The 127,086-nt window shown below is 37.5% G+C and overlaps 1 protein-coding gene across 3 annotated transcripts; it reads left to right on the top strand.

The window, feature by feature from the left end:
* Window positions 1-5,853: 5,853 nt before the first annotated feature.
* Window positions 5,854-111,315, top strand: TMEM74 (transmembrane protein 74). 3 transcript variants are annotated; one of them, XM_063642930.1, is made up of 3 exons: window positions 5,854-5,912; window positions 13,098-13,165; window positions 105,332-111,315. In XM_063642930.1, the coding sequence occupies exon 3, from the start codon at window positions 105,371-105,373 to the stop codon at window positions 106,286-106,288; it is 918 nt and encodes a 305-aa protein (XP_063499000.1). In that variant the 5' UTR covers window positions 5,854-5,912; window positions 13,098-13,165; window positions 105,332-105,370; the 3' UTR covers window positions 106,289-111,315. The 3 variants fall into 3 exon arrangements, with proteins under 3 accessions (XP_063499000.1, XP_055143041.1, XP_063498999.1); XM_055287066.2 differs by lacking the exons at window positions 5,854-5,912; window positions 13,098-13,165 and adding an exon at window positions 102,911-102,993; XM_063642929.1 differs by lacking the exons at window positions 5,854-5,912; window positions 13,098-13,165 and adding an exon at window positions 103,091-103,217 and having other exon boundaries at window positions 104,982-111,315.
* Window positions 111,316-127,086: the final 15,771 nt, after the last annotated feature.

Genomic DNA, 127,086 nt, shown 5'->3' with positions numbered 1-127,086 from the left:
CAAGCAATCATACAGACTACCAACTTTTCAGCAAGTCGAAGATATTCCAATCTAAATTTTGTCTCATTCTTTGACTACAGTGTTCAATTTGACATCTGATGTTGTGGGTGGAGTTAAAAGGTGAAAAACCAACCACAGATTCATGCAGGCCTTGAAATCAACATGAGAGGGTCAAAATGGAAGAAAGACTCCTGGCATCTATATCTGGAAGAAATCTTGCTAGTTTTACCATTTGTTAATTACCAAATCACAAATTGTTGCAATTCTACATGAAATAGACTCTTATGCTTCAACCCATCCTAAAGAAGAAAGAAGAGCCTTAATGCCACAGGTTTTCATCCACGTAGATTTTCTAGGCCTTTCCTGTAAATCATTTCAGATTTTTATGTGGGCCTGGAGGCTTTGCACAAAGCTTGATAGTGCATGTTTTTAAAGTCCAGATACGGGTTTTGGTGTTTGCATTCCACTCATTTCAATGATCTCATTTTGTTTATATCCACCAGGGGTTCCTGTAAGAGCTCTTTGAGGTGGCTGTGCACTGTCCAGCTTAGAGGTCAGAGCGATCAGTCAATTGCTAGGAGGTTGGACTCTTGCCATAAGTGTTAGGTCGGGAATTGCTGTAATTTCTCACCAGGTGGAATTTCCCGAAGGTGAACTTGATATCAGAAAATGCAAGAGATACAAAGATGTGAAGAAAAGGCAGCATCCCTCAAAAAGATTTATCTTGATGAGAGGACAGAACTAAAAGGGAATTTTGTTGCAGATTAGCACTTCTTAACTCCTTCGGCTTGGGCTTTCAAATTCAATAACCATTTCAGAAAGATTGAAAAGAACATCTAGCCTGTAATCTCAGCACTTTGGGAGGCCAAGGCAGCAGGGCCACTTGAACCCAGAAGTTCAAGACCAGCCTGGGCAACATAGTGAGACCCTGTCTCTATGAAAGATTTTTTTTTAAGTAGTCTGGCATGGTTGCAGACACCTGTAGTTCCAGCTTCTCAGGATACTGAAGTGGGAGAATTGCTTGAGCCTAGGAGTTTGAGGCTGTGGTGAGCTATGATTGTGCCACTACATTTCAGCCTGGGTGATTAAGACCCTGTCTCCAAAAGAAAGAAATGAAAAGAAAAAGGAAAAGGAAACACAGAAAGAAAAAGAAAAGAGCACGCACCTACAAAAGTGTTTCCTTGGGCATTGAGAAAGAGTGAGCTATGAAAAGGAAGTATTTTAGGAGAGGTCTAATATGGTGAAACAAACTCACTTAGAAAACAATTCAGGCAGCAATGTTAAGTCAAAAGGAAAGAAAGAATGGCCTTTGACAGCAAAACTGGCCTCAAGAAGCTTACTGCAGTTCCTCCCTGAAGCCAATCACCATTCTACAACTCCTGCCTGTGGCCCAGAATCTGCCACTCTCTAGATCACACTTTCTCTCAGTCCCCGTAGTCATGCTTCTGTTGTTTTTTCCGTATAGAATGACAAATATCTATTTGTATGATTGGTTCTTACATTAAACTATGAATGCCTTTTATCCTGGCAATTACATTCCTGGAGAATTTACAACTCCTCACAATTACCATAGGAGGTGGCTAAAACTATTTCTTTCACTTATTTGTTTGCATATTTTCTCCCCCTTACCTCACTAAACTGTAGGCAACACAGTGCCGAGATCACATCTATTTGGTTTGCTACTGTATCCCCAGGGACTAAAATAGTGTCTAGCAGGGAGTAATTAAACGTCACTTAAAAGAATAAATGGTCAGGAGAATCATTAACCCAATTCCTTGCAAGATCATATGGCACATATGCAGCAAAGAAAGATTTGAACCCAGTTTTGTCTGACACCAAAGGTCAGTTGTGCTCAACCTCTGTATCAGTTAATGACTAAAACCCTCTCAAAATCCCAGAGCCATTAACTGATCAATCAAACAATCAACATTAATCAAGCTTACTTGATACGTAGGCAGAGAAAAAGTTGTAACTGTCACAGCACACATTGCTGTGACTACCATATTTTCAGCATGGTCTTCAGATCTCCAGACCTGAAATGCCCAGAGTATTTAGGGCATACTCTTAATAGTCAATATTTATTGAGTGCTTAATAAGTACCAGAATTATTTTAAGAGTTTGAGATATTTTCTGATGCAATGCTTACACTATGCTTTTTGAGTGAGGTAAATACTATTATTATTGTCATAGATGATGCAATGAAACACAGAGAGTTTAAGTAATTGCACTACTTCTCATACTGAGAGGAGTACAGCTAAGATCTGAACCCAGACAATCTGTCTTCTAATTATGCTCTTAACTATGATATACTGCTTTTCTATGAATTTGAAGTATTGAGGGGGTCAGGGAGAGTAGTTATTTTCGTCTTTGCAAAGGCTACTTTTTATTTTCAGTGCCTAAAACAATCCTGGTAATAGTAGTTGCTCATTAAATATAGAATGAATGGATGAATGAATCTGATTAGCTATTGTCTTATACGAAGATCACAAACTTAAGAAGATGGAACTCAGTGGAAACGTGGGAAGTCCTGAGCTTTGAACCATACCGCAGGATAGTGAGAACTTAAGGGGAGCACGTAAGAAGAGGGAAGACTCTGCAGACATGGAAGGGGCGAGAGAGGCTCCTGAAAAGGCAAAACAAGTAAATAAATGAGGTCAAAAGGACTACCACAATCTCCAGATTTACTAATAATGTCCCTTTCAGTGAACTTATATAATTTCTTCTGAGACCAGCTTGGTGGCAAAAACATCGCTAGGGAATCCACCTGGCTCTGGTTCTTCAGCTTTTGACAAATGCCACAGCTGACACATGAGGACCATGGATCTCTTCATGTACACCTTTCTGACAACTTCCCATTCTTTCCAAAAGTATGGGGACCACATAATTTACTGTACAAATATGGACGTCTGGTCACCCCACTAATAATCATCTTTTGAGTGTCTATAAGTCATCATGTTAGGCAACTATAGCAATAGGCCAGGCTTGAGAACATGCATAACTACAATTTGGCTTTTCATTTCAGAGAAGAAAGAAAGGGATGGTTTTAGAAAATATTAGGACAAAAAATCATCAACAGATCTTGATAACTGACAAGATATAAGATAAGAGAAAACGGAATCAATGAGTTGGACTAACTCAAAACAATGATGGTTAAATATTATAAAAATTCAATAAAGGGATTTGGCAGGGGAGAAGGATAATGGTGAGAAAAGATGATGAATTCAGTTTTCAAGATATTGGATTTTTGGAGATAAAATGACATCCAGATAGAAATACCTAAATACGACTTTAAAATATTGTAGATGTGGTTTTTAAGTACTCTTATTGGAGGTGATTTGTGAAAACTTGAGAGAATTTATTTAACCTTTATTTACAGATTCTGATGTTCTTTGCATTAGGTGAGAAATTGAGAGTAGAAAGAAGAATGATGAGGTTTATGCTCTCCTGAGGAAGGACCCTCAAGAGAGGACCTTATAAACACAATTAGCTACCGAAAAAGACTTGGAAAAAATTATGGCACAATGAAGAAAATAATGTTCAAGTCTCAGTGGGAGAAAAAAGAAAAGAGGAGGTCTCAGAGAGGTAATTCATTAAGTGAGCATCAAAGCATGGAAATAACTAATTGTGTTAAAGACAAATGTGCCAGCATGAAGCTAAATTTGGAGAAAAAAAAGTAATGTCAAAAAGAATGTGGCGGATGGGCATGGTGACTCACACCTGCAATCCCAGCACTTTGGGAGGCCGAGGCAGGAGGATTGCCTGATATCAAGAGTTTGAGACCAGCCTGACCAACATGGAGAAACCCACTCATGGTGGTGCATGCCTGTAGTCCCAGCTACTCAGGAGGCTGAGGCAGGAGAATAGCTTCAACCCAGGAGGTGGAGGTTGCAGTGAGCCAAGATGGGGCCACTGCAATCCAGCCTGCGTGACAGAGCAAGACTGTCTCACAAAAAAAAAAAAAAAAAGAAAGAATGTGGCAATCAATTTTACCTGTGAGGAGGGAGGAGTAAGGGAGGCTCTGGTAATGCATCTCAAAGAAGAGGGTAATTACATTTGTATTCAGAATTGTAGTCAGAGGACTTTCCTATTTTATTAATTGCCATATCCCTAGTTGTGAATATCACATAATTACATAAATTGAATCATTTTCTTTATGTGTTGACCTGGAAATATTACCATGATTTTAAATGACAAAAGCAACAGACAGAGTATGCCAGGAACTATTGGCAGATCTTTTAAAAATAAATTAGGGGCTTTGTTAGCCATTTGCTATGTTACAATTTTTTGTTCATTTGTGAAGATATGAGCTTGCTAGACAGTCACTGAAAGTGTTTGATATATAGCAAGACATGGGACACTCTATTTCCACATGGTAATTCATATGTAATGTAACAAGAGTAATGAAACCAAACATGGGAACTTCTCTGGCCTTTACCTCTGTTGTGAATGAAGTCATGAGTCATTCTTATATGCAATGCTGCTTTATACTAACCTCTACCAGAGACTGGAGGGAAATCTGCTTAGTGTCTCCCATGAGAAAGTTTGTGACTGGCTAACATCACCATCAATTATCTGGGAATAAAGGGGGATACAATCACTTCAAGAGAGAGAAACAAGTCGGACCCATATGTTTGATTATCAAAAACTTTTTTCTTCTTTATCTCCTGGAGTTGAGGGTTGGGGATAAGGGATGGTCTTCAAATCACTGATTATTATTATGAGACTCTGATTCTAAAACATTTATGAAGGACACAACGTCCAAGAACAGTCAAGGACTTCTTGCAGAAAAGGGCTATAGTGGGGGAATTTTCTCTGTTAGACATCATGTTTATATAAAGCAGTAATAACTAGGACAGTGCAACACTGACACAAAGACAAGAAAATTGACAAAAAATGAAATAGAGTTTAGAAACAGACCGACATCTATAGAATTTTGATATATGCAGAGGTAACATGGCAGACTCTGAGAAAATGAAGGTCCTAATAAATAATACTGGAAAAACGTATTCATGTAGAAAAAGATTACTTTTAAAAAATATTTTCTCATTTTAAACATAATATACAAATTAATTATTCTATAAAAAAGATGTGACATATAAAACTAAAATTTTATTTGGCTACTGCCTTCAGTGCTAACACAGATGCCCTTTTTCCTTGGACAATAATAACAACTAATACTTATTTAGTTTGAAATAAAAATTTTGCTGAGATGCCATGAGACTAAAGGTACCACATTTCAAAGGAGGTGCTGGATCATATGCAAAATGTGTAAGTAAGACACCAAGAAACCTAACACCAAGTTAAGTGACTCTTATCCCTTCACTCACATCAATGGTATAAAAATATTAAGAGTTAGAAATTAGAATGAGAAGGTTTCTTTAGAGAAATCTACATATTGAATTTGAAGAAAGAGTGCTGAAGGATCTTGTTCTCTGAAACTGAAAAAAGGGGGTTTTGTGAAGCTCAGTATGTGTCTCAGGTAATGCAGTGGACAGGGGTCTGAGTCACATTAAGAAAATCTAATGGCCAGGGCTGCCTGGCTGCTTCGACAATGTGTAAAAGAGAGGTGATGGCTTTGGGGCCACACAACACTTACAGACTGTTCTGGGGCAAGAAATGGGCATTTCTCAAAGAACAAATATGGGACACACATAAGACAGAGCTGATCAGAGCAATTATCTTACTTTCTGTCAGGATGAACAGACCTCAACATTTTATTTTTATCTTACATTCTATATTTTATGTAGTATTTTATATCTTATTGAGTTATCTAAATGAATTATCTTATTCGTGCTAATGGTCTGTCATTACTCTCTTTGGTTATCTACAGATACAGTCATTGGTGAAAGGAAAGAGAGAAATGTGAACATGTTTTTATTATGATGAAGATGTAGAAAGCTTTCTTTTTCCAGGTTGGCAAGTTCTAAATATCAAATCTGTATTTTAATATTACATTAATATTTTCCTATTTTATTTTGTATTATTTACTGGGGTATGGGGAGGATAGGAAATAATTATTTGCAAAGTTTCTGGCATCAGCCAGAATATGTATACATGCATTCAAAATCCTCATTTTTACTCCATAAATTATCATTAACAATTTAGTTGATATAACCTGTTGGTTTGCTGTACCTGAACCAATATTTTTTACTTTTACTAAAACAAAGAAAAAAATGGAAAAAAATTTAAAGGAAATTCAGCGTATCAATTGTATTTTTCAAAAGATTATCTCATGAGATTTATCTAATTTTTGAGTTTTCCTAGTACATTTTAAATATGACTTAATTAACCAAAAAGAATGTATTTAGACACAGAGACCGCGTTTAATGAGTAAAATAGATGTTACTATGGTTCAGAAAAACAAATTAATTGGCGTGGACCAAGGTTTCCTAGAAACTTGTCTTGTAGAGTTCAAGATTGGAATCAAATTTGTTCAAAAGACTAATTCACCTGGCATGTAAACACATGCCCTCCTTGATTCTAGAGAACAGACAAATACACATTGTTGCAGATACTTCCAGGTGCCTGACCAATAGTCATTGTTTTCTTCTTTATATAACCCCAGGGAGAATGCCTTGATGATAAACTAAATTTCCCAGGCTTCTTGCATACCTGAAAGTTAAATGAATTCAGACCTCATTGAGTGGGGCTTCCAGGAAGGTCACATTGTCCTCTTCCACTACCCTACTTCTAAGCTGGAGCTCAAGCAGAAATCTAGGTCAATGAGGGAAGGTGACAGTGGAAACACATACCACATGGATTAGTCAGCTTGGGCTGCCAAAACAAAATACTGTAGACTGAGTGGCATAAACAACAGGAATTTATTTCTCACAGTACTGGAGACCAGGAAGTTCAAGATCAAGGTACCAGCCAATTCAGTTTCCTGGTGAAGGCCCCCTTCCTAGCTTGTGGATGGCTGCCCTCTCTTTTTTTTTTTTTTTTTTTTTTTTTTGAGACGGAGTCTCGCTCTGTCGCCCAGGCTGGAGTGCAGTGGCGCAATCTCGGCTCACTGCAAGCTCCGCCTCCCGGGTTCACGCCATTCTCCTGCCTCAGCCTCTCCGAGTAGCTGGGACTACAGGCGCCCGCCACCACGCCCGGCTAATTTTTTGTATTTTTAGTAGAGACGGGGTTTCACCGTGGTCTCGATCTCCTGACCTCGTGATCCACCCGCCTCGGCCTCCCAAAGTGCTGGGATTACAAGCGTGAGCCACCGCACCCGGCCTGCCCTCTCTACAGCCTTTGCTGGGTTCCTGCATGTGGAGAAAGAATGCAAGCTCTCTATTGTCTTTTCTTATGGGGCACTAAGTCCCTCATGAGGGCCTTACCTTCTAACCTCATCTAACTCTAATTACCTCCCAAAGGTGCCATCTCCAAATACTATCACTTTGGGGGTTGGGGGGTCAATATACAAGTTTGTGGGGGACACAGATATTTAGTCCATAACACTAAGATTGCCAGCACAGAAAGATAGAAGGAATATGGGGCCCTGGTGACTTGGGAGCTGCCATGTCAGCCTCAAAACACCTGACTCTTGATTTCTACTACTAGAGAGAAAAATAAACTTTTGTTATGTATATGCCACTGTTATTTCCAGTCTCTGACATAGCAACTGAATGCAAATCCTAACTGACAGAGACAAACATGCTATGTAATAAAGAAAAAGATACTTTGAGGCAAATGTCACAAATTATATATAAATATATGCACATACACATTACATTCAATAATGTAATGTACACACATAATATGTATACGTAATATGTAATAATGTACACACAGATACATAGATACACACATACACATGCCATATAATATATATGGTATACCTCACACACATACACCCACATATATTTATATACATACATACAAATTATTTTGTATGTCCCCTGAAATTGTTAGGATGGACAAACTTGACCTAGTTACCCAATTGTAATTGCTGTGGAATATTTGCTGTGCTGAAGTGACAAGTGCTATTCCAATTTGTTGGTCATGCCACTAGTAATGCTCATTTTAAAAACATAAATAAAATGATTTTATTTTTCATGTGTTCAGCCTTAGGAAGGAAATCATTTAAATTTGTTCAGTGGAAAAATGCAGATTGCCATTTTTACTTTTTAAAATAAGTGAACTAGGGATTTCAAATTATAATTTCCACAGGAGTAGAAACCAAGGGAAAAATCAGCGTTTAAAACAAGGGATAATAATTTGCCGCATCTTTGGATGGTCACACTTTATTTTGAAAGGGTGATATTAGAATTACTTTCCATTCTTTCTCCATCTGTCAGGCTATACTTTACTTGGATTATATCAGTAGAATTATATTTTTAGTTAGAAACTCTTTCAAAGCAAATTGCATTTAATTAGAAAATAAGTGAAGGAAGCATGTCACACTTAGTGATTTGAGGCCACTTCAGTCATCCGAGTGTGAAAATCATTTCTCCAGATGGCAGCTTCCTGCTTAGCTGAGACCATGATAACCACAGTAGGTTTTTTTAAAAATCATATTTACTTATATGTGTGTGTAATTAATTTTTAATTGTATGAATTCTTGACAAAAATAAAGTCAAACACCAAGGAATTATATTTATAAAGAAAAAGGCATCAGTGATCTCCTTTGGGAAGCATTTTTCAAGGCAAAATATCATGGTGTTGACCTTCACCTTTTTTAGGTTGACAAGTGGTGATTAACTACATAAAAGCATAGTTCCATGTAATGCAATTTGAAAATGTAGCAGGGCTTAAAGGCCAGTGGAAATAATATATCAAGACTTCTAAGTTTTAGCAAACAATTTTCTTACGTTAATAGGCAATAGATATTTTCTATGTATGTAAGAGAAATAAAGAAGAATGTACTGGCAGTTTTAAAAAGTATTGCTTTAGATTTAGCGTTTTAAAATAACAATAACCACTAACTGCCAAGAATTATGCTGGGTGCTCAGATTACAAGGCTGGGTGAAACAGGAAGTGATTTCTGCCCTCAAAGAAACAAGACAGACAATCACCTAGTCATATATTTATATAGTTCTATCACTTTTTGAAACTAAATGCAGGCAGTTGTGATAGCATATCTTAGATCCAATATATTATTATTATTATTTTATTTATTTTTTTATTTTTTTGAGACGGAATCTCGCTCTTGTTGCACAGGCTGGAGTGCAGTGGTGCGATCTTGGCTCACTGCAACCTCTGCCTCCCATGTTCAAGCGGTTCTCCTGCCTCAGCCTCCTGAGTAGCTGGGATTTCAGGCAACCGCCACCACGCCCAGCTAATTTTTGTATTTTTAGTAGAGACAGGGTTTTGCCATGTTGGCCAGGCTGGTCTTGAACTCCTGATCTCACGTGATCCACCCACCTCTGCCTCCCAGAGTGCGGGGATTACAGGCCTGAGCCACCACGCCTGGCCGAGAGATCCAATGTATTCTAAGGGATCAGAGGAGACTTCATTTTAGGTGTAACATTGAAATAAAATCTCAAGTGTGACTAGGGATTAACTGGGAAAAGTGGGAAAGAACTAAGAGGAGGCCTATGTGGCTGTATGTCAAAAAGCAAAGGGGAAAAAAGGCCCAAGATGATTCTGGAGAGATCATATAGGGCATTTAGCTTGGGTTAGGGTCTTTATCTTTATTCTAGGAATACAAGAAAATCTCCAGCATTTTAAGCAGAAATGTGAAATAATCGGATTTACGTTTTAAATGATTACCCTAGCTGTGGTATAGACCCTACCCACTACAAAGCATTGAATGGAAGAGGCCAAATGCAGACCTAGTGAAATCATAAAGAAAAACATTGATGAATTTCCTTGTGAATAAAAGAAAATTGGCCAGGCGCAGTGGCTCACGCCTGTAATCCCAGCACTTTGAGAGGCTGAGGCGGGTGGATCGCCTGAGGTCAGGAGTTCAAGACCAGCCTGGCCAACATAGTGAAACCCCGTCTCTACTAAAAATATAAAAAATTAACTAGGCGCGGTGGCGGGTGCCTGTAATCCCAGCTACTAGGGAGTCTGAGGCAGGAGAATCGCTTGAACCTAGGAGGCGGAGGTTGCAGTGAGCCGAGATCATGCCATTGCACTCCAGCCTGGGCAATAAGAGTGAAACGCTGCCTCAAAAAAAAAAAAAAAAAAAAAAGAAAAGAAAAGAAAAAAATAAAATTAATCCCAAACATTATATTTTATTCAGACATTCCTCCTGTCTCCCTAGGTATAGAAATAAAGCTGCATATAGTGTACACAAAAACAGTATAATCAAAGGAACTAGAGGAAAACAGTCTTTAAAGAATGATAATAAGACCTCACAACAGATTTCTCGTCAGCAAAGTAGATGTGTGAAGAAAATAGAATATTTTTAAACTACTGAATCAAAATACTGATCAATGTTGAATTCTATGGGAACTACGATTCAAAAGTGAATGTAAACTAAAGGTCATTTCTAACATACTATGAGAGTTTTTCTACTTGCATACACTTACTGAAAGAACTAAAGAATACATATTTCAGCAAGAAGGAATTAATTAGAAGAAAGGGGCTGAATGTAAGAAGCAATGATAAGTAAAGAAACTGAGAAAGATATTAACAGATCTGAACAACGTAAAAATAGTATTATGGATGATAAAAGAAAAACTTCAGCTGAATTAAATTTAAAGGAGTTTACTTGAGCAATGAACAGGCAGCCACTAGAATCACAGCAGATTCACGGAGACCCCAAGGGTGCCTCACGGTCAGAACAAATATATAGACAAAAAAGGTAAAGTGACATATAGGCATTGGAAGTGAGGTACAGAAACAGTGAGATTGGTTACAGCTCGGTATTTGCCTTATTTGAACGCAGTTTGAACATTCAGCAGCCTATAAGTGGTAGAAGTATAGCCGCTGAGACTGGCCAACACTCAGCTATTTGTTACAGGCGCTACTTACTACTAAGTTAGGTTTTCAATTTTGTTTGACTGTTAAGCTAGGTTACAGTTCATCCATAAGGACTCAAATATAGAAGTACAGAGTCCTTCTCAGGCCATATTTAGTTTGCTTTAACAGGGATTTAAAAACAAAGTAAAGTACAACTAAAGAAAATAGTAATATTTTTAAGACAGAGAAGGGTGGTCATATTTGTAGAATTTAAGATCATTTTTATAAAGGATGAATGCAGAACTATAGACAAAATTAAGATATATTGATAGTGGTTATGATTTGAATTACTCCCCTTCAAAATTCAGGTGTTGTCAATGTGATAGTATTAAGAGGTGAGGCCTTTAAGAGATGATTAGGCCATGAGAGCTCCTCCTCCATTAACGGGATTAAGGCCATTTTAAAAGAGGCTTCAGGCAGCAGCCTTTGGCTAGGTTGTCCTTCTTCCTTCTGCCGTACGAGAAAACTGTAGCAAAAGGCCCTCACCAGACAAAACCTGCTGGCACCTTAATCTCGGACGTCCCAGCCTCCAGAACTGTAAGAAATAAATTTCTGTTCTTTATAAATTACTCATTCTCAGAAATTTTATTATAGCAACACAAAATGGACTAAGACAATATTTAAGTGAAGTCTGTATGTTATAAATCTAAGGATTATCACAAAATAGTAGAAATAACATGGATAATATCCCAAATGAATTTAAAGCAAAGAGAAGAAAAAATCAAAACTTGGCAAATCCAAAAGAAAGTAGAAAACAAGACCAAAAAAAGCAAAAAAAGTGTAAATAGGAAACTTAATACGAGACAAAAAAGTAATCAAGAATCACAACGAATATAAATAGAAGATTATATACAGATTATTTAAAAAGCTCTCACGATTTCTCCAACACATCAACCTCAACCCACATAATGGATTTATCGTTAGAATGGCTGGTTTGAGCAGGAGGCCTGGCTCAACTTTGTGGAGCTGGCATTTCATTTTTCAGAGAGTGAATTTAGAAAGCCTTGGATATGCTTCTGGTTAAAAGGCTTCCATACTTCAGTGGCAAAAAGTGAAATGTATATTTTTTGCTTATAGTTTAGATTTCAATGGGATTATGTCAATTTTTTATAATTTTCTGTAGACTAAATCACACCCTAAAACATATGGGCATAATTTTACAATTTCTTCTCCTTAGTGAAATCTCTTTGCAGAACAGATATAATTGACCTAATATTTCAGAGAGTCTCTAAATATATAAGAATGGAGTCAGCATGCAAGATTTTCAAATCCCCTGAGGAGGGGAGAAGTGGCTCTTAGATGGATGAACATGCAGAGATCATTAGTGGTTTCATGGTACCTTTTTGTTTACTAACTGTACTTCCTATTTATCTGCAATCTTATCACTGAGAAAGTTCATAAAGCTTCAAAGTACCTGCTCATTTATATTGTCTTATTCTCTACAAGAGGTCCTAAATTCTGTTCTGATTCACATGATATGATAGTGTCTTCTGGGTCAAATGAAATCAATCTTGCTACTCGGGCCCTAGCTATTTTCACCAGGTTTTTGTACATGATCTGAAAGAATGTTTATAATGTCTGAAGGTAAGATAGGTCAGGTGTCCCTGAGACTCCAGTTAAATGGTAACAACCTGGCCAATCACATCGTTTCTTCTCATTAGGGTAAAGTTAATAGATAAAGTAGGACGAGGAGAAGAAAGAGCAGCTGTCTTTCCAAACAATGCTTAGCCATTGTTCCAGTACTCATGATGGCTGTTGTACATCTCAGTCTTGCATGGTCTGAGTGCAATGTAACACTCCTGTACATGCTACCCTATAGGGAGAATTCCTACCATAAACCTACTAAAAGTAATTTGTGTGTAATTTTTCCTTGTGACCCTAAGGATCCCGGAAATTCCAATCAGGAAAACATATCTAGGGAAGGGATACGAGTGAGGGAAATTCCAGCCTTGAATATTGTAAACCAAGACTGGAGCATATTTTAGAATGCCAGATTGATATGGTTTGGCTCTGTGTTCCCACCCAAATCTCACCTTGAATTGCAATAATCCCCACCTGTCAAGGGCAGACCCAGATGGAGATAATTGAATCATGGGGGCAGTTTCCCCCATGCTGTTCTCATGATAGTCAGTGAGTTCTCGTGAGATCTAATGGTTTTATAAGGTGCTTTCCCCTTCACTCAGTTCTCATTCTCTCTTCAGCTGCCCTGTGAACAAGTGCCTTCTTCCATGATCATAAGTTTCTGAGTCCTATCCAGCCACGTGAAACTGTGAGTCAATTAAATCTCTTTTCTTTTACCCAGTCTTGGGCAGTTCTTTAAAGCAGCGTGAGAACAGACTACTACACAGGTGTTGGAGCAGGTGTCTCTAGGTCTCTAAGATCAGAACAAGGCTTGCAGCAAGATGGTCTTAACTTGGAACAAAAGCTTGATTTCTTTCCTCTGCCTGCAACCAGAGGGAGATACCTCATAATGGGATTGTTTCAGGGACAAGTAGCTTTTGGGAGTAAAGAGCCAGTGCAGAATATGCCCAAAATATTCCTTTAGAGGTGGTTTTCTCTAAGTTTTAGAGAAACATTATTTTGCCTCTTTTCATAGCACTGACGCAGAGTTACTAAATGTATTTTTTCCCAAGTTGTTAGAAATGAGTCATAAAATAAATGACTTGTGTTTGACTTTCAAGTGTTTCTAGCACCAAGCATTAGCAGTAAATGAAATCCTTCTAATATTTTCTATGGGTGGAAATGTGTCAGATTCCCATGGCTTTTAGGTTAAACTAGAGTCAATTTAAATTTAGTATGTTTCATCACATATAAAGCAAGTTAACTCAGAAACTATCAAGCATGTGTCAAGGTGTTATCTGAAAGTCAGAAAATTCACTTTGTGCTTCATAAATAAGCACAGATGAATTACTTCCCTCCTCTATCTCTTTAAAACAAATGTATTTTGTCGAATGCCTTGGGCATTCGTCCCAGAATGAGAGAACACAGAATGTTTTAATTAAAAGAAAAAAAAAACCTAAGAGATCAGCTAGCGTAATCCATTAATTTTACAAAGGAGGAAAGCAAGGCACAGAGGTAGGTTTCTCTCTTGGGGATCACACAAAAAGCTAGTAGCCTAAATACTGGTCTCATGACACCCATTCCCGTAGTCTTTGAACCATAAAATTATTTTGCTGTCAGTAGCATTAAATGTTTCCTCTCCACCCATGCTGAGGATGTAAATTCCCCATAAAAACGGAATTGATGTGATCTTTTTCCTGCTTCAGAAATGTTTTCCAGGTTTGTTCTCCCACTTACCCCTTCATGTCACATTCCTTTCTATGGATATCTGAAAATTTGTCCAGTTGCCTGACTATGGGGTACAGTCTATTTCCCAGTCCCTGTGGAAGGAGGACCTATTAGATGAGCTGCCCTGGCTTTGCATTAGGTCTCTCCCTACAGGCTTCCTCTCCCTTGGGCTCTTCTATTTCAGCCTTACTTATTTCAGCTCTGAAACAGGTGATGTCGCACCACTGTACCAGATCCTGCTCACTGTCAGGACCTTGGATTTTGAGCTTGTTCCTAGACTCAGCTCAGCCTAATATCCTGGGATAATCAGGGAAGTCTTACCTATGTCCATATCGGTACTTGATAAGCCATCTGAAGCCTGTGTTCTTTCCTCAGTAGAATAGTACTACTTAAATAATCTGTAAAATATTTAGAATATGAATAATTTCTAAAAGAAACAAAGCCATCCATACGTTTCTGTTTTGAGACAGAGTGTTACTTGGTTACCCAGGCTGGAGTGCAGTGGTGTAATCACGGCTCACTGCAGCCTCAACCTCCCGGGCACAAGTGATTCTCCCATCGTGGCCTCCAGAGTAGTTAGAACTACAGGTGCATGCCACCACACCCAAATGATTTTTTTTGTATTGTTTTAGAGACAGGGTCTTGCAATTTTGCCCAGGCTGATCTTGAAATCCAGGACTTAAGCGATCGACCCAGCTTTGCCAGAGTGCAAAGGTAATCCCTTTGCACTTACTGTATTTCAAGACCTTGGCTAGGTTTTCAAGATAAAGCAGGAAAAAGTAAAGAAAAGGCCCTAAATTGTGAAATTTACAGTCTGAAGAACCAGACTGTAAATGGGCGATTACAATACAGGATAATGGAAGAGAAGGGAAGAGAGTGTGCTGTAAGACCAGGGCATCAAACTTGGGTACTCAAGGAAGCCTATCTCAATGAAATAATATCTTAGCTGAGGCCTGAAGGATGTAAAAGACTTAACAGATAGAAGAGTGAAGTGGGGAAGTGCTTCAGGTAGAGGGTACAGCTTTGGCAAGGGTCTAAGGTGTAAGAGAATAGTCTGTGTGAAGAAATAAAAGAAGTTCTTCTCCTTCATAAAAGAATCAAAACATAACTATTTTATTTATTTGCAATGATATAATTAGTGTCTGTTTTCCCCACTAGACAGTAAGCTTCATGAATTCAGGTACCATGTTTATTTTTTTCCATATGGAATACCCAGGGTCTGACTAGTTTCTGGCATACAGCAGGTGCTGAATAAATTTGCTGAACATGAATGTGGGTGGTAGATTGAAGATTCAAGGACACCCAGATGTCTGGCTTGAATACCATTAACTGAGATAAAGAATGCTACAAAAGGAACAGGTTTGGAGGGATATAAGATATGCTCAGTTTTGGACATGTTGATTTTGAGGTGCTGTGGTGCCGTGAGATTTCGCAGTAGAAATGTCTATCAGGAAACTGAAAACATAGATCTGGGGTTTAGGAAAGAGCTCTAAACTGGAGATATATATCTCCAGAAATAGATATATTTCAGAGCTTTGCTCAATATTTATATGTTGTTTTTTGCAATAGAGAATCACACATAACTTGATTTTTCCAACTTAAATGTGTATCTTGATGCTTTCCGTGTTCTTAATATTCTTTTACATTATTTTCGTGATTGAATAATGTTCCATTGGGCAATTGTCTCATAGTTATTTAACTAATTGTCTTTCGTTGGATATTTAGATTGCTAACAGTTTTCGTTATTGAGTGTAATCTGTAATGGACAATCTTCAGCTAAGACATGGTTCTCACTAGTGAGTAATTCTTGAAAAGTGTTTTCTAGAAGTGGAATGGCTAAATAAATGAACATACAAAATTTTATGGTTTCATACTGTAGCAGGATAATATTTTCGATGTATAGATTTATCCTTATACTTAGAATGCACTTATTTGCCCTCCTTCCTTGCCTGCTTCACACTTCATTCAAGCAACTTGGCTATGGCACCCAAAGAAATAATGTGTTTGTGTCTGAAAACAAAGAAAAAAATGGAATGCTAGCTTTTTTTCTTAAAAGCCTGAAGCTTTAGAGAGACAAATAATTGTTGGCAAAGGGGAAGGAGAAGAGATGGAGGGGAATTTCACCACTTCATTACAATTAGAACTTGGTATAGAAATAAGTTGAATCTACACACACACACACACACACACACACACACACACACACACACACATATCTTGAACCCTACTCTTGCAGACTGATATTGATACTCTTATTAATGCCTATTGCCAAATTATGAGAATATTTTTAGTCCATAAATTTAGAAGACTTTGTACCCAAAGACCTAGGTTATATTTTAGAATTAGTATGTATTTTTAAAAATTAAAATCTGAATAAAAATTTAAAAATCTAATAACATTAATTATTCATTTTAAAATAAATCACAAGTCTAATAACAATCAAATTTTCTTTGATATTTCACAGATTCTCTAATGTGATATCTTCTCAAACATTTCAAATACCTTAAGTAACAAAAAAATCACAATAATTATTTCAATTTTTCTCAGAAGCTGAAAAGTATTAATAACATGGATTTGGTATGCTTGTTCTTTATCTCTATGTTTATTTTACACCTCCTCAGGATTATATAAATATTTATCACCCATATATTGTCCACCAGTAGTTCCATGCAACTTGGAACAAACTGAATTGAGACATAGAATTTGAGGAAATCCTCCCTCATCACCTAATAAGATGAAGTCTTTCTTAGACTTACAGTAATCAAACCTTTGAAATCCATGCATTTTCTTACAAATAACTACTTCCTACTTTTTACAATCAGATTTATTGAGGTATAATTTACAAAAAAACAAAATGTATCCATTTCAAGTGTCAAATTTGATTGTTTTGACAAATATATACAGTATATATATAAATATATATAGTAAGTATATATTATATGTATATATAGTAAATATATATTATATGTAGTAATATATACTGTATATATAGTAGATACATACTGTGTATATACTAAATATATACACTATATTTCACAAATATATATATACAAAAATATATATATACACACCACTTACGGTCATGACTGTAGAACATTTTCATCATCTTGAAAGATTTTCTTGTGCCTCTTTAAAGTCAATCTCTTTCCTTTGTCCTGCCTGCTAGAAGTCAGTGATCTGCTTCTGTCACTACAAACCTGTGCCTTTTCTAGAATTTCATAGAAATGAAATCATACAGAATACAGTCATCTGTGTTTAGCTTTATTCCCTTGCTTAATGCTCTTTAGATTTATCTAACTTGCACATATCAGCAGTATGTCTTTATATTGGTGGCTAGTATTTCATTGAATGGATATACCATAATTTTTAAATTGATCCTTCAGTTAATGGGCATTTGAATTGCTTCCAGTTTTCTTTTTTACTATTATGAATAATGTCGCTATGGTCACTGGACTACAAGCCTTTGTATCAACATACAGCATGTTTTTATTTATCCTGAGTAAATACATGGGATTATAGTTTCTTCTTGTATGGTAAGTGTATATTTCACTGTAAAAAAATACCAAACTATTTCCTATGTGGCTGTACCATTTTGTATTCCTACTGTCAATGTTGGAGAGTTCCAATAGCATTCTTACCAACAGTTGGTCTTTGTCCAGAATTTGTACTGATTGTATGATGCTGCTATCTGGTGTCTTCATTTTTGAAAATTACATATCAATATTTCAAACATACTGGCAGTAACAGTACTGCTTAAGAAATACAAGTATCAGGGTGTTGGATCAAAGTCCCTTACTCCCTTACATTCAATAAGAACATTCCTCAAGACACACCACTACAGTATCAGTACAGGATAGAGTTATATGAAGCAATTTGCAGGAGTTCTGACATAGCTGCAGAAGTAATTCCCACTGAATAAAGTGATTTAATTAGAATTAGGGAGCTCTGTTCGTTCCTTCACTTAGGTTTGAGGTGTCTAAGTTCAAATATGTGTCAGTGAATTTTTCTCCATTGTACTCCATCCTATAATTTCTTAATTAATAAGACCGGCTAGTGATAATCTCTTGTCTTATAGCATTTTTCTTCTCCCTTTATCAAGTTAATGTGTAGATTTGTGTAATCTGTATATTTGTGTGGTCTACTTCTGCTAGAAATAAAAGAAGACAGAAGCTCAGCTGTAGAGTGCCATCTGTCTGAAAATGTTCATGTTTCTAGACAGATGCTATACACCATAAGATACCCAGACCTCTCCAAAAGCTAAAGTAAGACCTCCAAAGTCAAATTCTGGACGGAGGTTGCATTTTTATGCCCTTTAAGCTCATCTTCTTGGGCCATGGTTTGCTGTGGCTATGAAAACGGATACTTATATGCAAGAATATTATTCAATATTTTAATGAGGAAAGTGTTTTATGTATGTATGTGTATGTGCACTTGTGAATGCTTAAATAGGCACTAGTTAAAAGAAAAAAAGTGTTCTTTGTATTTGAATTGAGAGATCCAAGGCTTAATTCTCACTATCAGGGCAGGCATGAGTTCAATAAAAATTTTCAAAGTTCTCTCCACCCCTAGGACTCTCAGAACTCCAAAGGCTATAGTTATAAAACAAAGGAGAGTCCTGGTACCAGTAACAATTTCCTTCAAACTTAGTGTGTTCCTGCCAAGTTTGAAGCCCAGGGAGTTTAAAAATCATTCACAGTTTTTCATTAACTTTGACTTTAAAAAACACTAGAGATGTAGTTTTAAAAATATTGTACCTATTAAGGTTAACGTAAGTGCAAATGAATCATTGAGATCATTAGAACCTGGAATCGGGGTGGAAGTGAGATGGGGCTCAGGAACATCCTGCCTTGTGCCCCAGAACATCACAGCCACCATCACAAACAGTTGGAATGAAGCTGTGACACCAGCTGCCTAGTTTTGAAAGTGATAAAGAAAGATTTTGAATTCACTGTGGTAAAACTTAGGCTTTCATGCTAAATCCTCCTCTCCTCCTGCTTGTTTCCCTTTTTAGGAGGCTTGTGGCTGACCACCTGGTGTTCTGAATCATTAATTCACGGGATACATTCTGTCAGGAATAACGTGTAACAGGCAGCCTGGCAACTGCCATCCAAACCCTTCCAGCTCCCCATTCACTTTAATTCATTTCAGTAATTATTTATTGTACACATACTATCACGCCCAGCCTGGTGCTAGGCAATGGGGCTTTCAAATGAACTAGAGCATATAATTCTTACCCCGGAGATTTAAAAAATTTATTGGATGCTGCATTTATTTAGAAACAGTAGATGAATTATAGCATGAAACAGAAAAATTACAAAATTTTTTTGTGCATCAAAGCATTTTGAGAATAACAAAATGGGGAAGAATTAGCTTCAGTTCTTGAGGACCTGCCAATCGACAGGTGCTGTATAGATATAGACACTGGGTGCCTTTCATGTGTCATTTCATTTAATTCTCAAAGCTAAGTTAGGAGAAAGGTATGAAAACTCCTACATTACACGTGAGAAAAATTGAGATCTGGGGAAAGACTGGTTTCCTAATCTTTCTCACTGCAAAGAAAGGTGATTGAGTGGGTTAGAGAAACCACCAGGACCTCCAGGGAAGAACAAAGTGTCAGGTGTCTGGGGCATGTATAGGAGCGTCAAGAAAAATCAAAGATATTAAAAGCCAGATGAGATGGGTCCCAGAAAACCAGAAGATAAAAAGGCCACAGATCTACCATCTGAAATCCATGTTAAATTATTAAAAAGACCTATCCTATAGGAATTGAGGGAACATGGTGTCAATGAGCACACAGAAAATCACCAATAAGAAGACTTTACTGGGAAGGCAGTTCTGGGACAAAGTTCTGGTTGTTCATGATTTCAAGGTGGTAGAAACCCATCTTGCAGTCAGAAATCAAGCAACTGAGAATGGCAGAGTCAGGGGTGGAATTTCTGGGAAGAAGAAAGCTAACAGTGTCTGATAGACCACATTTTTCCAATTTGACATGTCTCTAATAACTCCCTTTAATTTACATTTTTTGAAGAAGCCTTGAAAAAAGTCATGTCCATTATGCTTCTCAATTATAATAATTATCTCAAATTAACTGATATGCTCTTTAGGCTATCAAATCTAAATATTTTGTGCTTTCAGTTTGTGAAGGCATTCTGGGCCTAAGAACTGTTGTTGTTTTAATATATTGGCTATCAGACGAGAAAATCAGAGGCACAAACATTTAGCTCTACAGAGAACAGAATAATGAGAAATTTATTACCTGCTTAAATCCTCTAGGTGACGCACTTGAAATTTCATGGGTTTTCTCTTAAATATAATTTTCCTTGTGTTGCTGAATTCATTTCAAACAGAAGCTTCAATCTAGCAAAGATCTCAGTCAAAAAGAGATGTCTCTCTAATTAAGGTTATTATATTCTACTTGGAAACTAGGACCAGTGGCACAGGTGGTATTAAGAGTTTCTGAGTAATGACTGCAAGTACTTCAAAGTACTGTTGTGTCTGCCAGGGTCACCGGAGTGCTGAGTGTACTAGGTCATTGTGTAGGAAGCCAAAATAGATTCAAGTGCATCGTTAATTGACTTTAACAATGCAGCTGCTTTCAAAAGGGTAACAATTAGCTGGAGACAAAGAGAACCACAGACAACTTTAATATACATTTGAAAATATTATAGCCTTTTATGACTACTGCTTTTTCCTAGAAAAAGGGAAACATTAATACTTTTTCATTTGAAATTCCTGTTTATTTGGAAATAATCACAACATGTTATTTAATTTGAGGAGGCAATCATGTAAAGCAATGATACTGACAAAGAAGGCAAAAATTTGAACTACCTCTAATTCTGTATTTTGCAGAAACTTTATATAATTCTGTATTTTAGTATATCCTTATATATTGGTTGCAGTAAAATTGGCTCCTTCCCCTAGCCAAAATTCTGCGTTCACCCTGATGATTGAGAAAATGTCTAAATCAGCAACTCTTAAACTGAAAGCTAAACATTAATCACCCAAAGAGCCAGTTTAAAATGCTGATTCTCAGCCAGCGCAGTGGCTCACGCCTGTAATTACAGCACTTTGGAAGGCCGAGGCGGCAGATGACGAGGTAAAGAGATCGAGACCATCTTGGCCAACATGGTGAAACCCTGTCTCTACTAAAAATATAAAAATTAGCTGGATGTGGTGGTGTGTCCTGTAGTCCCAGCTACAGGAGGCTGAGGCAGGAGAATCGCTTGAACCTGGGAGGCGGAGGTTGCATTGAGCCAAGATGGCACCACTGCACTCCAGCCTGGCAACAGAGCGAGACCCCATCTCAAAAAAAAAAAAAAAAAAAAAAAAAGGCTGATTCTCCCAGTCATCTGATGCAGGTAGGCCACAAAATACACATTAAAAGTTAAATAAATGCCAATGTAGACTTGAATTAATAACGAAAATACTTGTGTCTTACTAAAAGCAGTATCAATCTTTCTAGCCCCTTGATGGGATGTGATATGAAGTGGTAGCAGTAGCTCTGTGTTTAAACCCAAACTTAGTTTCCATTGACTTTATCACCTACTGGTTTAATGATTCAGGAGATCTTTATTTCACCTTTAAAATAAAGTTGTATTGTCCATAAAGTGAAAGAATCTATGTTGTGAAAGTAAATGAAATAATATCCATAAATCACTTAATGCCTGCCACACAAATGTTACTCCATACATTCTTGATTTCTCTTTTGTCTTGATTTTGTTATTTGACCAAGTTATTTTGCTTCTACTTTTATCTATTGAGTTCTCACAGGAAGAATCCTAAAAGAAATACTATGGGACATCCATCTTTCCAAACATTCTGTGATACTCTCACTGCTCTCCAGAGAGAGTCAGCATATCTGAGCATACACTGTAACCAGGTGAGCTGGGTTGTTTCTTACCAACTCAGCACCAGCAGCACTATGCCCTTCCAAGGCTGAGAACTACATTTCCCAAAATCCCATTCCCTCTATGGTTCTGGCTTAGAGGCTGCTAAAGAGAGGAACTGTGACTAGAGGGCCAAAGTGAAGAGGCAACCCTATTCCCAGAAGGTGTGGTGGAAAAGCTTTCCATGGACAACTCTGTGGGTTCCTGGTTTTGGATCATGGTGACGGGGAGCAGCAGCTGCTCAGACTCCTGGGTGAGCTCCAGCTTCTCTGCCCACTCCAGTGCTTCAGGATAAAGTCATCAGGGACTGTTTCCCAATCCTCCAGCTGCAGCCTGCCAAACATTCACTTCCCTAGTGACTTCTACATTTGTATAAGCCTTCATCCCTCTGTTAATTTTCTTATTCCATTGATACTTATGGTGATTCTGGCTGTCCAATCAAACATTGACTGATGTGCTGGAGCAGCAGTCCCCAGCCTTTTTGGCACCAGGAACCAGTTTTGTGGAAGACAATTTTTCCATGGAGCTGGGGTGGGGGGATGATTTTGGGATGAAACTATTCCACCTCAGATCATCAGGCATTAGTTAGATTCTCATAAGGAGCGCACAGCCTAGATCCCTCACATGCACAGTTTACACTAGGGTTTGTGCTCCTGTGAGAATCTAATGCTGCTGCTCATCTGACAGGAGGTGGAGCTCAGGCAGTAATGCTTGTTGCCTGCCACTCACCTCCTGCTGTGTGGCCTGATTCCTAGCAGGCTATTGACTGGTCCAGCCTTGAGAGTTGGGTACCCCTGCAATGGAATACCCTGGCACTTACTCTTACATTATGTCTCCTGGCTAATGTGTTTTCTAGCAAATACTTATTTGATATAAGGTACCCCAACCCACATTCCAATTCTCTTGAAATATCCCCAGGAGAATACATCTGCTTTCAAGCAGTCTGGTTTTATTTCACCTTTAATATGCTGGTATTCATTATTATGCTTCATAAAAATTGACCATCAAGTGTGTCAGGATAATGACAGGGCCACACTAAAAGTGTGGTCTAGGTCAAAACAAGCTTTAAGGCTTCTTCAATCCTAAAATTGTAAGTGGAAATGTTTAAAGAACTGGCATTGACATTTAAACTAGCTACTGGGCATTTGATTCTAACATTTCAATCATTATTTTCAATTTTATCTCATCAATTTATTATATTTGGCAAATAGTATAGAACTTTTTTTTTTTTTTTCAAATACTGGCTCTAAAGTAAAACCTAAAATAAACCAAACTTTGCTTCCCAGATGATGAATCTATTGTCTTTCAAAAACCTCCTCAAGTTAGGCAGACTAAGACATCTTCCTATCCACCAATGGAATGATTAGTTTTATCCCTTATCAATGCTAGATCTGACTGCCAGATGTATCACTCATTTCACACCATAAAATGCTGTATTTTGTCAAAGATGATTATATGACCTATGATCAAATTAGGTAAAATTTTTCTGTGGAGTAACAACATAGACACAAGACTGATCATTCTTGTTCATGCTATTCTGCTTTTAGTATTTTCTTATTTGCTTTGTTCTCACTTTAGCCTAGTAGAGACCTAATGTATAGAATACCTATTATGATCCAGAAACATTTCAAGAAGATAGGCACATGTTAATCATTCACATTAGGCATCATTATCTTCATGTATGGGGTGGGCTAAGTGAGGCTAAGAAAAGTTAATGAATTTGCCCAAGGTATGTAGCTAGAATGTAGAAGAGATAATTATTCAATCCTTGATTTGTTTGATTCTGAAATGAGTGTAATACCTACTCTTCCAGCCTGCTTTATATTATGTCTTATTATTTTCTAAGAAAAAATACTGCAGAAAGAAGAATTGCTTGTGATACAGCAAGCTGAACCAAGAATAAAATTGAACGTTCAGTTGTTGCTCCTTTATCTCTTTAGGAGACTTTATTGAAAATGAAGTCCTATGTACCAGGACCCCTTCCTTCCCACGCATCTTGCACAGTGGAGTCACAATAATTATTTTTTCTGCCAATCTGTAGAAAGTTTGAGCATTGCATGCCAGCAGGCACTCTTTGTAAGTGAAGCATTAGCTGATTCCTGATGCCTTATGGGATATTCTTCAATATTTCAGCTAGAACATACTCATTTCAGAGTTCCTCTCCTGGTCATTTTTTAAAAGAAAATATTAAATAAAATATCATTAAAAGCTCTCTCTATATTGCAAAGTTTATCTTTCGCTGTGGTCAGAATAATAGCGAACAGACAGTTGCAATTCAGTATCCATGAATGAGTACCTTCGTAGTGACAGTCTTATGACCAACAGGGAGTGCTAAACATTCCCTATGTCATCAGACCTATTCCCCCTAGGTAGAAGTGCCTGAGGAGGAGGGCTGGTATGGGGTAAGCCAACCACCACGGTGCTTCTGGGTAGAGATTCAGTATGAGAAGCAATACTTAAGAACCCTTGTCTCTATTGAAATGCCCTTTTATGTCTGGATTTCCTCATTTGGGGATTATGATCTCAGCTCCATTTATGGAGGGTTTCCCAGCACACATCATTCAGTAAAATAGGTTTGGGACTACCTCATACTGGTAGACATGGAAGTCCTCAGGGTGGACAACTTCATTTGGTTGTGCTATGCTTCTTTCCTCCTGACCGGCACAACTTCAAGTGCTAAGACAGTGGATGAGACTTGGGTAAAGGGCCCTAATAGCCCAGAGTTTACTCTAGGTCAAAACGTTCCACTGAATATTTTACTTGGGTATTAATGGGAATTACAGAGCTAAAAGAATTCAGATACACAGAGAATATAATATCTCAGCTGTGAATATTCACAACATACAATAGCAACTTAATGCATTTGAAAAGTTTTAAGGAAGACTCCTTACCTTTGTTTAATACTGTTTTCCAAATTTGAGCACTGAATATTATGATTTATACTTTCTTGGATAAATTGTGCTGCTTGGGACATAAAGTTTGGAAAAACCTTACTTGGGTATTAGACTAGAGGGGCAACAGGAGGTCGCAAGACCCATGCCAGGACCAGGAGTGCCACATAGGAATCTAGGTCCAAAGTCCTGACACACACACACACACACACACACACACACACGCACACGCAGTTTGTACTCTGCCTTTTTCCCAGGAACCTAACGTACAGACTGCCTAGATGCCAGAAGGCCATAGCACACCACACGTAGCATATAGTACATCTATATAGATATAGAAAAGACACATCTTTTAGCCTCTGGTTTTGTTTTGAAGATAAATCAATTCTAACTGAATTGCATGTATTTTATGCTTTCAATCCTGTTCATTTGCTATCTTTTGTTACATTCAGTAACATCTTGACAAAACATTGATTTGTTTTGTCTAGCTTTCTTGCCTCCTGCAATATTAGTCTGGAAAAAAATTTGAGGGGGCAGGAGCTAGAGTAATTTCTCCTGGAATAGTCACCCATCTCAGGCATGCAGCAGTCAGCCAATTGCCCTTCATTGCACGAATTGTTCATTCTGAGTGTACCTGATTGATCCTTTCTGATAATTGGTGAGATAGCTTCCTTAGACTGAGAATGTTCTATTACAGGTAAGGACAAATAAATGATTAAAAATCACACACAGATATTAGATGCTGGGTTAGGCCTTTAACAAAAAGTGTTTATTTTTTTAATGGAGGTGGCTATTAATTAAGCAATATGTATTTAAGTACGTCTTACTTGTAAATATGTAACTATAGTTATTTAAATGTACAAATTAGTTTTATTTGTTTTATGGAAAGTAAATAAGTGTCAACATTTTCATGTGAGTGCAGGTCAAGTTATATTCTTTATATATTGGAATATATAGTGAAGTTTATTTTCTTATCTAAAGAGAAAAAAAGGTAAAAGAATATCGATGACCCTGAGGTGAAATACCTTCAAAGCAGAGAAAAATGTGTTCTCTAAAAGTTTAGCTAATAAAACACATATATAAAAGTCTGACATCTTAATGGCTGAGGAAATGAACAGTACTCATGTCTCTCAGTACTGGACCCATGTTGGATGTCATAACCAAAGCAAACTGCAGTCTAATCAGACTCAGGAAACAGTTGGTACTAGATTTCTCACAATCAGTTGTTATTTCCAGACTGAAGCAACATCAATTTGGTTGTGTGCTGTTTTGTATATGAATATACACTATATATTGCCATGCAGGGAAGATGAAGTCTTAAAGGGAAGATGCAAAAGTCATTCTCTCTGCAGGGAGAGTCTTGGTTGATGAAGCCAAGCACTGTGCTCTTGACAGGCTGTCCCTGGAGTGGGGAACCTAAAGTGAGTACTTTAGGTTGCCTCAGCTCTGACAGACTTAAGATGACCTAAATCCCTGTGTTCTGTTTCGGTACTGACCAGGCAAAACTTTGATTTTACACTGGCTGCCCATACAGCTTACTTATTGTGAGAGTGCACATACCTGGGGGTAGGAACATTCCTGTCAGTTTTTCTAGTGTCAAATCATCTTTGGATATTAAAAAAAAATCCAGTCTCTATATTTGCAAAGTTGAGAATCCTTGTTTTTTCAGATGTAGTGAATCCAATCTAGGTATTCTTCTTAAAACTACCTAAATGAATAGAAGCTTTCCAAAGCTGCCATCTGTTTTGCCAAATAATCTTTTCCAACCTACTAAACATTGTACATTTCATCTCCCAGACAAGTTGACCGCAATAATACTCATTGTAAAATAATTTTCTTTTAATGATTAATGTATTAATCATTGTTGTTAGTTCTGAACATCTCCTTTTTCATGGGTAATGTTATCCTATATTAGTAAAATCCTTTACTCTCACAATATTCCCCTTTACAGAAAATTAATTATAAGTCAAATTCCCCAAATTACTTTATTTATTCCCAAGATTTCTCCTTTCTTGCTTGGTAATTTCCTCAAGTAATTATTATATATTGTCATGCCAAATAATTATACATATATGTATATAGAAAGATAGACATTTTGCTAATTCTTTCACTATTAAAGTAAAATAGACATTTTTGGTTGCTTGGAACCGAGTAATGAGAGGAAGGAAATAAAATGAACCCAGTACATGATCAAAAGTACGAAATTGGGCTAGATGATGTCCATAGCTTCCCTATTCAGCTTAAAATGTATCAATCTAACAAAGAAAATCATACAAATGTAGAAAAACAGTGAGAGATATTAAGAAGGGGTATAGAGATGGGAGTAGACCCCTGCCAATATCATTGTCATTATCTAAAACTCTTCAAATAAAACAGCATAAATGAATAAATAAATAGCTTTACTGGATTGCAAATAAACATATCCCTCCATTAATCCTGCCTCCACACACACCATCAATTTCAATACCATTCTCTTCATACTCAACTTTTAGCACAGGAAGGCATATCAAGGGAAATCTTATTTATAAGACCATAAATTAAGGGGATGCTAGAGGGACGGAGAGAATGGGGTAGGTCAGGGGGATTTTTAGGAAGCAGACTAGATAGGATGAAGAATTGGATGCTGGGGAAAAGGTAAAGAGAGCAGTTTAGAATAACTTCCAGGGTACTTAGTGCCTTGCATGGTTAACAGAATGTCATGAGGAAGACAGGACAATACACAGATCGGGGGGAAATGATTGTTTAATTCTCAAATAGCTTTATTGAGATGTAATTCACATACTGTGCAATTCATCCATCGAAGGTTTATAAATAAATGATTTTTAGTGTATGCAAAGATACATGCAACTATCACCATAGTCAATTTTAGAATATTTTTGTCAAGAAGAGAAAAGAAACTCCATATCCTTAAGTTCTCACTCCTTCCCCCCCCCGCATATCCCTCTTTCTTTCTCTACCAGCCACAAACACTCAAGCAACCACTAATATACTCTGTCTCTATAGATTCTGAGCTTTTATATGAATGGAATCATGTGGTATGTGGCCTTTTTGTAATGGGCTTCTTTCATTTAGCATGACGTTTTCAAGGTTCATTCACATTTTATCATGTAGCAGTACTCTATTCCTTTTTATGACCAACTGGTATCTCATTGTATGAATATGCTGCATTTAATTTATTTATCTATTTAATTTAATTTATCCATTTAATTTATCATTTATCCATTAATGAATTTTGGGCTATTTCCACCTTTTAGCTATTATAAATAATATGAATTGCCATAAGCATTCATGGACAACTTTCTGTGTGGATATATGCTTTCATTTCATATATATATATATATATATATATCTAGGAGTGAAAATGCTGGATCCTATGGTAACTCTTATGTTCAATCATCTGAGGAGATGCCAGTCTGTTTTTAAAAGAGGCTGAATCATTTTACATTCTCACCAGCAGTGTGTATGAGTTTCCATTTCTCCATATCCTCATCAATACTTGCTATCTGACTTTTCGTTCTAGCCAGCTAGTGGGTATGAAATGGTATATTGATCTTGTATCCTGCAACCTTGATAAACTTGCTTATCAGTTCTAATAATTTTTAGTGGATTCATTATTTTCTATGTACAAGATTACATCTGGCAATATTGATATTTTTTTCTTGTCTTATTTTCCTGGTGGAGAATCTCCAGTGCAACATTGAGTAGAGGTGGTGAGAGTGGACATTTTTCCCTTGACCTTAGGAAGAAACCAGCCAGTCTTTCACCATTGAGTGTGATGTTAGCTATAAGATTTTTGTAGCTCCCCTTTATTAGAATAAGGAAGCTCCCTTCTATTCCTATGTTTTATGACTATTTTATCATGATAGGTATGGATTTTATCAAATGTTTTCTCTGCTTCTATTGAGATGATCATGTAATTTTTGTTTTTTATTTTATTGTTACATGTATATATGTATATCACATATATAATATAATTGATATGGTTTGGCTGTGTCACCATCCAAATCTCATCTTGTATTCCCCCATATTGTAGGAGGGACCCAGTGGAAGGTAATTGAATCATGGTGGCAGGTCTTTCCCATGCTGTTCTCATGATAGTGAATAAGTATCATTAGATCTGATGATTTTATAAAAAGGAATTCCCCTGCACAAGCTCTCTCTTTGCCTGCTGCCGTCCATGTAAGACATGACTTGTTCCTCCTTGCCTTCTGCCATGATTGTGAGGCCTCCCCAGCCATGTAGAACTGTAGGTCCATTAAATCTCTTTCTTTTGTAAATTGCCCAGTCTCAGGTATGTCTTTATCAGCAGCATGAAAAAAGACAAATACAGTATTGTAATATAGTAAATAATTAAATAAACATAATAATTTAGTTAATACTAATTAAATGACAATATAATAAATTTTCTCTTATTTTCCTATTTTCTTAATTTGAACTCAATTTTATTAATTTGAACTCTAATCTTTATTCATTCCTTACTTTTGCTTGCTTTTAGCTTTACTTTGCTTTTTTCCAGTGTCTTAAGTTGGAAGTTAGGCTGATTTGAGATCTTTATTTTTAATGTTGGTGTTTACAGCTATAACTTTCCCTCTAAACACTGCTTTATCTGCATCCCTTAATATATATAATACATGTTAATATATGGTTATATATATTTATTGTTGTATGTATTTATATGTAATTATATATTATATAAATAAACATATATTATAGCAATATATTATTACTATAACAATATATTATTATAACAACATATTAATAATATATTCTTATAACAATAAGTATATAGTAAATATAATAATATGTTGTAACCTATATTGTATATAACATATATAGTATATTATATATAACAATATTAAATACTGTTATATATAACAATATACTTCTTTTATATATAACAATCAATATAGAATATATAACAATAAATATACATATAACACATATATAGTTATTATACATATACATAACACATATATAGTTATATATGTGTTATATATAACTGTATACATAACTATATATAGTTACATATGTGTTATATATAACTGTATACATAACTATATATAGTTATATATGTGTTATATGTATGCTTATTGTTTTATATATTTGTTTTATATATATATATATATATATATATATATATATTTCATTGAGTTTCAGATGTTAAACTAGCCTTGTATCTCCAAGATAAATTCCACTTGGTCATGATGTATAATTAGTTTTATATGTTGCTAGATTTTGTTTACTAGTATTCTGTTGAGAATTTTGTGTCCATATTAATAAGGTATATTGGTCTGTAGTTCGTTTTTTCTCTAATGATATCTTTGTATGATTTGGTACCAGGATAATACCGAAATAAAATCAGTATTATACTCAGTATACCAGGCCTCATAAAATGAGTTGGGAAGTGCTTTTCTTTGAATTTGTAGTAAAATTAAATTATGAAGACATCGCAGTCTGGGATTTTCTTTGTGGGTTGTCGGTTTGTTTTGTTTTGATTTGTTATGCTAATTCAACGTTTTCACTTGTTATGGGCTAATCAAATTGTCTATTTCTACTTGAATCAGTTTTGGTGGTTTGAATCTTTCTAGGAATTTGACCATTTCATCTAGGTTACTTAACTTGTTGGAATACAAATTATTTATGGTATTCCTTTATACTCCTTTTTACTTTTGTGAGGTTGGTAATAATGTCCCCTCTTTCATTTCTGATTCTGGTAATTTGAGTCTTCTCTTTTTTTTTTTTTATTAAACTAGCTAAAAGTTTCTCTGTTTTATTGCTCTTTTCAAAAACCAAGTTTTGGCATAATTAATTTTCTCTTATTGTCCTGTTTTCTTAAGTTGAACTTAATTTTATTAAATTGAACTCTAATCTTTATTCGTTCCTTAATTTTGATTGCTTTAGCTTTACTTTGCTCTTCTTTTTCCAGTGTCTTAAGGTAGAAGTCAGGTTATTGATTTGAGATCTTTCTTTATTTTTAATGTAGGTGTTTACAGCTATAACTTTCCTTCTAAACACGGTTTCATCTGCATCCCTTAAGTTTTGATATGCTATGTCTTTATTTTTATTCATGTCAACATATTTTCGATTTCCATCTGGATTTTGTCTTGACTTGTTGATGATTTAGGCGTGTCTTGTTTAATTTTTACATATTTGTGTCTTTCCTAATTTTTTCCGTATAATTGATTTCTTATTTCATCCCATTATAGCTGAAGGAAATATTTTGTATTTTTTATTCTTTTTAAAATTTATTGAGGTTTGTTTTATGGCCTCACATATGGTCTATTCTGGAAAATGGCCCATGTGTACTTGAGAAGAATAATACATTCTATTTCTGTTGGGTAGAGTGTTCTATAGATGCCTATTAGGTCTAGTTGGACTACAGTGTTGCACAAGTCTTCTGTTTTCTTGTTGCTCATTTGTCTGGTTCTTCTATTTATTACTGAAAATAGGATATTGACATTTCCATCTTCTATTGTTAAATTGTGTCTTCACTTAAGTCAATGATTGTTTCATGTATTTTAGTGCTCCTTTATTGGGCTCATATATTTTTATAATTGTTATCTCTTCCTGATGAATTGACCCTTTTATTACCTCTCTTTATCTCAAGTGACATGTTTGTTATAATCTGAAATTAGTATAGCTGCTTCAGGCTTCCTGTGGTTGCTTTTTGCATGATATATCTTTTTCCATCCTTTTACTTCAATCAATTTGTATCTTTGAATATTAAGTGTTTCTCTTATAGATAATATATAGTTGGATCATGCTTTTTTATCTCATTTGATAATCTCTGGTTTTTATTGGATTGTTTTATCATCATTTACTGTTATGATTGATATAATTGGTTTTATAGCTGCCATTTTATTTCTTGCTTTCTTTGTCACATGTCTTTTTTGCTCCTCTAGTCCTCCTTTACTGCTTTCCTTTGCAATGAGTGAATATTTTCGAATGTAGCATTATAATTTCATCAATTTTTTTCACTATTTTGAGTTTGTTTTTCCTGGTCGTCTCTCTAGGATTTACCATAGATAGCTTCAGATTTATATTTGCTAAGTTTCAATAATACATAAAGTGCTGCTTCTGTATAGCTCTACTCCATTTCCCCCCTTTTGTGGTACTATTATTATACATATTACATCTACTAATGTTAGAAATACAACAATACATTGATATATTTACTGCTTAACCATCTGTCATTGTTTCTTTAATCCATTACAGCTTTGCTCCCGCCCACTTCCTTTATGCTCTTGTTGGCAAATACATTACATATTTATTATATTTCTATTTATTACAGTCCCAACAATATATTTTGCACATAACATTTTATAAAATTGCTTTTTAGAAATCAATTAAGAAAGGGAAAAATGAATTTACAGAGTCTGTTTTAATTGTATAATTACCTTTACTGGTACTCATGTTTGTTCCTGTGAATTCTAATTACTGTTTAGGGTCATTTGCTTTCAGCCTGTAAGATTTCCTGTAGTATTTCTTGTAAAATGGCTCTGGTAGCAACCGTTTTCTTGTTTTTATTTATCTGGGAAACTCTTTATTTTTATTTTATTTTTGATTGATAGTTTTGCTAGTACAGGAATCTTGGTTGACTTTTTGTTTTCTTTGAGCATTTTGTATATGTCATCCCACTACATTCTGACCTTCCTTGTTTTTGCTGAAAGGCCAGCTGTTAATCTTATTAGGTTTCCCTTGTACATGATGTACTTTTTTTCTTACTGCTTTCAAGATGTCCTCATTGTCTTTGATTTTCAGTATTTTTACTGATGTGTCTGTTTGCTGGTTTCTTTGCACTTGTTCTACTTGGAGTTTGTTGAGTTTGCTCTATGTATAGGATACGGTTTTTCAACAAATTTGGGAATTTTTCAGCAATTTTTTCTTTGAATTATTTTGTCTTTTTCTCTTCTTCTTTTGGAACTCCCATTGCACATATATGGTGTGCTTAATTGTGTCCCACCTTTCTCTGAGGCTGGTTTTTATTTTCCTGTCTGTTCTTAGCGCTTAATATAATCTGTATCAACTTATCTTCGAGTTTACTAATTCTTCTGACAGCTCACATCTATTGGGTCTCCACTACATTTTTTATTTTAGCTATTGTACTTTTCAATTCCAGAGTTTCCATTTGGCTCGTGTGTGTGCATGTGTGTGTGTGTGTACACAGACACAAATGTTAATATTTGTGTGTAGATAAATAGATACAGTTTCTATCTTTTATTGGTATTTTTTATTCAAAGCAACATTGTCATCATACCTTCATTTATTTCTTTAATCATGCTTTCCTTTAGGTCTATGAATATATTTATAATGGCTACTTTGAAATCTTTTTCTGATGCATCTGACAGCTCATCACTCTCATGGGCAGTTTCTGTTACCTTATTTTTTATTTTTATTTTTTATTCTGTTGCTTTATTTTTTATGGCAGAGTATAGATCATATTTTCAAAATTCTTCATAGCTTCATATTTTTTGCTAGATATTGGACATATTGTAGGAGTTCTAGGTACTGGTTCTTCTCTTCCATGGTTTGTTATTGTTAATTGCTTAGTTATTTGTTTAGTGACTGGTTGGATTATTTTAACAAAGTACACTCCCACCCCCCACACACAGTGTTAAGGCGTTAACTGATGTTGCTCCTCAACTAGACACAGCTTTGAGCCAACCTGGGGTAACAGTGTATTTGTTGGGCCTCTCTTTTCATTCTTCTCCTTGCTCCACTGCTGGCAATTGCTTTATTGTTTGCAATACCCTGGGCATGCATTTCTTTACAAACTAACCTAATTAAATTGTAACTCCTTTGAAGAAATGGCTTCCAATGTCAGTGTTTGATGTTTATTCTGACCCCAGGAGAGCTCCTCTCAGCTGTCCTATTCCCTTATTATTTCCTGCAAACTAGCTGGCCTACAGCCTAGGCTGTATCTTCATTAGATTCACAGATCTCATCCTAATTGCCTTTCAGCACAATCTACACTAATCTTGAGAGTGTCCTTAGGTTTAAATTTCTCCACTGCTCTGTTGCAGATGAAGTCACTATTTTACTGCCTGCTTCTCCTCCTAGGAAAAAGTTTCTTAACCAGAGCTCTGAAGCAGTGAGTAGGGACAACAGCAATTTTCTTTCTGAGTAAAACCCTCATTTGAGGAGAGCACTCAGTGAAAGAGAGAACAAATAGGCTAATGTCTTCTTGGCTTGACCCTCCGGCATGGAGGGACTACAACACCAGCCAGGGGAAAGAGTACTAATGCCCTAGGATTCTCAGCATGCCACACCCAAGGTAGACCCTCCAATCTTGAGTAGGGGTTGGGCAGAAGAAGAAAGCCTCACCTTTCAACCACACTCACCAGGACTAGCCTCAGCACCAGGCAGCCAGGGGCAGGACAAGAAATGCCAAAGCCTTGTTCTTCCCAGGAGGAAAACAAAAAGGCAAAACAAAATAAAAAAGCAGGGAGATGGGGAAGAGTAGAGCTGTTTTGGTGCAAATATTACAGACTCTCGCTTTTCTTGCTGAAATTTTATAGATTTTCTTGAATATTTGTTTTCATTTGCTGTTTTGCTCTTATGTTATTTCTAGAGGCTTTTGGTGTTTTCTTTTTTAACATGATTTTCACCAGTTTTCATCAGGGAGCAGGTCAGCAGAGCTCCTCATGCTGTCATGTGAGAGGAAGTAATTTAATTTGAATATGCAAGTTGGGATTTATCTGGGTGAAGAGTTCCCACAGGCAGAAAGATATACAGAACTGAGAGTCAAGGAACAGACCTAAACTGGTTATGTAGATTTGGAAGTCAACCTAGGGACAGAAGTAATGAGAGAAGACTAACAGAAATAGAAGAGGGTAAAGATCAGAACTTAAAAGAACATTAACATTTAAGCAAAGGAATCTGGGAAGAACTGGTTAGAGAAGTAAGTTAGAGTACACTTCAGAAAGAGTGTTTTATATGGAAGAAAAGACTTGGTGTAGAATTTTCAAGAGAAAATGATTGGAGTGTCAGAACCATGTAGAATAAAATAAGAGCTAAAGAACCTTTAAATATTTCCAGATGGAAAAAAGTTACATTTTAGTTTTTAAAAATTAAATATTTCGAAGATGTAAAAAAATTACAATATTGACACATGTCATTGGATTTGACAATTAGAAAGACACTGATGAATTTTGCCAGAGTGGTTGGGGTGTCCTGTGGGTGGTGAAGACAGATTGCAGTGGGTAGTTATGTAAGGAAATGGAGTTGGAGAATTGAAATTGTTGGGTTGGGAGTAGGGTTTATATCGTAATCCTACCACTTAACTCTGGCTCTGCAAGATTCTGGGAAGTGCTGGACGTACACAAAGAACAGGAAGCCTGATGGAGATCATGGTTTATGCTTCACTCAGGGCTCCCTGGAAATAGCTAGATTGGAAAACACAGTGCATCTCTGACCCCTCCATAAAACCAGATCCACGAGAACTTGTCTGACCCAATACATAAATACATCTCTGACCCCACATAAAACCAGATGCACAAGAACTTGTCTGACCCAATTTATCCCATCTCTGGTGAGCTGAGGAGCTGGAACAGAGAGGGCACACACCTGGCGGGGGTTTACCAGAGGGAGACCTTGCCTGAGAACCATAGTGAGAAAGGTAATGGAGTTAACATCTTCTTTCAGGGCCATAGTAATTACATGAACAGTCAATATGGACCAAAACAAACCAAATTTAGTACTTTACTGTGGAGCAAAGTAAAGGCTAAAACACAGATGTCAGCCAAGAGTTGGAAAATTCAAACAAGTGGACATAATAGAAAGTCCAAGCCTGGTGAGGATGAGTAGAGATTTAGGTAACTGGTACCTATGGAATCACAAGATGTTTGGCCTCAGTTTTCTCAAGAGAGAAGTGAGGTTGTATACTCCTTACTCCTTGTATATTCCTTGTATATTATTCTTATCAGGAATAAGCAAGAGAGTTCAGAGGTGGGCTGACTCCTTGAGGAGAGTGGAGAAAATTAATGCCTGTGAACTTGAACACATGCAGTCTGGAGACTGGCTTGATGAGCTCAGCCTTATTGTGTGTTCCCTGGTGCCAATGACGGGATAGAATTTTAGGTTGTACAGGACATTGCCCTTATCTAGAATAATGATTCTTATATTTCATCGTCACCTTTATTTTCCTACTATCCTTTTTTAAAAGAGGTTGTCACTTATGTGTTTGCAGAAGATGGTCTGTTCGTGGGGAAATTTTCAAGTCTAATAAATTGAATAAAGGCAATGTGATTGATATTTTACAGGGCTCTTCAAATTCAAGGCTGCCCTTTATTCTAAAAGTATGCTTCCTTCTTTGGGGAAAACAAAATGCCTGTTCTTTAATAAAACTAGGATACTGGATAATTATTTTTATTTTTTGCCTTTACTTAGCAATAATAAAAGTGGACAAGCATAGACTTGTTCCTCTGTTTAATGAGTTCTTCTGGTCTGTAAAATCCCGAAGTCGGATCATCAGCAGTCGAGTATATTTTCATACACAGTATGCTATCCACTATGAGCATAATTGAAGCAAATGAAGGAGGATAAAATAATTATTTAGCCACTGAAATACTAGGCCCAAATAATAAAGAGAATTAACATAAGGTAAGCCTCCTTCTCACAGGCACACACACATCAATGTTCAGACCAGGGGGTGGTTAGAGATCCATAATAACAATATCTCGTTGAGGAACTCTGCAGGGGAACTCTCAAATAACTGCATGGCAGAGACCATAGCTTATAATGTCATAGTCTATGTTGCCAAGGCAACAACACAGCCAGCAACAGAGGCTGACATTTTGAAATGTATATGTGATTTTATTATTTACAAGTTATAGAGAAGAGAGCAGAGCCACTGTGGTGGCTTAGAAACATCTGTCCTAATACTGCCCACTTATTTCTGAAAATAGTGCAATATCGTAAGTAACCACACACGTAAAGAGCCATGTGCAGACTCAGCCATTCTTTCATCTATTTATTCATTCATTTATTCAACAAGCATTTACCTACTAAGCACCTAGTATGTGCCTTATCCTGGGAACCCAAGAGTGAACAATATAGACATAGCCTTTGCTGTTTTTGCTACATGTCTGTTATAATATAAAGAAAACTTAATGGAAATCAATGTACTGGGTCTTAATCTGAGGAGGAAAAGTAATACTCAAATAGAGAACGGGTTGCGCTGCTCTCATCCCTATATCCCGTCATGAATATTTGGATGGTAACAATTATGCTGCTCTTTGTTTTCACATTCTTTCCTCAAATGGCGATTCTAATGGGTTTTTATCCCTCAAGATATTTTGAGAAAAGTAAGTTTCTTACTAAATAATTTTGAAAAATGCAAAAGATAGAGTTTATCTTACTCCTACCAATTCACAGGAACGGTTCTTGATATGATGTTTCCGTAGAACCCTATTACTCAGTATTAGTGTTCCAAGGAATGTATTTTGGGGAAAGTTATCTTAGTATCCTTTATAAATTGAAATAGTGGTGACGACACTGGCAATGCATACATTAGCTGTGGCATTTGAAAGGCTGTAAGCAACATACATACCATGGCATCCATGGCAGGCAGAAGACTGCATTCATAATTTATGAACCCCAAAGATATTATTCAACCTTTTATAACAGCTTCTTGTCAGGAGCAGGATTCCTAAAATTAGAAAACATTTCTCACAATATGCCTCAGTGATATATCACTTATGCACCTTCCTGATGAGCTTGAATTTAGTAATCGAAAAGCCATCCCTACTGTCTATGCTTAGGAATATTTAAATAAGTGAAGCCAACACCCTGTTTTAATGCAGCTATTTATTGAAGCATAAGTGCAATCCAAAAATGCAGGAGGATAGCAACTGTACAGGTTTGCAAAAGGACAAGGGTGATGAGGCTCGATTGCTGATAGAGCCACCTCAGTTAAGTTGGCTGATAGCAGGTGATGTCTGTTCCACGCCATCCCTAGCTGCAGATTTGGTGAGCAACACCAGAGTGCTTGCACAGCACTGGGGCTCATGACTCATTGACTTATTGCTTTTGAAATAAAATTTCTCTCCCTTGAAGTCAGCTGAGGACATTGCAATTCTGTCTGCTTTTGCTATCAATTTTATTCAGCTGGCACTGCCCCAATGCTACCTGGTAATACAATTTAAATTGCGAGGGGAAGAGAAATCATAGTTCTTACTTCCTACAGAGGGTGAGAAGATTAAAAGATCCGTGCAGAGCCCCTGCTGTGGAGAGACTGCAAAGGTGTTATTAGGTGGAGACAGTGCATAATTCTCATGCCCCTTGCAGCATCAGTGAGCAAATTGTATTTGCAGGCAGGTGCTTCTGAATAGCAAAATTGCCATGATTATGTGTGGAGGACAAAGTCTGCGTGATGGTTTGGCTTGAAGCCTGTCTCTGAGACAGCTTGGTGCAGGCACAGATGTCCCAAGTAGTAATGCGACAGAGCAGCCCTCATGCTGAGAAACACTGTATTGTCTGCCTCTTCTCAGCACCCTCTGCATATGTTCTTGTATTTTTATATCCATTTCACTCTCACACTTCACCGATCTTTTAAATTTGTAAATTAACAAAAGAGATGACTCTGTTTCAAATGAAACTAAACTGAGCTACCTACTAAAAAAAGCCAGAGGGCTGCTATCTAAAGGGTGCATATGTGCGAAGAAGACCACCAGTTTATCCTGGCTTTGGTTGAAATGCCAACTGGAGATTTTTTTAAATGCACATGATTTTTTTTTCTCTGATGTTAGAAAATCACTGAAGTCAAACGGGAGAAAGCAAAAAAACAAAAAATTTTGGACTTGTAACTCTGTTTTGAAGTGAGGCATTTCCAAACACTTTCAGACATTTTAAGACCTTCCTTCTTTGCTGATCCAGACCAGACTCTGATATATGCTTAGGTGATATGTAAAAATGTGCAAGACTGGATACACTTGGGTTTGAAACAAAGCCTTTCAATGTAAAAGCAATATATGACTACTAACCTCTCTAAACTTTGATTTCCTCAACTATATAATGGGAATAATAGTGGATCATATTTCATAAGAATGTTGTAAAGATCAAGCAATATATGTCAATGCTTATATAGAATGTGGCACGTAGTATGTGCTCACTACGTAATATACATTATTATTTTCTCTTAAAGTAAATAGTCTGTTGGGAACTTAAAAAGAGGAAGTACTGGACTTACTCTCATGTATGTGTCTATGTACTTGTGTGCTTATATCTGTGTATTTTGTTTTATAACTGAAAGTAAAGGTGCTTAAGTACATTACCCATCTATACTTGATTGGGCTAGAATTCTACTCCTCTGTGCTATTATAAATGATTTAGAAAAATGTGAATTTGGTTTCCACTAGTGTCTTCAAGTCACTAAAGTAGTGTAGAGAATAGTGAGGAAATCTGGACATGTAATTCTATTTTTGTTACCAAGTCACTTTGAAGTGAGAATAGTCTAAACAAAACAGACTTTTAAAGAGATACCAGAAAGTACAAGTAACCCAGAACCTCACTGTGCAGAGTCACTCATGTTTATTCATTCATGCATTCATTCACTAAATAAATATTAATAACACATCTACAGCATGCTTATGAGAGTTATGAGGTACAGAAAACAAATTACTAAGGGGCAAGATATACTTACCTTAAGGAAATTACAGTCTTTGAGGAGAGACAAATAAGTAAAGAAACACTATAACATCAATGCAATATAAAAGGAATTATAATATGAACAAATTAGGCTATTTGATTTGCAGAGCAGTTTTTTAGCATCTCTCAACTTTTCATAAAAACTGGAAGTCTTAATTCACATATAAAACAACAGTCCTTGAAATTCTTAGATAATATTATTTTAAGTTACGTTTTTAATTTTGCTTCAGATATATTCTCTCTGTTGAGAATGCCCAATGTGGAGCTTTTTAAAAGTTATATTAGTTATATTAACTTTTCATATTTTTTCTTTTAGAACAGTTTGCCATTTAATTTATAAAATACCATCACACACATAGAACAGGACACATAAAATTTAAAAGTAGAAGAATCACAACCCAAATAAAAGTAGTTACCATCAAATGTTCATTTTCTGTATGGTATTAGGTAAAAGGAAATTTAATATTTTAATTAGCTAAGATAAAAAATAGATTTGGAGCTATTAGCCTCAAATGTAGCTATGTTGAAAAAAATAAGTTATCTTTTTAAATCTTTTCTTTCTTCTTAGTTTCTCTCTCTCGTGCTTGCTTGCTTCCTTTTTTAATTCCTTCCTCCCTCCCTGTTTCTTTTTTCCTTTCTTTCCTCATGCATTTTTTTTTCAAACTTGCTGGACTAATCAGATTTATCAAAATAGCCTAGTATTTCTGACTTCTGAAACAACTAATATTCATACATAAAAACTTGATCTAAATTTAGAATTTTCACCCATTTCTTTTTCTTTAACTGAGCTTTAAAACTTAAAAATCTATACACATACTTTTGAGCAGAAGCTGTTTTCCTAGATCCTGTGCAGATAAAAATGCCCCACTTCAGTGGAAGGATCATCGGCACTTGGCTCTACTACCAAAATAGCATCTTCATGGTGAAGTCTTTTTATTTCTTGAGAATCCTACAATTATTATTGGTAAAATGACGGGAGATATAGGGGCTATTTGCCTATTTTTTAGTAGCAGAATTATTTTTTCAAATTCAACCTTACAAGTCATACCATTACATAAAACAGTTAAAAATATAACTGGTCTAGCATGTTCTAACTCATAAGTGGGAGTTGAGCAATTAGAACACATGGACACATGGAGGGGAACATCACACACTGGGGCCTGTCGGGGGGTGGGGGGTCAAGGGGAGGGAGAGTACTAGGACAAATACCTAATGCATGTGGGGCTTAAAACCTAGATGACAGGTTGATGGGTGCAGCAAACCACCATGGCACATGTATACCTATGTAACAAACCTGCACGTTCTGCACATGCATCCCAGAACTTAAAGTAAAATTAAATATATATATATGGTCTAACCAAGTCAAGAGATGAGCGGGCAAGCCCCTGGCCCAACTGAGGAGCTCCAGGAATCCAAAGATTGTCCTTTGAAAATCTTTGACCTAGGAAATCCCTAAGGTTCCTTCTACTGCTAACAGCTTATGACTGTAAGTGCTAAATAATTCACACTGAATTACACTTCTCTAAATAAATGGATGCCTTTCATTTTCACGGATGAAGTAACTGAGATTCTCTTTATGCTTGTGACATTTACTTCCTTTTTAAAAAATCAACAAAACAGTAACCTAGAATTAATCTCCCTGAAAATTATCCATGACCAGAAAGAAATGTAGGCATAAAATATATTATTACTAGACTAACAGATGAGGGCTATTGAAACAATAATAATATTTTCACATACTATTCATGAAAAAAGATGTCGGTCTACAGTGATCTAACTTAGTAACACTTAAACTACTTGATTATGTTGTTAGGTAGGCGCTAAAGCAATTGCGTTTTTGCCACTGAAAGTAATGTCAAAAACTGCAATTACTTTTGCACCAACTTAATATTTCTCTTTATATAACCTCTATTGACCTAAAATGCAGTTGATTTTACTCCTGTTAATTTTTTCTATCTATGTATGATTACTTAATATCTATAAACCATATGTTATACATAAAGGATATGTATAACATTAGACATTTAATAAATCAATATTTGGTTTTGGCATTACTTATTCCAAAGAAGCTCCATGCATTTATTTTAAACTAATATTCTCTACTATTACTATTAGTCACTTTGTAAACATTTTATTCATCTACTCACATTAAAGATGAGGAGGATTCCATTCAAAGTCTATAATAGAATGTATATTTTCCTTTGTACATCTCACCCATGACAACAATCAGAGCTGCTTCTTTGAGCAGTAGCAGCTCATGACATTTCAGGAATTAAGAATGGGAAATGAATAACATATGTGGTTTGTATTTCATGGGGAGGGTCCTGCCTCAATATTATCAGAAGAAAAATGTGAGATGATCTAGGAAGAGTTTCATCTTCCGGTTATTTTTGTTACAATTGCAGATGGAGTTTTCTCTTTGCCAATCATATTTTCAAGAATTCTAAGTGCCTGTCCCACACTAACCTGTAGCTGAGATGGTGGAGAGAGTTGAGGGTTGGTGGGGTGGGGAATCTTTGGAAATGTTCTGAATGGGAGGCATGTTATGTCATGCTGCTGCCTTCTTTTTATTAAAGAAATGATAGCTATTACAATACTTGATGGACATTTATATCTATTGTGGGCCTTATCTTTCTGGCAAAGTGATTCATTTAGGTAAAGAATCTTCCTCCACCTCAGATTTGTCTCATATTTCCATATATCAACACTTTTTAAAGCCAGATGAAAAAACTTACCTCTTCATGATTCTTAGATTTAGGTTGGAAATCTCATTCTATTTTCACACTTATTTGTTCTCTGTATTGAATACAGTGAACAAATTTTATCCTGTATCCCAGGAGCAGCCTGAAGACACTGTGAGATCTTTGGCCTGTTTCACATAAATGAGAAGAAATTATTTTTGGCAGCCATGTTTTCTCATCTGGAGAGTTAAGACATACAAATAATAACCAATAATATTCAACTCACCTGCAGTATCTTATTCTTTTCAGTATCTGGAGTACTGTGTTAAGAAGTTCAGAGGCTGCTTCCAAGATCAACAGGGAGGAATGCCAATAGGAATGTGTGCCATAAGTACAGAAGAGAATGGAGGCATTTGCAATAAAGTTATCATACTTGCATAATTAAGAAATGTTGTTTAACATGTTAATTTATTTCATTATCTGGGAGTGCAATATGGAACTATCTTATCTGACTCAAAGTTCATCAGGATTGCAGTTTTGCTCAAAATTTACCATTATTAGGATTATATTCTAATTCTACTATAGTTTGCTTAAGTGTTGATCTCTGACTTGTTTTTTAAATAATGGTTATTTTTTCATGGTTCAATCAGTTGGCATTTAAGCACATTTTTATGCATTTTAAACAGCCCAGAGCCATTTTTTTTTAGAAAAGTTCTAGCATTTTAGATGCCATATCTTTGGCACTGATGAAGAGCTAACAGATGAAGTAGCCCCCAGAGAATGCCTCTGTAATTTGTGTAACTCTACTATTAAATACGTTGTTCATTACATTATCCAATGTGCCATCTATAAAAAAAAACATGGTGATACAGTTTCCAATTTTTGATACAAAACTCCATCTATAATTGTAACAAAAATAACCAGAAGATGAAACTTACCATTTTTCATCTGATAATATTGGGGCAGGACCTCCTTCATGAAATGGAAATCTCACATTATTCATTCCATCCTTAATACCTGAAATGTAATGAGTTGCCACTGCTCAAAAATCCAGAAAGCATTTACTTCTGATTAGTCAGTTTGTTCTCAACAACTGAATACTGAGATGTGTATGTTTTCGTTGTTGCTCCAACTGCTAAGAAACTTAGAGATAAAGGTTTCATTCAGTTGCTCTTCTAAGGCAGCAGGACGTGGGGATTTGATATAAATATATTTTCATTTACAAAGTGGTTTCGCTTTTTTATTGTGTTTAATACTTTTTGGTTTATTACACCAATTCCATTATCATTAAATGTCTGCAATACTTTTCTGAATGTATTTTAAGATAATAGAAATATGTATATATGTACACACCATTAAACAAAATTTATGGGAAGGTATTATTTTAGACCAGCCTCTTGTCCTAGGCCCCAGCAGACCAGACCAAACCAAAATGAAACCACTCATGCTAAACGTCACATAATCAAACTGAAATTTTAAGGAAGCAGGCAAATCCCAAACAAGCCAGTTTTTCCTTAAAACAGATTTCACCAATCAGTAAGAACCCAGTCTACCTGAGATAACGAGGAAGTCTCTTCTGCTCTAACCTTTACAAAAAAAGAGCCCTGTAGTAGCCTGATGTTAACCAATCCATTCTTTTTGTTGTTCTTTTTTCTTGTTTCTACCTTACAAAAACCAACCGTTTTGTCATACCCAGTGGAACACTCATTCTATCTTATAGAATGAGGTGTTGTCTCCAATTCTAGACTCACACACAAAAGGCAATTAGATGTTTAAACTAAACTTACTGTAATTTTGTCTGTTGACAACCTTTTTTGTCTTATTCACACTTTCTTCTTTCCAATTCTCCATTCTACTTAGGCTTTGTGTTTGCCTGAGACTCACTACAACCTCCCGACCTTCACCATCCACCCCCTGCCGGAAAGCAGAATCTGAGACAAGTGCTTTTGTGCAGGTAGTCTATTGAGCTAGCAAGACAAGAGAACAGGAAAGAAGGACCAGAGAGAGTGAAACAGAGAAGGAGAAAAGCCAATTCACTGTTAATATGCTATGCTGATCTCTGTAGTGGACAACTGAAACTCAATACGGCCAAGGTCTTCTGAGATGTGTTAGAGAATGTGCCTCAAAATGTCTACTTCAGGGAGATAAGGGACCAGATTTCTTCTACCATTAGTCAAAATGGGCAAAATGGGCCACATGCAGTGTTAATAAGCACTCAAATCCACCCCACGCTACTGCATCCAAGAATCCCCAGGCCGAAAACGAGAGATATATAGTGCTGTCAGGTTACATCTGTGAGAATTCATTGCTGCAGCAGTGCCCAGAAATAAAGATTGAGCCAAGAGGATTAGATGCAAGGCACAAGAGATATCCTATACAAGTTTGAACTCGGTGGGAAACCCTCGGCAGCATTGCCTGGTTTTTCCTTTTCACCAAGACCTGACACCACTGTATGTTACAAATTTGCCATACTCCTTCCTCAGTGGAAAGAGACCAGTGACAAACCATTTTATTTACTCAGCAGGTCTCCTTTTCTTGGAGGAATTTATTTAATGGAAGGTAGTAGCAATATAATCAAGGAGTCCAGAACAATGTCTCAGAAGCAGAGACTTAGAATTGCCTCAGTGGTTTTATTGAGACTTCCTGGGTAGTGAAATGACCCCTTTTCTGACCCTACATCTGTCAGACAAACATTTGGTCTGTGTGGTGGGAATTACAGCTTGTAATAGACTTTGAAATCATAGGAGCTGCCAATTAAGTAGGAAGGAGACTACAAAATCTAGGTTTCTTCTGCTTGTCCTCAACTCCTTCCTAACTCCCTATCTCCAATAAGTGCTTCTTTCCTCTACCTGGAATGTTCCTACCAGATATTAGGAAATAGCAGGAGGGCATCCTTTACTCTCTTTCTCACGGTTCCCAAAGAAAGGCCCAATATCCCCATTGGTAAACAGATTTTAGATCTATTGTCACTCATGGGATTATTTTACTGGCTCCTTCATAGAATGTGCAATCATATATAACAGCTGTTTCTTCTCCTGGTGGGGCAAACTGATAGGTGCTACAAGATGGGAGGGTGAAGGTCACTCCCTAGGCAGTAGACTTCAGTGTTAGAGGCAGAGTCCTCATGTTGCTGATCTGGCACCAACAGACTGGCTCTCTGATTTCTAGAAAATTTACTTAACCTCTCTAGGCCTCAGTTCCCCTGATCAGTGAAGCGTAGACAGTGATGTAAGTCATATAGGGATGTTGTGAGTATTAAATGAGGTAGTGAATAAAAATTGCTTAATGTAGTCCCTGGCATAGAGAAAGTGAATAATAGTGCTGGCCAGCAGTATACTACTATAGTGGGAGAATTAAGAAGATAGAGCCAGATATCCAAGGATCAGGGAATAATATAAATTAAAATGCAAGGGATGCTGTGACCGAGAGGCAAATAAAGAAATAAGGGAAATCACAGAATCTTATATAATTTTACCCACAGCCATGCCCATTCACAAGGCCTATTTCCGCCTCTTAATGGTAATACCAACTCTCTAACTTGGTGCCCGTAACTAAAACATCTCAGCAACCTTAGAAGAATTTCTTTCATGAATTGGCTCCTTTTTCTGACCTGCTTTAGTTCTTCCAGCTGCCATTTTAACACAGATGGACCAACTGGTGGTGTCCTAGCAAGGGCAGTGCCAAACAGATATTGCCATACACACTCGTTAAAGCAAATCAGAGCTCTGATCTCTGCAAGAGCACAGGAGAAATAGTTTACCAAATAGGATTGAGAAATCAAGAGGAAAAATATTACATTGATCTCAATAATTAAAAGCCATTAGGTAAATACCCACTGACCAGAGACTTTTCACTTCATCTGCTTAAAATTAATACGCAATTATGTGTTGGATAACCTTAGTCTCTGGGTCCATAAAATGTAGCATTTTTACCTTGAAAAGCTATTTTAAAATATTTTTATATTATTATTGAAGCCAAACCCAAAGTAGATGAGGTCATCCCCTGTGCAACTGTCAGTGTTTGAGAATATTTGCTAAAGCAATGGAAAGGCATGCAATTGCAGAAGATGAGATCCTAAACTATTGTGAATCTCTACCTATTTTAATATTGCATTTGTTTGTTAGCTTTCTTTTCATAGTTAATTCTCTAATCTGTGGGTGAGGAACCATATTGTTATAAATGTTAAGGAGCAAATATTATTGTCTTAATCATATTATTTGATATAATATTGATACTAATATTTTCTATTTTTGATTTAAAATTACACTGTATTATAATTTACCAAGCATACAAACAAAAGAACTGAAAGTCTTCTCTGAAAATTTTGGACAATTTCCTGTATTTTCCGTATTATTGATCATTCTCTTTCCATATGAGATTGACAAGCATGGCCACCTCTGCCTCCCTTCCTGGAATTGAGCTTTACATCTCCTCAAGAACTCAGGTACCATTGAGTTGAAGATTCCAGAAGTCAATATTATTTGGCAACTTTTTTATTTGTTTGTTATTGGAGACAGTGTCTTGCTCTGTCACCCAGGTTAGAGTGCAGTGGTGTGATCATCGCTTGCTGCAATCTCATCTCCTAGGCTCAAGTTATCTTCCTGCCTCAACCTCTTGCATAGCTGGTAGAAAAGGTGCATGCCACTATGCCTATTTTTTTCTTAATTTTTAGTAGAGATGAAAATAAATTTTGCTATGTTGCCCAAGCTGGTCTCAAACTGCTAAGCTCAAGAGATCCTCCCCGCTTGGCCTCCCAAAGTGCTAGGATTCCAGGTGTTAGCCACCACACCAAGTCTATTTGGAAAATTTTAAGATCAAGTGGATATAAATTAGTCTTAGGAGAAAAATAAACTTAATTAGAAGGGGTGCCTCATTGTGATAAGCCTGTGTTAGGGTGAGTTAGACAAAGTCTCTCCAAAGTAGCTACATTATTTGATAAACTGAAGTGTTTTCTACATGGAATGATGTGTGCCACAGGTAGTCTAGCACTGAAAGGCATTGAACCATTGAAGAAGAAAGCTATACCTTTTAAATTATTTTTCAGTTCTTCTGATTATGTCAGTGAGATAGCCTTACGTTAGTGAAAATTGTCTTTTCTTTCTAATGCTTGCTAATTTTCTCTTTTAATACAAAAGGAACAGGACTCAGGCTTATTGGTTTTTGTAGATAATACATCAAGAACATCAATCACAGCAATAATAATTGCTAATAGAGTTTAGAGCTTATCACATGCCAGGTGCAGTTCTAAGAACATCACATATTCAATCCCATTTTAAAAACTTTTTAGAGAGGTTTAATATATAAAAAATGTTTTGTGTATACACACAAAAAAGTGTACTATTCATATCTTTACAGTAATAAATTTTTAAAACCTTACCCACCCTTTTAATCAGCACTCATATCAAGAAACAGAAGGTTGCAAGCACCCCTCTGTGATCCTTCCAATTCCTACCTACCCAAGGATAATAATATCCTGACTTCTAATAACACAGATTAATTTTGCCAATTTACTCTATAAATGGACATATTGGGTATGCTGTTCTTTTGATCAACATTATATTTGTGAGAAACCCATATTATTTTGTATAATTATGGTCTTTTTTATCGCTGAATAGTATTTTATTACATAAAGATAGCACCATATATTTATCCATTCCATTATTGATGAGGATTTGGGTAGTTTCCAATTTGGGGCTATTACAAGTAGTGCTGCTGTGACTGTTCATGTACATCTCTTTTGATGAACACCTTTCTATGGTGTATATGCTGATGAGTGTAATTGTTGGGCATAACAATTAATTTATGTGTCAACTTGACTGGGCTAAGTGATGCCCAGGTAGATGGAAAAAAACACTCTTTTCTACCTGTGTCTGTAAAGCTCTTCCAGGAGAGATTGGCATTAGAATCAGTAGACTAAGTGAAGAAGATTATCCTCACCAATGCAGGTGGGCATCCTCTAATCTGTTAATGGCCTAAATAGAACAAAAAGATGAAGGAAGGGCAAATTTGTTCTATGCTTGAGCTGAACATCATTTTCTCCTGCCCTCAGACATGGACACTCTTGGTTCTTGAGCCTTTGGATTCAGAGCTAGACTTATACGATTGGACCCAGTTCTCAGGCCTTCAAACTCAGACTGGGACCTACACCATCAGTTCCCCTGGATCAGGCCTTTGGATTTGGACTGGAACAACCCCATTGGCTTTCCTGGGTCTCCAGCTTGCAGATGGCAGACTGTGAGACTTCTCAGCCTCCATAATCACATGAGCCAATCCTTCATAATAAATATATTTCAATATACCCATCTATATCTATATCTACACCTATCCATTGGTTCTGTTTCTCTGGAGAACCCTGACTAAGATATTGGGTGATAGGTTCATACATGATCAACTTTAGTAGAAGAGTTTTCTAAAGTGGTTATACCAATTTACATTTCCACTCATAGTTTATAAGCATTCCAATTGCTCCCTATCCTCCTTGATACTTGGTATTTTCCAGGTTTTTTCATTTAACAATTCCTGAAGAGCTGAAGAAACATGCAACATACTCTAGGCTGAGATTCCAAGAATGACTTCTGTAGTCACACTGGAAAACTGGATTGCCTAGGGAACTGTGTCTGTCTTGTGATCCACGTCAGAAAAATTGATTCCCTTTTCCTATTTCTTTTTTCAGCTTTTTAAAAATTGTGAACTACAATATAGCATACACACACACGCATGTGTGTGTGTGTGTGTATGGTATATAGTTATATGGTATATAGTTTAATAAATAATTTCAAAGTAAATGCCATGCAGCAGCATCTAGGGTAAAAAAGAGCAATTACCTTCAGCCACAGAAAATACTGTCTATCCTTCTGATTTCAAATTTCTACCTCCAAGGGATAATCACCATTCTGACTTTTGTGATGACAGTTCTGTAACAATTTCCTTATTTTTCTTAAAAGTTTTACCACGTATCTATAAACATGTTAGTTTATTTTCTTTTTTGTTTTTGAGGAAAATCATGTTGCTGTTTATTTCAGGCTTCTTTGTGAAGTTCTTACATGCTGCATGTAGTGTAGTCCATTTGTGTTCATTGCTATATGGTATTCCATTATATAAATATACTAAAAATTATTCACTCCACTATTGAAGTACATTTTGGTGGTTGCCCATTGTAAGCCATCATAAACAAGCTGCTATGAAAACTCATAAGTGTTCTGTGCATGTATGGATTGGTTTATAGTATATGCCTGGGGTACTGAGTAGTCATAGCATTACATATGAGCCAATCCTTCACCTTTAGCAGATAATACCTAAATGTTTTTGGAAGCGCTTACACTAATTTACACTGTCCCTGACAATTTACAAGAATAAACAGTTTACATGTTGTTCCAAATTCTTACCCACATTTGCTATTATCAGACTTTGATTATACAATCTGGACATTATGTAATAGTATCTGACTGTGTATTTCCATGATGATTAAAGAAGCTGAACACCTTCTTATGTTTATTAGCTCTTTGAATTTCTTCCTTTGTAAAAGACCTGTTCATATCTTCTGCCTATTTTTCTATGGGGTAGTTTGTCTTACTGATCTGATTTTCAGAAATACTCTATATAGCCTGGATATTAATTCTTTGTAATGCATTCATATTACAAACATATCATCTTCCTTGATAGGTGTTTTAATTTTCTTTTCCCTGATGGCTCCTGAAGTTAAGCACCTCTTCATAAGTTTACTGACCTTTTGGATATTCTCTTTTGAGAAGGTCTCAAGTCTTTTTGGCCAGTTTTCCATTGGATTGTTAAACTTGCAAGTGATTATTTGTGGGAGTTTTAAAATATGTTATGAGTACTAGTCCTTTGTCAGATAAATGTATCATGAATATTTTTCTCTGTGTGTGGCTTTTAGACTTTATTAGTAGTGTCTTTTAATAACCAGAAATTCTTAATTTTAATATAATTACATGTAAATTTTAAAAATAGTACTTTTTGTTTTCTGACTAAGAAACCTTTCCTATGACAAGGTCATGAAGAAAGATGGTCTTCTGTCAGCTTTGCTTCCCTTTCACATTTACATCATTAATTCACCTGGAATTGAATTTTTATGTATAGTGTACAGTAGGGGTCAAGATACATGTTATTTTCCAAATAGGTATCCAATTGATGAAGCACTATTGAATGAGATCATTTCTTTACCGCTACACTGTACTGCCGTTTTCATTGTATCTCAGGTAACTGAATATATGTCAGTTTGTTTCTGGAACTGCATTTTGTTGCATTTATCAGTTTGTCTATCATTGCTCTAATATACCAATGTCTTATTGATACAGCATTACAGTAGTCAGTGAAAAGTTCCCAAATCTGCTCAGCTTCTTCAAAATTGCCTTGGCTAGTTTCCAAAAATTAAATTGCCTTGCCTTCTCATATAAACTTTAAAATTTGATTGTCAATTTTATCAAAAGAAAAAACCAGGCTGGGAAAGGTGGCTCACACCTGTAATTCCAGCACTTTGGGAGGCCAAGGCGTGGATCACCTGAGGTCGGGAGTTCGAGACCAGCCTGACCAACATGGAGAAACCCCATCTCTACTAAAAATACAAAATTAGCTGGGCTGCCTGTAATCCCAGCTACTTGGGAGGCTGAGGCAGGAGAATAGCGTGAACCCGGGAGGCAGAGGTTATGGTGAGCCGAGATCACACCATTGTACTCCTGGGCAGCAAGAGTGAAACTCTCTCTCAAAAAATAAATAAATAAATACAAGAAAAGAAAAAAACTGTGAGGATTTCGGCTTAAAAAAAAATAGAATCTGTAGATCAATTTGAGAAGAATTGACATCTTTATCTCATTTAATTTTCACTAAAATTCTCTGAATTATGAATTTGTTATCTATACTTTATTGATGAGCTAACTGAAGAAAAGAGCAGTAAAGAAACATATCTTATATCATCTCAATAATTAGCACTCACTTCTGGATCCTTATCCAGAGTGTACAGGGCAGGATGCAGCTAAAGTACAATTGACAATGTTTTGCTTTCACATCTAATTTTACGATTACTTTGTATTTATAGCCTACTTATTGCAAATATATAGTAATGGTAACTTTATATTTGAAATTAAAAATGAGACTATCTAATGAACATTGTAACAATTAGTTTAAATCCTAGGCAGGTTGTAGAAATAGTGTGTATGAAAGGTTGACTGTGTTTGAGGAAACTCTAACCAATTAAAAGTGCTTGCTTAGTGATCACTAAATTAATATTAATCTTGTTTGGAACAATGACTAGTTAAAAGTGTCTAGTTAACATCATTGACATTGATGTAGGTAGTTTCTTTGGTTTTACTCCTGCTAACTGGATGACATGTAACTTTAAAACCTATATTGCAGGCTGGGCGTGGTGGCTCACGCTTGTAATCCCAGCACTTTGGGAGGCCGAGGCTGGCGGATCACAAGGTCAGGAGATCGAGACCATCCTGGCTAACACGGTGAAATCCCGTCTCTCCTAAAAAATACAAAATTTAGCCGGGCATGGTGGTGGGCGCCTGTAGTCCCAGCTACTTGGGAGGCTGAGGCAGGAGAATGGCATGAACCTGGGAGGAAGAGCTTGCAGTGAGCCGAGATCACGCCACTGCACTCCAGCCCGAGGGAGAGTGCGAGACTCCGTCTCAAAAAAAAAAAAAAAACCTATATTCCAAACTATTTAGGAAATAAGAAGTGAAACTAGGACATAGCTCCTTTCCAAACTGTTTAGAATGGATGTGTCATCAATCAAAAACCTATTTTCAATTACTCTCATTCTGGTAATAATACTGACTTTTGAAAGGCAAGAGTAACCCGGGACCCACAATAACATTATTTTGCCTGGGAAACGAGACATTTAGTTACAAGGGAACTGAGCATATAATCCTAAAGTTTTCTCCAAGGTATAAAATTCTATTATTCTATGAAATCAGAGAGCTGCAAAAGGTTATTGAACACTGCGAAAAAAAAAGTTATCCTATACTCCTTAATTGGCAAGAATGAAACGGGCCATTCCGTGGTAGCTGTGAGTTTCACATGAATAGTCTACAAATAGCTACTGAGCTGCTTGCTATTGTGTGTATACCATTGAGCCAAACACACACAGCTTCTGTCTATACAAAGCTTGCAGTTTAAGGAACTAGTCTCCATGGAATATTGCAATGAGAAGCAATTCCTAAAATTTGTTAAAACGCTTAGAAAATGATTTAACCCTCTCATGCCTCATGTTCTAGTTTTTAAAAATGGGGCAACATAGAACACTAATTTTTTTCCCTAGAATCAAACATAGCTTGTATTGGAAGTTGGTATCAAATTTTACAGATTAGTAGCTTTACAATTAGAACACACAAAGCAGGTTTTTCTTTTTCTTTTTTTTTGAACAGGGAGGAGAGTTCATACCTGTATGGATAGAACTATGCTCAATGTATTAAGATATAGAGTAACAATTTGCATGTATCATTAAGGATAAATTTCAAAGTAATCCTAATGTAGTAACTCTACTAGTGGATCTTTTAAACTTGTATGTAACTGATATTATCTTGGAAAATAAATATAGTTACCTGGTGCCTAATATATGCAGTGTTATCATTTATGAAATAAAGAAGAAATTGGGGTAAACATCCTATGTGGTCATCAAAAGAGGTTTGTGCTTTTACAATTGTTTTTCACAGAAGTTATGCATAGGTAACAATTTTATATTGCCTAATCTTAATTTTTTTTATTTTTTTATTTTTTTTTATTATACTCTAGGTTTTAGGGTACATGTGCACAATGTGCAGGTTTGTTACATATGTATCCATGTGCCATGTTGATTTACTGCACCCATTAACTCGTCATTTAGCATTAGGTATATCTCCTAATGCTGTCCCTCCCCCCTCCCCCAACCCTAAAACAGTCCCTGGAGTGTGACGTTCCCCTTCCTGTGTCCATGAGTTCTCATTGTTCAATTCCCACCTATGAGTGAGAACATGCGGTGTTTGGTTTTTTGTCCTTGCGATAGTTTACCGAGAATGATGGTTTCCAGTTTCATCCATGTCCCTACAAAGGACATGAACTCATCATTTTTTATGGCTGCATAGTATTCCATGGTGTATATGTGCCACATTTTCTTAATCCAGTCTATTGTTGTTGGACATTTGGGTTGGTTCCAACTCTTTGCTATTGTGAATAGTGCCGCAATAAACATGCGTGTGCATGTGTCTTTATAGCAGCATGATTTATAGTCCTTTGGGTATATACCCAGTAATGGGATGGCTGGGTCAAATGGTATTTCTAGTTCTAGATCCCTGAGGAATCGCCACACTGACTTCCACAATGGCTGAACTAGTTGACAGTCCCACCAATGGTGTAAAAGTGTTCCTATTTCTCCACATCCTCTCCAGCACCAGTTGTTTCCTGCTTTTTTAATGATGGCCATTCTAACTGGTGTGAGATGGTATCTCACTGTGGTTTTGATTTGCATTTCTCTGATGGCCAGTGATGATGAGCATTTCTACGTGTGTTTTTTGGCTGCATAAATGTCTTCTTTTGACAAGTGTCTGTTCATATCCTTCGCCCATTTTTGATGGGGTTGTTTGTTTTTTTCTTGTAAATTTGTTTGAGTTCATTGTAGATTCTGGATATTAGCCCTTTGTCAGATGAGTAGGTTGCAAAATTTTTTTTTTTTTTTTTTTTTTTTTTTTGAGACGGAGTCTCGCTCTGTCGCCCAGGCTGTAGTGCAGTGGCGCAATCTCGGCTCACTACAAGTTCCGCCTCCCGGGTTCACGCCATTCTCCTGCCTCAGCCTCTCCGAGTAGCTGGGACTACAGGCGCCCGCCACCACGCCCGACTAATTTTTTGTATTTTTTAGTAGAGACGGGGTTTCACCGTGGTCTCGATCTCCTGACCTCGTGATCCGCCCGCCTCAGCCTCCCAAAGCGCTGGGATTACAAGCGTGAGCCACCGCGCCCGGCTCAAAAATTTTCTCCCATTCTGTAGGTTGCCTGTTCGCTCTGATGGTAGTTTCATTTGCTGTGCAGAAGCTCTTTAGTTTAATGAGATCCCATTTGTCAATTTTGGCTTTTGTTGCCATTGCTTTTGGTGTTTTAGACATGAACTCCTTGCCCACGCCTATGTCCTGAATGGTATTGCCTAGGTTTTCTTGTAGGATTTTAATGGTTTTAGGTCTAACATTTAAGTCTTTAATCCATCTTGAATTAATTTTTGTATAAGGTGTAAGGAAGGGTTCCAGTTTCAGCTTTCTACATATGGCTAGCCAGTTTTCCCAGCACCATTTATTAAATAGGGAATCCTTTCCCCATTTCTTGTTTTTGTCAGGTTTGTCAAAGATCAGATAGTTGTAGATATGCGGCATCATTTCTGAGGGCTCTGTTCTGTTCCATTGATCTATGTCTCTGTTGTGGTACCAGTACCATGCTGTTTTGGTTACTGTAGCCTTGTAGTATAGTTTAAAGTCAGGTAGCATGATGCCTCCAGCTTTGTTCTTTTGGCTTAGGATTGACTTGGCGATGCGGGCTCTTTTTTGGTTCCATATGAACTTTAAAGTAGTTTTTTCCAATTCTTTGAAGAAAGTCATTGGTGGCTTGATGGGGATGGCATTGAATCTATAAATTACCTTGGGCAGTATGGCCATTTTCACGATATTGATTCTTCCAACCCATGAGCATGGAATGTTCTTCCATTTGTTTGTATCCTCTTTTATTTCATTGAGCAGTGGTTTGTAGTTCTCCTTGAAGAGGTCCTTCACATCCCTTGTAAGTTGGATTCCTAGGTATTTTATTCTCTTTGAAGCAATTGTGAATGGGAGTTCACTCATGATTTGGCTCTCTGTTTGTCTGTGATTGTTGTACAAGAATGCTTGTGATTTTTGTACATTGATTTTGTATCCTGAGACTTTGCTGAAGTTGCTAATCAGCTTAAGGAGATTTTGGGCTGAGACAATGGGGTTTTCTAGATATACAGTCATGTCATCTGCAAACAGGGACAATTTGACTTCCTCTTTTCCTAATTGAATACCCTTTATTTCCTTCTCCTGCCTGATTGCTCTGGCCAGAACTTCCAGCACTATGTTGAATAGGAGTGGTGAGAGAGGGCATCCCTGTCTTGTGCCAGTTTTCAGAGGGAATGCTTCCAGTTTTTGCCCATTCAGTATGATATTGGCTGTGGGTTTGTCATAGATAGCTCTTATTATTTTGAGATATGTGCCATCAATACCTAATTTATTGAGAGTTTTTAGCATGAAGGGTTGAATTTTGTCAAAGGCCTTTTCTGCATCTATTGAGATAATCATGTGGTTTTTGTCTTTGGTTCTGTTTATATGCTGGATTACATTTATTGATTTGCGTATGTTGAACCAGCTTTGCATCCCAGGGATGAAGCCCACTTGATCATGGTGGATAAGCTTTTTGATGTGCTGCTGGATTTGGTTTGCCAGTATTTTATTGAGGATTTTTGCATCAATGTTCATCAAGGATATTGGTCTGAAATTCTCTTTTTTGGTTATGTCTCTGCCAGGCTTTGGTATCAGGACGATGCTGGCTTCGTAAAATGTGTTAGGGAGGATTCCCTCTTTTTCTATCGATTGGAATAGTTTCAGAAGGAATGGTACCAGTTCCTCCTTGTACCTCTGGTAGAATTCGGCTGTGAATCCATCAGGTCCTGGACTCTTTTTGGTTGGTAAGCTATTGATTATTGCCACAATTTCAGAGCCTGTTATTGGTCTATTCAGAGATTCAACTTCTTCCTGGTTTAGTCTTGGGAGGGTGTATTTGTCGAGGAATTTATCCATTTCTTCTAGTTTTTCTAGTTTATTTGCATAGAGGTGTTTGTATTATTCTCTGATGGTAGATTGTATTTCTATGGGATCAGTGGTGATATCCCCTTTTTCATTTTTTATTGCATCTATTTGATTCTTCTCTCTTTTCTTCTTTATTAGTCTTGCTAGCGGTCTATCAATTTTGTTGATCTTTTCAAAAAACCAGCTCCTGGATTCATTAATTTTTTGAAGGGTTTTTGTGTCTCCATTTCCTTCAGTTCTGCTCTGATTTTAGTTATTTCTAGCCTTCTGCTAACTTTTGAATGTGTTTGCTCTTGCTTTTCTAGTTCTTTTAATTGTGATGTTAGGGTGTCAATTTTGGATCTTTCCTGCTTTCTCTTGTGGGCATTTAGTGCTATAAATTTCCCTCTACACACTGCTTTGACCGTGTCCCAGAGATTCTGGTACGTTGTGTCTTTGTTCTCGTTGGTTTCAAAGAACATCTTTATTTCTGCCTTCATTTCATTATGTACCCAATAGTCATTCAGGAGCAGGTTGTTCAGTTTCCATGTAGTTGAGCGGTTTTGAGTGAGTTTCTTAATCCTGAGTTCTAGTTCGATTGCACTGTGGTCTGAGAGACAGTTTGTTATAATTTCTGTTCTTTTACATTTGCTGAGGAGAGCTTTACTTCCAACTGTGTGGTCAATTTTGGAACAGGTGTGGTGTGGTGCTGAAAAAAATGTATATTCTGTTGATTTGGGGTGGAGAGTTCTGTAGATGTCTATTAGGTCCACTTTATGTAGAGCTGAGTTCAATTCCTGGATATCCTTGTTAACTTTCTGTCTCGTTGATCTGTCTAATGTTGACAGTGGGGTGTTAAAATCTCCCATTATTATTGTGTGGGAGTTCAAGTCCGTTTGTAGGTCACTCAGGACTTGCTTTATGAATCTGGGTGCTCCTGTGTTGGGTGCATGTATATTTAGGATAGTTAGCTCTTCTTGTTGAATTGATCCCTTTGCCATTATGTAATGGCCTTCTTTGTCTCTTTTGATCTTTGTTGGTTTAAAGTCTGTTTTATCAGAGACTGAGATTGCAACCCCTGCCTTTTTTTGTTTTCCAGTTGCTTGATAGATCTTCCTCCATCCCTTTATTTTGAGTCTATGTGTATCTCTGCACGTGAGATGGGTTTCCTGAGTGCAGCACACTGATGGGTCCTGACTCCTTATCCAGTTTGCCAGTCTGTGTCTTTTAATTGGAGCATTTAGCCAATTTACATATAACGTTAATATTGTTATGTGTGAATCTGATCCTGTCATTATGATGTTAGTTGTTTATTTTGCTCGTTAGTTGCTGCAGTTTCTTCCTAGCCTCGATGGTCTTTACAATTTGACGTGTTTTTGCAGGGGCTGGTACCGGTTGTTCCTTTCCATGTTTAGTGCTTCCTTCAGGAGCTCTTTTAGGGCAGGCCTGGTGGTGACAAAATCACTCAGCGTTTGCTTGTCTGTAAAGTATTTTATTTCTCCTTGACTTATGAAGCTTAGTTTGGCTGGATATAAAATTCTGGGTTGAAAATTCTTTTCTTTAAGAATGTTGAATATCAGCCCCCACTCTCTTCTGGCTTGTAGAGTTTCTGCCGAGAGATCAGCTGTTAGTCTGATGGGCTTCCCTTTGTGGGTAACCCGACCTTTCTCTCTGGCTGCCCTTAACATTTTTTCCTTCATTTCAACTTTGGTGAATCTGACAATTATGTGTCTTGGAATTGCTCTTCTCGAGGAGTATCTTTGTGGCATTCTCTGTATTTCCTGAATCTGAATGTTGGCCTGCCTTGCTAGATTGGGGAAGTTCTCCTGCATAATATCTTGCAGAGTGTTTTCCAACTTGGTTCCATTCTCCCCGTCATTTTCAGGTACACCAATCAGACGTAGGTTTGGTCTTTTCACGTAGTCCCAAATTTCTTGGAGGCTTTGTTCATTTCTTTTTATTCTTTTTTCTCTAAACTTCCCTTCTCTCTTCATTTCATTCATTTCATCTTCCATCAGCGATACCCTTTCTTCCAGTTGATCGCATCTGCTACTGAGGCTTCTGCAATCTTTGCGTAGTTCTCGAAACTTGGCTTTCAGCTCCATCAGCTCTTTTAAGCCCTTCTCTCCATTGGTTATTCTAGTTATCCATTCTTCTAATTTTTTTTCAAAGTTGCTATTGTTTTGAATTTCCTCCCGTAGCTCAGAGTAGTTTGATCGTCTGAAGCCTTCTTCTCTCAACTCGTCAAAGTCATCCTCCATCCAGCTTTGTTCCGTTGCTGGTGAGGAACTGCGTTCCTTTGGAGGAGGAGAGGTGCTCTGCTTTTTAGAGTTTCCAGTTTTTCTGCTCTGTTTTTTCCCCATCTCTATGGTTTTATCTACTTTTTGTCTTTGATGATGGTGATGTACAGATAGGTTTTTGGTGTGGATGTCCTTTCTGTTTGTTAGTTTTCCTTCTACCAGACAGGACCCTCAGCTGCAGGTCTGTTGGAGTTTACTAGAGGTCCACTCCAGACCCTGTTTGGCTGGGTGTCAGCAGCGGTGGCTGCAGAACAGCGGATTTTCGTGAGACCACAAATTCAGCTGTCTGATAGTTCCTCTGGAAGTTTTGTCTCAGAGGAGTACCCGGCCGAATGAGTTGTCAGTCTGTCCCTACTGGGGGGGTGCCTCCCAGTTAGTCTGCTCAGGGGTGAGGGACCCACTTTAGGAGGCAGTCTGTCCGTTCTCAGATCTCCAGCTGCGTGCTGGGAGAACCACTACTCTCTTCAAAGCTGTCAGTCAGACAGGGACATTTAAGTCTGTGGAGGTTCCTGCTGACTTTTTGTTTGTCTGTGCCCTGCCCCCAGACGTGGAGCCTACAGAGGCAGGCAGGCCTCCTTGAGCTGTGGTGGGCTCCACCCAGTTCGAGCTTCCTGGCTGCTTTGTGTACCTAAGCAAGCCTGGGCAATGGCGGGCGCCCCTCCCCCAGCCTCGCTGCTGCCTTGCAGCTTGATCTCAGACTGCTGTGCTAGCAATCAGCGAGACTCCGTGGGCATAGGACCCTCTGAGCCAGGTGTGGGACACAATCTCCTAGTGTACCGATTTCCAGGCCAGTTGGAAAAGCGCAGTATTAGGGTGGGACTGACCCGATATTCCAGGTGCCGTCTGTTACCCCTTTCTTTGACTAGGAAAGGGAACTCCCTGATCCCTTGCACTTCCCGAGTGAGGCAATGCCTCGCCCTGCTTCGGCTCGCGTACAGTGCGCTTCACCGACTGTCCTGCACCCACTGTTTGGCACTCCCTAGTGAGATGAAACCGGTACCTCAAGCAGAAATGCCGAAATCACTCGTCTTCTGTGTCACTCGGGCTGGGAGCTGGAGACCAGAGCTGTTCCTATTCAGCCATCTTGGCTCCACCCCGCCGCCTAATCTTAATTTTATATTAACCTTTATATCAGAGAGAAAGTTTCCTTTGGTTTCTAATGAAGTCATTTATTAAATAATAATATATTAATTCTAATTTTATCTGAAATTATTTCTTATGTCATTTTACAAATTTATTTCTGTTTTATTGTCTTTTTGGTGTTTATTTGAGTCTTTTATTGTCTACCTAATGCTCTATTCTGTTGTTATATTGATATGTATTTAGAGGGGAAAAAGCTCTCTTTGAAGAGTTCTCAGCAGTGTTAGGCCTGTTTTTCAACTTCCTGAGGTAACATATACAATTGTAAAGAGCCTCATCTTACTTTCACCGTTCCAGTTATGTGCATTATCAGATCAGATAAAATATTGAAGTCAAAGTAAATTTAAGGTAGCAATGATGACTCTTACCTGAACCCAAAATATCTTCTTAAAGGAAGGAAAAAAACAAAGTGTTGATTATTAAATAATCAAGTTTATTTCTCCCTTAATGTGAAATGTCAGTAAAATTCCCCGTAAGCTTTACTGGAAGCCTAGTTAGCACTCGAAGATTGTAATTATACAAAAGTGTAACCAAGACGTTTTAAGAAATTATTAATGTAGTATTAATGTAGTTATAGTATTCCTATTATAGTAGCCAGTAGGAGACAATTTTTCCAAATGAGATTTTCAATGTAAAAATCCCTTTCAGAATCACTCCCTGTTCTATCATGTTGATCTCCTAATACTATGATGTCAACTAAGACTATGTTTGGTTCAGAAAATCTGTGCACATATTAGCATCAGGGCTTGTATGTATTAAAATATCCGAGGCCAGCCTTGTCAGAAAGCTTGATATCAAGGTGGAACACATTTTTGTTACAAGAATTAACTATCTCAAAAGGTGATACTTAGAAGCTTTGAAGACAAATGCCTCGAAATGATACAGACAATCTTGTCTCTATCCAAATTACTTTGTTGGAATGTGGATTAAAAAAAGAGGCTAAAATCTTCTTTTCTAAAAGTCAGGTATTTTGTATTCATAAGAGGTAATTGAACACCAAAGAAGTAGCCAGAAGGAAAGACAAAAAAAATCACCAGGATAAAGGGAACGTTCAACATGTCACCTCCCCTTTTTTTTTTTTTTTTGTCTTGTTTATGCTTTCAATGCCCAGAAGAAAGGGACACAGATCACAAAAAGCTGGAGGTAATGCTGGTGGAAAAAGAACTGAATCTCAAGATAAGTGAGTTGCTTATAATAGCACATAATTTTGAAATGTTTGTCTCGTGACATAGTCAAATTATAACCCAGGTTACCAAGAAACTATAGATTATTTATACTCTGTTAGTTTTTGAATAACAACAAGTAATGAATGTGAAATCAGAAGACTGGAGGTAAAGTTAGTATCCTGATTTTTTTTTTAAGAAAGAATATTATCGGAACCAAGTGTAGGTTTTATATGTCAGATTTCAGAAAAGGAATGGGCTACACATTATTAGATTAGCAAATGATGATCATCTTCTTTGTTTAGACTGCCATAACAAAAATGTCATCGACTAGGTAGCTTATAAGCAACTGAAATTTATTTCTCAGTTCTGAAGGCTGAGAAGTCCAAGATGAAGGCACCAGCAGATTCCTGGGCTGCTAAAGGTCACTTCTTGGTTCACAGAAGGCAGTGTCACTGAGTTCACACTGGGGAAGGGAGCCCACTGAGAGTGTCTTTTATAAGTGCAGTGATCCCATTCATGAAAGCAGAGCCCTCATGACTAATCACTTCCCAAAGGCCCCACTTCCAAATGCGCTAACATTAGGGATTAGGTTTTATTTTATTTTATTTTTTTTTGAGACGGGGTCTCGCTCTGTCACCCAGGCTGGGGTACAGTGGTGCGATCTCGGCTCACTGCAAGCTCTGCCTCCCAGGTTCACACCATTGTCCTGCCTCAGCCTCCCGAGTAGCTGGGACTACAGGCACCCGCCACCACACCTGGCTAATTTTTTGTATTTTTAGTAGAGACGGGGTTTCACCGTGTTAGTCAGGATGATCTCAATCTCCTGACCCTGTGATCCGCCCACCTCGGCCTCCCAAAGTGCTGGGATTACAGGCGTGAGCCACCGCACCCAGCCAGGAATTAGGTTTTAACATATGAATTTTGAGAAGACACAAACATTCAGTCTGTAGCCATGATCCTAAGAGCAAACATGGTCATTTTTCTTTTGCATGTGTTTACTAATCTGGCAGAGGGGGAAAATACTGTGATACTCTTCATCTTATTTTCAATATGGCCATTTATTTCTTATCCAGGCAGAAATAAGTTATTCCACTCTTCAGTCCATGGCAATATAGTTGTATAGTAGATTCTATAGAGTTCTTGATCAATATGTTATTTAACAAATCTAATTCTAACATATACTTCCATAACTTGCTCTTAATATAATCAAAGAATATTTCAGAACAACGTTTTAACTTTGGTTTTCAGAGTAAGAGATGTATGAAAAATCAAATTACTTAACTCTCAATTAGTATTTTTCTTAGCATTTCCTCTAAATAATTTCATTGATGTTCCCTCTGGGACATATGAGGGTCTTATTGGCCAGATTTGGCAGGTAAGACATTCCGAGTTTCTCTCTCTTTCTACCTCTAAAGGATTGGGCAAGCATCTCAGTTTGCCCTAAAATTAAACTCCTCAACAATCACAGCTTGAGCTTTTCATTTAGCTAATTAGTACTTATTCTTTCCATTGTATTGTCACCCATATGGGAGGACAGCAGATTGCCTGTCTCCTTCTGTTTCTTTTGATTTTCCTATTAAACTATTGATAAAAGAAAAGCTTCAGACAAATTAAATTTAAAGGAGTTTCATTGAGCAATGAATAGGCAGCCACCAGAATCACAGCAGATTCACAGAGACTCCAGGGGTGCCTTGTGGTCAGAACAAATTTATAGACAAAAAAGGTAAAGTGATGGCTGGGCGTGGTGGCTCACTCCTGTAATCCCAGCACTTTGGGAGGTGGAGGCGGGCAGATCACGAGGTCAGGAGATCGAGACCATTCTGGCTAACACGGTGAAACCCCCTCTGTACTAAAAATACAAAGAATTAGCCAGGCGTGGTGACGGACGCTTGTAGTCCCAGCTGCTTAGGAGGCTGAGGCAGGACAATGGCGTGAACCCCGGAGGCGGAGCTTGCAGTGAGCTGAGATCAAGCCACTGCACTGCAGTCGGGGCAACAGAGCAAGACTCCATCTCAGAAAAAAAATAAAAATTGACGTACAGGAATTGGAAGTGAAATACAGAAACAGTGAGATTGGTTACAGCTTGGCATTTGCCTTATTTGAAAGCAGTTTGAACATTCAGCAGTCTGTGAGTGGCTGAAGTGTGGCCACTGGGATTGGCCAACACTCAGCTCTTGTTATAGGTGCATGCTACTAAGTTAGGTTTTCAATTTTGTTAGACTATTAAGCTAGGTTCCAGTTCATCCACAAGGACTCAAATATAGAAGTAGGGAGTCCTTCTCAGGCCATATTTAATTTGCTTTAACATTATAAAACATAATGGTTTTTTCTTTTTTTTTTTTTCTGGTTTCTTGTCACTATTCTGTATAATCAAGAGAAATTGTGAGGCAAGAAGTAGGAGGAGTAAAGCAATCTCTTACGGAAAAGGCCTCGATGTTCCTTTGTAGATATGTCCGAGCGTGTAGGGCTCACGTATACAAAACAACATGTAAGTTTAAAAAATTTCAGGGCAATAAAAGCTAGCAAGCAAATCCATTGCCTGGGAGTCACTGATGACCAAAGCCCTATCTATAGATCCCTAGAAATGTGTATATAAATATGAATTAAAACAATAGCTAAGTAGATTCTCCTCAAGATGCTCAGTAGGCAAAGTGTATCTTTTGAAATATTACAACTGTTTTAGGTAGTTTTTGTTGTTGTTTTTGTTATATTGTTAACAAATAAATTCTTAGCTCTACAGGCATGGTTATTTGACTATATAGCTACATGTATCTATCAGTTGATGTCCTGGCAGGAGAAAGAAGGTTCACACTGATAGTATTTTGAAGAAAATATAATAAGGAATTCTCTACAAAGGAGAGAGGAGAAGTAAGGAAACCAGTGAAAGGTGTAGAGTAGACAGACAGTCATGGACTATGAACAGGGGAAAGGGGTTACCACCACTAAGCCTAAAGGAGCAAGGAGAGAAAGTGCACCTGAGCCAAGCGAGTGTAAGAAAGGGCATGATGGTCTTCCATGTAGGATGGGAGCAGAAATACCCTGGCCTCTTTGTTCCTGTCCTCCAATTTCCTACCATCACCTGGGACAGAGAAAAGCAGAGGTTGCATGGGGCCAGGAGGTGGGGTTGTGGCACAAAACAAGTTCCAGAAATAAACTTATTAAATTAAAAAAAAATCACAAATGGAGTATTATTATTCCACACTATAAAATTCCATTTTACTTCATTAGTCTTTTATTTTTCAGTCCAAGTCTATGACCCATTGTTGGAGATGAAGATGATGTAAATTTTAAGCACCTAGAACATAGAAAGCACTAAATAAATGTCTATTGAATGAATACATGAACAAGTGAATGAGAAATTTGGTTGATTATCTATATGGAATTTCTCAAGCTCAGATTAATAAATGTCTTAGTTCTATTTTTGTGATATAATAATTTTTATATTTCCAAAGCTATTCTTCATTCACTTTTTATTCCACTGACCCATTCTAATCCTAAAGCTTATCAATCTATTTTTCTAAATTCAGTGGGATACATGAGCCTTATATTTTCTGCTCTCAAACCAGAGTCCAAAATTTACATCAGCCAGGTGTGCCTCAGTAGAGGCAAAAGGAATCCAGTCCCCAGTCCTTGAACCCCAAAATAGGAGGATGAAATGGTATTAATAGTTCTGCCTGATTCCTAAATCAAGCATTATGCAGTATGTCTTCTCTCTCTTCTATTCCAACAAGGGACCAAATACTTTAAATTAGAAAACAACCTTATGTCAAGGTAAAGACAGTTATTTTCTTTGCTTGAAATATAGTTAAATGTAAGGGCGAGAGAGAATTTTAATGCAGTGAGGATGAAAGTGGCCTTATTTAATAGATTCGAAGCTGCTTCTTAGGCTGTTCTGCAAATAGTAGCATTTCAGAACAATAATAATATATTGATTAAGTGCTTTAAGTAAGTTCTTTCTGGCCTACTGTTTGAACCTTGCAGTTATTGACCATTTTTAGTGCTAATAATAATATCAATAAAAATAACAGCCACCATCTGTTAGGTGCCTGTTATGCACGATCCTCATTTGCATTCTCCAACTCAATTCTGCAAACAATTTTTCAAAGTTGAAATGAGAGTTTAACATTTAACTGATCGCATAACCTTGCCCAAAACCTCACAGAGAGGGCAGTGGAAACATCATGAGCAAGTGGCAGAGGTAGTTGGAGCCCACTCTTTCTGAGCAAAACCTTTGCTTTTAAACAATACAGTGACAACCCTCTTTTGACTCCCATTTGAATTAATGTATTTTTGGCTGACATTGGAAAAGCTCATGTCTCCTACTTGGATCTGCAAGGTGCTATTAAACTGCCTCTGAGAAAAGAAAGACAGAAATTTTATTTCTACCATGTGTGGTATAGGGGAGGAAAGTTTAGGTGACTTTAATGAGAGTGACTATGATAAGATAAGAAAGATAAAAAACATGTACAGTGAGAAGAGTGAGTTTTTGAAGGAAAAACGGTGCCAGTTGACTAAAGGAGAGTGCATTGTCATTCTGCTCCATGTTCTCTTTCCACTCATACATATTTTCCAAATGGAGCCACAGACATTCAAATTGACCTATGGCTGCCCTTTAAATAGGCAGCTCTCCCAGACGACTCTCAGAGGCAGCCTTCACCAGAAAGTAGGGGCAGCAGCACTGACTGGTTCACTAATTCCTCTCGACCTTGGCTGCTGCTTCCTGCTAACCACCATGACACTGGACCCTCACTTTCCATGTTAGTTTTTGATCTCCAGTCTGGTGGTCTACTAGGCTTTCCTTCTCTGCCTTAGTGGAGTGAGCCTCCCTCTTATTCTTTGGCCCCTGCCTCATCTTCAAATGCCATCACTGGCCATGACTTTGAGGGCAAAGACTCTCTAAATCAAGTCTTGATCCATTTCCAACCCACCCCCCAGTATACCTGGCCAGAGAAGAAAAGTTAAGCCTAAATTTTTTAAAAAACAAAAAATAACCTTTACAGAATTGGACGATTAAGTATGGCAATTTCCACCTACTCTTATCAAGTAGTTTAATCTTTATTTTGTGCATTTACTTCTATAATAAGTAATTCATTCCCTAAGTTTCTATCTAGGGTTCTGTCTTACATATATAAGACAGAAAGACATTTATAGAGGGCTCTGTGCTAAAAACGCTCTTTTGAAATCAATTTTCAATGCTGCTTAAAAATGGTTTTTAAGGCCGGGCGCGGTGGCTCACGCTTGTAATCCCAGCACTTTGGGAGGCCGAGGCGGGCGGATCACGAGGTCAGGAGATCGAGACCACGGTGAAACCCCGTCTCTACTAAAAATACAAAAAAAAAAATTAGCCGGGCGTGGTGGCGGGCGCCTGTAGTCCCAGCTACTCGGAGAGGCTGAGGCAGGAGAATGGCATGAACCCGGGAGGCGGAGCTTGCAGTGAGCCGAGATTGCGCCACTGCACTCCAGCCTGGGTGGCAGAGCGAGACTCCGTCTCAAAAAAAAAAAAAAAAAAAAAAAAAAATGGTTTTTAAATGTTTTTAATATAAGCAAAGTGAAGTGGATCTTGAAAGAAAATCTAATCTGCATACTTATTATTCAGAAAATAAACAGATGTGGGATTTGCAGTAGAGGCAGGATAGTACAATGGTTAAACATACGGGCTCTACAGTCAAATCTCTTAGGCTCAAATCTCAACTAATACCTATTAGCAGTACAAACTTGGACAAATTTCTTAACCTTTCTCTGCCACAGTTTTCTTATCTATAAAATTGGAATTATTATGATAGCAACTGATGCACAGGGTTTTATGATAATTGAATGATAAAGTAGTAAAACACGAGAAGTACTTAGAATAGTGCCTGGCATAGAAAATGCTTGATAAATGGCAGCTATTACTACAGCTAGCAACTAGCTCCATGATCAATGCAATTCACAGACTTTATCAGCAACTATCTTCCTCCTTAAACAGTCTTGGCCTGGAATGTAGAAGTTCCTTCTGTCTCTGACAATATATTCTCTCACTAGAAATAAGCTCCCCTGACCAAATGGCAATCAGTTAAATTCTGACTATTGGTATGTCACACATATTAATATTTCTAAACTCTAGTATAAATCCCTTCCCACACAACTCCCCCACCTCCCGCACAATACATCACACAAAAGAAGAGGACAGTAAGAACAGAAATCTCATCACTGTTATTATTCCCCGTGCATGATTTAAAATGTACTACCATTTGTCTGGTAACTGCAATAACTCCCAAGAAACCTCATTCGGTCACTAGAGTTACAGCCTTCAAGGATTTGCCTGTGCCATTAGAACAGTTTATAATAAAGAACACTTTATTCTTTCAGTGTTCTAAAGAAAGGTCATCCCAAAGACCGTACTGGTAACTTATTTTCCTCTTTTCTGCACTCTCCTTTATGGCTCCCTTTCTGTTTAGGATAAGAGGCAAGAATCAGAGACGGGATTCATTTAAAACCCACTTCATGCCCTGCCCCCTCTCAGTATCAGGAGAATTTAATATTTGAGTTTATCTTTGGGGACAGACAGATTCAATATCCTGACTCTATCACTTATTAGTTGTGTGATGCAAGACAAATTTCTTGGTATCTCTGATATCAAGTAAATAAGTGTTATTGTGAGATTAGATTAAATGAGATGATCCATTTAATTGCATATAGTAACCTTTCAATAGTGGTGTCAATTATTACTGTACTTCCCAAACTCTAACATCTGATGTATTTTTCCATGTTTCCTCTCTGAAACCATGTCCAGATCTTGATGCTTTATAATCAGTCTATCCTCCTTTCCCCTCCCTCTCCAAAATCATATTCTCTAAATAATCTCCTCTGAATCCTTATTCACCACCAGATCAAAACAGTTCTGGTTCAGTGATCTTCCATATTCCTTTCAAAACAGTTATTTTCATTCCTCTGTTTAATTATCTGCAGCATCCCACAATAGAAGCCATTACCATTCTACTTTTCCTAATGTATGAGGGTAAAGCTTAGATAGTTCCCCTCACTTTCTATTACGGGCACTTTTCTGAAACCCTAGAGCACTCTGGAGGAGAGCACATAGGGCCACTGGTGATACTGATATTGGGACCAATTGGAAACTGGCTTCAGTTGCCTCAAGGATGCGCCTGGCACACCCGCTGTCTCCTAAGTCACTGCAAAGCCTGAGGGTTCAGAAGCTGAAAGTAATCATTGGTGCCAGTGCAGAGGGGTAGAATCTAGACTCATCCTCTGGATTAGGTGGCAAACACAGAATAGAATAATGCTCAAAGTAAGGACTTCAGAATTAAGCCAAATATAAGGTCAGGTTCCAGTAACACTACTTTCTACCTGTGTGATCTTTAGCAAGTTATTTTAACTTTTCTGATTTTTGTTTTACGGATTTAAAAACATAAGGGTAAATAAAGCTGTATCTACCATGTGTGTGTGTGTGTGTGTGTGTGTGTGTGTGTGTATAAATATTCATTCATCTCCTTCTTTACTGCCATGAGGCTTCCTTAAGCTACTGTTAAATCTTCCCTGGAATAATAAAATGCTTTTAACTGGTCATCCTGTTCTGCTTTGCATCTCTCTACTCCATCATCCACAAAGCTGTCAGACTGTTTTTTAAATCATGTAGATTCAACTGTGTAACTCTTCTATTAAAAACAACTTCTCATTGCATTTAGGAAAAAAAAAAAAACTCCAACTTTTAACAAGTAGTTGAATCAGGCCCCTGTCTACTTCTCTCTCTTCATATCATATCACTTCTCCCCGCTCTCCATTGAAATTTCAGCCATACTAGTCTTCTGGCAGTGCCTCAAGTGCACATATTTCTTCCCTACTCAAAGGCCTTTGCACATGCAAAGCCTGGAGGGCTCCTCATCTATTTATTTGCCTATTATCTCATTCTATTTCTTCAGGTCTCAGCAGTAGATCCTCAGAGAGGCTATTCTACACATTTCAGCTAAATTTCATTTCCCTTTTATATTCTCCATTAGAGAATATAACTGTGAATTTTCCATTAGAGAGTTTATCCCTATTTGCATTTCCATATTTATGTTTATGTCTCAATTTAATATTCAACTGGTCCCTAAGCACAATGAACACAGGAGTCATGCCACTTTTGTTTATTCCTTAACACCAGATGTCTAACTCTCTGTTGGACACATGGTAGACACTTCATGAATATTGGCAGAATCATTGCTGAGTGGATACGACAAATATAGGAAGGAGGCTCTTTCTACTCTTGCCATAGCATACTTTGCACCGTCAGCAGCAGCAGCAAGAATCTTCACAACAGCAGTAGCTATGATTTATCTAATGGCTGCTGTGTGCTGGGCCCTGAGCTAAACTTTTTCTATTCTCATTTAATTCTATCATCCTAACGTACTTAGCAGAAAAGGGAAAAAGAAGCATACCCAAGGTCATACAGCTTTGGTGGAGCTCAAAATTTAATACAAATCTAACTGATTTAAAATCTATGACCATGGCTTGGAACAGTGGCTCATGCCTATGATCCCAGCACTTTGGGAGACGTGAGGCAGAAGTATTGCCTGAGCCCAGGAGTTTGAGACCAGCTGAGGCAACATGGCAAAACCTCATCTCTACAAAAATGCAAAATTAGTTGGGTGTGGTGGTGCATGCCTATAGTCCTAGTTACTTGGGAGGCTGAGCTGGGAGGATTGTTTGAGCCCAGTAGGCCAAGGCTGCAGTGAGCTGCACTCCATTGTGCCACTGCACTCTATCCAGCCTGGGCAACAGAAGAAGACCCTGTCCAAAAAAAGAAAACAACAACAACAAAAAAACTATGACCTTGCCATAAAAAGAGAGAATTGAGCAGATTGCAATTTATCCAGAAAAATGGATTGGTGCTTTTCTTTTTTTTTTTTTTTTCCAGTGGTGATTTTATGTTGCCAGGCCTGTCCGTTAACAGCACTCTAGAAGGAGAATGACAGCAAAGAAAAGCTAAAAATTAATTTTCAAAATCTCCTTCAAAAGGTACATTCCAGTGCTTAAACTTTTCAAATGACCAGGAAATCAGGCTTGACTCTAAATTGCCTTCTCTCAGTGTTAACTGGAGATGAATAATACATTGCCTGTGTTGTAATAGAAGCATAATGTTTCTATTCTTTTAGTCTGTTTCAAAGGTAAGAGGTAGAGAACTAGAAAGTAACATTTCTTGGAAAATCAGTGACTTCTACATTGATTCTGAAAAGGTCATTTTTCCTGTCACTCCAAGTGGCTACCTCATCACCAAGTGCCCTTTTAAACTAGTAAATAAAGACAATGAGTCTATCTTAATTTATATATAAAAAAGAAGCATTGAAGTATAATAGGATTCTATGTATGACTTCCCACAGCAGAAGTATTATATCACCTTAAATGGTCATAGGTAATGTGTCCTAGTTATTTAATCTTTCTAGACTTGAATCAGAGACCATTGATTTCAATAGACTTGTTTAAAACAACTACAACAACAATAATAAAAGACATTAACAAAACTTGTCATGCATGAATGTCATCACAGGGAGATATGGATTCTTAAAAATAATTCCAGGACTTTGTATGGACAATATATCTAGATCACAGAGAAGAAAATCTACCTTTTTCTGGCTAGCCTTTTAGATGTCATCTTAGTTACCCCAGGGTAATAGATAGCCAACTGTATCAATATTAAACTGACTTTGAATAACAAGGTCCTCAGTACCCAGAAATTTTCTTTACAATTCTTATTCAGCTTCTATGTGACTGTCTGCAAACATTATGAATAAATTTCTAGTTTTATGCTTGTGGTATTGTATACATCTGTTCCTATTCAACCCTATACCTATATCTCTAACAAAGAAAAAAGTTCATTATTTTGATGTAACCATTATGACCTATTTCCTTAGCTTGGAGTACAAAAATGGTCACTATACTAGTCTGCTTATGCTGCTATAAGAAAATATCATAGACTGAATGGCTTAAATAACAGAAATGTATTTGTTCAGAATTATCCAGGCCAGAAGTCCAAGATAAGGTTCTGGCCAATTCAGTTTCTGGTAAGGGCCCTTTTCCTGGCTTGCAGATTGCCACTTTGTTGTTGTATCCTCACTTGGTAGAGAAAGGGAGGGAGACATTAAGAAAATGAGAGAGAGAGAGAGAGCAGAGAGAATGCCCTAATGTCTAGCCTCTTCTTTCAAGGACATTAATCATATCAGATCAGGGTCCCACCCTTATGATCTCATTTAACCATAATTTAGCCATAATTACTTCCTGAGAGTAATACTCCCATGAAGTCAGGGGAGATACCAACTTTCATTCCATAACAGTCACATGTATTTTATTTTTAAATTAATTAATCCAGTACCCCTATAATCAAATAGGGCTTGTTGCAAAAAGGTCAGTTCTGCTTTCCAATACTAGGCATAGAAAAATTAAAAATCAGATGGTTTCTTAGTAGAGCCCAGCTTTCTGACAACCTTGCTTCAATCTCTGCCACAATGATGGAGTTGAACACTGGTTCTGCAGAGTCCTATGCTTCAGTGATTCCCTAATTGGTCTCAGTTCTGAACAGATTGCAGTGGCAACCATGTTCTGGATCACAAGATGACAGTTCAACCAGCGGAACATTGAACTGAATGCAGCTCTTGCCATCAACACTTGAGTCCAGGCATTGAGCCTAGGTTACTAGGCTCTTAAATTTCCCCCTCTTGAGTGTTGACTTTTCTTTCTTTTCTTTTGGGACCTTGATTTCCTTTCCAGCTATTAAAGGTGAGTGAGACCATCTCCATCTATCAGAGCAGTGCTTAAACTTTGAAAGAAAAGGGTCCTTTGTCCTTATGCACATTTGTTTATTTCTGCCCTAGCAATCAGAGCGACATTTCCAGAGCTATTATTCACAAACACATACTTTCCCAAGCCCACAAATATGCTGCGATATCATTTCCATGGGACAATGGGTGCCTAGTACCTTTACACCTGCAAAACTGGAAAGGGTCGTTAGAATAATTCCTCTGAAGAAAGAATTAGACAAAGAAGTGACCATTAAATGTACCTTCATTCTTCACTCACCATCTTTATTTGTATTTTCATCTGTAAATCCTCAGAACAATCAAAATAATCTTACTTAGGACCCAAACAACTGAGAAAGTTAGGGATTTAGGAATTATAAATATTCACAGTTTATTTTCTTCAGCCAATTAATGTTTCCTCTAATTTTGAAAGAAATAGAAATCATAGGAGAATGTAGGCAATGACACATATAAAAGTGGGCAAATAGAAGTAATAGACAGATTTAGTGTAACCTACTTGGACAAGAGGATGAAGACATCAGGATGATGTCCACTACAAATGTCCTCAGATGATATGAAGGAGTTTTGTGCACAGTCAGGCTCCATGGGAGCACAGATAAATATGCTACACATAAACTATTATGCATGGCTGTGTATATTCAGGAATATGGATGAGGTGAAGGCGCTCTGAATAGCCAACATATCAAGAAGGAATTTGCCAAGGTTAGGAACATGGGCCTTTTATTCTGAATATACTAAAATTAGAATTACACTTGTCTCCTGGCTCCCAAAGAGGAAGCTCTGATTTTCAGAGCAGGAAATAGTTTCTAAGTAGTACTATTGGAAACATAGATTCTTAGATATACTTAAAAATAGAGATTAGGATCTTTTATTATGTTTTCTACAATAATCAGTGACCTTAGGGATACTCTGTGATTGGCCTCAATAGTATTACTTTGTATTCACACAATGGTCTTGTTTTAAATTTGCACCCAAGCACTCTTGTCCATGTTTCTTTAGCTAAGGAGACTGGTTAGATAAAATATTATGAAGAAACAAGCCTCATGTGATTAGTAATAAGAATGAGGCTAAGCCCTCCAGATTCCCCTTTGTATTAGTCCATTCTTGTACTGCTATAAAAAAATTGAGACTGGGTAATTTATAAAGAAAAGAGGTCTAATTGTCTCACAGTGCCACAGGCTTTATAGAAAGCATGGCAGCATTTCCTTGGTTTCTGAGGGGCCTCAGGAAACTTACAATTATGGTAGAAGGTGAAAGGGGATCTGGCACTTCACATGGCCAAAAACAGGAATAAAAGAGAGAGAGAGGAGAGGTGCTACACAACTAAAGAAACATCTCGTGAGAACTCACCATGACAGCACCAAAAGGGATGTTAAACCATGAGAAACCACCCCCATGATCCAATCACCTCCCACCAGGTTCCACCTACAGCATTGGGGATTACATTTCAACATGAGATTTGGGTGGAGCCACAGATCTAAACCATATCATTATGCACCTGGACCCTCTCAAATCTCATGTCCTTTTTACATTTCAAAATACAATCATGCCTTCCCAAAAGTCTCCCAAAGACTTAACTCATTCCAGCATTAAAAGTCCACAGTCCAAAGTCTCATCTGAGACAAAGCAAGTCCCTTTCACCTATGAGCCTATAAAATCAAAAACAAGTTAGTTACTCCCAAGTTGCAATGGGGGTACAGGAATTGGGTAAATACTCTCATTAGAAAAGGGATAATTCAGCCAAACGAAAGGGACTATAGGCACCATGGAAGTCTGAAACCAAGCAATGCAGTCATTAAACCTTAAAGTTCCAAATTAATCTCTTTTGACACTATGTCCTACATCCATGGCATGCTGGTACAAGAGGTGGGTTCCCAAAGCTTGGGCAGCTCTGCCCCTGTGACTTTGCAGGATTCAGCCTCCACAACTGCTCTCATGGGCTGATGTTGAGGGCCTAAAGCTCTTCCAGGTTCAAGGTGCAAGCTGCCAGTGGATCTACTATTCTGGGGTCTGGAGGATGGTGATCCACTTCTCACAGCTCCACTAGGCACTGCCCCAGTGGGGCCTCCATATAGTGGCTTCAACCCCACATTTCCCCTCTTCACTGCCCTAGTAGAGGTCTCCATGAGGGTTCCACCCCTGCAGCAGACTTCTGCCTGGACATTCAGGCATTTCCATACATCCTCTGAAATCTAGGCAGAGGCTTCCAAGCCTCAAGTCTTGCCCTCTGCACACCCACAGTCTTAACACTATGTGGAAGCCACCAAGGCTTATGGCTTGCACACTCTGAAGACGTGGCCTGAGCCATACATGGGCCTGTTTGAGCTACAGCTGGAGCTGGAGCAGCTGGGATGCAGAGAGAAGTGCCTCAAGGCTGTGCAAGGCAGTAGGGCCCTGGGCCTCGCCCACAAAACCATTCTTCCCTACAAGGCCTCTGGGCCTGTGATGGGAGGGGCTGCCACAAAGGTCTCCGAAATGCCTTGGAGGCCTTTTCCCCATTGTCTTGGCTATCAGCATTTTCCCTACTTTCAGTTTTGTGGATTTTTGCAGCTGGCTAGAGGTGCTCCCTGAAAATGGGGTTTTCTTTTCTACCACGTGGCCAGGCTGCAAATCTTCCAAACTTTTACACTGTGCTTTCCTTTTAAATATAAGTTCCAGTTTTAGATCATTTATTTGCTCATGCATATGAGCATAGGTTGTTAGAAGCAGGCAGGCTGCATCTTCAACACTTTGCTACTTAGAAATTTCTTCTGCCAGATACCCTAAATCACCACCCTCAAGTTCAGAGTTCCACAGGGGCACAATGCAGCCATTCTCTTTGCTTATGCATAACAAAAGTTACTTTTGCCCCAGTTCTCAATAAGTTCCTCATCTCCATCTGAGACCTTCTCATCCTGGACTTCATTGTCCATATCACTATCAGCATTTTTGACACAACCATTTAACATGTCTCTAGGAAGTTCCAAACTTTCCCTCATCTTCCTGTCTTCTTCTGAGCCCTCCATACTCTTCCAACCTCTGCCTGTTACCCAGTTCCAAAGCTGCTTTCATGTTTTCAGGTATCTTTATAGCAATGGCACACTCCTCAGTACCAATTTTCTGAATTAGTTCATTCTCGCAGTATTATAAAGAAATAACTGAGACTTGGTAATTTATTAAGAAAACAGGTTTAATTTGCTCATGGTTCTGCAGGCTGTTCATAGCATGGCAGCATCTCCTCAGTTTCTGAGGAGGCCTCAGGAAACTTACAATCATGGAAGAAGGCAAAACGGTAGCTGGAACTTCACATGGCCCAGAGCAGGAGGAAGAGAGAGAGAGGGAGGTGCTACACACTTTAAAAAAACATATCTTGTGAGAACTCACTGTTGGCATGACAGCACCAAGGGGGATGGTGCTAAGCCATGAGAAATTGCCCCCATGATCCAATCAGCTCCCACCAATCCCCACTAGCATTGGTGGTTACATTTCAACATGAGATTTGGATGGGATTTGGATACAGATGCAAAATTTATCACCCCTCATTTTGGCTGCCCTTTATAAAGGGCTGTCAGAGACTACTGTCAGCCTTTTCAGAGATTGCCTTAGTTAAAGAGAATTGCTTCACCCAAGATCATATGTTTCCTAGAGGGATCCACACTTAGTGATTGATAGACACAGGAATATAAAGGCCCATCTACTTAGGCCCCAAGTGGAACATCCCTGATGAGCTATTTTAGCTCCAACCTTCCCATGGAACTGGTTTAGGCTGTCATCCAGCCTATATCACAGTGTGACTTTTCCCTCTGCCCATTCTTGATACCTTCCTATTTCTCCCAATGAAGCTGATTATGGCAGATGTGGTAGCTGACTCTCAATACCCATTATAGGCATTATACTTAGTAATATAATTTCAAATTTTAGATGGAAATATTTCAGTTCAGGTAAAATAACTTATTTATCAAACTTCCTCACAAGTTGAGACAGCCAAGAACTATTTTGGCTAAAGAAATCAAAGTATTTTTAAAAGATGAGATTTACTTTTTTTCACCCTTTCTTCTCAATATTGGTTGGAATGAAGACATGATGGATGGATATTGAGCAACTCTTGGCGCATGAGGCAACATGATAGGTATGGCAGAGAAGCAAAATAAAAGCCTAGGTGCCTGATACTTGTGAAACTACAGTACTAGCCAAAGCTATCTACTTTTTATATGGTTATTTTTATATAAAAAGAAGTAACTTTCATTATTTAGTGTCTGTTTGGGGAGTTTTGCTTTTATTTACAGTTGAATCGTAATTAAAATAATATACAAGAGATTCAGGGAAAAATAATCAACAAAAGATATAAGTAAAGACAATTCCTGAAATAAAACTAAACAATTCCCAGAAAAAACAGAACATGTTTATCTGACATAGAGAGCAACCTGTTCAGATAAGAGCATAAAAACTGTTTCCAGGAAAAACACTTGGAATTAATAACTCATCTCTTATGTTCGACTGTCAGAAAAATTATACTGAGAGGCATTTAAAGAACTATTAGAAAACATTAAAAAATAATTAGATGTTCAAAGAAAACTAAGTGAAAAGCAAACAAATAACACGAGGGCTTCTGTAAACTACAGAGAAAATAACAACAATTTTTAAAAATCATAGTATTCTTCCTGGTTCAGCATGAACAATATTTATGTAGTCAAAATAGTGAAAATACTGAGTAATCTTTTAACTAAAATTGAGATATACTGAGAAGATGTGAAGGATCAGGAAGGAGAAGAGGAACTGTGAGTTAAATCCTTGCATACCATGTGAAAAGAAAAATATTAGACAAATTAAATTTGACTGACTTTATTTGAGCCAAGAGCAATTCCTAGATAGGTCAGCACTCAGGAACAGAAGAGGTTCAGAGAGCACCACTCAGCAGCATGAGCAGAAAAACGTGAAACAAAGTAGAGGAATCAGCTGATTGGCTACAGCTAGGTGTCTGCCTTATTTGGGCATGCTGTGATGAGGTATTTGTCTTACGTGGTATGGTCTGATGGGAGGTCCCTGGTTGCACAACCGGTTGGCTTGTTGGATGTTTGAGATTTGCTGAATCTCATTTTGTTGTTGTTTTATTTTTTAAGTCAGTTACAAGAAATATTTCCAAGTTAATTCTGGTATACTTACATACAAATTCTGGGTTCAGAAACTCCAGGTTAATGCCCACCTGCTTATTTTGCCTTGACAACCATAATAGAAAATATTCATTAATAAGGATAGAAAATGCAATATATGCATATTGTTTAAAATCATGCAGAAAAATACTTAGAAAATAGCTGAATGAGTTAAAAACACTTGTCTCTAAGGATCAGGACAAAGGGATCAAGTAAATATCATTTTTATATATTTTAATACTATTTACATTTAATTTCTTTCAAATATTTTTGTATGTAATACATTTATTAAAACAACAATTTATTTTTAAAAATCAAGGAACAAAATTGAAAAGCATTCAGAGAGAAGGCCCAAATAAATGTAAGAACTGGATAGTAAGAAAAACTGAAGCAAAAGCCTGAGCAACTGAGAGTGCTTTAAATATCTTTGCAATGTCATTGCTTATAACACAATATGTATAAAACCTAAGCTATGACAACTACAATTATTGCCCATATTCTAAAATTTCCCCAGGGAACATTAGTTTTCTGCCAATTTACATAAGCTGAATATCCTAAACTTTCATTTTCAGAATTAATGTTCTACCCAGAAGGAAAGATCTATGCAACATTCATTCCTAGACTTTGCCATATTGTGAGCTGCTTGAAACTTCAAAAGACATTTAAAAATCCAGATTGCCAAGGGAAGGATTTTTCAATATCTGTTGATTACCACAAACTTCATATTAAACTGTTATACAATAAAAAAAACCTTCAGCCATTTTTAAGACAACTTAAAGACTTTATAGGGCTTAAAAATATTCCATTAGAATCTTTTGTTGATTAATTTTTTTTCTTTATTTCTGACCATATGTTACCTAGGTTAAAATATCTATCTCAGAATTATACCTCAGTAGTGATCTTGAGGAGTCCCTGTATGATGTTACTCATATAATCTCTGCCTGATGGATAAGGTGGCATTTTTACTAAGTTTTGTCTAACATGTTACCTGCTTTATTATGTAAGATTTTTCTATTTTTCGCCTTGTTTATCCATCACACATATCTCAACTGTAACCGATATTACAAGCCATACAAATGTTTAAAGATAAGATGTCTTTGCTAGTTGAGCTAGTCAAAGATTATTCAAATTTGTTTTCTAAATCAAGAAATTCTGTGTCAAAAACTGAACTATTTTAAATATTTTAAATGATGTAGTTATGACCACTGTTCTCCTTGTGACCACTATTCTCCTTTATATAGCTATTCTTCCTCACTAGTAAAAAAAAAAAGGATTCATCTTTTTCAAAAAAAAATGGATTCATTTTTTTCAAAAAAAAAAAATGGAGAGGGCTGACGTGCAGCTCCCACTTGGACAGACATAACGTGAAGACACACACTGTGGACTTTTTCTCCAGGAACCACTGCAGGAGCATATGAGGAAAGCTGAAAGAAATCACAGATCCTTTGAAAGAAGTGGCAGGCCACTGCAAATTCCACAAGACAGGTGAAAAACTCTGGTGCTCTCTCGAAAGTGCCACCTCCTAGCTGGAGGCCTACCAACTAGGAAATTATAGCAACTCATGACAGAACAACCCTGCTCTAAGGAAGGAGAAAACAAAAGCTAATTCCATTGTCTGCAGCATCCTGGCTAACCAGTGGTCCTGAGTCTGTCCATGTGACAACTTCACTGCTCCCATAAACAGCATTCAAGAAAGCCAGCACCCTAAACTTATCTATAACCAATGACTCTCACTGAGTCTACTTCACTTTCCTGAAATCTTCCCCAGAGCAGGTGCTGGTATCCATGACTGGGAGACCTGAAGATGGATCACACCATAGGACTCTTTGCAGACATTCCCCAGCACCATCCCAGAGCCTGGGAGCCCCTGTGGGTGGCGAGACCCAGAAGAGCAATAACAATCACTGCAGTCTGGCTTGCAGGAAGCCCCATCCCTAGGGAAAGGGGGAGGGCGTCACATCAAGGGATCACCTCATAGGACAAAAGAATAAACAGCAGCCCTTGAGATTCAGATTTTTTCACTGAAACAGCCTACCAAAATGAGAAGAAATCAGAAAAGAAATTCTGGCAATATGAGAAAAAAAAAGGTTATATAACATCTGCAAAGGACCACAGTAGCTCCACAGTAATGGATCTAAGCCAAAAAGAAATTTCTGAATTGCCAAATAAAGAATTCAGAAGGTTGATTATTAAGCTATTCAAGGAGATACCAGTGAGAACCAACTTAAATTAAAAAACAAAACAATGTAGGATATAGATGAAAAATGCTACCGAGAAAGAGATATCATAAAGTAAAATCAACCACAAATTCTGGAAATGAAAGAACATCTTAAATACAAAATGTGCTGGAAAGTTTCAACAATGGAATAGAAGAAAGAACTGCAGAGCTTGAAAACAAGGCTTCTGAATTAACCCAGTCAAATAAAGACAAAAGAAAAAGAATCAGAAAAAATGAACAAAGCCTCCAAGAAATCTGGGATTATATTAAACAGCCAAACCTAAGAATAACTAGTGTTCCTAAGGAAGAGAAACCTCAAAGTTAGGAAAACATATTTGAAGAAATAATCAAGGAAAACTTCCCTGGCCTCACTAGAGATCTAGACATCCAAATACAAGAAGCTCATGGAACACCTCGGAAATTCATCATAAAAATATCATCACCCAGGAACATAGTCATCAGGTTATCTAAAGTCAAGACAAAGGAAAGAATCTTAAGAGCTGTGAGGCAAAAGCATCAGTTAACCTATAAAGGAAAATCTATCAGATTAACAGCAGATTTCTCACCAGAAATTCTACAAGCCAGAAAGGATTGGTGTCCAATCTTATCCTCCTAAAAATAATTGCCAGTCAAGAATTTTTTATCCAGCAAAACTGAGCTTCATAAATGAAGGAAAGATAAATTTTGTTCAGATAAACAAACGCTGAGAGAATTCACTACTACCAAGCCAGCACTACAAGAAGTGCTAAAAAGTGTTCTAAATCTTAAAAAAAAAAATAAACCTTGAAATATGTCAAAATAGAATTCCTTAAAGCGTAAATCTCACAGGGATTATAAGATGATAACACAATGAAAAAACCCAACGTATTCAGGCAATGACTAGCATGATGAATAAAACAGCACCTTGCATCTCAATACTAACATTGAATGTAAATGGCCTAAATGCTCCACTTAAACGATACAGAATGGCAGAATGGTTTAAAAAAAAAAAAAAAAATCCACCAAGTGTCTGCTGTCTTCAAGAGACTCACCTAATGCATAATGACTCACATAAACTAAAGGTGAAAGGGTGGAAAAAGACATTCCATGCAAATGGAAACCAAAAGAAAGCAGGAGTAGCTATTCTTATATCAGACAAAACAGATTTGAAAGCAACAACAGTTAAAAAAAAAAAAAGACAAAGAGGGACATTATATATGCACCATTCCTGGGAGCTCCAAAATTTATAAAACAACTATTACTAGAACTAAGAAATGAGATAGATGGCAACACAATAATAGTGGGGGACTTCAATACTACACTGACAGAACTAGACATGTCATCAAGACAGAAAGTCAACAAAGAAAAAAATAAATTGTCTTACACTTCTTTTTTCCTTCACTCATTGTGAAACAAACTTTAAATAACCTCCAAAATAGACAGATTACTCTTTTCCTCAACAATGACCAAAAAAAGTTCTCATGCCTTTCAGTAACTTTTCTTACCAAACATACATCTTTCTTTGTACACTCTGCATACAGAGTTGCCTCCCTCATTATTTCTAATAGCTTTAACTACATATATTAATTAGAATTATTTTAATTCTTAGAAATCTTAATTTCTGATGAAAACTAATAGGCATTGTGTTTTATATCAGCATTTTATAGATGAACACTATGTCATAATATGATTTTTGTTTTAATTTTGAGACAGGGTCTCACTCTGTCACCCAGGCTGGAGTGTGGTGGCATGATCACAGCTCACTGCAGCCTCAACCTCCCAGGCTCAGCTGTCTTCCCAGCTTAGCCTCCAGAGTAGTTGGGACTACAGGCACATGCCACCACAAGGAGCTGATTTTCTTTTTTGTGTATATATATATATATATATAGTAGAATTGGGATTTTGCCATGCTGCTCAAGCTGATCGTGAACTTCTGGGCTCAAGCAATCTGCCTACCTCAGCCTCCCATGCCACATGGTAGCATTAGCCACCACTCCTGGCCAATTTTTTATGTTCATTAACAAAGCCAGATATACTTGGGTATAGAGATTCTCTATATTACATAAAAATAAGATGCCAAAATATATATTTAAATTTATGTTTAGCAATTAATTTTTCAGTATTTTACTTAGAAATGACTCATTTTATGAATATTTATTTAATTTAACATAATTTTAAGATTTCAAAAAGATTTTTGAAAATATAAAAAGTTTATTTATAAACATTTATTCCATTTACATTTACCAAATTTTCTCATTCTTAACAAGTATGCATGAATAGCTCATTAAACAAAGCTAGCCATTGAAGAAGTTCAGGAAATGCCACCCCAAATATGTCAGTTTGGTATATTGATTACTTTGAGCTGGAGGCACTCGAAAAACAGCAGAATGCAAGGGGAGGCTTTCTGTGACTCCCCCTCATCTGCCTGAAGACAGATCCTCTAAAAAGAACTTGATTGTCATCAATCCTCTCCCTGGGGAGTTTCATCAGCCAGGGAAGATTAACTCTTATCACAGAAGTCAGACACCACACCCAGACAGATTGTCAAAAACCATCACCTCTTCTTCAAAGACCATTCATCTTTCCCCAGAATCATTAACAATAAGGATCTTTCTCTTTATCCCCTGATCATTTTACCCGTTTCAGCAGAGGGGCTGAGTTATGGAACACTTGTTTTTTCCTTGATTGACCTACCTGATTATTGCTTTAAGTGATTGTTAGCTGGGTTGCTTATTGTAATCTTTGCCTTCCTTTTTAGATTTTCAGATTTCTCTGAACTGGGATAAATAGAGTGGACTGGTTTGGGGCCCTGTAATGTTGAAGGACCAGTGAGTGTTCCTCTGGCCCATCAACCTTCGATGAATTAAACCTTTGTGTCAACCTCATCACTGTCAATTTTATTTATCCCATTTTTAGTGGCCATCTAAAAATTTTGGACCCTAAATTTGCATTTCCAAAAAAGATGGCTCTTAGGTGAAACAAGATAGAAAATTGACATCTCAAAATCACAGAACTTAGATTTTAGACCTAAATACCATTATTTGCCAAAACAAAGAAGGGTATAGGTAGAAAGCCTAGTGAAAACAAAAATGATAAAAGGTGAAGTTTGTTTAGACCAATGCTTTCTCCCATTATGAGCATTTCTAGTGATTTTTCTTTGTATATGTACATTTGTTACAAGAGTTTCAAAATAACCAGCTAAATTCCAGAAAGGTGGCTTTTCAGCTTAGTTTCTATTCTTTAACTAGATTAAGCATAGAGCACAGCCCATTAGTGAATAGGGCAGACAAAGCATTTTCTATGCCTGAACTCAGAATGGATAGCACTGAAGAAGAAGAAAACTGCTTAATCTGAGGGCCTTTTATTAACATTTCATCTAGCTTTCCTTTTGCCTGTGAGGTGAGATAGCAAATAAGTGAAAAGGTTGGCAGATTTAATGTTCATTATCGATGAGTTGCTTAAGTTTTTTATTTGCTTTTCATAAGGAGTTTTTTAAAGAAAAAAATGACAACCTTTTAGAAACTTCTACACATTAATCAGTATTCTTGGGTGGGTCTAATTTGGGAGCCCTCTTTTTTTTTTTTTTTTTTTTTTTTTAAGACGGAGTCTCACTCTGTCACCCAGGCTGGAATGCAGTGGTGTGATCTCAGCTTACTGCAACCTTCACCTCCTGGGTTCAAGTGATTCTTCTGCCTCAGCCTCCCAAGTAGTTGGGATTACAGGCACCTGCTACCACGCCTGGCTAACTTTTGTATTTTTAGTAGAGATGGGGTTTCACCATGTTGGCCAGGCTGGTCTCGAACTACTGACCTCAAGTGATCCACCCACCTCAGCCTCCCAAAGTGCTGGGATTACAGGTGTGAGCCACTGAGCCTGGCTAGGAGCACTCATTTTTAAGCATGCTTCTCAAGTACACTTGAGAAGATGGTACAACACTGTTCATCTGAACATTCCAAATAAGACCATCATAATTTTAAATTATCTTTAGGATGCCATTTTTGTAAGTATTTGTACCTTCCAGGGCCTAATACTTATACATGTAACAGCAGGTACAGCCACAAGTTGGAATACTTGGTGTTGTAGAAATTAAGAATCCCTATACAATGGAATACTATGCAGCCATGAAAAGGAATGAATAAATGGCATTTGCAGTGACCTGGATGAGATTGGAGACTATTATTCTAAGTGAAGGAACTCAGGAATGGAAAACCAAATATCATATGTTCTCACTGATAGGTGGAATCTAAGCTATGAGGACACAAAAGCATAAGAATGATACAATGAAATTTGGGGACTTGGGGGGAAGAGTGAGAGAGGGGCGAGGGATAAAGGACTACAAATATGGTGCAATATATACTGCTTGGGTGATGGGTGCACCAAAATTTCACAAATCACCACTAAAGAACTTACTCATGTAGCCAAAAACCACCTGTTCCCCAATAACTTATGGAAAAAAAATTAGACTAGAAAAAATAAATAAATAAATTTATAATTTAAGAAGAAAAAAAAATACCATTTTTACATTGATTTTGAGTCTCTTGGAGCCGAGATAAAAGCTTAAGGAGGAAAACATCATTAGGTTAGGTTGTATAATACTTTCACAAGTTTCCTTCATTGCACAGACATCTTCTCGAGGATGGCAGATAACCGAGTGTTAAAACTAACCCATTCCCTAATCCAGCTCATCCCAGGATGGCAATCTTATTTTTAGGTAGTATGCACTCTAAGCAGCTTTTAGGTGCCTGATCCATGTCCACCAGTTAAATTGTGGCTTTGGCTCTGAAATTGCTCTTGATCAACTTAGTGAACTATTTTCCCCTACCTATGCATGCAAGAAGTAACAAAGAGGAATAAGCCCAAATTCCTGAGCATTTCTGAAAGTAAGAGCTGTACACCTCATGCAGTAACAGCCACCCACTGCAACCACGGTCAGATACCTGAAAAACCATAGCTCTTTCCAGCGACTCAACCACACAAAACTCCAAAGGGTCGTGTGCTCTCTCATAGCACAAACTAACCGTGGATTCAAAAGCTAAAATGATCAATGGCTCAATGCAAAAAGAGCAGATTCCAGCTTTTGGGGTTCCATGAGGAAGACAAAGGACCTTAAAAGGGGCCAGTGGTGCCTCTCACATTCCTTGAGGAGCCTCAGGAATCATATGCAGTGTTCTTTGGGTCTAGTCATGGTCACCAAAAACTGTCAAAACACAAAATTACCACATCTTTAAAGATCGAATTGGCTTTTATTTGTGATTCTAGCACTGAGCAACATCTTGCTCTATAAAACAGAATGAGTGTTTCGATGAGCTGAGCAGAAGAGTTTGGCTTTATAGACAGAAAAGGCTGAAGAAATGAGAAACTGGGAACAAAAAACAGACTGGTCATTTCAAACTTACTTTACTCATAGGGTTAAAATAGAGGAAACTCACTAGTTACATTGACCCCAGTTGACTGGAATCTCCTGTTTGGATTTTGTTTTGTTTTGTTTGTTTTGAAAACTGGCCCATTTCAAAGTTCATTTTGATCACATGGCACTTAGCACAGGTAGTCTAGTCTGCTGGTGTCTAATGCAGGAAGCTAGTTCAAAACAATAGTCTCCCATAAAATTTGTATAACACCTGAAAATCACTGAGTGGATTTGAAGTGTTCTCATCACAGAAACTGATATGTATGTGAGGTAATACATATGTTAATTAGTTTAATTTAGGCATTCCACAATATAAAGATATTTCAAAATGTCATATTATGTACCAGAAATATTTGTCATTTTCCATTTGTCAAATAAAATATAAATTAATTTGATAAATTAATTAAATTTTCAAAAAACAACTATTTTATTTTGCTTACAATTTTGTGATCATAAGAAGGGTTCAGCTGGACAGTTTTTGCTTAGAATCACTCATACAGGGTCAGTCGTGGTGGCTCATGCCTGTAATCCCAGCACTTGGGAGGCCGAGGCGGGCAGATCACCTGAGGTCAGGAGTTTGAAACCAGCCTGGCCAACATGGTGAAACCCCATCTCTACTAAAAAGATAAAAATTAGCCGGGTGTGGTGGCAGGCACCGGTTAAGTCCAGCTACTCAGGAGGCTGAGGCAGAAAAATCACTTAAACCTGGGAGGCGAAGGTTGCAGTGAGCAGAGATTGTGCTATTGTACTCCAGCCTGGGAGACAAGAGTGAGACTCTGTCTCAATTAAAAAAAAAAAAAAAAGAATCTCTTACACAATTGATCCTGGCTGATATGGTTTGCTGTGTCCCCACCCAAATCTCACCTTGCATTGTAATGATCCCCATGTATCAAGAGCAGGGCCAGGTGGAGATAATTGAATCCTGGAGGCCGTGTCTCCCCTACTGTTCTCATGGTAGTGAATAAGTCTCATGAGATCTGATAGTTTTATAAATGGGAGGTCCCCTGCACAAACTCTCTTGTCTGCCACCATGTAAGACATGCCTTTGCTTCTCTTTTGTCTTCCACCATGATTATGAGGCCTCCCCAGAAGTGTGGAACTATGAGTCCATTAAACCTCTTTCCTTTGTAAACTACCCAGTCTCAGGTATGTCTTTATTAGCAGTGTGAGAACAGACTAATACACCACCCAACTGCATAACTGGGGATACATTTATATAAAGGATCCATGGAATGAAAGTCCCAGATGGTTCACTCCTGTGGCAAACAATTGATGGAGGGTGTTTGCTGGGAGATCATCTGGGATGTCCACTGAGCATCTCCACATACCCACTCCAGTATATTGCTTTCAGAGTAGTCAGACTTACATGTAGGCTCGGGGCTCAAGATATTCCAGTAAACAAGATGGCAGCTGCATTGCCATTTTTTACCTAGCCTTGGAAGTCATTCAGTGCCACTTCTGCTGCATTCTCTTGGTTATTAATGAGAAACAGTCTCACTCTAATTCAAGGAATATAGGATCCAACCTCTTGGTCCAACATCTTGGTCAAGTCAAAAAACCTGTAACTATTTTTTTAAATTATTTATTGAATAGGTCTTTATTTGTCACTGCCATGTGCCAGACATTGCACTAGGGACTGAGCATTTGTGAGTGGACAAAATATTCAAACAAAATGTAGAGCAAAAGTGAAAGTTCTCTTTAAACTCAGCTCCCTCTCAAGTCTCCTATAAAGGAAACTCCTTCTTATTATTTTTTTAAAAAAATTATTTGGATAAGAGTACCTAACATGAGATTTATCTTCTTAACACATTCTTAAGTATACAATACAGTATTGTTAACTATAGAGACACTGTTGTGCAGCAGATCTCTTGAACTTATTTATCTTACCTAAGTGAGATTATGTCCCTTGAGTAGCAGTTCTCCCATTTTCTCCTCTCTCCAGGCCCTGTCAACTACCATTCTGCTCCCTACTTCTGTGAGTTTGATTATTTTAGATACCTTTTATTAATGAAATAATGAAGTATTTGTCCTTCTGTGACTGGCTTATTTCACCCAGCAGAATGTCCAGATTCTTTCATGATGTCTCATATTACAGTATTCCTTCTTTTGTTAAGGCTGATTAATAGTCCACTGCAGGGTGTGGACTATTACAGTCCTAGCTACTCAGAAGGCTTACATGCTTACAGTCCTAGCTACTCAGAAGGCTTACATGCTTACAGTCCTAGCTACTCAGAAGGCTGAAGTGGGAGGATTGCTTGAGCCCAAGAGTTCAAGGCTGCTGTGAGCCATGATCATGCCACTGCACTCCAACCTGGGTGATTGTATTAATCCATTTTTACACTGCTATAAAGAACTAGCTGAGGCTGGGTCATTTATTTAAAAAAAAGAGATTTAATTGACTCACAGTCCTGCATGGCTGGGGAGGCCTCAGGAAACTTACAATCATGGTGGAAGGCAAAGGAGAAGCAAGGCATGTCTTAACATGGTGGCAGGAGAGAGAGAGCAAAGGGGGACGTGCCAAACTTTTAAACCACCAGATCTCATGAAAACTCACTCACTATAATGAAAACAACATGGGGGAACCACCCCCATGATCCAATTACCTCCCACTAGACCCCTCCCTCAACGCCTGGGGATTACAATTTGAGATGGGATTCAGGTGGGGACACAGAGCCAAACCATATCAGTGACAGAGCAAAACCCTGTCTCAAAAAAGACAAAAATAGTCCATTGTATGTATAGACCACATTTTCCTGGTCCACCCATCCATTAATGAACATTTAGGATGTTTCCAAATTTTGGCTATTGTGAATAGTGCTACAATGAACATTGGTAATAACATTGCTAATATCTCTTTGAGATCCTGATTCAAATTTTTGGGTAATTACCCAGAAGTGGAATTGCTGGATCATATGTGTGATTATTAGTTTTAGACTGCCATAGAAAGTATAAATTGTGATGTCAAGTTGTTATAATCCAAGATCATATTTTTATTTTTGAGGCTTCCTAATCGAATTAGCATTTTTGAGCTCCTATGCTTTTTAAAAGTTTACTAAAGTTAGCCCCACTCAAAGTATTATGTTTGAAGTTATCTTCTATTCCTGAGTGTTTTCTCCTCTTTGACAAATATATCATATTAATCTTTTAACAAACATATTGATTTTGCCAAGTAGATTTCACAATAGAGTTTCTAACCATCTCTTGCCACATTTATTAAAATAGTTTTCCACATATAGCTGTTATATTCCTTCAACTTTCCTTCCTTTCATATCCACCACCACTCTTTCTTCCTTTCTTATCCAATATGCTTTGGCTTTTTGGTCCCACACTCTGCTAGGTACTGAGGGCATTGAGATGAATAAACCATATTCCTTGCTTTACAGTAGCTCACATTTTGATGAGGGAGATGAGAACTAAAAATGACAAATAGTGTGGTAAATGTGATTGCAGAGATCTGTGCAGAAGATATGGGAGTGCTGAAGCAAGACTAAAGCTCCTCAACATCTAAGTTATTCAATAGAGAACAATAAAATTTCACATTCAATTTATTTTTAAGAGTAGGAGAGAAGAAATTCAAGATCTGAGATACATAACTGTAATACTCAAACATATCTGGATCATACATTTCCAAATATAAATGATTTTATAAAGGACATGTCTTGAAAATAGGATTCTTTTAAAAATAATATTACCCACATTCATACAAACATCTGAAAATAGGCATTTATTTGAAATCAACATATATCTCATATCATCAAACCACTGGAGGTCAGCTTCTTTGGGGGTAGCTGATAGCAGAAAAACCCCTTGAGACAATCAGAAGTGCTAACCTACTCCAGTAATTGGATTCTCACAGCTCAATTAAAAGAGAAATAGCAAGTACATCTGATCATGAAATTTTAAATATTTATGAGAATAAAAGGCCTATAATAGTGTCTTTCACTATTAATTTATAGCTAGATGGAAGGAGAATTACTTTGGACTCTTTTTACTTTCATTATAATTTCTATGATAACATGTGCCAACTATTTCCCCTTTGGTTTAGCTTGAGAATCAAACCAATGCTTGTATCTCTAATTATTTTAAGGTAATTTCTTCTAATCTTGCCCCAAGAGAACTTGGCTGCTCACTGTTGTTGAGAGAAGACAGAGGAAATAGAACTTTTCAGTTTATAGAAGACATCAGCACATTCTACTCAGGAGAATGCCGAGTATTTAAAGTGGTTCAGTCAAACAACTAGGCTAAGTTTGAGAGATATTTAAGGGAACTTTAGGTGGGTAAATGAGCTACAAGACATTTAATACATAGAAACAGTTGCTTGTAGAAGAAAACACTGGGACTTCCGTGGTACTTCATAAATCTTGAAGAAATGCATGCAATATCCTCATGTGTTATGACTATGAGGAATATGTAAGATCTTAATAGATGCATAAAAATAGAAGTGAGGATTATGCTGGGTTAAGAAAATTTGGTAATGAGTTACACAGTCTGCCCCCACAGTGAAGGGCAGATAGAGTAATACTTTAATGATCCACTTAATTATTTCTAAATTACTTTTGATAGATGGATGTCATAGTTTAGCAGATATGACTTTGACATTGATTCTGCACGGTGACGGACTCTTCTATTACATATTTTATAGTTCATTATTGTGTTTTTTCCCAATATTTAGCCTTCATTTCTATCACTGCCCAAAGTTACTTTGTCTTGATTTTTGAAAGGAAGGGCTTTTTTCTTGCGGGTTAAGACATATATTATTACGTTCAACTTCTCATAAGATCAAAGAAAGAAAGAATTTATACCATATAAAAGAGCTCTGGCTCACTGAACTAAACACTCCACATTGCTATTTGATTCTCCTTTTAGCAAAGCACCCGTTCTGGTTAATTTTTGCAACAGCCATTGCCAGATAACCAAACTCCCTTTTCCTAGGAACACTGAAATTAAAATGTTAATAAGGACTTAGAGAATTAGCCTTAGCTTGCTTGTACATTTTATAAAATGAGAATGCTGTTTGGGGAACTGCCGTGTTGATGATATTTGCCATGAACTTGTTCTTCAATTTTCCTGCAATGTATTTTCCTTTTCTTAGTCTTTCATTCTAAAACTCACTATTCATTAAAAAATGATTGGATTGTCCTTTCTGGAACATTTTCTTCCTTTTGGTTAGAGGCTTTTCTTGGTCCTTGGTGTTTCTTTGTTTTTGTTTTAAACCAAAGGCATTTATTCATAGCTTTTGTTTTAGCTATGATGATAGCAAAATGGGAGAACTATATGGAATGAAAGACTTTAGGTTTAAGTTCTTCATTTATCAATTGATTTATGTATACTTTCATTCTATAAATATCACCCGAACCCTGTGAATTGGGGTGTGCTTACTGCCTTTTGTTTTTTAATTTATGAATATTGCTTCTACTTTATTTATACCGGAGGGCTATGTTACAGTAGGTTTCAGATTATATAGAGTCCTTAAACACTTAAAATGAGAAAGGCACTATACTGAAACTGGTAAGTAGTGTAAATTAAATCTAGTACTACCTCAAAGAGTCTAGTGAGATAAAATGAAAGTACATCACACTTGGATGCTTTCATAGTTATCACAAAAACCAACTCAAGCTGATGATTTGTTGACCCAAGTCACCAAGAAGCTCAAAATTTAGAAGAACTTCTGCACAGCTTAACCTTGACTATCACTCTATTTCTTTGTGATTCTTTAGACTCTTCTGTGTGTTCGCTTTGTTCTCAGGCCAACTTACCTTGTGGTTACAAGCAGAAACAGGGACTACGTGCTTCCTTTGCCCCCAACCAGTGGTCAACAATTTGAACTTTATTTTGATTGGACTATTTCTGAGACCATTGTGGCTAAGGAAGTCCCATATTTGATTTGGCTTAGGACTTTTTCCTTCCTCTGTGGCATGGGGAAAATGATTAGACTTATTGATTTGTGCCTTTGAGCAGAGGATAGAGTCAATCTCCTCCAAACCACAAAGTTGCTAAATAAAGAGGAAGACAGTTACCTCAAGGGAAATCCAAATGCTGCTACAAAAGAGAATGAAGGGAAATCGATTTTGGTAAGGCAACCAATGACTATGTGACTGAGTCTCCATAGATAGTGTTGGTTCTCCACTCATTCCCACTTAATGTTCAAACTCAGCACTTGAATAGGACAGTAGACCGATTGAAAAAAAATAGCCTTGTTTCACATCACTGGCGGTACGATTCTGTAGGTCATCCCATCAAAAAGTAGAGGTTATTCCCCCATTCTTTGAATCGGAGCTGGAATGGCAATTTGATTTAACATAATAAAAATGTGTTGAAAATAACTGTGTGCCAGTTTTAAGCCTGTCCCCCAAGAAGCATTGTGTCCCCCACTCACTATCCTGTACTCCTGCTGCCATCCTGCTACCTAGCCTGGTTTAGTTAGCTGGAGGACGGGGGGCCACAAGAAGAAAATACAAGTTGTCTCAGCTCAGGTCATTCTAGAACACTCAATGACCCAGTATTTGACCATAGACAAACAGATAAGCCCAGTCAAGACCACGAGTGTCTGGCAGGGAGGCGAAAGCAAGGGTTATATATACCCTATAGGGCCACTGCTTAGTCATCATTCTGAAATCCAGTAAACAAAAGCAAAAGGATTTCCATTAATTTATAGGGAACTCATTTCACAGCAAAACCAAATCTGAACTTATGTAAGGCTATTTGCACTCTTCGTTTATCCTAACTTTTTGTGTGAATACACATATGTTTTGCTGAAAAGGATATTAATGTATTTGGCCATAGGATGCTGCCCCAGATTCCACTGAGGATTTTACAAAATTCATTGTGTATGCAAAGTGTTAGCTTTCTAAATTACACACACGTGCGCGCGCACACACACACACACTCCCAAACCAAGCCAAAGCAAAAACAAAAAAACAAACTGAAAACAACATACCCAAATCTTGAAATATATCTGACTCAAAAATTTGTAAACCTGAAAATCCATTTTGCACAGAAAAATTTTTAGCCATTTTTTTCTTTTTGCCTTTGTCCATCCTACTCACAAAACAGCTTCCCTAATCTCCTTTCAGAGTGTTTTGTTTTGTTTTGTTTTGTTTTGTTTTGTTTTTTTTCCCTCCCTCCTCCTCCAAAGTCCCTCTCTTCTAGCCTGTCAGTGTCTAGTTTCAGCCTCCTTCCCACTCTGGGATTTGCCTTCCCCCACCTCTTTCCTTGTATAGTACTACTTAAATCTTTTTCAGCTCCCTAGTTTGCACTTTTAAATATCACCAGGCTCAGTAAATTGAAAGACATTCCTTTGCATTTGCCTCTTTAGAAGGGAAGTGAAGGTTAGAAATCAAGGATTAAATTATGACTAAAGTTCTCCATTTTTACATAGACAAATAAAGATAATAATATATTACTGGTTCTTTGATAGGAGTGTAATAATAAGATGAGGCTGAGGTATAAAGAAAATAGTGGGGAAGGATGGGGAGGGGGCTGTCAAGGAAGAGGCTTATAAAGAAAACCATAGCCTAGCAGAGTGGACTCCTATGTAGGTGCTATCTGGACTTACAAATAGCTAGGGGAGTAAAATTCAGAACTAGCTCATCTAAGTAGAGGAGGAAGCTTGAGACAAGGGATATTTTGATACAGCTGGGAAAATTATTTCAGAATCCTATAGTTTATGAGAATGGAGCCTATGTTAGGAGATTAGGAAGAGGTAGGCATAGGCCAGTCATAAACTTTCTCTGAAAGAACAAACTACTCTCAAAAATGTAGAGGACAGCTAATGGGGATGAAATCAGGAGGAATTTCTAAAACATGAAAAGTAGATGAGATGTGACCGAAGAAATATGAAGCCACTACAAGGAAGCTACCAAAACAGACAGAGGGGTAAATCCGACAGAAAATCTTTGCTATGAAAATGAGCACGATTTGGCAAAAGCCAACTAACTATGAAAAGACATCTCATGAAAGAGAGAAAGAGAGACTAAATGGAGACCTTATGCCCAAGAAATAGTCAACAGAGTAATCAGAATGGATCCTGGTTTTATATTTGAAGATATGTAAAATTAATTTCCATGGAAAGTTAAGGGAGGACATCACATTATAAAATAAGAAATAGCACAGATGGTAATGAAAATGAAAAAAAGTAAATAGTGAAGAAGTTAAAAACAACATAATGGAAACAGCTGAAAAGCAAAAACTAAAAAATAATAATATAACACATATTGGATCATTTATTACGTGTCAGATACTGTTCTAAATGCTTTGCATATTTTATTTAATTCTTTTTCATACTAGTCAAATAAGCAGTAATATTATCATCCCTATTTTACAGATATGCAAATTGAACTACAGCTCCTTTATAAAACTTATTCAGAGCCACATGGCTAGTAAGTGGCAGACACTGGACTTGACCCCAGACAACTGACTCCAAGCACACTTACTAAACCACTGTTCTACAGACAGAAGATTCAACCTAGAAATCTCTTAAATGCAACACAAGTAGGTAAAATAATAACAATTAAAAAAGGTATGAAGAAATAAAGAGGAATAGACATAGAAGTTCTAGCATCTAAGAGAAATTCTACCTGGAAAGCTTAACAATAACAAAAGGAAGCAATATTCAAATGCATGATTGGGCCAAGCATGGTGGCTCACATAGTCTTTGCAAAAGTAAGTAAATAAATGATAATTGAGAGTTTCTTAGCTTGGAAGAAAGATGTTTCTTCTTTAAAAGGGCCACTGAGTGCTAAACAAGACAAATTTAAGCAATGAAAATTAGATATAGGATTTTAACAAGGATTTCCATGATTATATTTTTTATCAAGATCAATCTATGGGTAATGTTATGTGTGACTTAGCAGTTTAAGATTACAGGCAAGGTACTTACTAGCAATAAATGCAACAGTCCAGACAAGAGATGATGAGAACCTACACTAAGAAAGCAAAAAGAAGGAAGAAGTAGCAACCAGAGTCAGAAAACCAATGCTGAGACTAATAATAATGGTGAAATACTAAAGTCAAATCGCATACCATAAAGTCTAACAACATTAAAAAAAGAAACCCTAAAGAAGTATAGCCACTACCTATGACACTTGTTAATGTCAGGCCTCCAATAACATAACACATAACACAATAACAGATAACATAATAGCATGGCAGAGTTGAACTATAAAAGTCCCTCAAAAATATGAATCAAAATATGAAATATTCTTACCTGACATGGCTATGAAAAATTATAGCAGTATATCTCAGGGTTTATTTTAAACAGCATCAGTTCTACAAGATGTTTAATGAAAAATAAAAGATTCATAATCTTGTAAGTTTGAGAAAACCTTAAAAACATCTCTTGCCCTTGGAGCTTAAAATCATATATTAGCAAATCAAAGAGTCTCAGAAGCCCTACAGTAATGAAACCTGCTGAATTTTTAAAGTGCGGAATCCTTTCTTCCAGAATTATTTAGTTATATATCTCATGAAACTAATATTTATATAGATGATATATTTGGGGACATTCTGCTCTTGAGACATATGTTTATGCCTGTGTAGGAATCTGACTTAATCCTCTGATGTACATTTGAAAGGATAAAATATAGATATAAGGTATTATTATGCTTTTCTAACATGTCTATTTTATAGAAAAGGGAAAGGTGCAGATGAAAGTGGAAAATTCAAGTAGAAAGATAGTTTAAGCACTTAATAATATTACTTAAAAATTAGTAGCAATAATAATTACATGGAAAATCTAAACTAAAATATTTATCCCTTTTAATATTAAAGAAAGCAAAATACAGTAGTTGCTTAAACCATTATCTATATAGGTAGATGAACAGATCACTCACTTCCACTTTCTGAGCTCCTTTTTGACCTCCTTTTTAAGGAGAAAAGGCTGTTATACCAAGTAAGCCCAAAACCTCACTGCCACAATAGAAGTTGCTTTGATGCTCACATCTATCTCTTATATGGATCTGGTGGTTCTCCTCTATATTGTGATTCAGCGACTCTGGCTACTTCCGTATCGTGGTTTCAAGGTCATTTTAGCATCATATAGAGATAGAAGGTGGTATGAAGAGTACAAGGCAGAAATATCAGACATGTAACTACTTTGGCCTGGAAGTTAATGTACATCATTTCCACACATGTTGCATTGGCTAGAACTGGAAAGGTGGTCGAACAGAGATTTAAGGAGTGCATTCATAGTTAAGATTGTTGTGTCTTCTTGATACACTGACGATTTTATACTTATTGTTTCATTCTATCCCTGGTAATATTCTTTGACCTGAAGCTTGCTTTAATATAACCATTTCAGCTTCCTTCTGATTAATGTTTGCAGGATATATCTTTTCCTTCTAACTTACCTGTGTCTTTACATTTGAATCTCACTGATATTACCTCTTGCTTGGATTATTATTATTAGCTATTTGATGACACTAGACAAGCTCATCTTCAGTCTATTCCCCAGAAGGATCTTTTCAAAATTTGAATATGATATTATTCCCCTGCTTGAAAACCATCCTTAGCACTTTGCCATTTTCAGAATTAAGTCCACACACCTTATCCTTACTTAGAAGACCAAAGATGATCTGTCCTCTACTAACATTTCTACTATCGTTATTTGACATTCCTCATCTCACACTTCATACTGAAGACACAATAAACGTTTTTCAGTTCCAATAATTCATTTCTGAATTGTCAGTTCATCTTCATCCTGCCTTATTCTTCTAATAGCCAGTTTCTTTCTATATTTGTATTACTTGGATATTACATCATGTAGGAGCCTACTTTGACCCTTCCAATTCGGAATTCGGTTCTCTTCCAGTAGGTTCCCATTGTATTATCTATTTCCCTTGTTACAACACTTATAAAATTGTGTTATACTTACCTGTTAAACTGGCATGTTCCTCGCCAGACCGTAAGCTCCCTGAAAGTTAGGACGTATCCATTCAGTTCACTATTGCACCTCCAGCACCCAACATAGAACTTGCTGATAATTAATGGCTATTGAGTGAATGACTGAATTACTTAAATTTGTTAATGACCTTAACACAGGCATTCAGTGCAGTGATGACCTCATAAACTGGGTTTTGTCTCTAGAAATGGATGTAATAAAAAGACAGGGAAAGAGTTTAAGACATTGAAACATTTCTTGAGATCATGGTAGAATGGTATCAGGAATGGTTCTGTTCCCTAAAAGGTCATGTGAAGAGGTGAGCAGCAAGCAGTCATTTAAATGAGCAAATGGAAGGGTACTCAGGAAATATAGAGCAGATATCAAAAATGCCAAGCTAAAAAGGGCTAAATTTAATAAAAACACATCAATCAAGAGTGAATGTGGAAGAAAAGCATTGGACAAGAGTTGGGAAAGGAGATAGCAGAAGAGTGCACAGAAGGCCACCTGTTATTGATTTTCCTCATGTGAAATATCTCTCTCTGGAGACTTACTGTTAAAGCACTGGTAGCAAACCCACATATCCACAAAAGCTAAGTAGTGGGAGAACTGAGCCAGATATAAGTTAAGGGTGAGAACTATGAAAATCTGGATACTTTATGTCCCATCTACAGAGTGCAAAACCTACTAAGCTCTAGTTAATTGTTAACATACAAAAGTGAGGTCCACTGTTTCAGGATTTTTCATATAATTCAAGAGAAACCAGAAATCCAAATAGCTTTCTCAAGTATTCCAAATTTCCAAATTTGATAAATACCTAAATAAATTGTAACAACTCAATGCACCAATAAAACCATGTATTTAGATCAGATTCAACCCATAGCTGTCAACTTGTGTTTTTTACTTAATTAAATTAACATGGACCCTAACAGCAATAGTAGATTGAAAAGAAAATGAAGGTACAAGATTATGGCCAGTGAATGCAGTCTTGTTTCTGCTGAGTTTAATTATTAAGAAAATCTGTGGCCTTAAGACAACAGGGCCTTTATGCAACCAACAGACCCAAATCCTTCCACCAATATCCAATATTCTCCCCATAGTGTGCTTTCTAAAGGTGTCATAAAGTTTATATACAAAATATTAGACATGAAATATTTCCATATTTCTTATTTTGAGATATCAGTGCCTGGATTACTTTAAATCCTAATGTTGTAAGCGTTTTGGGAGAATCTGAATAGCATACCTTTGTATACTCCCCACCCTGCCATAGCAAGATGCCAGGTGAAGGTAAGCCAGAGAAAACTCTCTTCAGGTTCTTCTTAAGGTAAAACAGAACGCTTAGATTTTGATATAAACCCTTAATGCAGAGATTGCAAATCAGGTGTTTGGAACCTGAATCCACTCCAACAGCTGAATCCAATCCAACAGCTTTTTATCATGAACAACTGCATATAGAAAAGTACATGAAATAAAGAGGGTCACCTCCGATAATTTAGCTCAAAAAGAATGCCCTTGTAAACACATCCAGGTCAAGAAATAGAACAGTGCCAGTGTCTCAGAAGCCTCCCCTTTAGTCTTCTCAGAATCACTACTCTTTTCTTCCCTTACAAAGGCAACCTACCTCTTGACGTTTATGGTAACTGCATTCTTGCTTTTCTTTATTGTGTCGCTAATATCTCCAAATACTTTGGTATAGTTTGCCTCTTAACAAAATATCAATGAAATTATGCAATAGAACTGCACATTGTGTATTTTTTAATGGCTAGCTTCTTTTCTTCAGCTTTATTGTTGTGTTTTTAATATTCATATTTATTAATTTTATCCTGAAGTTAGAGATGGTGTTGGATCAGAAACAGATGATTTACTTAAGAGAAATAATGACCATGCGGTCCTCTGGATCCCAATTCTTACCCTTGGCACAACACAATGAAAGCCAGGTCAGATGTCCTAGGCATACAAACTTTGAAGTCTGTATCACAGATGAGAAACAAGAGAAAAAAATAATTTAGTCTGTTTACATATAGAAGCAAGAGAAAAATATCTTTTCCACCCCTCCCCAAAAGATAGAAAAAAAAATCTTTGCTCCTTGGATGCAATAATGTTGGGTTCTGTAAATGTTTCAAATATAAATACATTTCTTCAAAGCCAAATGCACCCAAGTGTCTCCAGTTTTTTTGACCTAGAAATGTCTCTAAGATCCTGGGCCTCATTCCCCATTTAATATCTACCTCCAGAGTTAGATAAATCTCTTTCCAGTTCCCTCATTAACTTTGTGTATGTTAACTAACTTTCAATGCTTGCTCTCAGCCTAGGTTTCAGGATCCCAAGTTTCAGCCAAATTTGCTCAGAAAGCCACATAAACACAAATATATTTTCTCTATACCCTTCATTTGTGAGATCCATCCATTTTGTTGCATGCGATTGCAGTTCCTTCATTACATATTACTCCAATGTATAAGTATTCTACAATTTATTTCTGTATCCTGTTGTTGGTGGACATTTTCTTGCACATGTCTTGGTGCCCATGTGTATGCATTTCTGTTGAGTGTGCATCTAGGAGTCGAACTGCTGCATCATAGTTAACTTTTGTGGATAATGCAAAAATGTTCCAAAATGGTTATACCAATTTACATTCCCACAGCCAGTATATAAGGTTCCAGTAACTCTATGCCTTACCAAAAGCTGGCGTTGCCAATTATTTTGTCACTTTATCCATTCTAGTGCATGTGATGTGCTATTTCACTGTGGTTTTAAATTACATTTCTCTTACGACTGATTATTCTGTGTCTCTTTCTATATACATATTGGCCTTGTGCATTTTTTATTCAAGATACACAACTTTTCCATCATCGCAAAAAGCTCCCTCATGGTATCCCTTTATAGCCACACCCACCCTCTCACCTCCCACCATCTCTAACCCCTGACAACCACTAATCTGCTCTCCATCTCTATAATTTTGGCATTTTGAAAATGTTGTATTTACAGGGAATCATACAATATGTGACATTTATAGATCAGCTTTTTTCATGGTTATTTTCTATTGTATCAGTGTATTTGCAAAATTGTTGGTAAAATTGGTTTGAGTTGATGCTGTATTTTTTCAGAGACTGAGTCTACTTTCTTCAGCCAGGTACCTGGTATCTTAGCACTCTGAAGTCACCTTGGTTAAATATTAGAAATTGAGATTTTCACAAACTGAGATGCATGCCCTGTGAGGACCTATATAACACACTGCTGAGATGCAACCTTCCAGGATTCCAACCCATTCAGGTTCAGTGAATGGAGCAGATTCACTCTGGCTTCCTCCCTTGGTGAGCTCAGGACCCTAATCCCCACTCTTCTTAGCCTTTTGCCGCTAAACTGTCCTCTCTGGATCATGTAACATCCCCAACTAAAAAGAAGTTCCAAGCTCCTGACTTGTCTTTCTGAGATTTTCTCCTTCTCTGCATCCTAGTCCAGTAATTTTTCTCTATCTTGTTAACTGTTTATGCCTTCAATCAAGTGACTTTTATATATTTTGTTAAGATTTTCTACTTACCCTCAGCAGTGGGTAGGTCTAAACTACCCAATCTATTACTACTGGAAACAAATGTTCCCAATAAATTTTTTTTTTCTCTGATCCATTAAGGGTTTAAAATACATTGAATTTTGAGTAAAAAATTGTGATATCTGACTTTCATTAATGTATAAATTCACTTAAGACAAAACTCAGGCAGAACAGTTAGGGGATACTGCCCCTTTTGGGAAAGGCACTTGCTCTTAACAGGTAATCTTCCCCGTCCCTATTTTCTGTATTCAGCCACTTTATTTAAGTAACATCCTTACTTGGCCACTGTAAGCATTCTTATTAAATGGAAACCTTTCTAATTTAATACTTTTTTTTGTTCCTAGAATCTTGTTCATTAACAAGATCTTCATTCTCTAAATTATGGTCACCTTCATTCTTAGCACCAGTATGGGGTATAGGACCATATTCCTCGTGCTATCCCTATTCAATGACTGATCCTCCCTCCACCCTATTCCAAAAATGTCTTTCTTACCTCTCTAGGACCCAGCCTCTCATAATAATAACTCTAAGTCCACTAATCAGCCCTTATTATTATTACTGAAGAAAAAGAAGCTGGAACACATCCTCAGTAATTATTACAAAAGGCTGGTTATTGAAAGTCCCAGCACTACCCTTGATTTACGTGGTAAATTTACTTCTCAGAATTTTTCTTATTTTTCAACTAGTTAACTTACTGTAGTAACGATTGCTCCTCCCACATGAAACAGAGTATAAGTAAACAGGAAAATGTGAGACATTAAAATTAGCGTAAGACCAAAATCCTTATGTAGATTTCTAGATAACATTTTACAACTGTGAATTGTTTTATCAGCATATATTGAGGAACTACTGTTGCCTATGTGTCGCACTATTTCATGCCCACATACAGCTTCAAAGTAATAGAAAGAATATGTTGGTTCTCAAGGAGCTTAAATTTTATCTAGAGAGATCACATAGAAAGCACTATAAAATATACATGAAATACTTTTCTATATCTAAAATGACAGCATAAAAGAAAGCATATTATGCTGCTAGAAAGCCAATTAGAAAGGTAACGATAAGTTGAGGATGTTGAACAAGAAAGGCTTTTGAAAAACGTTCTTGAGTCAATTTTCAGGAAAGTTTTAGACATAGACTTATGAGAGAGGGGGAAAGTATTCCAGCAAGTGGCAATTTTTGCGGAGCTTTTGTTTTCAGGTGCTCAATTGGTTCATCTCTATTTTTTGTCAGCAGACTTTTAAAGGGGATTTTGTGGTGTTGGTATGGAATTGATACATTTTTAATGCTCAAGAGTATGTAGACAGTCAAGTATTATTATAGGTAATCATCTCGAGTCTTCAGTTCAGTCTTGTCATCTTCCCTCTCAAGAGAAATACTGCACTTTCTGCAGGAGATAAGGTGTTCAGCATGTAGATGCTGACCTTAAGGAGTGTATGATTGATTACCTTAGAGATTTAGGCACCTAAGTGAGAAGTTAAACCACATGCAGTGGCTACCTAGCCATTCAAGAAATGTTGTAAAGCAGTGGATGATAAATATCAAAAACACCAGTACTGACAAGTCCCAGCAAAGTTCACAGGAGGTGTAATCCTTGGAAGAAAAAGGCTTCAGGAAAAAAAAAAAAAAAAAATGTAACTTAAAATCAGCTCAGCATGGGAACCACAGAGGTCCTCTAATCCAACTAGATGAATCCCCTCTATGAAATCACTAATAAATGGCTCTCCTTTTTTTTTTTTATCCTCACCAGTAACAGAGAATTTGCTTTCATGAGACATCAATTTAAAAGTTTTAGAAATAATGTCCTTCCTTATACGAAGTCTCAAATCAGCCTCCTTCTTAAATTTAATAGTGCTATCCAGAGCTTCTCAGATTGGTGCTTTGGCATCCTCCAGCACTCCGGTGTGTCACAGGTGTGCTGACTTATTTATTTCCTTAGCCCTCCAAGCTGTCCTGCAGAGACTGAAGTACCCACAGCCCCAGAACTATGGCCATGAGAAACCTATACATTGCCATAAATAGTATCACCTCTTATGTGCACTCTGCTGTAAAAAAGATTGTGAAGCATTGCTCAGTATAATGTGTTGGCAAAGAGAGCATGTCTCTGGAATCACACAGACCCAAGTTAGAACCTTGGCTCTGCCAGATATTAGTTTTCAGGCCTTGGAAAAGAAACTACATCTTTTCAAGCCTCAATTTCTATATTGCAAAATAGGTGCAATAATACTGCCTCTCTTGTGAAGTTGGTGTAAAAATTAAAGAAGATAACATAATAGCACTAAAAAAATAGTATTATTGTTATTTGTTCTGCTTTTACCCTTTTAAATATGCTATAGAATTCTTCTTCTATTTTTAGAAACTTCAGAATATTTAAAGCTAGTTTATTATTCCCTCTCAGTATTCTCCTATGGCTAAATAGCCTAAGTTCCTTCAGTTTTTCCTCGTCAATATAAATTCAGATTCCTTCTACATCTTAGTTTCTCTCTTTATTTCTTTTTGCATATGTAGTACTAAGAATTGGATGCATCCCTGTAGATTTGGCTTGATAAACTAGTCCTCGAAGTGTGGATGGAATAGGGCAGTGGAGGAAAGATATTCATGCTGGAGAACCATGTAGTAAGCAAAGGAGAAGTCATAATACATCTGTCATGTTTACCAACATATGGGCCTCACTGGCTACAAACATAATCATATGGGGGAAGAAGAATTTTAAAGAGGAAGCATTGTGAACTCCTGTAATCATGTGACTATAGATTCTATCCAATGTAAAGAAATACCAACATAATTGTCATTAAAGGAGATCGATCTCTCTTTTGAAAGCAAGCAACCACAGTATTTATGTGAGCTACAAGCAAAATGTCATACATACATACTATAATCCCTTTTTTCTTTTTTTTTTTTTGAGACGGAGTCTTGCTCTGTCGCCAGGCTGGAGTGCAGTGGCACGATCTCTGCTCACTGCAACCTCCGCCTCCGGCTTCAAGCGATTCCCCTGCCTCAGCCTCCTGAGTAGCTGGGAGTACAGGCACGCACCACCACGCCCGGCTAATTTTTTATATTTTAGTAGAGACAGGATTTCACCATGTTGGCCAGGATGGTCTCGATTTTCTGACCTCGTGATCTGCCCACCTCGGCCTCCCAAATTGTTGGCATTACAGGTGTGAGCCATCGTGCCCAGCCCATCCATACTATAATCCTTTTTTGCTCCCCTAGAATTGTCCCAACAGGACGCTGGGAAACTGGAGATTATCTACAAGCTACACATACCCTGGGCTTTCAGTGGCTGTTGGCTATTGCAGTCCATTCTGGTTGAAAGAGGTTGGTGACACAGTTACCTTGTCCTATCCTAAGAGTCACAACTCAGGAGATTCAACCTTCAGATTTCCTTTATTCCTGACCCCTTTTATTCTGGCCTTCTGTTCTTTTTCCATTCATTCCATATAGTATAATGCTTAGAATCTGTTGGTGTTCATACCCCCCACCTCTACTAAGTATTAGTTGTGTGACATTGGGCAAATTATTCTACTTTGTAACTCAGTTTCGTCTTCTGTTAAAATGAGGATTTTTTTTTACAGTACTTTAACAATAAATTGTGACCGTTAAATGAGATAATGTATCTATAGTGCTTAGAAGAGGGCCTGGCAATAATAAGCGCTATTTATGTTAACTGTTATTTTGAGTCATTATTATTCATACATTCAACGAATACCACTATGCTAAGTACAGGGGGTGTGTTGGTACATGGGACAATCTCTTACCCCTAATGGTCACATTTCTTCTGATTTTTGTGAGACATGCAATGACTTTCGAATCTGACTCCTGGATGCAATTTCAGAAGCTGCTGTTGGTAACTGTGGATGAGGCACTTGCCCTCTCTGAGCCTGTTTCCACATCTGTAAAATGAGGATTAATAAAGTCTACTTGGAAGATTTGTTTTGACTATTAAAAAGACAAAATATGCAAATTATCTGGCACATTTGGAGTCAAATATACTTTCCTTTTCACAGTCTTGTGGCCACACCTGAGGCTAGGGAACTCCACTCTGAGCTTAGAAAACAGTGCTGTCTTCTTAAGTCCTGGGGAGGAGTAAGAGGGTACTGCGGGAACTCATCTGCAGGAAGGGTAAAGCCCAGAAGGCGTGGGAGGAGACAGAGACAGGAGAGATGCGGGGACGGCCTCTGGCCTACAACTCCCGGGATGCTCCGGGAGCGCCCCGCCCCGCCCCACCCCGCCCGCCGCGGCGGGCGCTGCCCACCCGGCGGAGCCGAGCGGCGTGCAGAGGCTACAAGTGCAGTGGCTGGTGATTGGGGGACTTTCTCCGGGAGCCGTGCCGGGAGAGCGCGCGGTGCTCGAGGCGCACCGGGTGGCCGAAGCAGAAGGTGAGTGGCGGGGAGTGGGATGGGATGGAGGCGTTACGTGCGAGAGTGAAAGCTCTGGAGCTTAGCAAAGCTGGTGCGTGTATCTGTGTTCCTTGCCCAAGGTGCTTTCTTCGCCTCCGGGTCTTAGGCGGACACATCCGTATCTCGAGTGCCTCGGTGGGCGCAGGGTTCACCAGAAATGGATCGCCGGATTTCTCGGAGACTGCTGGGGGCGCCGCTGCCAGGTGCTTGGAGCTTGTTCTCTCGGCTCTGCTCGCACAGGGCGCATCCAGAGGTCGCCTTCCCGAGACCAGCCTTGCCTGTGTCAGTTTGAAGCAAATATTAATGCTTTTAATTGATGATAGATGGACGAGGGAAAGTGCATGTCCCCTCGCTTTAAGGTGCAATGTCGTTAACTGGGCTTTTAAGCAGATCAGAGGAAAAAGAGGGAGAGGACGGAAGAAAAGAGTCTTTAGCTGGTCCCCTGGGATTATCCATTCTCCACTGAGAATGGAAGCCCCGGATTAGGGAGCTGCAAAGGAAATCGACTGTGCTGCTAGCATACCTCGGGTAGAACAAGCGGGAGTAGCTTTTCTTTAAAGAGAGGTAGAGGCGGCCGTAGGGAATTAAGTGGGGATTTCTCTCTTCTTTTGTTACAAACCGAAAGTCTCAAAGAACCCTGCTGATTTTATCCAAGGTAGGCTAGTGTGATGAGTTAATTTTACCAAAGGTTAATCAGAGCCCCTAATGCCTGAGAAAACTGGAGGAAGAGTTATCGGTAATTGATGAAGCCTGTTACCATCACTTCATTCATTGAGGGATCCTTTAGTGGGGGTTTGTTCTGGTTTGGTAGTGATTCTTTTGCCCTGTTGTTTTTTTCTGTTTTCATTGTAGAGAAACTCCGATAACAGGAGAAAAACGTTTTCTGTTTTGCTTTGTTTTTTTGTTTTGTTTTAAACTCTTATGGGTAGCAGAAAACATGTCAATTCCCTCTCCCATATTTTGAGTTGCCAGGTTGACCTTAGGTGACCCTTGCCTGTGTTTCTGTTACCAGCTTTGGAGCTGTGGATTTTGAATCATAAGAAGCCTCAAGCTGTTGGGTTAAATCAATTATCACCCTGGATTTGGAAGCAAAATAAAAGGAGCCTTTGGTTAAAATCTCTAATGATAGTGGAAAGTGAATTTTTATTCCTTAGAAACATGGCAGAGGCAGAGAAAGGCAGATGGTTTTCTGCTCAAACCAAAGTTCTTTCCCAGAAATGCCCCTTGCTGCAGTGGGGGGTGAGGAGTGACATGTTTATAAAATTCCAGAGGTAACCTTGGAAATAGCTCCTCACCTATTTGCCTCCACAGAACTCTTACTCTGTGGGTTTATAGTTTGTCTTTTATTATCAGTTCACTTCTAGATTGGGTTTGTAAAACTATCCGGATGGTCAATTTCTTGTGCATGTGTGATAGCAAAGCATGCAGAGAGGGAGGAACACAGACCCAGGGAACGGGAGTAACAGATCCTGCAGCTGGAGCAGGCAGGTGTGTGTGGAGGACTGGGTTGGCCCATTGTATTTTGCAGGGATTGCAGTAAGGTCTGTTGCCTGTATGCTTTGGGGTCCAGAACATGCTTCCCCCGTGGAGCAGTGAGGGAATAGGGCTGAGTAGAAGCACAGTGAATAAGCAGCATATGGTCTTGTAAATACATGGCTGTGTCACTAGGGTCATTGGATGTATGAGGTGTAAGGTTAGTAGAGGCAGCTGATTAAGCTGGCCTTTTTCATCTACTTCAGAGCTATGGAATCAAAATGCTGAGTTCCTGCCCAGCTGATAGGGGTGTATAGTCATTCACTGATGGTGATGCTCCAAAGCTAATCTGTGTTAGAATCTGCTCTGAACTAGGGAGAGTGTAAACACTTACAGTCTAACTGAATTAACAAGTCTATGCTTCCCCAAGTCCTCCAGAAAATCGACAGCTCTGCTAAAAAGGGCTCTTGCCTTTCTCATTTGTCTTTTTACAGGAAACTTGCCTTCTCATTTGAGGGATCCCTTTGCAGGAATGCGCGATTCCTTGGATAAATCTGGCTTGGTGACGGCAGTATTCTTTCTCAATAGACACTGCCACTTCCTCCACGCGCCTTTCGACCCTGACTTAGGTTTCTCAGTGTTAATCACTATGACAAGTGAGAGCATTTGCCCTTTCCACACTTTGCTGTCACTAGGTATCCCCTCCCTTCTTTTGCCTGTTTAAGGTGGAAAAGGGGCTAAACAGGTGCAGCTGTGAAGGAAATGGGGACCCCAGGAGCAACACTCCTAGAAGTACAACCTTAGCTTCTGTTGGGTTCTTATCTAACTCTGTTGCTATTGGCAGACTTTCCGGAAGCTGCTGGGGGATGTCTGACTAGCTCTCATGGAGCTCCACTACCTTGCTAAGAAGAGCAACCAGGCAGACCTCTGTGATGCCAGGGACTGGAGTTCAAGAGGGCTGCCTGGTGACCAGGCAGATACAGCAGCCACGAGAGCTGCTCTCTGCTGTCAGAGACAGTGTGCATCCACCCCAAGAGCAACCGAGATGGAAGGGTCTAAACTTAGTTCTTCTCCAGCACCCCCCTCCTCCTCTCTGCAAAACAGTACTCTTCAGCCAGACGCCTTTCCACCAGGACTTCTTCACTCAGGGAACAACCAAATAACAGCGGAACGGAAAGTCTGTAACTGCTGCAGCCAGGAATTAGAAACTTCTTTTACCTATGTGGACAAAAACATCAACTTGGAGCAGCGGAACCGGAGTTCGCCATCAGCAAAAGGGCGTAATCACCCTGGGGAGCTTGGCTGGGAAAATCCAAATGAGTGGTCCCAAGAGGCTGCCATATCTTTGATATCTGAAGAGGAGGATGATACAAGTTCAGAAGCCACGTCTTCAGGGAAGTCTATAGACTATGGTTTCATCAGTGCCATCTTGTTCTTGGTCACTGGGATCTTGCTGGTGATCATCTCTTACATTGTCCCACGGGAAGTGTCTGTGGACCCCAACACTGTGGCAGCCCGGGAGATGGAGCGCCTGGAGAAGGAGAGTGCGAGGCTGGGGGCTCACCTGGACCGCTGTGTGATTGCGGGGCTCTGCCTCCTCACGCTGGGGGGCGTCGTCCTGTCCTGCTTGCTAATGATGTCCATGTGGAAGGGGGAGCTCTATCGTCGAAACAGATTTGCCTCTTCCAAAGAGTCTGCAAAACTCTATGGTTCTTTCAACTTCAGGATGAAAACCAGCACGAATGAAAACACTCTGGAACTGTCCTTGGTAGAGGAAGATGCGCTGGCTGTACAGAGTTAAAATTCTGGTTGTGAATATCTTGAGAGTCTGCCTTGGCATTTTATAATATGAAAAAAGTTAATTTATAAAAATTCACAATGCAATTTATTTGCCTGGCAAGAAAAGTTTATTTCACAAACCAACAGCCAGTAAGTGTTTTTGTTCTCCATGTGTCTTCTATTTAGAAGAAAAGCCATGTAAGATGTATAAGAAACCACAACCAGCCACACCTATCCTTCTGAAGAGCTGAAGGCTTAATTAATCTGTAATGGCCAAGAACTTCTACTTCGATAGAAAAATATTTCTAATGACCCAGTATACAAATTATTTCTTTTACACAAATATGTGATGTTATTCTTTGGACACCAGGTGGTCCTACACACAGTAGGATCAATTGCTAATCTGCTTTGTGAAAAAGAACTAAGCACTAATCAATAATAAGGCTTACATCTAATTCTCAAAGGTGCTTATCCATTTTCTTGCTAAATTATCCTTCTTGTAATTTGGCTAAACACTAAAATATGGAATTTTTAGTTTGAATATTTTGAAGTTTGAGGATGTTGGGCTTTTCTTATTGTAAAAAATGTTATGTTTGAAATTATTCCTCTATTCAAAAATGGTAATTAAGTCATTAGGATAAACTTTCTAATAAAAGAAAATTGTGTAAATCATTGTAAGACCAATGTGAATTTAAACCACAGCTCTTTTTTAAAATGAATTCAAATTAGTTACTGATACAAATTTTATATTTTGTGATTTTACCATCATACTGGTTATCTGTGCTCTTGAAGTCTGCTGGTTCTCACACCAAAGAGGCAAGGCATGGGACATTTTAAATATATTTCCAGACATCTAAACATCTAGACAGGCCTGAGTCATGATTGGCTCTGGTGTGCTTCCAGGTGACATCTTATTATTGCTGTTTGGGGAACACCACCAATAGAATTACAGCTAGACTTTTGGGGACTGTGCCTAGCAGGCTGTATCACTTGCTGTAGGCCAAGCAACAAGCACTTCCCTCATGGTAGCAGCAGTCCTTAAGCCCAAAGCCAAAAAAATAAAATAAAATGGAAAGAGAGAGAGATTCAATACACTGATTTGATGGGGACTGTAGTCATCATCAGAACTCACCTCCCACTCACAATGGTCTAGATGTCATTCAGCAACTGTGAGCTCTTGCCTCATAAAGCACAAACTCTTCTCTAAGAGCAGCATGATGAGCAAGATGCTCACTTTGCAAGACATACACTGGGTGTTCACAGTCACAGACCACCTCATTATGGTGACGGTTCAGAAAAGGGATGGGAAATGCAGCCTCAGAAATGCCTTACATTTTGCAAATCTGCCTGGAGGTTTTTCCAACCTGTGCTGTAAGAGTTGTTGTAACTTCCATGATTGCGTTACCAGGATCAGGAGGTCATTCTTAAAGAGGACAGGAGCTGGGAATTGGCATGAGACAGCAGGAATGAGGAAATAAGAAAGTGATTTCTTTGCAGATTTTTAAAGTTTGTGTTGTTGTGGACAACTGTGGAATACATAGGTGACTTTGGCAAAATGTGTGAATCAGGATATTTATGTGGATGAGCTCTCATGGGTGTCAGAGATTGATTTGATGAGTGAGGTATGCTGCACATGGCTAAGGGTTGAAGTGAAATACAAAAAGCGAGGCTCAGAAGATAGTAAAAAGAGAGGATGGGCATATGAAAGAATTATTAGGTAAAAATGAGAAATTATATGGGCATCAGAGGAAGCTAGATGTAGTTAATTGCCTTATGTTATAGAGCAATACTGATTACTGAAAAGAAAGAATTGAGATGACATAAACATGATTTTTGCTTTCCGTTGCTGTTTCTTTGTGCTTTTTGAACAAACTTTGTTTTACTGTGACTCTCATTTCATGATTTTTGTTGAGGCTGCCTTACCAGTGGTATAAGTTTTATATTCTGAAGATTTCTAAGTCCAGCTCTAGCCTGCTTAAGGATCCACTTTGGATGATGTTGAAACAAGAAGGAAACGATCTGCTGAGTGAGTAGGTCTGAGCTGTGTGTTAAAAAAGGAAAGCATTAAAAAAAAGAAGGCATTAAAGAAAAAACTAATGTTTATTCATAGAAGCTAAAATGAGATCAACTGAGTTTTGGCTTTATTTATTGGTGAAACAGGATTAATTAGACAAATGGCAGACTAAACTGAATTAATGTGGAATCGAATTTCAGTTTATGAAGAGGAGTTTGGGAATCAAGTGTTAGGAAGTCTTTTCACTTGATAATAAAGCTTTTCATGTGGAAGCATTTAATGAATCTTGCAGGGCTACCAAATAATATGAATGTGATCTAGAGGTAACATTTTGAAAAATGGTATTTTGGAAAAAAAAATTCAACGGGGAAGAAAAAGACCTAACACATCAAAATACATTTCCTTTCTTTTCCCTAGAACTCTATAATTTCCTTTAAAATTTAAAATCGAAATGAGGTAAGTAAATGCACACTTCAACATTATTTAAATCTGCTAACATATAGAGCACATCTGTTTTAAGGTTCTACTTATCTGAGGGCAAACCATTACACATTACATGATTTAGAAAATCATCTGAATGACTCCTTTTGGGCTGTGGTGACATTATTCAGATACTTGCCTTAATCGACTTTCCCTGGGTATTTGGTTTATGTAGCCCTTATCCATCCTGGCAGTGCCTGAATTCAATATGAAGATTACTTGAATTTAAAATAATGGTAACACAGGCAAAGAAAAGCCATGTGCTTTATTTCCTGTTGTTCCCAATCTGACAAAGAGTGTTTTTGGCTCTAGAGGTACTTTGGCAAGACCAGGTGATACATTCTACAGACATTGGGCATACAATACCCATGGTGTTGGTCTTGCATCTTTCATGGAGATTTATGACCTTCCATCTGTCTCTTCAACATGGTGCTGGTTGTTACCTATGAAAGTTTTTGTTGCTAGTCCTAGAGGAGAAAAACATAGTTCAGTGGTTCTAGCTCTTTAGCTTATTTACATGGTTTTAGAAATCTAAACTCAGAGTCATCTTCCTAATCTCAATGAGAAGACAGCTCGTCTTTCAGCAGTGTGGCCCAATGGGGTGAGTTACAGAAAGAAAGCTGTCTTTCTTCTTTATTACTGGGATCTACACGCTGCTGATGGATGACTTCAGGCTCCTAATATCTTTATAAGCTAGTTCTTTTTAGGGCACCTTAAACTGTTAGTGGTAGAGTTTGCAAAGAGTTTTCTTTGCAGTGCTGTGTGTCCTTCCCACCCATTGGGAGCTCTTAAAGCAGATCACGTAATAAGATGTACTGGCCCCTCATATAAAGAACAGCTTTTCTTCATGCTCCCCACTGTGTAGGTGATTTATAGTTCAGAGGAAGACAAGACTGCTTGGAACCATGAAGTTCTTGGAGGCCATGGTTGCTATAACCCTTGATTCTGTTCTATCAAGTTACTTGCCTTGATATCACGTGCTTTGCTGTCTGCTTAAAATATGAGTCCATCTCCCTCATACTTATTTGTTTTAGGGGCCCAATTGGACCAGTGCTGGCACATGCCCTTCAAAGTACAACTTCTGAAAAGAGACTGCACTACCAAACTTATGTGTGCCTTTACCTCAGTCCCCCAGGATAAGGGGTGACTTAATCCTGTTAAATGAGTGACTGAGCACCATGCTAGTTAAATATTGAGAATTAAAAGCCTGAACCCAATGGCTCTACTTTTTTTTTTACCACTTTCCAACAAGCAAAAATTCTAGGCAGGAGCATGTGAACATTTTGGTCTTCATCTTTCACATGTGCAGTGGTAGGTGTATGCAAAATTTTACTTGGATTAATTGTCTAAAGTTAAAAAAGTGTTCTATATGTATATCTCTTAGGAGAAAGTTTTTCAACCTGAAGGTCAGATTTCACTGCAGAAATTAATGCCATCAAAAAAACGTGGTCTGACAAAAAAGATTCACAACCTTTGCCAGTGGTTCACCTATTACAGCAAGATATAATACTATCAATACTTACTGTTCTCTGTAATGGGTTTAACCTTTCCCAGAATTGGACATAAAGAATGACTATGATGAGAAGATTATAATGAACTCTTACTGGCTTTTCCTAGTCTAAAAGAGTACTTAAGAAAGAGAATTAATATATCATTGTCTTTTGGCTGATCTTTAGCTATATCATTTTTTGGTTCGTAATATTCTATAATATCTTCTCCCAAATTTTATAAGTCTTGGGAAATAATTTGGCTGCGTAGTGCATTGACACTGTAAAAAGCAAGATGTTATTTTAAACACATAAAACTGATTTCAAGAATCTGTGGCTTACACTTAAGAGTGTACTCGTGGTTTATGTTTGTGTGCAGATTTATGTGCACTCAAGTCTATGTGCATTCGGACTATATAGTTATACAGCTTTAATATCCAAAGTTATTGTTAGAATAATTTTATTATAGGAATTTGGCATGCCTTACTGTTGACATTAAGAAGAAGAGAAGTGTTTAACAAGTCATGAATGAAGAATTTGGAATCAGCCTCAGAATGAGATGCCATAATTATTATAAACCTGTTTTGGTTGTTCAGCCTCCCACAAATGTTTACTGATTTGTTTTTTAACTTCTCAATTTCAGGCTCATTAGAGTGTGAGATATTTGGAAATTATTTTGCCGTGGATTGTCATTTTATTTCAGGGACTATGGGGAGTATATTCCTTTGTTTCAAATTTGGATAACTCTCCTGTGTTTCAGGAACAGCTCTCCCTATTTTTTCACTGCCGTCTTCAGGCTTCCTAGCCAGGCTCCAAACAAATAATCATGTAAGAAAGAAAAATGAATTATTACATATTGTGTATTTAGAGTTTGTACTCTGTGGTTCTCATCGTGCTTTTAATTTTACTTTTCTTGCCAAACAAAAATAATTTGACATTGATTATGTGCTTTTTGATGTTTTCAAGGGCAATTAATAAGGTTATGAGCTCTTTCTTGGGGCACTTGATGCCTTATATGTTAATAGCAAGTGTGTCATATCATTTTAAAATAAAACTATTCAAATGCTTTATTGTGTTTATTAACCTTAATTTAATTTGGAATCTGTAATGCTGATTTGGTCTTTTAAAATTATATTTGAAATTATTTGTCCAAAAAAAGCAAAATGAATATTTACCCCTAATTTAGGTTTGTCATTCTTCTTGCTACCATTTCACTATATAATGTAGACTGTGCCTTATTTTTTGTTGTTTTATAGGAAATAGTCCAAGTTATTTGGGTTTCTCTAAATTACTCAGTATTAAACTTAGAGTATACATTTTATGATATGGAAAAATACATGAATAAATATTTTTCAAAAACACTTATCTGAGTGTCTAGACAGCGTTTAGGTGAGAAACAAATATGAAACTAACTTATGCGCCTGCTTTTAATCTTCTTGTAATCTAATTTTGATCTCCATTTTCATTTGAAGAATGTATCACAATTTATATTATTAACTGGAATTTTATCCTTATTATATATAAGTGCTGTCAAGGTCAAAAACTCTAAAGAGACATTTGGGAGTGAGGCCCCATATCTTGCTCCATCTATTTTGAATAAAAATTGGATCAAGATTCTTATCTACATCCTTTATAGGAAGAAAGTCTACTTCTTTAGGTATATTTTTTTCTAGAAGTTCTTTTGGGTTTTGTTAATCACCTCTGATCATTCGGAATAAGCTAAGTGATGCTGTTACAATTCCACAGCCTCTCGCTATATGACTCTTGCAGGTCAGCAGTCAAGGGGACCCAGTCTGATGCAGCCACCTTTTTACATGTCCCTGGTTGCCAAGGTAGAGGGGAAAAGAGTCTGAAAGGTCTCAAAGAGACACTGCACCAGGTCAACATGTACTTAGTCAGGACTAGTCATATAGTCCCACTTAAGCCAGGAAATGCAGTTCCATCATGAGCCCTGAAATGAGGAGAGTTGGGACTGTTTGGCAAATGACGCTAATGACTACCATAATTTCTAAGGTCTTTGTTTTGTTCAAGCAGAGTATGTATCAATGAACATAAATATTCTCATCTTCTCTAATGATCACTTGATCAATTTAATATTAATACATTTATACTGGGGGCCAAAAATGCTAAAGATCTCCAGAGAAGGCAAATTTAGTAGATCTTTATTAAATGCTTAAAAAGAAATTGTCACAATTATACTTTAATATTACCTATATGATTTTATTGTATTCTTTAATCATAAAAAGGAGATTAGGCCAACATTCGTCCTTTCAACTCATGGACAGGAGGAAGTGCTTACTTTCTTGGGTCCTTACTATGTATTATTGAATTTATACCTCACCTCATTTAATTCTCTCAGCAACTCTGCAAGGCAAGTGTTATCTGCATTTTACAAATGAAAAGCTGAAGCCATGGAGAATGTCAAATAACTGGCCAAAGTTATATAACTAATAAGCAGTAGGAAAAGAATTAAAATCTGGGACTCCTTCACTAAAATTACATACTTACTCAAGTTTAGAAGGAATATGACCCTTATAAAAACATCAATTTATACTAGCTATTTTATTTTATGCTTATCATTTTATAAACTAAAGAAAATAGCAGGCTTGTGATCTGAGAAATAAGGAATCCTTCCTATAAAGAAATCATATCACTATTTTGCTTTTAGGTAATATAGTGATTTATCAAAATATATGTCAAAACTATCAACTCACAGCCATCCTACTTCTTACCCCTAATGAGGTTCAAGTAAGCTCATGCTGACACTTTTCGTTGGAATTGAAAAGAAAATGTAGTTACTCTTTCTGTGTGCACAACAGTGAACATAGAGTTTATCTAGTCTCCAGTGAGGGATCCAGGGACGGAGAGAAAGTCACATTTGAGTGCTTACTATGTGCCAGGCATTCTGCGTTCATGTGCAGTGTCTTGCATAATCTCCACAACACATCGAATAATAAAGGCTTCAGAACCATGGAGACAGATGACCTGAAGTTTGAATGCCTGCTCCTCTACTCTTGTAATGACATCTGAGCCAAGTTTCTTCATCTGTAAAATGAGAATAATACTGTTTGCCTTGCAAGACTCTGATAGAACATAAATAAGAAAAGTTAGAGAAAAATGAAAACAAATCCTTTTCTGGTATTCCATCATAACAGCTACCATTATCTTAAGTGAGGTTCTTTGTAACTGCAGAATATGAGTTTTTGTAGGTACTTGGGATCCTATATGTTCATGTTGATTTATTGGCTGATGAAAAACTGAATTGGGCCAATTGTCAGATGATTACTGATCATCATGATAAAACATAATATTTTTTTCCTTATGCTTCTTTCTCTTCCTCATCCTCCTTTCCCTTCTTAATTTCCTCTTCCTCCTTTTTCCCACTCCCTCTGTCTCTCCTCCCTTCCTTCATCATCATCATCATGATCATCATCATGTGGAAACTGCTTATTTGGATGTCTCTTACTTCCACCATCATAAATACATCCCTCCAAGAAAGAAATTTACATCTCCCTTCATGAATGGAAAAACAATTTGGAAAACAGTCTTTTGTTTAATTGTGGAGTATGGTATGTAAATATCTTGTACTACAATCTTCCAGACCTTGAGTAGTCATAACTCCAATCATCAGCATGCCATGTGGCAAAAGATTAATATTTAATTATCTTTTGTTTTAAGACAGAATCTCACTCTTGCCCAGGCTGGAGTGCACTGGTGTGATCTTGGCTCACTGCAACCTCAGCCTCTTGGGTTCAAACAATTTTCTGCCTCAGCCTCCCCAGTAGCTGGGATTACAGTCACCTGCCACCACACTTGGCTAATTTTTGTATTTTTAGTAGAGACACAGTTTCACCATGTTAGCCAGGCTGGTCTCAACCTCCTTACCTCAAGTGATCTGCCTGCCTTGGCTGCCCAAAGTGTTGGGATTACAGGTGTGAGCCATGGTGCCCAGCGTAATTATCTTTTAAACAAAATAGCTTTTACCACACCAAAACCCAACAAAATCCTGTCATTTGGTTGAATTGTTTTTAACATTCATAGTGTTAAAACTTAAAAGATTCTATCAATGAGCACTCTGACAAAAGACTGTTCTTCATTGCCATTTATCCAGACCACAGAGTTCATGTGTTTATATTTATCTTTGAATTTTATTGAACCTTGTCCACATCTGCCAAATTAGCAAAAGTAACTGTTCTGGAATACAAATGACATTAAGAACAGTTGTTAAAAATTGAACTCATTTTCTCCTGATACTGAAATGGCATAATCAGTGATGCCCCCTGCTGCTGAGTGGATCCACAGGAGGGAAATCAGGGTACCAGAGCAGGAAGAGGGTAGAACCCCTAGCCTTCAGCCATACCTTATACAAATGATGAGCTCAGGAAAGAATTTCTTGGTTGTGAACAGAATGTAAGGGGGCTAGGAGAGACAGAGCCTAGACCCTAAACAGTAAAATATGAAGCTGAAAGAGACTTTGAGTGATAAAAGTTCAGTAGTGATGCTGTCTTATGTCAAAGAGCATTATAAGATCAAAGCTGTTTTTTATAATCTCAAAAGAGCATCGTTGAGCTGAAAAAGAGAAGCCATGGGTCAGGAAACAAAGAAACAAGTCAGGCTGGAGGCAGGAAAATTTTAATATGGTTATTGGCACACGGAACTGATGGGAAGCAAGTAACACAAAAGCCTAAGTTTGTAAGGGAAATACATTGCCAAAGAACCCGTGAGCCTTAGACTATTTGAGCCTTAATAAACAACACTTGAGTCCCCAAACTTGTAGCAGTAGGAAACAGGCTAGAAAATGTGCTAGAACAGCCCCCAAAGAGGGCATGTTCCTGAATATTTATTTTAGATGTGGCCATAGATAAAAGAAAAGGAAGAAACTCCTAGGGCCTTGAATGAGGGGCCTTGGAAACAATGGACAAGTGATTCCTTCCAGAAAGAAGGACAGGGCATATCCAAGGAATTTACCCACCCACAGGGCAGAAATATAGCACAATGCCTGACTGACAGAGTTTCAGCATTCTGATGAAACAATGATTATGTCAGATTGTTTCTTACGGTTATCATGTCCCTGTTCCATTATTATATGTTTTGTATGAGGTGTAACATATCTTCTGTTTATAGTTTGCCAGATCACAACATCTGGCAACTTTACGAGAATACTATGTACATTTTGGAGGTCTTGGATTTGGAGCTGGAGGCATGATCTGGATGGGTCCTTTAGTCTTCCTCCTTGGGAGTTGAGTCTTCATGTGTAAGAAAGGATAGACTAGCCAAGTGTTGTGGCTCACACCTGTAATCACAACACTTTGGGAGGCTGAGGCAAGAGGATCGCTTAAGGCCAGGAGTTGGAGACCTGCCTGGGCAACGTAGTGAGACCTGGTCTCTACAGAAAAAAAAAAAAAAAAAATTAAAGGAAGGGAGAGACTATGGCACATCTGCCAAAGATCCCTGCCCATTTACTTTGTGTAGAGTTTTTGCTAGAGAACAGCAGCCTAAACAAGGGTTGCATTTCCCAGTTCTCTTTCCACTTAGGTAGGTCCAAATGGCTAATTTGCACCAAAGGAATGTGAGCAAAGTGACGTGAGTTACCTCCTGGCTCTAGTGGTTAAGAAACCAGCATGGCTTTATGCACTTCTCTTCTCAATCTGGTGGCTGGATGAAGCTGCCTAAGAACTTACAGAAGCCACATTGAAGGCGTAAATCCTCCAGCAGCCTGGTTTGGGGGGCTGTCTGCTTCACTATTATTGAAAACCTTAGGCTGTTAAAGGCTCTGTCATCTTCCAAGATTACTCTGGTTGTTAACAACTAGCTGGCAGACAGAAAAAGGTACAGCATTGGAGATTTTGTGAGAGATTTTCAGTCCAGTTGGTTAGCACTTGGTATTATTGCCACATCCAGCTGCAAGGGAGGCTGGGAAATGTAGTCCAGCAGTATATCTGGGAGAAAGAAGAAATGGGTTTGAACAGTTAACCAGTCTGTTCCACAAGGTATGACCTGCTTGTAGTTAATTTCCTATTTAATGTTTGCTTTTCTACTTATTTTCTTCATTTCTACATATCAAAATCTCCCTCTAGTTCACTATGAGCTTTGCCTTCTTTTTTCCTCAAGTGAATTAGGTTAAGTATCTCATGGTAAAATCTCAGTTTAGATCACATTTGGTGTATAAGTCATATATGGCTGCATAATACATTACCCCAAAGTGTAGTCTAAAAATTAAACTTTTATTATCACACAGTTTTCTGTTGGTCAGGAATTTGGGACCAGCTTAACTGTGTGGTTTTGGCTCAGGGTTTTCTCATAAGGTTTCAGTCACGCTGTTGGCTAGGGTTACGGGCATTTTAAGGCTTGCCTGCGACTGGAGGATTCTATTCCAAAATTACTCACTCACATGGCTGACAAGTTTGTGCCGGCTGTTGGCAGGAGGTCTTGATTTGATTCCTTACTACTTGGACCTCTCCTTAGGTCTTCTTGAGTTTCCTCCAAACAAGGCTGCTGGGTCCCCTGAGGAGAGGGACCCAAGACAGACAGGAAGCTGCAAAGGATTTTATGGCCCAGTTTTGGAAGTCAAACACTGTCACTTCCACCTCATCCTATACGTTAAAATAGTCACTAACTCCAGCCCACAGTCCAGGATAGTGAAACTAGGCTCCACCATTTTAGGGGAGGAATGTCAAGAAGGAATGCATACATATTTTAAAACCTTCACTCTCAGTATTTTGATTTTTCTAAATCCTTCTATTTTCTTTAGCGTTGCTAATATAGTACCTCTTTACTTAATTAGTATTTTAATTATATATCTATTTTAATTCCTATTTTAGGAATGTTAACTATCTTTTTTTAGGATATATTGATGAGAGTGTTGAATTTGATCTTTAAAAAATCAGAGCTGACTTTGAGCCTTGCAGAGAAAAATCAGGCTCTCAAGCTAAATGGAAGGAAACAGGTCTGTGGGTGTGTGCTCCAATGAATAATAACTGACCAGAGTGCAGAGCTGAGCACTGCACTCCCAAATTTAATATGTGTATCATGATTTGGAGGAAAACTTCCAGTTCCAGTCTCTTCCATTCCTTTTCAGTGCCAAATTTGCCCAATTCTCAATCAAAATATCCATAGTTATCTAACATAGTGGAGAATCATTACTATATCATATTAATAAGTAACTTACTTATTGATGCTTACATAGGTTAATAATAAAAGCTAACACTATTGAGTGCTTATAATGTGCCAGGCCCGAGTTCTCACATTTTTTCATTGAATCCCCATGACAATCCTGTGAGGCAGGTCCTTTTATTATCCTTATGTTATGCATGAGCAAAGTTAGACTTATCATAGAAATTATTTCCCCAAGGTCACACAGCTCATAAGTGGCAGAATTGGGATTAAAATCCACTTAGTACACTTGCTTGAGGTTAAAGTTACCAAGTGGTGTAGCTGAGGCTTCCCACCCAGATCTGACACAAAAATTCATGCTCTTTTCATCTATGATACACTGCCATTTACTTAGGTAGTTCTTTTCACCCAAACTGCTTGCCCTTCCCTCCGCCAAGGCCAACCTCATGGATTATGATTAGTCACATTATCATTGATCTCTCCCTTCTTTAAATGGCTGTAGCACTTTGTATGTATTCCACAAGTCACTCAGTATAGGCTGCCTTAATTGATCACTAATTGTTTCAAGCATTGGTCATTTCTTTCCAACTAGACTTTAAAACTCTAGGAGAGTAAGGACCCTCTCTTATCTCCACAGAACCCAGATCAATACTAACTCATGCTAGTCACTTGATGGTTTTTCCTGACTTGCAAAGATGGGAACATCCCATTATGCCACATACAAGTCAGTTGGGCCCCAATGCCAACACAGCCTCTTACCTTGGTTTCCAGTATAGGAAAATAACCCAAGGAAGAAAAAACTCTCTAAAGGAAAATCACAAGTCAATTAAAGTTAGAAAACATGACCCAAAGGAAAACATAAAAGAACAATGAATTCCACTTGGAGAGCCAAATGCTAAGGCGTGACTTAATAAAAATGTACTAGTTTACAGTAGCTAATATACACTCAATAATTGGTATATAATAGTTAATAGAAATATTCACTCTAACCAGGAATCAAAAATTCAAATTAAAATATTAAACTATGGTAAAATATGGTAGTTTTTTACCGTTAAAATGGAAATTATGTTTCTTTTTTTAAAGCAACATTTAATGTTGCTATGAAAGATGATACCTCATACATTACTTTTAGGAGCATCAATTAATACATTTCTTACTGGAACATAATTTAACAGTATGGATCTGGAATCTTCAAGGTATCCTTTCTCCCAGCATCCTGCTTCAAGGAAATTTAGAATAGAAATATTCAAAAAGATGGATAAAAGTTTATTTATAAAGACAGTTATCACTGAATTAGCTAAAAAAAGGAAATACCAAAAAAACCTCATATCTCAACAACAGGGAGATATGCTGATGGTGTAGGCCCATAAACTGGATTGCTGTACAACCACTAAACATAATTTACAAAGATTTTTAAGAATCTGGAGAAATGTTTATAAAGTAACATTAAGTGAAGTAGCTGATGATGCAGAGCTTTCTCTCAAATATAGCATCATCCCAATTATGTGCTATATATGTCATTTATATATACATAAGACCAGACAGAAACATATTGAAATATAAACAGTGTTATCTCTGCAGTAAAATTATTGATAACTTTTTTGTATTTTGTTATATGTTCTAAATTTGTCTTTCCTTTTTTCTAAATATGCTTTAAATTTTTTAGCAAACATTTATGTAACAGTATACGTCAGCACTGAGTCACGGAATTTACAAATATTAACTCATTTAACTTAATCTTCCTAAGATCCCTACGAGGTAGGTAGTTTTGTTACCTCCATTTTATTGATGATGACATTGAAGTGTAGAGAGGTTAAAATATTTCCCCAAGGTCACACAGCTAGTATATGGTGTTAAGTCCATATGCTTAACTATGCTATGACAGTGAAAAACTTTGAAATGAGGAAACAAAATAAAATAATGCCTAATTAGAGAAAATAGTAAAGTATGAGTTAATTATCTTGACCTCCCCAGGTTAATATAAGGGGATAAGAAAGCAACCTGAAGAACTCAGTTATCCATCAGGAAGACTATTCTGATGTCAGGATTGTTACACTGGAGTGAGTGACAAGGGACGATGTGGGACCTTCTCAGTGAGACCAGAAAAATGGGATTGGTTCTCCTCTGAACAGCTCATGTCTTCATGCTGAGGGTAGGGGTAGGAAGGAGGCTCTCAAGGTCCCTTCCAGGCCTAGGATTCAGTGATTCATGAAATCATGAAGAAAGGTGGGAGGACCCAGTTTTTCCTTTACTTACATTTATGCTCTCATCTTTTAAAGGAGCCACAAAAATGAGACTGATTCCTGTAAATATAATATCTTAATATATTTTTCTACAACTGAGACATAATCCAAGTACTTTCTAAGAAGAGAGAGAGTCCGCTGTTCTCTTACCTTTCTTTTCAGACTTGAATAAGCCTACTGAGGAAAATAGAGTAGAAAGAAGAACCTGTCAGCATATTGTCAGGTAAGTATAGGAATTACACTATATAAATAGCTACCATGAATAATTCATGTGGAAGCGAGATGGCATTATTTGTGCTGAACTGTACTTCATCCATTTTCCTTCCTTTTCTTTTGGGGTTTTTACGAGTTTAGGTTTTGTGTCATTATATGCATCGGAGGAAAAATAAATATCTGTTTAACAATAAAAACATTCAAATTTGTTAAAAGGCCTATAAGATTCTGGGAAGTTTTTGTTGTTGTTGTTGACCTCTATCCAGTTGCAGTAGAAGAACAATTTAGTATAATAATGGCTATTTTTTCTCACTATACTAAACCATACCAGTCTTTTAAAAGGAATCATTTTATTTTATAACAGTGGACCCACTTTGTAGCTTTTTACTCACAAATTGAACTTCCTCTTTCTCCTCCTCTCTGTATTTGGTCATATTCACAAAGTCTGTCCGTGAGCCACTTGGTAGGTGGAAACATTTCTGACAAGATCTATTGATCTATGGAGACAGTCCAACGAAACAAGGAGTAAGTAAGTAATGAAAAATTTTACCTAGGAAACAGCAATAAAAAGCTAAAATATGATGTGATAAAGCTCCATAAAAGATATTTGTAGAGCACTGTAATACCAGGTTTTAAAAAAAAAAAAAAGATGCTAGAAGGGAAATTGGAAACTGGCCCCAAAAAGTGTTAATAGATAACAAATAAGCACTTCTTCTTGTGAGAATGTTGAAGGGAAAACTCATAAAACTTAGAAAGGAATTCACACATATCTTAAGATCGAATCTGTACGGGAACAAAATGATCATTGTGCACCTGTTTTAGAAAGGTGGTGAATTTAAAAAAAAAAAATTGCTCCTCTTTGGCTTACAGAAAGTAGTAGAGAGAGAAGCCCAGGCTAGGAATATAATCTGTGTATGGTAAAGAGAAAAAGTGGAATGGCAAATGTCTCTGCCAAAGTACACGGTCCCTTTATTTTAGTAAAATAATAATAATAATAATAAATAAAGAGAAAGCTGTGGCCTAGTTTGGGGTCACAGAGAGTGAGTGGAAAGTACAACCCATTACTCTATATGAGAAATAATGAAGAATTTGAGAGTTGGGCACAGGCAACTAGGGAGAAAAGAGGACAGCAGAGAGAAAAGAACAGAGGCAGAGGGCTCAAGAAGGTGGCTGTGGGTGGAGGCTTAAGAAGGAAAGGTGTGCTTGCTGAGAAATTCTCAGTTGCAAAGATGGTTGAAGGACTTTGAAGATCTGTGATGTGACTTTTTTTTTTTTTTTTTGACATAGAGTCTTGTTCTGTCGCCCAGGCTGGAGTGGAGTAGTGCAATCTTGGTTCACTGCAACCTCCGCTTCCCAGTTCAAGCAATTCTCATCCATCAGCCTCCTGAGTAGCTGGGAATACAGGCACAACACACACCATGCCCAGATTTTTTTTTTTAAGTAGTAGTAACCTACTACTACTAAAAATAGTGTTTCACCATGTTGGCTAGTCTGGTCTTGAACTCACAACCTCAAGTGATCCACCCGGCTCAGCCTCCCAAAGTGCTAGGATTATAGGCGTGAGCCTCCATGCCCTGCCTCATGTGATATTTTTAATATTAAGCTGTTCCCTGTTCCAAATTGTTCTGTATATTGTCTCTCAATATCTTCAAACCTTGCATACAAGTCAGTCATATGTAAAAGCCTCATGAAAAAGGGTCCATGGGAAATTTGAGTATAAGACATGGAAAAGAATTACCCTTGGAATTACCCTTCTACTGAGGTCTACTTTGCAAAGGCGACAGCAGTTGAGGGAGATGGTTGTTCAAGAATTCTATGATCCTTAGGGAAACAGGTGAAGGTTTGAGCCAGACCTGAGAGCAGCAGGTAGGAGCTGGTGGTAGCAGAAAAGCGGACCCCCATATGCACCGGCTCCCCTTCAGCTTTTCCCAGACCTACCAGAGGAAGGTGGACATTGAAGAGAGTTGTGCTATGACAGGGGAGGGAAGTGGGGGTGTGAAAGGCTACAACATTTGGGTTACAGGAGGAGCTGGTGGTATTGCGGTCAGAGACAACACCTATGTATGTCATGATTATATAAATTGAATTTTTCTGTAGATAACTCAAAAGCTACTCTTTTTTTAAAATGAAAGTAGCATAATCAGATTTTAATGTTAGAAAGAAAACTCAGATGATAGGATCAAGATGAGATTGGAAAAGTAGGTGAGGATAGTTGGGAAGATTATGAAGGGTCCAGGGATAAATAATAAACTAGGATGGCGAAGGGAGAAACCAAGAGGAGGCAATAAATTAGTCATTTAAAAGATCAAATCAATAAAGTTGATGGTTAATTTGAATGGGGTGGAGGAGTGAAGGAAATTGCTTGAATTATTAGTCACTAGCCAAGGTATGGAAAGCTTAGGAAAAAGCACGAGGTTTAATGGGAAGGATATGTTGAGTTTGAGGTCTGTGGGGAACACCTAAGTGAAGATGGCTAATGGTCAGTGGAAGTATGGGTCTGGAGTACTGGAGTAAGGCTGGGCTTATTTATGATATAAAGCTTTGTGACAATATTCTCTCAGCCCAAAATTGGGATCCAGAGTTTTTCCAATTTCCAATGGCCAGTGAATTTATTTTCATGAAACTTTTACAAAGACACGTGGAAGCATATCATTTGATTTCAACTAATCTTCTTTGAGTAAAAGAATAAAGCCACTTGAAATCAAAATGTCCCTGAAAAAAAACAGAGTATATGGTCACTATACTTATACTTCATCTATTTCAAAAAGAATTGATATAATTTAGATGTTAGACCAAAGCTTAACAATAAAAAAGATTAATTAGAAATTGATAAGAAAGAGAAGAAAATATAAGTAACTAGATCCCTGAAATTAGTCAATAACGCCAATACAAGTTTAAGTTAACTTGAGATTTCTGTTAAAATTAAGAAGGGATGAAGAATATTTGATCAAAGTTATAAAATATTTGATAAAAATGAAGGCCAGTATTAATCTAGGGAGAGAAACACTTCTTGACACAAAATTCTATGGAGAATTTATCACACAGATCTGTATATAAAGGACACTGAGTAACAGTGAAAAAATGGTTTTACCAAAGCTACAGAAATGTTCTCAAAATGGATCTTTCCTATATTGACCCTATTTAAAAGCTAAAGACATAATATTGAGTCCAAAGGGAAGATACTTTTTTTCAGAAAACTAAGAAACTATGGCTCAAGTAGGTTGCTTTTTGATGATAATTAAAGGAATGGGGCCAGAAATCTTTTGAGGATTGGATAGTGAACATGTTTTGCTAATGCTCAAATCTTAAATATTTTCAAGCAAGCTTCTGACAAAATTGCTGAATCTCTACTCTTTTGTTGTTGAATTCTCTGATGAGTGTTTAGGTTTTTGACATTCTGTGTATAGATGAAAGTAAATTTCAAATTCTTCAGGTTTCAGACTGTGATGGTTAATATTGAGTGTCAACTTGACTGGATTGAAGGATGCAAAGTATTATTCCTGGATGCGTCTGTGAGAGTGTTGCCAAAGGAGATTAACATTTGAGTCAGTGGACTGGGAGAGGTAGACCTACCCTCAATCTGGGTGGGCATCATCTAATCAGCTGCCAATGCAGCTATAATAAAACAGGCAGGAGAAGATGGAAGAGCAGACTTGCTGAGTATTCCAGCCTTCATCTTTCTCCTGTGCTAGACTCTTCCTGCCCTCAAACATCACACTCCAACTTCTTCAGCTTTTGGACTTTTGGACTTACACCAGTGGTTTGCCCCGGGGCTTTTGGGCCTTTGGCCACAGACTGAAAGCTGCACTGTCGGCTTCCCTACTTTTGAGGTTTTGGGACTCAGACTGATCACCACTGGCTTCCTTGCACCTCAACTTGCAGACAGCCTATTGTGAGACTTTACCTTGTGATTGTGTGAGTCAATTTTCCTTAATAAACTCCCTTTCATATGTACATCTATCCTATTTGTTCTTCCTGCTAGAGAACCCTGACTAATGCAAAGACCTATGGGAGAAGAGTTGAGACTCTATTGTGAAAGTTTTGGAGGCACATTTTATGGTGGCCCACGCGGAAGACCTTACCATGTTTCCATGAATGAGGGCCTCTACAAATTTTGTAAAAGTCCTTCTAACTTGGAAAATTACTTTGAATCTATTTAATCCCTTATAGAATTTTACCACTGAAGGTTAAAGAATATAATTTTGGCTTGGAAACTTCAATAATTTATCATCCCAGCCAAAAAAGCAAACTCTTCATTGCCTCTACAAAGAACATTCCTATGAACCCATAAGATCCAAATGAAATAACCCAATACTTAGCTCTCTTTTGATTAGTTAAAAAGAGAGAGAGACAGAAAGAAGAAAGGAAGGAAGGAAGGAAGAAGAAAGGAAGGAAGGAACGAAAGAAGGAACGAAGGAAGGAAGGGAGAAATAACCCCCAAATTAATAATATAATAATAAAGTTATCCCTCATCGCTGCTTTCACTGGACACCTTCAAATATGATCTCTTTTAAAATCCTGCTGGATGAGGTCATTTAACCATACCTGTTTAAATATTAGGGAATACCAGTAAATGCAAGTATTTTTATTGTTAATTAGATTATGCTAATGCTACTGAAAATAATCTGCCAATATACTTGTTGCTTTTTCCAAAGCTCTGATATGAACCAAACAGTTTGGTTCTTACACATTTTTTTCACATTTAGAGAGAAAGCCTCCCCCAATAAGAAAAATTTGTCAAAATGCTTATGAGCACTTTAGATTTTAGATAAGGATTCTCCATTCCATTTATTGTATGTAAGTATAATAATTTAGGACAATATGTACAGTCAATCTGTTTAAAAATTCTGTCTCTATAGATTGTTAAGTATGTGATAAATCTTGAGCTGTTATTAACGTTAAAAGTAACTAAAGATGGCCAGGCGCAGTGGCTCACGCCTGTAATCCCAGCACTTTGGGAGGCTGAGAAAGGTGGATCACTTGAGGTCAAGAGTTTGAGACCAGCCTGGCCATCATGGCAAAACCCCATCTCTACTAAACATACAAAAAATTAGCCGGGTGTGGTACCATGTGCCTGTAATCCCAAGCTACTTGGGAGGCTAAGGCAGGAGAATCGCTTGAACCCAGGACGTGGAGGTTGCAGTGAGCTGAGATTATATCACTGTACTCCAGCCTGCGTAATAGAGTGAGACTCCATCTAAAAAAAAAAAAAAAAAAAAGTAGTTCCAAACTGCTAAGACCTTAGTTAGGTTGTGTTGCCTGTGGGGTCCCCAAGCTCATAACCATCCCTTAAAGTCCAGGATGATGGAAGCCTCTCAGAATCTTGACTAAAAATTCCAGTATCACTGACAGTGAGAACAGCGAGTACTCTAAGTAAGGCAGATTTGTCAGACCTGAACCTCTTTTCTCAGGATTGGCTAAATTATGATCACCAGTTCAAACCTGGAACTCAGTGCCAAGGTCTTTAGTGTAGAAACAGCAAGTGTGCACTTATGCAATCTTCAACTCTTACACCTATTTCCAACCACAAGTTAATCAAGCACAGAGAATGTGTCAAAGTTGTGTGCCTGAAAATGAAACCACATTGACTTGATAGGCTGAAAACGGAAGGGGAAAAGACTAGAAGGCCCAGACACATCAGAGCCCTAAAAATGTGATAAAGCCGGTGGATGAAGACTGATAAACTCAGCTTCATTGAGTTCTTACGGATTTTCTGCAGCTGGATAATGAGGCAGAGAGTTCATCTCTGGCGAAACTGGGACTAATCTTATTCCTTAAGATGCCTACGAGAGTAAAGAATGTTTTTAAAGACCAGATACGAGCATTTTTAGCAGCCAGCAAATTGTAAGTGGAGATAAGACAGAGTGAGATGAGCTGGAAGAAGAGCTATCCTTCCTTGAATAGCAGTTCAAGCTGATATTCCTTCTATTACCATTCAGACATGACCTCCGCCAGCTGAGCCTAATGCACAAGCACAGCATAAAGAAATACTGTCTCTTAGAATGGCATCCAGCAGGAAGAGGGAGGGCCTTTTGTTTCAAACAAGCTTTTGCATACAGAGGGATAAGGTATTGTCCTCATCTTAAACTCAAAGCACTCTCTATTTCAGAACAGGAAAAAAATGTACATGGCATCCAGGAATTTACTCTTTTATTTAACCTCATTCTCCTGCTTATCAGTTATTACCAGAACTTTATTCTCACCTTTTTAACCCTTCCCTTCCCTTTATCCCTCTATGAAAGACACATTTTTAATCGTTGGCAAACGTTTCAGGTTTTTGTTTGTTTTAGTTTTAGTGTTTGTTTGGTCTTTAGTGTTTGTTTAGTCTTGACTATAGAATATGTCCAGCCTATTGAAATTCTATCAAAGCTCTAAGGCTTACAGATGCCACCTGCACTGTTAACTTAGTCTTTCTTCTCCCATTGCTTGCAGTTGATATACCATTGTTGTAAATTAGACTGAATCTGCCATTGAGACATCCTCTCCTTTATCTTGTTTGTGTTGTGGAGATAAGAGATAAATTGAATGCCCCGAGTGAAATGCTATCAAGTTTTCCCTGGATGTGTAGAAATGGCAGTTTCTGAAGGTTCACTTATTCTCAGAACTTCCACCCTCTAGAGTTGATACAAAAGGAAAAAAAGGAGGTAAAAATCCATGTTTACTAATTGTTTCCCTCTGGGAGCCTTTTCACTAACTCTTTTACTTTCTTTTCCAAAATACTGTTATGTCAAGCTTTGTGCATGAAAGAATGATTAAATAATCAGAAACCTGTAATATTAAAAGTTTGAAGAATTATTGTTTAATCCTAAGACTATGCAAATTGTCTGTAAGCCTATACCAGGCTGAGGAATAACCCTGAAGATTGTTATAATTTCTCAAATCAAGAATGCTTTTAATTCAGATGTGGAATTTCACTAATAGAAAAAAGAATACCAGTAAAATAATTAGATCTTTTACTAGAGAGGTGCCTTGCACATCTGCTTTGAGTGCTAAGTGCTGACATACGTTTACTTATTACTCTAAACACCATAATGAAGGGTAGACATTCTTACCCAAGGTATAAATTAATACTTCCTGGTGGCATTCATGGTCATTCCCAAATAATCTAAACCACAGATACTAAATTCAAATGCCAAGTGTCAATTGTTTCTTTTATGTTATTTATAATATCTCCAAAATTGGTGAATATTAGAGTTGAATTGTATTTTAAACATATGAATACTATGCATACTATTTCATGCCTAGATTTGTGTTTATACGGCTAAATCTC

The sequence above is a fragment of the Symphalangus syndactylus genome, chromosome 7, assembly GCF_028878055.3.
Source record: "Symphalangus syndactylus isolate Jambi chromosome 7, NHGRI_mSymSyn1-v2.1_pri, whole genome shotgun sequence".
Taxonomy (NCBI): domain Eukaryota; kingdom Metazoa; phylum Chordata; class Mammalia; order Primates; family Hylobatidae; genus Symphalangus; species Symphalangus syndactylus.
The sequence above is the reverse complement of the archived record's forward strand: the minus strand, read 5'-3'. Positions and strand labels throughout refer to the sequence as shown.

Excerpts from the sequence above, each read along its gene's own strand:
- TMEM74 (XM_063642930.1), top strand. The coding sequence starts at position 105,371 with ATGGAGCTCCACTACCTTGCTAAGAAGAGCAACCAGGCAGACCTCTGT.